This window comes from Hordeum vulgare, chromosome 3H, assembly GCF_904849725.1.
Source record: "Hordeum vulgare subsp. vulgare chromosome 3H, MorexV3_pseudomolecules_assembly, whole genome shotgun sequence".
Classification (NCBI taxonomy): domain Eukaryota; kingdom Viridiplantae; phylum Streptophyta; class Magnoliopsida; order Poales; family Poaceae; genus Hordeum; species Hordeum vulgare.
Window position 1 is genome coordinate 321443705 of NC_058520.1, and position 144179 is coordinate 321587883.

Below are 144179 nucleotides of genomic sequence, written 5' to 3' on the forward strand. Positions count from 1 at the left end.
CCTTTGACACTCAAGACGCTCTGCGTCGTCAGGCCCCAGTCCCGCACACATCCCTGCCACCGCGGAGCTTGCGCTTCACTGGGCAGGGCCGCACCACTTCCAACGCTGACCAGGTCATCACCGATAGTGGCGAGTGGCATTATGACTAGTAAGGCTCCTGAGGTGGGACCCAGGAGCCCCCTTTCTGGCCCTCGAGTGATTCTGCATTCCACCCCTTTTGGCGATTGCCCCGGAAGGAACGAAGACCCCCGAGGTTCCCGCGAAATATCAATCAAAGCAAAGGGGAAAAGGGAACACGAGTTCGACGAGACGAAAGAACACAAAAACGAAATCCCCACCCTTCTTTTCTTTTCAAAATGTCAAACAAGGAAACTCGCGAGCCCTTGACAGCTCAAGATACAACGGAAGGGGAAGGGCCTTAGAGGGCCTCAACTTAAAACGCAATGACGAAACGAGAAGAAACCGCGTCCGGCATCATAGCTATTCACCGCCTCCGTCTCCCCCCAGCGCTAAGCATAGGGCTTCCACTTGGCGTGGGATGGACCCCTTCCGCGTCCTCGGGGGGGTTGGGGGGCCTGGGCTTATACATCCTCAGCTCATTATTACGTGAGAATGTCACGGTGGGGGTGTATATGGGAGGTCGCGACGATGCTTTAGCCTCGCGAGTGTCCCTACCCCCGAGGCATTAGGCGCCTGATTTCGGAAGTCATTGGGAGACTATGTTAATTCCTTTGTCTTCTCCACTAGGCGTGGTGTGGACCCCTTCCGGGTCCTCGCGGGGCCCTGGGCGTGGACATCCTCGGGTCGTTATTACGTGAGAGGGTCAAGGGATGAAGTAGGTTCCAGAAGAATTGAAGGACGATGCACAGCTGATGCGGTGGCAGCGCTGGGGCGTCGCGAGGCTGCGTCGAGGTGCTACGGGTTGATGCGGGGCCCGGGGATGCTTTGAGGGCTCCATGCCTCTTGGGCATGCGCCCTGCTCGCGATCCCCGGGCTTGTAGCAGCGTAGCATGGCCCGCCCTGAGCGAGTCCTCGAGCGTGGGGGGAGCCCCTTGTGTCGTGGTTTTGTCACGACAGATGTCCTTGTCAAAGAACTTAGTGTTGGAGCCATCGCACCTTGGTGGCGACTCAAAGGGGTTATGCGGGAGCAAGACAGAGATTTACCCAGGTTTGGCCCCTCGTGAGGAGGTAAAGGCCTACGTCCTGCTTGGTGTTTGTATTGATGGTGTTTCGATTACAGGGGGCGTAACTCGCCTGACCTAGCACTCGATGATTTCTAACCTACCCTCTCCTTCCCTTGGACTCGATGATTTCTAACTTATTTCTAAGTCGCCATCTTTCCAAGACTTGGAGATCTTCCCTACAATGGACTTCTCCCGACGGTCCTGAACCGTCATACGACTCCCGGCCTCGCTGGGCCAAGGCCGGAACCACTTGGAGATGAGTCGCCAGCTTGGGTGACCCGGCCCAACGAGGGCGGGTTACCCAACAGATAATATCCCCAACATTAGGCCCCAGATTGACTTGAATTTTTTCACGCCAATATCCTCACCCAGTTAGGGGCGATTCATCTCACTCTTTTTATGCACCATGCACTTAAATCGCCATCTGTTGCGAAAAAACTCAAGTCGCCGAACCACTTCTTGTTGGTGCCTTCTCATCCCTTTAATTTCGGAAGAGATGAGGACGTAATCTCCAACGGATCCATCGGTATCGCTATCCCGAAAATTTTGGGGCGCCATCATGTCGAATCTTTATCTTTTTTGGCAGTTCCCGCTCATGGCGCCTCGATCCCAGCGCCCGACCTGATAAATAGGCGGGAGGAGGGGACATGGCACATTTTCACCTACCCATCCTGTCGCCGTCTTCTTCCTCGCCGTGGCACCGAGAGCCTCGTCGCGACCCAAGAGATCCATCGCTGCCCGAGCACTTCCTCGCTGCCCGAGAGCTCCGCCACCGCCCGAGAACTTCGTCGCCGCCCGAAAGCTTCGCCGCCGCTTCGAGATCTTCGTCGCCGTCCGAGAGCTTCGCCGCCGTCCGGGAGCTGCTGAACGTGCGATGCTCTCCTCGAATCTTTCGTCGAATGCCTCCAACCACATTTACCAGGCCAGCCTCCTGCCATTGTAGGCAGAGCTAATCTCTTCGAAGTTCATATCCATTGTTTCTTTAGAACAACTCAAATAGCTTCGTAATTCCCGGCTAGTTGGTGGTGACGATAGTGAACATAGCCACATTTTCCATACTCTCAGTGGCTTAGCCTTTATTTGCAGACTTAGAAAGGATTTTACTGCGTCAATCGTACTGTTTTCATCTTGGTCATAGGCCGTTTTACCCAGACCTTTTCCGCATTTATTTCTGCCTGTTCTGTAGATCCAGATATTACTGCCTGTCGCGTGAAAACTGTTTATGGATTCATACTTCACCATTTTGGCGGACACCACTGAAGCTCTGAACCATCTTTCCTTTAAGTAGTAAGAATTTCATAAGTCCCCCTGGTATCCTGACCCGGACCTTTATCGGCGAGTCAAAAAACTCCCTCAGCTATCAGGCAAATTGTTCAGCGAGTCAACTGAATCTGTTTCACCATTTAGTAGATGCTTGGAGAGTTAATTTAATCGTAATTTTGTCCCTTTGTAGCATGGGCACCGTTTTCAAAAGTGATTGGCTCCCGACCAAGGTTGATGATACCCTCCTTAACAAGTATGTGAAAACGGGGAATCTGGACCCTCAAGAGGTTATCGGTTGGCGTTCCGGGTTAGGAGAGGAGATCTCCAACCCGAAGGAAGGGGAGATAGTCATTTTTGTTGAACACCTTGAACGGGGTTTTAAGCCGCCCGGATCAAAATTCCTCAGAGATGCCATGACCTTTATGAATGTCCACCTCCAGGACTTAGGACCCAACTCGATATGCAATTTATGCCGGTTCCAGGTGTTCTGTGAGGCCTACTTGTGGATGGAACCCTCAGTTCCTTTATTCTGGTACTTCTTCCATTTGAATCGCGAGACAGAATTTTCCAATGGTCCTAGCTTGGATCTTGGCGGTGTCAATGTTCAACGCCGTAGGGATAGTTCATTCCCGTCACTCGCCATACCAAGCCATCCCAAAGGCTGGGGCGAGTCTTGGTTTTACTGCCAGGAGACTTCACCTGAGGGTGAGAACAAGCTTCTCGGCTATAGGGAGGATCACCTTCCAACAAATTTCAAACTCCCAGACAAGCTCACCGAAGAAGAGGAGTCAGACTTTATCCGAGTACTGTCCGAGTTAAGTTCTCTGACAAACAACGGCCTTACTCGGGTTGACTTAATGCGCTGTTGGGTCGAATGGCGTATCCTCCCCTTAAGTCGCCTGGACGGATTAATGTGTGATTTTGACGGCACCCTGGATCGCTCCCAGTGCTACTTCCACACAGCACTGATAGAGAACGATATTGTAACCATCATCAAGAAATTGCCGACGAACCCGCGGCCAAGTGCGGCCAAATAGGTCTTAAGCCATTCTGCAAGATCAACCGGACACCAAAGGTAAATAACTTAATCCGCTTTTGCTTTATTCCTTCCGTCTTACTTGAGCTATGACCTCTTATAATAAAAGGTGCCATTTCAGAAAGTTGACAAATTCTGGTCCAAGAGGCCAAAAAAGATGGCCTTGAAGCAAGCCAAGCCGCCTCCAAAGAAGAAGTCCAAGGGCAAGGGCAAAGACGCCGTCACTGAGCCATCTGACAGTGATGAATCCCAAGTCGGCGACGTACTTTTAGAGGTAAAAATCCATCCTCTTTAACTCACCATTCATTGTTGATAATTTTGTGTTTACGCCTCTGTAACTCTTGTGTAGAATGAGGACAATGAAAGCCAGGAAGAGTCCATAGAGGTAATTTCTATTTCCTCCGACTCATCTTCTCCCCCACCTAAGCCGTCGAGGCGAATTTGTGGGAAAGTTCCCTTCTGACACCCAAATGCTTGTTTGGATCCAATTTTCCTTTTGAAGAAAGCGCAACATGCTTCAAATTGGAAAACTCGGAGTCATTTTGGAAACTTGGTGTCCGGGTTACCAACAAGAACCAAGAAAAGGCACAATGAGGTATCTTTTAATAGCACCTCTTCATTTCCTTTCGAATCGCGTTTATAACTCGCTCACATTTTGAAGTGTTACTTTTCCAGAGTTCTCCTCCGTCATCCGACGACACAGTGATGTCAGCACTTCCCCCAATGATCCGCGTCCCAGGGTAAGTCTTTTATAACACTTACCTTGTCCTGATGGTGGTAATGTCTGTTTCTTTAAGCACACCCCCTTTTCCTTTTTGGGCACATGCGATGAAAAGGAAAACTGGCGGGTCAACTCCCATTACAGCTTCGGAGCCTGTTGATAAATTGGCGCCGATCCAGGATAACCCGGCCCAAGATAAACCTGAAGATCAAGTGGATCTTCCAAGCTCGCCCAAGGAAACCATGGAAACGCCTAATCGCCAAGTCCATTGAAAACAGCAGAAGATCCAGACGCTGTGGTCATCACCGGCACTCACTTTTCTAAGCCGGCCACAGCAGTTTTGTCGAAGCATGTACCATCATCAGCTCAACCTGCTATTGAACATGAACTTTCCAAGGCTAAGCTCTCCCAGTATGAGAATCTTGAACTCAGAGAACTTTGCTCGGGCTTTGCAAGTCGCCTTGAGGCGAGTTATGAGATGGAAAAAAGTCTGCTTCTCATGCTGATGAACAAACATGAGGTGCGTATTATTGCATACTGTATTATCCTTATTAAACCCCAAGGGCCGGGTCATCAGTAAAAAGATGAGCCGGGTCTTAATAGTAAAATGAATCTTTTCGACCTGTAACCCCAAGCGTCGGGTCATCTGTAAAAAGATGAGCCGGGTCTTGATAATTGAAGAAAAACTTTCGACCTGTAACCCCCAAGGGCCGGGTCTGTAAAAAGATGAGCCGGGTCTTGATAATTGAAGAAACTTTCGACCTGTAACCCCCAAGGACCGGGTCATCTGTAAAAAGATGAGCCGGGTCTTGATAATTGAAGAAACTTTTGACCTGTAACCCCCAAGGGCCGGCTCATTTGTAAAAAGATGAGCCGGGTCTTGATACTGTATAATTTGTCTAAAAAATTATACATTAGCCCCCACGTGTCAGGGATGTTGCTTGCAATAATTCTGAGACTTTCCCCTTGACTATATATTTCGACAGGAATCACTTACCCAAACTGAATCAGCATTTGGCGACTTGAAGAAAAATTTAACCGATCAGCAAGATGCCCGGGCAAAATCAGAAGAGAAGTGTCAACTGATCTTATCTGAGATGGAGAAACTAAAAGCCGACTTAAAAAAGGCTCAAGATGATCAAGATGCCTTGATAAAGCGAGCAGAAAAAGCTGAACCTATGTTGGATACTGTGCAACAAGAGCTGGTCGGCTTAAAGCGACATATCTCCAACATGGCACAAGCCGTCTTTGGTAAAAACCAACCCCTCACCTTGCACTTTGTAAATAAATAACTTGTAGAAATCGCTGACCATCATCACTCCTTATGCAGGTCTGAGAGCCGCCAATCTTCAGAACGATTGTGTCCTGATGCTGAAGGCGATTTACACGTTGACGGAGCAGCTGTATACCGGAAGTGTGCTGACCGTGAAAGCAGTGATGGGTGCCAAGGAATCCATAACATCAATAAAGAAGATGCTTGGCTTCTTATCCACTCTTCCTCCTCAAATTGGTGAGCTAACTCGGTCTGCTGCCCGAAAAGGAGCACTGACTACGCTGAGTCGGTGTCTGGCGTATGCTCCAGAAATAAACCCTGAAGAACTAGCGGCAGGCTTTCCCCAGCTCAAGGATGACGGGTTAGAATTTGCTGAAGAGGATTACCAGCGTGTTGTCAAAGAATCCCGTTTGGCAGCGACTCAGCTTGCCGCAAGCTTGGATTTATCAAAATACCAAGCCTCCTATGATAACAAGAACAAGAAAGTTAACCCGCCAACCTTTGTAACGACCAGCTTAACTCCGCGTCGACCCAAGAATCCTTTTAACTTGGAGGTGGATCTCTCATCAGTGCTGAATGATGAAGATGAGTTCGCCGTGTTATCCAAGTGTAACTGGGTACTAGGCGACTTGCAAATTGAAGTCGGCCAGACCTCGCAGCAGGCTGATCTAAGGACATCAGTAGAATAAACCTTCATAGATTTGGCCATAAGAGCCTTGTAATAAGTCTTTTTAGAGATCAAACTGCTTCTGTGATGTCTCGAAAAACCCTTATGTCGCCCTTAAGGCGCTTTAGAATGCTTGACCCACCCTCGAGGCGTTTTTATGATGTTGGACCCGCCATGGCTAGAATGATTTTGATCATCAACCTGTTAGGCTTAAAAACATATATCAAATCATCTAAGTGAGTAATGGATGATAATAAAAAATAACCGACCCAAGATATTTGAGGCGAGTCAGAAAAAAGTCTTAAAGGCCTTGTGGCAGTCCCAGGAAGGTAAAACAATAGCAATTTCGTCGGCTCATCAGGTCGCGACAGGATAGGACGAGTTAAATAAATGAAAGTGCTACCCGAGGGAGACTTTTGTATAAAAAGCTCAAGTATTTAGACCGGCTGATCAGGCGCGAGTCAAGCTTCAGTGAAGCGGGTTCAGTGAACCAATGGTTTCTCTATTTTCCATGTGAGGCGCTAGCCGGTACCAGACATGTTTTAACCAAGGCGAGTTCAGGGTCCATAAGCGGAGTAACTCGCCAAGAGTTCATGGGTCCATATGGCGATTCGGCCAACACACAGTCCAGTATAACCATTTGTAGTGCGGTAATTTTTCGCAGACCAAATGGGTAGTAAGGCTGATCTCAGTGAGAGGAAGGCCCCAAGTGACCTATGATTAAGGGAAAGACCGTCATAGGATTGTAGAAGCGTATACGCTATTACCACAAAACGACTTGAGAACGAACTACCCTCAAGTAAGTCGGCCTAATCCATAGAATTATATAAGGCGCCTATGTTTGAATCGCGCGCTTGTGGCGACTTCGATCCTCTTTGGCTTATCGATACCCAGTTTTGTAATAAGCGCATCATGGCGACTTAAGCTCTTTGGTATAGATAGCGTCCATTCTTGGGCGACTTTTTGAAGAGTAAAATAAAGATCCAGACTTTCAATAAGATGAATTAGCAGGAAAGCCCCCAAGGTTGGAGGCATCAACTTTATTGCTGCATAAGAAATGAAAAAACTTGCAAAAATGCAGATCTAATTAACTCAAGTGTAATAAGGCCGCAAGTGGGCTATGTTCCAGGGGCGAGTTGACTCAGCCTCCTTGGTTGGCCGATCAGGCCGTAGATCCACCAGATAGTAGGACCCGTTGCGAAGGCTTTCGCTGACGACGAACGGTCCTTCCCATGGTGGTGATAACTTATGCATGCCAGTACAATCTTGAATCAATCGAAGGACTATGTCGCCTTCCTGAAAGGTTCGGCTTTTGACCCGGCGGCTATGATAACGCCACAAGTTGTGCTGATAAATCGCCGAACGGGCTGCAGCTAAATCGCGTGCTTCCTCCAAAGCGTCCAAAGAATCATGATGCGCCAACTCGTTGTCTTGTTCCACATAAGCAACAACTCTCGGCGAGTCATGCCTAATGTTAGTCGGAAGAAGGGCTTTTGCTCCATATACTAGAAAGAAGGGGGTATCCACGGTTCGGGGTGGTCCGGATGCTCCATAATACTGAAGGCAACTCCTCAACCGAACACCCCGGGGTGCTTTCCAGGGGAATCACGAGTCGGGGTTTGATTCCTCGCAACACTTCCTGATTCGCCCGCTCGACCTGCCCATTAGATTACGGATGAGCTACTACAGAAACATCAAGCCGGATATGCTCACGATGACAAAAATCCTACATCGCTCCTTGAGACATATTAGTGCCATTGTCAGTAATAATGCTGTGTGGATATCCGAACCGGAAGATCAACTTTTTCAAAAATTTGACCGATGTCTCCGCGTCACAGGCTCCAACAGGTTCTGCCTCGACCCACTTGGTAAACTTATCAACCACCACTAGCAGATGAGTTTTTTTGTTGGACAACATCTTAAAGGGGCCAACCATGTGTAACCCCCAGACCGCAAAAGGCCAAGTGATAGGTATCATCCTTAACTCTTGAGCTGGCACATGGGCGTGTCGTCCATAACGCTGGCACCCGTCACATCGACGAACTATCTCTTTTGCATCTGCATGGGACGTCAACCAAAAGAAACCATGACGAAACGCCTTTGAAACCAAGGAACGTGACCCGACGTGATGTACACAATCTCCAGAATGAATGTCGTTTAGAATTACGCATCCTTTTTCACAGGAGACACATCTTTGGAAAACTACGGAAGTGCTTTGTTTATATAATTCACCATTGATGATAACCATGGATTTGCTTCGCCGAACAATTTGGCGAGCCAATACTTCATCCGAAGGTAACTCGCCTCGGGCGAGATAGGCCAGATACGGAAGAACCCAATCCGGCGTAACGTGGAGAGCCGCCACGAACTGAGATTCAGGGTCTGGGATTGCCAAGTCCTCCTCCGAGGGTAACCTTACGGAAGGATTATGCAGAGTATCCAGAAAAACATTGGGGGGAACCGGTTTACGCTGCAAACCGAGACGTGAAAGGGCATCAGCTGTTTCATTAGGACGCCGGTCGATATGATCGACCTAATAGCCATGGAAGTGACCTGCCACATCAGACACAACCCTCCTGTAAGCCGCCATCAGGGGGTCCCGAGAATCCCAAGTACCTGAAACTTGCTGAGCCACCAAATCAGAATCACCAAAACATCTGACCCACATAAGGTTCATCTCCTTGGCGAGTCACAAGGCCTAAAGTAAAGCTTCGTATTCCGCAACATTGTTGGTACATGGAAACACGAGTCGGAGGATATAGCAGGATTTGTCCCCTTGAGGTGATATCAGCACCACGCCAGCCCCCGAGCCTTCCAACTGTCTAGACCCGTCAAAATAAATAGTCCAGTGTGTGAGGTCAGGCGTGTCTTCCGGGATCTGTATCTCGGTCCAATCATTGACAAAATCAACCAAGGTCTGAGACTTGATAGCCGTGCGAGGATTGTATCGCACGTGGTGGGGCCCGAGTTCGATTGCCAACTTGGCGATTCGCCCCGTCGCTTCCCGATTCTGGATGATGTCCCTGAGGGGAGCGGAGCTAACCACCGTGATGGGATGGTCTTGGAAATAATGTTTGAGCTTTTGGCTTGCCATAAAGACCCCATAAACTAACTTCTGCTAGTGTGGGTATCGCTGCTTGGAGAGAGTTAGCACCTCGCTAATGAAATACACCGGGCGTTGCACTGGATATTCCTTTGCCTCCTCCTTCCTTTCGACGACCACTTCCACACTCACTGCTTTGGAGTTTGCCGCAATATACAGGAGCATGGGCTCTTTATCAATCAGGGCGGCAAAACCGGCGGGTTGACCAACTGCTGTTTAAGGCTTTGAAAGCTTCATTGGCTTCTTCTGTCCAAACAAAATGGTCAGATTTTTAAAGCAGTTGATAAAGGGGAATAGCCTTTTCACCCAGACGGCTTATAAAGCGACTTAAGGCCGCAATATGAGCCGCCATCCGTTGAACTTGATTAATATTTGCTGGCTTCCCAAGGGAAGTAACCGCCTCGATTTTGTCCGGGTTAGCTTCGATGCCATGCTCAGACACCAGGAAACCCAACAATTTTCCTGCAGGAACACCAAAGACACACTTGGTGGGATTAAGCTTCATCTGGTATACCCGCAGATTATCAAAAGTTTCCTTTAGGTCTTCCAGTAGTGTTTCCTTCCTGCGAGTTTTAACCACAATGTCGTCAACGTAAGCATGGACGTTGCGTCTGATTTGGCCACGGAGGCAATTTTGGATGCAGCGCTGGTAAGTCGCCCCTGCACTCTTGAGCCCAAACGGCATGGACACATAGCAAAAAGCCCCGAAGGGGGTTATAAAAGTTGTTTTCTCCTGATCTTCCATGGCCATCTTGATTTGGTGATATCCGGAATAAGCGTCCAGGAAGCACAAACGTTCGCATCCCGCCACCAAATCAATAATTTGATCGATGCGGGGAAGAGCGAAAGGATCCTTTGGGCAAACTCTATTAAGATCTGTGTAATCAATGCACATGTGGAAGGTACCGTTCTTCTTGATCACCAGAACCGGGTTAGCCAACCACTTGGGATGGAAGAACTCTACGAGGAATCCGGCGGCCAAGAGATGGGCAACTTCTTCCCCAATTTCCTTGCATCATTCCTCATTGAACCCGCGAAGGTATTGCTGAATCGGTTTTGCTTTTGGGTCAACATTAAGATGGTGCTCAGCAAATTCTCTCGGTACACCAGGCATGTTAGAAGGTTTCCATGCGAAGATGTCCCGATTCTCACAGATGAATTCGATGAGCGCGCTTTCCTATTTGGGGTCTAGACCCGCCCCGATAGTGAACTTCTTGGTTGAGTCGCCAGGGACGAAATCCACTGTCTTAGTGTCATCTGTTGGTTTGAACTTGAGGGGCGGCTCAGCGTCTATTGTTGGCTTCTTCAAAGGTGACATGTCAGCAGGATCAACATTGGTCTGGTGATATTTAAGCTCTTCCGTAGCACAAGCAACTTCTGCATAAGCCGCATCCCTTTCTTCGCACTCTCTTGGAATCCTCCTATCACCATCACCCGTGATGGGTCCTTTAGGACCAGGTATTTTGAGTTTAAGGTAAACATAGCAGGACCGTGGTTGAGGGCATCAAATCTTTTTCCAACAGGTTCATCCTTCGAAAGGTGTCGAAGTATAATATGTTGATGCTGCTGCCACCATCCATCAGTACCTTCGATAAGGTATATCCTCCAACTTGAGGAGCCACGACCAATGCTAAGTCGCCAGGATTGTCAACTCTCGGCGAGTGATCCTCCCTACTCCATGATATAGTCTGCTCGGACCGGTGGAGATATCTAGGGAGTGTCGGCTCAGATATACTGTACGCTCGGTGACTCACCTTTTTATCACGCCTGCAGGCATTAGTGGTGAAAACGTGGTACTGCCCATTACTTAACTATTTGGGGTTGTTGCGGAAGCCGCCATCGTCATCCTGCCCCTGCGGAGCCCGCTGTGGGGGTGGTTGTTGAAAGACTCTCGGCGGGTTAATACCGTTGTTGGTGATGGACCGGATACTGCCCACCATTTGGCTGCGAGCTGCCCTGAGCCCCGGGTTCGGGGAAGCCGCCGAAGGGATTCTGGCATTGATTAGGTGCGCCAAACTGTTCGTGCCATTGGTCCGGGTTGCTGCCTTGCCCCTTTTTGATCGCCTCCGCCCGAAACTCGAGCATCATGTAACAGTCCTCCCAGCAATGAGTCGCCGGTCCGTCGTCCATGGCGTGATGCGGGCAGGGGCCCTTTAGTAACTCATTGTAGTTGCGCGGCTTTTTGCCACTGTAACCCCTGTTCTTCTTCTGGTGCCGGTTGCCATTGTTGGTGTTGATGTTGGATACTAAGTACGAATACTCTTCCTGCTGCCTTCTTTTGCCATTCGCTCCATGATTATGGCGGGCGCGTCCCTGGAACCGGGTATGATTTTTGGATGACTCGCCTTTCCTTGGCGAGTTGGCTTTACCACCATCTTCTCCTGGATCCTTGGTGTCGTCCGCCTCAGCGTACCTAGTGAGGGTGTCCATTAGCTCCCCCATATCCTGCACCTTTTGCTTGAGTCGTCCCAACTTCTGCACCAAGGGCTCATAGTGGAAGTTCTGCTCCAGGATTATCACGGCCTGAGCCACCGTGATACCATCCGATGAATGAATGATTTCCACGACCCGCCGCCTCCAGCGGTCATCCGACTCATCCGGGCGTTGAACGCAGTGCTGCAAATCGACTATTGTCATCGGGCGCTTGCAGGTCCCTCAGAAATTTTTGATGAAACGCTATTTTAATTCGGCCCAAGACTGGATGGAGTTGGGGGCAAGTTCTTTAACCAAGTACGCGCCGTCCCTTCGAGCATCATTGTGAAGTATCTGGCGCAGAGTGCTTCGCTTACATCCATCATGTCCATGGCGATTTCGTAACTCTTGACACATGACGCCGGCTCAAGGTCTGGAGTATAGTTAGGCACCTTTCTTGGCCCTTTAAAATCCTTGGGCATTCACTCGTTGCAAAGGGCGAGGGCCAAGCATGGCACCCCCACTTGTCTGCCGCTTCCAACAAGAGGCGCTGGGGCGACTTGGGTGTCCGGGTGATCCCGACCTGGCGGGTCTCGGTGATCAGGTGAGTTGACCTGGGGAAAGGGTCGCGGTCCGCTGGTTATGGCGGGCTGGTCCTCTGGTCGACTCCTGGTGCGGCTTGTCTGGGGAGTGGAGTGCAGCCGATCTAGGCTGTGTGAGAACTGGGCGTTTTGAAGCACCACCGTCTTCAACATCTCAATGGCGTTCCTTGCTTCTATCTCAGCTGGAGTGTTGCCATGAATCGGAAGGGATTCTAAATGGCGAGTTGCGGCAAGGACGTTGTCCATCGGGTTGGAAAAGTGACCTCGGGGTGTCAAGAATCGGGGAACGTGATCCGCAACTGGCTGAAACGGCGGGTTTGGTGGCTGGCCCTCCTCCCGGGGCGTCTGCTACCCCGGGAGTTCGTGGAGTGTCGAACAGGCGGGTCGGGTTGAGATCCGGGGGTAAACGACCCTGATGCCTCCGCTGATGGACGGCGTCAGATGCACGCTGATGCCTTTCGAGCCGCTAGTTTTCGGTATTCAAGCGAGCTACCTCAGCGGTAATTTGAGCCTGCCGGGTCTCGATCCTGGCGGCTTCCACCTCGGCGTCCCGCTGAGCCTTTGACACCCCATCTATTATTTTTGTTAGCTCCGTATTTATCGCGTCCTGGTTTTCTGACGTTATGGGGTTCGCCATGAGCCTTGTTATCTCCGCCGCTAACTCTACCAAGATCGCGGCCGGGCTTCTAGACGTTTTGCCAGTCCCATCTCCGCTTGCCGGGTTTGGCGAGGGCTGAGTCGCCCCTGCCATGTAAACGGCGATCTGATGGCGTGTCCGGTCAAGAACCTTGGGGTCCATGGCTAGTGACAAGCCCCCAAGGCAGCCCCCATGCAGAGACTGAATTAAATCTGAATCGCCCATGGATGATTCGTCATCAGTGTTGACCGGCGTGGTCTCCTGGGTCGCTGATGGTTCTGGTTCCTCAGATCCCTGCGTGAACCCAACAAAGACCGAACGGGTTAGGTTTGGTGTTGCGACAGGGCGGACGTACCTAGCCGACTCGGCGATGTCGGAGGAGGTGTCCGGCTCAGGCATAGGCGATCCAACCATGTCGACGAAGACATTGATCTTGCCGAAGGGAATTCTATAGCCAGATTCGATCAAATCGGCCTCAGGCCCCCATAGCAAGTTGTCGATGTAGTACTTCCCGCGGCGGCTCCGAGTCATGAGCCCCGTTGCGTAGCTCCCGGACCCTGGTAGTGCTCCCTTTGAGAACTCAACTCCACCGTGCGCAAGCCCCACGGTGGGCGCCAACTGTCGTGGTTTTTTCACGGCAGATGTCCTTGTGAAAGGACTTAGTGTTGGAGCCATCGCACCTTGGTGGCGACTCAAAGGGGTTATGCGGGAGCAAGACAGAGATTTGCCCAGGTTCGGCCCCTCGTGAGGAGGTAAAGGCCTACGTCCTGCTTGGTGTTTGTATTGATGGTGTTTCGATTATAGGGGGCGTAACTCGCCTGACCTAGTACTCGGTGATTTCTAACATACCCTCTCCTTCCCCGGGACTCGCCTTTATATACAGGTCGAGTCCTTATGGTTTACAAGAGTCCTTTCCTTTACATAAATCGTGATTCTTCCGATCTCTAAGTCGCCATCTTTCCAAGACTTGGAGAACTTCCCTACAATGGACTTCTCCCGAAAGTCCTGAACCGTCATATGACTCCCGACGTCGCTGGGCCAAGGCCGGAACCACTTGGAGATGAGTCGCCAGCTTGGGTGACCCGGCCCAACTAGGGCGGGTTACCCAACAGATAATATCCCCAACACCTTGCGCCCTCCGGTCCGAACACTCACCCAGGTGGTGGTTGCGGGAACCCCGGGGTGATGCCCGAGCGCGCCTCGCTGGGCCCCCCGGGGTTCCTAGGCTGATACCTTGGGCCGCGCCCCCAGGCCGGTCTGGCCATGCCTAAGGGCAGCGACGGGTATCCAAACACCAGCTGGTAACCGAACAAAGCCTGCAGCGGAGACATGGGCGCATGTTCCACCCCCCGTCCACAAGTGAATGTCGAGCGCCCTCGGGGCAGGATCGGGTATACCACCCCCGGCCCCCAGGTTGGGTTCGTCTGGCCCGGGAGCATGGTCGTATGTGCGTCCACCCTGCCCAATGCGAGAGGTCCCGGTCCCCAAACCCAGATGCCTGCCTGAGGCAGCTCCCAACCAGTAGGTGTGCCCCACGAGTGTACCCACGCTGGGCACCCTCGCGGAGCTACCCCCTTGGATCACCCCCACAACATTGTTCCTACCTGTTCGTGGGGGGTCGGTCCGTGGGGTCGCGCTCGTGCGTCCTCCTGTAGTGATGGCCCGCAGGGTCTTCCCCGTGGCGCGCACGTGTGCCGGTGTGGTTGTCGTCGGCCCGCGTGAGCCCCCGAGGGTTGATGTAGTCGGGCCTCTGGTATTCTCTCCCTACTCTGTGAAGCATGGCGGGGAACACTGGATGACGACCTTCAAGAGGAGCTGAGTCTTGCACCCTCATCCGCTCCCGTCGGATCCCCTAGGCGGGTGAGCCTTAATGGAGGTTTGAGGCGTCCTCGCGCGGTCCTTCTGTTGCAAGTTCCAAGGGCGCGGCTGATGGACACGGCTCGCGCGAGGATGATGTCGAGCTTCTCCGGCAGCGGAGAGCCCAAGGTGGTGCGCGTGACCTCTGACGTGCTGGTGACGTGCGGTGTGCTGACGCCTGATCTCATACGCCACCAGCAGCGTGACATGCCTGTGCGTCGGGTGTTGGCAAGCTCGGATGAGGGGAGGGGCCAACGGGACGCGTGGAAGAGCCGGGGCGACGCGGGGATGCTGCACGGTTGGTGAAGATGGCAAACCTCGGTGCTCGCCTAAAGTCTGTCCAGCATGGCCGTCGGGCGTCGTGGTGCATGGGGGCAGACGGGCATCGTGGTCTGCCCACGCCGTCCGCGCCACACGGGCAGCAAGTCTCTCCACGCGGACTCGTCGTTTCCCCGCCATAGACGCGGTGAGGTTCGGTGAGCCGAACATTTGTGGAGACCTCCACACGCCCCCTACCGGGCACGCCAAAAGTCGGATTTCGGGTTTCGCAAAACCCTAAGGATTCGGACACTGGGGTGTGTACGAAGGTCTATCCCTACTTCGCCTCGCCTAACCCACTAATTGATGGAAACTATGAAGGACTCACTCGAGGTCGAGGGGAACACAGAATGCAACAGTTTACCCCGGTTCGGGTTGCTGCGAAGCATAAAACCCTACTCGTGCTTTGGTTGGAGTGCCTCTCACGGAGGTGGTGGATGAATTAGTACAACGTTCTTGGGCCTCTAGAGGCCGAGCGACTAGATGTGTTGTTCTACCATCTGAATGAACTCCCCCTCTAAAGTATCCTACCCTCTCTATTTATAGCGAAGGCCCGGGTCCTCTTCCCTCATAGCTTCGGCGAGAAGGGATCCCACAGCGGCCCATTTTGAATGGGAACAAGGGAACATGCTCCCCTGCCCAAAGGTGGTCTTTGCCTGCAAAGTAACTGTCCGCGCCGCAGAGACGGGCCCGTGGATGACGTTTGCCCTACTAGTGGGAGGTTGCGGCTTTGCTGCACCAGAAGGGAAACCTTTGGAAGATTCCTTTGGAAAACCTGTACGCTCCCGCCTCCTTTGCACCAAAGGGGAAACTGTCACGTCCTGCCATCTCCTGCTCGCCCGTCCTTTCCTCGCGTCACCCTTGACTCCTAAAGCCCGACCTTGCCTTGAAATATCCGCCTCTCCGGAGGGGCCCTGAGGAGGCCCCTTGCGGGTCTCGACACTGCTTCTCCTCGTGAGTCTTGGACCGTCACGAGGGCCTTGTTCAGGGTGGTGCTGCTCCTTGCTAATCTTGTGCTAATGAAGTGGGCCAGCACTGGGCCGCAGGCAGGCAGGTCTGGGTACCCCGGTTCCCAGAACACCGACAACTTCCGTTGGTTATGATACCCTATTTGGACTAACGGATGTGAAAGTCATTAAGGGAGATACTCCCGAAGTGGCTTTTGTTGGAGAGTTGGATGACAACCTTTACACGGTTGATTTCTCGAAAGAGAGCACATTCCATGCAACTTTTTTAATGGCCAAGGCCGATAAGGGATGGCTATGGCATCGCACGCTAGCCCATATCGGCATGAGAAATCTTCAAAATCTCTTAAAGCTTAATCACATCCTTGGACTAACCAATGTCTAATTTGAGAAAGATCGTGTGTGTAGTGCATGCATAGCCGTGAAGCAACATCAATCAAAGCACCCACCCAAGAATATTGTATCTACTTCAAGGCCTTTGGAGCTCCTTCATGTGGATCTTTTTGGGCCTCCGTCATGGGATAGTCTTGGGGGGAAAAAGTATGGACTTGTCATTGTTGATGATTATTCAAGATATACATGGGTGTTTTTCCTGAAGTCCAAGGACGAGACAAAGATCACATTCATTGAGTTTGCCAAGCAATCCCAACGCAAGTTTGACAAAGAAATCTTTGGCAATAAGAAGTGATAATGGCTTCGAGTTCAAGAACTACACCTTGGAAGAATTTCTTAATGATGAGGGGATTGAGCGTCAATATACCGCACCCTACACTCCTCAACCAAATGGTGTAGCTGAGAGGAAGAACCGTACAGTTGTGGAAATGGCATGCTATACAGTTGAGGAAGGTCCATGTTGGATGAATACAAGTCACCACATAGTTTTTGGGCTGAGGGTGTCAACACAGCATGCCATACATCATACCAGCTGTTCCTCCGCCCAATATTGGAGAAGACTCCATATGAGCTCCTAACCAGGAACAAGCCATATGTCAAGTACTTTCGTGTATTCGCATGCAAGTGTTTCATCCTCAACAAACGAGAACGGTTAGGCCTTGTTTGGTACTAGTGTTTTTGAGGAGATTGGTGGGGATAATCCCCCAAGGGATTGGGTGAAACCCCAACCTTCACCCAATCCCTTCAAATCCCCATTTATCCCCAATACACTAGGTAGGGGTAGTGTATTGGGTATTGAGAAAAATACACTATAATTTGGGGATTTGAGGGAAAATGTGGGGAAGAAACATGTTAAATACACTAGAACCAAATGGTGTTATGAGATGTGTGGGGATTGAGGGGTTTGACCGGGATAATCCCTACAAATTCCTTAAAATACACTAGTACCAAACAAGGCCTTAGGGAAATTTCAATCCAAGAAAATTGAGGGGATATTTGTTGGTTATGGATCAAACTCTCACGCCTACAGAGTCTACAACAAATCCAATGGATGTGTTGTAGAAACTTGTGACGTGATGTTTGATGAATTTAACGGCTCCCATGGGGAGCAAGTTGATCTAGGTGATGCAGGTGAAGAAGATCCCTCTCAAGATATTTTGACCATGGGTGTTGGTGCCCTTCTTCCAATGGAACAAGAACCTCATGATGATGATGAAGAAGATGGAAGTTTCCCTCATCCTCAAGTCGACTCAACACCCATACCTCCACAAGATCCTAGTGCTCAAACCATGCTAGTTGTTCAGGATCAAGAAGGAGAACACGTCCCTCACCATGATCACATTCAAGAACAAGATCATCGGCAAGAGCTAGATCAAGAAAATGCTATCATTGATGATGAACCTCAACAATTGCAACATGAAGAATAATATCCTCCACCACACATTAATGATCCATATGTTGAGGATATAGATGATGGAAATGAAGTTGAACCTCGTGAAACCATGACCACCATCATGCCACGAGTGGCCGGTCGTGTCGATGTTGATAATATTCCTACCGGCATATCGGAAGGTAGAGTCACTCGTAAACAATTAACAAACTTTTGTGCTCACTTTTTGTTTGTATCTAGTGTTGTGCCACTCAAGGTACAAGATGCATTGTGGGACAATGATTGGCTCGTTGCTATGCAATAAGAGGAACACAATGTCATTGGAACAAAATGGATTCTTAAGAACAAGAAAGATGAGAATGGCATAGTCATACGCAACAAGGCAAGGTTAGTGGCACAACGGTAGTCCCAAATTGAAGGTTTGGACTTTGGTGAGACCTTTGCTCATGTTGCTCGTATTAAGTCTATTCACATTTTACTCGCTTATGCTACTTTCAATGGTTTTATGTTGCATCAAATGGATGTGAAGAGTGCTTTTCTTTATGGTCCTCTACAAGAAGAAGTATATGTATCACAACTACCTGGGTTTGTTGACCCCGATCACAAAGACTATGTGTATAAACGTCACAAGGCTTTGTATGGCCTCAAACAAGCACTGCGTGCTTGGTATGATCATCTTAAGAAGTATCTACTCGATGATGGCTTTGTGAGAGGGGTAATCGATCCTACTCTTTTTACTAAGAGGGATAACGGCGATTTGATCTTATGCCAAATCTATGTGGATGACATCATTTTTGTTTCTCCTAACATTCATTTGTGCAAGAAGTTTGTGGACTCCATGACCAAGACCTTTGAAATTTCACTCAATACGGACTTGAAGTACTTTCTCGAATTTAAAATACAACAATTTCAAGAAGGAATTTTCTTGTCTCAACAAAAATACCTTAAGGACATTCTAGAACAGTTTGACATGACAAATGCTAAATCATGTAAGACACCCATGTCCACAAAACTTGTTCTCACTAAAGACACCGATGGTATTCCTTTTGACCCATCTATTTAACGCTCTATGATTGGTTCATTGCCTTATATTTGTGCATCTAGACCAGACATCATGCTAAGTGTAGGCGTATGTGCAAGATTTCAAGCTTCCCCTAGGGAAAGCCATCATACGGCGGTTAAGCATATCCTAAGACACCTTGTTCGCATCCCAAAGTTGGGTTTATGGCACCCCAAAGGATGCAAAGTTTGACCTCATTGGGTACACAGATGAGGATTGGGCTAGTGAAAAAGTGGGACGGATATCCACTTCTGGTGCATGTCAGTTTCTTGGACGCTCCATGGTAAGTTGGTCCTCGAAGAAGCATAATTGTGTTTCACTCTACACTGCCGAAGCTGAATACATCGCAACTTCAAGCTGTGCAACTCAATTGCTATGGATGAGACAAACTTTGAAGGATTATGGTATCACCTATAGACATGTGCCTCTTTTATGTGATAATGAAAGTGCCATCAAGATTGCTGAGAACCCCATTGATCACCCTCGCACAAAATACATTGATATTAGGTATCACTTCTTTAGAGGTCATGTGCAAAACTGTGACACTGATATTGCTTACGTGGGTACAGATATGCAACTAGAAGACATCTTCACCAAGCCATTGGACGAAGCAAGGTTTTGTCAACTTAGGCGTGAACTTGGTATCTTGGAGCTTGATAACATTATGTGAAATCTTGTACACCTACATACACTTACTTCATGTTTTATCTAGGTGTAGGCATGTATTTAGGGGGAGACATTCAATTCATGAGTTCTCTCACCCTATACGATGCATAAATCAACCCAACACTTTCAAAGTTACTATGTTCACCTTGGTGACTTGGTGTTTTAAATGACGGAGTTTTGGTGATGGGCTCAAGTTATCTTCAAAGTGGCATCCCACGTTTACTCAAACATGGTGGCTTAAAACACCACCCACACCCTTATAATGAACATCGTTAGAGCTGTTTAGCTAGAATGGTCACTATTTGAAACAATTTTGGGTGTTACATGTGTTAGAATATTCTCCATCATCTCACTAACATGGGTGACACAGAACATGAAAAAAATTCTCCGTGTTTGCCTCTCTCCTATTTGCCCCTCTTGGACAACCGACCTATCTCAGCCGTCCGATGACCTATTGATGTCTGGACGTCCGACGAGTGTTGGTCGTCCAACGATTTATTAATATCCGGACGTCCGTCATATGTCTGTCGTCCAACGATTCGGCCGCATATAAAGTCTAGAGGCCCGCAGGTCTGGGCCTTTGTCCTTACTCCCCGCGCCACCACCCCTCTTTGCTCTTCCCCCCTTGCGCCGCCAGGACGCCGCCAAGTTCCCTCCGACCGCTTCTCTGGCCGGAGCCCTTCTCTTTGTACACCTCGAGGTAACCTCCTCCTTCTCTCTATATTTCAACCGATTCCTTCCCTGTAGTTCTGCTCTCGGTGCTCCAAATGCATACGGTCCCAGACTTAGGGTTTCTCAAACATGGTTGTAGGAATTTTTGCCATGCCGAAGATCAAGCACTCCGCTCACAAGATCCCCGTCGGTTCGTCCTCTCATGCTACCCATGGTGCATGGTCCGACGACTCCCAAGAACTGGCTCGTCCCTCCAGACGCATCGCCAAGTATCCGGTTCGTGGAACCGTCTCATCCTCAGAGGGTTTTCCGCTACGAAAAATAGCTTGAGTACGGGCAGAATTTGTTGCGATTCGCAGAAATCTTCCCAATCCCGACACCCTCCTGTGCCTCCGGATCAGCCTCAAGGTGATGCTCGTCGCATCTCTCTTGAGCCCCCTCCTTCTCTAGGTCCCGAAATTAAGGATTTTACCAAGGTCCCTAAATCTGCATATCTTAAGTTTCGTCGCGACACTGATCAATTCTCTGTTGTGCATGATTCCATGGACTCATGTATTTACACAAATGTTCACGCAGACTTTTTGTCCACTTTCATTATTCCGAAAGGTTTGTCGGTCCATCACTACATTGACTTAGAGCATATTCACACTCATCCGGCGAAATATCCGGGTGCCATTAATCTCATCAAGTCATCTGGTCTTGTTGCACCCTTTGCTTTTTAGCATGACTTCAACCATGCTGCCATTCATCAGTTCTATGCAACTTGCTTCTTTCGTCGGGATAACACCGTCACTTGGATGATGTCCGACGCCGAGCTCTAATCCTCTTATGCTAAGTTTGTCACTGCTCTTGGTTTTGCAGACACCGGTTTTCAAATCCATAAGAGTGATCCAAATCATGCACCTAGAGTCATTGAAGCATGTGGCTATCTTTTAAAAAGCCTTGATCAACTTGACGAAGAGGAAAAGGGCAAAGATCTCAATCAAGTTTCTATTTGGAGGTCTCCCTTCTTCATTATTTTTCAGTGCATCATCCGCACCATCTATCCCAAGATGGGTGACATGGGAACCTATAGAGGATATTGCATTGATCTCATGACCCACCTTAATGAACTCCTAAAAGGAAGATCAATGTTTCTCACTTTTTATGGCATGAGATTCGCCTTTCTAGTTTTCAATACAAGCGAGCCTTTCCTCATGCCCCCTTTTCAATTGCTCGCACTCATGTGCATAAAAAATGGGTCATTCCCCCTCACATGGCGAGTGATTGGGCTCCCAAGAAATACTCATCCGCTCCTGCTCGATGGGCTGCTGCTCGGTCTAGGTTTCTCTCATCTAGCTCTGTCTCCTTCGGTCGCTTTGCTAGTTTTCTTGGGAAAGCACATTCTGCCATAATGAAGGCTTTCACCTTAAACTGGATTTTGAGAAAGCTTTTGACTCTATTGAACATGAGGTCATCTTGGATATTCTTAAGTATAAAGGGTTCAACAACAAATGGAGAGGGTGGATTCATCAATTCCTCACCTCTGGGTCATCTTCCATTCTTCTTAATGGTGTTCCTGGAAAGCACTTCCACTTCAGAGTTGGAGTCAGACAGGGAGATTCCATCTCCCCTTTATTCTTTGTTCTTGCAGAAGATTTACTACAATTGTTTATCAATGATATGTTAGCCAAGGGTCACATTCAGTTACCAATCCCATGTCATGACAAGGATTTTCCTATATTGTCCAATATGCCTATGACACTTTCATCGTGTTTCCTGCCGAGGAAAGGTAGTTAAATGCTCTGAAAGAGATGCTTCAGACTTTCACTAGATCAACACGCCTAAACATTAATTTTAAGAAATCATCAATGGTGCCAATAAATGTCTCTTCAGAGGAAACTGTGAGACTTGCTCAGGTTCTTGGTTGTAAAGTTGGTTCTATGCCTTTTACATATCTTGGATTGCCGGTTGGTACATCACCGCCCAAGATGGAGCACCTGATGCCTCTTGTTTCATGCATGGAACGGAGGATGTCCTCTAGTTCCTCCTTCCTGGCTCAAGGAGGACGACTTCAATACATGAACTCCTCTCTATCATCTTTGCCATTCTTTTTCCTCTGCAGTCCCTGTATCCCTCCAGGAATTCTCAAACAGTTGGAAACGATTCAAGAACAATATTTCTGGAGAAGGAATAGAAAGGAGCATTCTCCATCTCTGGCTGCTTGGGAATTGATCTGCAGACCAAAGAAAAATGATGGATTGGGTGTCCTAAACCTGGGTCTTCAAAATGCAACTCTACTCTTGAAACATGCCAACAAATTTCTGAACAGAATGGATCTGCCTTGGGTTCAGCTGATCTGGAACACTTACTACCATGACCGAGTACCAAAAGGAACTGAGCCATGTGAATCATACTGGTGGAAAAGTATTCTTAAGTTATTGGATAACTTTAGGGAGGTTACTTTGTTGCAAGTCAAACAAGGAGATAGTGTTTCTTTTCGCATGATAAATGGAACATTAGCTACTCAATTATTCCTCTCAGAGACTGATTTCCTAGACTATTTTCATATGTCAAGGATCCCTGGATCATGGTCAAAGATGGACTAAACAATGAGGATATGTCCCCTGGTTCAGTTTGCCTCTCTCTGAGTAGGCTTACTTGGAGTTGTCCACACTTCAAGCTTCCCTACAGGATTTTCAACCCAGTCCTAGTCAGAATGATGTGTGGGCTTCGAGGGAAACATTTAAAACTGATACCCCAAAAGCTTTCTATTCCCATGTGCATAAGGACCAAACTTTTAATCCTCTGCTAAATATGATATGGGCCAGTTCTTGCACATTGAAGATCAAGGTCTTTTCCTCGATGTTGATCATGGACAAGTTGAATACCAAGGACATTGTAGAAAGAAGGCATTGGCACATGGATGATGGGGTCAATTGTAGAATCTGTCATGCAAAAGTCAGAGAAGAAAGGGATCATCTTTTTTTCACCTGCCTCTTCAGCAGCATAACTTGGAATTATTTGCAAATTAACACGGGTGATACAAATGACATGGTAGCGTTGTCTCCCATGCCAAAAGTTCCTTCCAACACCCTTTTTCTCTGAGATGGTGTTCATTGCATGTTACCATATTTGGCTATTCAGAAATGCCAATGTATTCCAGAATGTTCGGCCTACATTTGCGGCCTGGAAGTCATAATTTATAAGTGACATGTCCCTTATGGCACATAGGATCAAGTGTAAGTTCAAAGAGAACCTGCTGACATGTGTCTGTTTCTTACCACCTTAAATTTTGATAGCTTTTTAGGTTAGACTCCTTTCCCCTCTACTTTTGCTTTCGGTTACCGAGGTAACCATGTACGTATTGGAATCTCCATTTAATAAAGGTTTGTGGCTGTGAGGGTCTTTGCCCTTGCAGTGTTCGGTCAAAAACGAGGCTATCACCTTTCAGTGCTCACAAAACCACGATGTGGTCACTCGCATGATCGCTTCTAAAAATGCTCTCAAGGCTCGTCTGAGAGACTCGGGAGCAAGTGATGTGAGTTAGAATGAGGATCTTCGCTCTGCTCCTCCTTCTGACTTCAGTTTTCCCTCTGGCCCTGAGTGGGCTGATTTCCTTGACGAGGTAGGCAGCAGTGGCATCCATGGTGATGATGATGATGGCAGTGGTGTCTGAGTGTGTGGTTGCATGTCCTCATGCTTCCCTTTTTGGTATTTGATGTCAAAGGGAGAGGACATTATATTAGTATTCGACTTGTTACCCTTAATGTATGGATGATGAATTATGCCTTAATGCATGGATAATTATGCCTTAATGTATGGACGGTGAATTATGCTGAATTATGCTAAACTATTATGACATATATGGATGATGTGTTATCATGCTATTTTATTGATCTATATTATATCTTGGATACACTCATTCTCAAAGTAAAGGGGAGCTCTCCGACCATAATTATTTTACTATGCATATAATCAGGGGGAGCTCAAGAACGAATGTATGTTGTCATAAGTCTACTGTACTTTTTGAGAGCTATATGTATGTTGTCATCAACTAACAAAAAGGCAGAGACTGAAAGTGCAATCATGACCTTCATCATATTTTGGTGTTGTTGATAACATACATATAGGAAACTAATCATCTTAATCGACTGTATCTCAGGTTTTGTACCCATGAGAGAGTATGTATGGATCGTGACTAATTTGTCCAGGATGCTCAAGAACGAAGAAACAAGACCAAGTGGTCTATCATTCTATTTGACTTTCTTGAGTATAGGGACCCCTCACTATTAAGAGGGGATCACTAGGTCTCGCAAGAAACTTGGTCAAAACTCTAGGCAATTCCTCTCTCTTAACTTTCCTGTTGTTGGTCTGCTCTTGTTCGATCGTCCGGTGGTTCTCGGACGTCTGTACGCCGGATGGCCGACGTCTTCCGTAAATCCGGAGCCACCCAACAGATTCAAACCCTCGGACTCCCGGCTCTTCTGTCGTCCGAGGACCGGACGTCCGGGTACGTTAGAAATTCCGTTGCCACTCAACAGATTCGAAATGTCAGACTTCTAACCATTTTCGGTGACCGTGCCCCGGATGGCCGATGCCTTTTGGACATGTATATGTTGTTCACCTTTTCACGTGATGTTGTGCTAACCTATTACTTTCTGTATCCTCGGACGGCCGATGTCTTCTAAACGTCTGTATGTTGATCACATCTCCACCAAATAACCTAATACTTTCTGCATCTTCGGATGACCGACCACTATTGTACGTCCGAACCCTCATGGTTGTCCGAACAACCGTGAACTGCCGAACGTCTGGTACCTCCATAGCATAAGTGGCTCCAACAGCCACTTTTCTACCACCACTATATATAGTCTTCTCTCACCTCGAGTGGGAGTTGTCCAACATAGTGAAAAGATTCCAAGAACACTTTTCTCTCTCACTCCCATTTGGCTACACCAAAATCCTAGATCCCAAGAGCATATGTGAGTTCCCTTGAGTGTTGTTCCAATCAAAAGATAGATCGTCTTCCTCCCCTCCTCTCAACCCAAGCTATTTGTGATTTGAGTAAGTTTTGAGCAGTCCCGGTGATCTTGTTACTCTTGGAGGTTGGAGACTCCTAGGCGGTAGGAGTTTTTCAGAGAGGACTTAAACCGTTGTGATTTCCCCCGGAAAGTTCGTGAGGGTTTGGAGGCCACCTCAAAGTCTTACCACTAGTGGTTGAGAAACGCCTTCGTGGTGTTGTCTCAAGGTGAGAATTGGGTGAGCCTTCATGGCGTTGGTGTCCCATCGTGGTAAGACCCACCTCTCTAACGTGACGTAGCTTCCCTCCAAGGAAGTGAACATCGGCATACATCCTTGTCTCTCGGAGTTGCGGTTATCCCTAACCCTAACTTCCTACTTGTCACTAGTCTTTGATTACTTGTGCTTTTATCATACCCTACTTGTTGTCATGCTTGGTACACAAAGACTAACTTTCACCCTTGCAATTGTTAGGCTCACTTTCATATTCCGCATTATTGCCTAAAATTGCTAAGTAATCGTTAAAATTTTTAATTGTACCTATTCACCCCCTCTAAGTCCATCTCAATCCCTTTCAGCTACCCAGGAGGTAAGAGAGAATAGGCTGTGCTCAAGTCGGGGCTGAGACGGGAGCCGGAGCCGGTTCAGGCTCAGGAACCGGGGGAGCCGGAGCCCCCGGGTTCCAATCGGAGTCCCCGAGGCGGAACGTCAGCCCTCGGGACCATGGCGTAAGTGGACGCGTCTTCCATCGTTATGAAGACCATGAATCCGAAGCCGGCCACGGTTATCCCATCCGGACCCGGCACCTTGGACGAAGCCGGAGGAGCCCCCAGGTCCGAGGCAGAATCCGATGGATCCGCTAGCACGAAGAAGGATGTCGACTCCGGAGATAGCTTGATTGACGGCTTGTGCAGTTGCTCGAGGGAGACGCCGGCTGGGAGCGCTTGTCGGGTGGAGCCGATTTTTTCCAGCACATCTGCCACCTTGTTGTCCACTCAGGGGACACGATGGAACTCACAGCCCTCGAAGGTGCCAGTGAGCTGCTGGACCAGGAAGTGGTAGTTGGCCATGTTGGCATCCCTAGAGCCCCATTTGCCAGAGACCTGCTGCACCACAAGGTCCGAGTCACCAAAGTAGAGTATCCGCCGGATGTGAATCTCCTTGGTGAGCCGGAGGCCGTGGACGAGCGCCTCATACTCGACACGTTGTTGGAAATGGCAAAGTGGGTTTACATGGCATATATGAGTTGATCACCTTTCGGGGAAGATATAGCGATGCCGGCTCTCAAGACAGTTCGCATCTTGGAGCCGTCGAAGTGCAGGTGCGAATGCATGGAGCCTGGAGTGTGCGGCATGAACAGGGTCTCGGCCCAGTCGACAAGGAAGTCAGCCACCACCTAGGACTTGATGGTCGTGCGCGGCTCATACTGGATGTCGTGGTCAGCCATCGTGATGGTCCACTTGGCAATCCCACCGGTTGCATCCTGGTTGCCCATGATCTCTGAAAGTGGAGCCATGCTCACCAAAGTGATGGTGTGCTCCTAGAAGTATTGATTTAGCTTCTTGGTGGTGAAGTATATGTCGTAGCACATCTTCTGATAGTGGGGGTAGTTATGTTTGGAGGCGGAGAGGACCTCGCTCAGATAGTAGATGGGGAACTCAACCGGCAGTGCCTTGCCTTCCTCAGGACGCTCCACCACCAGAACGACGCTGACCACTCGCATGGTCGCCGTGATGTATGCGAGCATGGGCGTTTATCAGGTAGCGCGACCAAAACGGGTGCGATGGAGAGGGCTTGCTTGAGGTCGCAAAAAGCCTCGTCCGCCTGGTCAGTCCACTCGAACTTGGTCGTCTTCTTCATGAGCTGGTAAACGGGGAGCAAGGATAGGCAGCCAGCGAACATGATCGTCTTCTTCACGAGCGGGCTGATGAACCGGCTGAGCGAGATAGGCAGCCGACGAACTTCTGGATGTCACGGAGCTGCGCCGGCTTGCGCATGTGCTCAATGGCCTTGATCTTGTCCAGGTTAGCTTCAATGCCGCGTGCGGACACGAAGTAACCGAGGAGCCGACCAACCGGCACACCAAAGACACACTTATCCAGGTTGAGCCGGATCTTGTACTCGCGCAGGTTGGCGAAGGTCTCCTGGAGATCGTCGAGGAGGTTGAAGTCCTTCTTGAATTTTACGACGATGTCATCGACGTAGACATGCACATTCCTGCCGATCTGGGGCAGGAGGTTCTTCTGCATGCCAGACTGGAAGGTGGTGCTTGCATTCTTGAGGCCGAACGACATGGTGACATAGCACTAGTCTCCGAATAGGGTGAAGAAGGAGGTCTTCAGCTGATGTGCCGGATCCTGCTTGATCTCGTGGTAGCCGGAATAGGTGTCCAGGAAGGATAGCAAGTTGCATCTAGCTGTGGAGTCGATCACCTGGTCGATCTGGGGCAGGGCGAATGGATCCTTTGGGCAAGGCTTGTTCATGCTCGTGTAGTCTATACACATGCGCTAGGTCTTGTTTTTCTCCACCAGGACTGGGTTGCCAAGCCAGTCCGAGTGGAAGACTTCCATGGTGAAGCCATGTGCGAGCAGTTAGGCAATTTCTTCTCATATGGTATGCCACTTCTCCTCGGAGAAATGGCTTAGGGGTTGCTTGACTCGTTTCGCATCCGGTCCAACATGAAGCCTATGCTCCGTGAACTTACTCAGAACACCCGACATGTCCTTGAGGAACAATGCAAAGATGTCCACATTCTCACGGAGGAGGTCGACGAGCCCTCCTTCCTATTTGCGGTTGAGGGTAGCGCCAATGGTGACACACTGCTTCGGGTTTGCCGGGTCGAGTGGCACCTGCCTGGTGTCTTTGGATGACTGGAAGGTTGCCTCGCTGACCGGCTGGGATGGGGGAGTCGGCATGGCTAGCTTCTCGTTGGCCTGGGCCGCGAGCCGGTCGAGCTGGCATTTGTCCTCCACGATCACCAGTGCCTCCGCCAGCCGGCTACCATTGCTCACACAATCGATTGACTTCTTGTAGTCGCCGGATACAGTGATGTTGCCTTTGGGACCCGGCATCTTCATCTTCAGGTAAGCGTAGTGAGGGATCGCCATGAACTTGGTGAGTGTCGGCCTACCCTGGAGCGCATGATAGGGGCTCTTGATATCCACCACCTCGAACCACACCGGCTCACGACGGAAGTGAGCCTTGTCTCCGAAGAGGACGTCGAGTCAGATCTTCCCGATGCGGGAGCAGGATTGCCCTCGGACGATGCCCTGGAACACCATCCGGGTCGGCTGCAGGTCCTTCTCCCTGAGCCCCAGCTTGAGCAGCGTGTTGCGGTAGAATATGTTGATGTTGCTGCCGCCGTCGACCAGCACCCGCGAGAACCGGCAGGTGAGTCTCTTGGAGGCGATGGTGGGGTCGAGGACGAGAGGGTACCTGCCAGGGTTTGGCATCATGGACGGATGGTTAGTCCGGCTCCAGGTGACTGACCTCTTGGACCAGTGCATGTACTGCGGGATCGAGGGCACGATGGCGTTCACCTCATACCGACGCCGATGTTGGTTGTGCTTGTCGTCGTCTTCACTAGTGAACACGACATAGGCCCCATCCCGGTTGGGTAATTGGTCATGGAGACGGCCGTCGTTGGGGGAGCTAGAGCCAGAGCCGGCGCATGTTGAGCCGGATGCGGAGGAGCCAAAAGGCCCTCGCCTCGGGCCAATCGCTGGGAGAAGCTGCGCTGCTGGAGCGTGTGCGTAACCAGCTTTGCCCCGGTGTGCATCTTGCAGGGGCGTCGAGCATATGCTCAAAGGTGAGCCTGGGCTACCAGGTTCCCTTGCCACTGTGCTCGAGCTGGCTGGCGTCCTGGGTAGCCGGCTGCTCTTCCTCTATGGTGGTGACCTGCTTGCTCCCGTACCGAGGATCTGGCTGGTCGGATTTCCGCTAGTTGTTTTGCTAACCCTAGTTATCGGTAGCCGGCCGCCGGGCAGCCGGCCGCGCGGCAGCCTTGTCTGTTGCAGTGACCTTGTTCCGCATCGTGGAGTCGGTCGTGGCGTACTTGTCCGCCTTGTCCATGAGCTCGACTAGGGTGGCTGGCTCCGAGCACATGAGCTTGTGCTTGAGGAGTGTGCCGTCTCGGCATGTCACACCCTATTTTCACTTCACTTTTAATGGAATTCAAAAATCTGAGTTTATTAAAACTTTTTCAAAATCAATGATGTGAGTGCCATGGTTGTCATTGTATGCTTGTATGCTTGATTGTGAATTAGCAAAACCATATTTTTCATAACTTCAATATGCTCAAAATCCTTTTTCCTATTTCTCATTATTTCAAACCTTGCTTTGGGTTGCATTACAAGTCCTTGATGGCTAGAGAGTGCTCTTACCCAAAGTTGGTGATTTGGTTCTAAAACTATTATAGCTTACCGAAACCATAATATAATTATTTTATAAATTCTTTTCCTATTTTATTTGCATGTCCATTTTTTAGGCCAGAAATGATATTCCTATATGGAAAAATACTTTTCTGCCTTAGAAAAATCTGAGAAAATTTGGAGATACTCAGAGGACATATATTTCCATACATAAGATTTTCAACCCCCATTTATATTCTAAATAATTGAGTAAAACCCTCAAAACCTATTCTGTCTGTTTTGACCTCTTGGAATATTTCCAAAGGAAATATTCTCAATAAATTCCTAGGAAATTCGAGTGACCTCCCTAAGCCATATTTGGTGCCCATATAAAGTTTCTACTTGATCCAAGGTGGTGAGGGTCACCAAATAATTCCCAAACCCTTTCTGTCCATTATGAAGTTAGAGCAACTCTACATCACAAAGTTTATCCAATGGAGCTGAAACTTTACAAGAGTGCCTAATACATCAAATGAGGACTCCGTGCCAAAAATGGGATTTGTGGGACTAGATTTGCTCACACTCCCTTTGGAAGGGGCAGATCTGGCCATTTAGGAGTGATTTCAAGTTTACATTGCTAAACTTGTCCAATGGAGCCCAAACTTGGTCTAGCCTCTTGTTTTTGCACCAAACCTAGTCCTCTTAAGTTTCAAAACGAGTGGTGGAGTGTAACCACCCCAAACCACTGTCGAGCACTTTTTGATACTATGGTCAAACCCCACTTAACCCCAGCTACACCCATTCCCTTTCTCTCAAACTCCTAGATTAGGTGGCCAGCATCAATGCCCAACTCCAAACGAGTGGCCCTTCTCTGGTTCTAAGAAGAAAAGCCAAAAACCCCAATCTAAGCTTCAGCCCAAGGCTGACAGCATTTGTTTACCACCCCTCCTTTGACTAGCAGATGCTCCCACGGTATTCAAACAACTAGGCATCCTGGGGCGCGCCTGCATGCCGTGGCATGCCAAAGCTGCACTCTGGGCGTGCTACAGGGAGCAACCGAGGTGGGGGTGACCTCCCACGACCAGTTCCAACCTCCCCACAGTGCCCCTCCTTTCCCTGACAACTCCACTATATCAGGCAGCCCCTAGGGACCCTCCTTTCCCGCACTGAGGGCCGGTGCGACGCGTGCCCGCGCGCACCAGGTTGGGCCAGAGGAGCGCGCCACTCCTCACTCACCCCTCTTTCGCAGTGAGATTGGAGGTCCAAAATCACGTCCTCAGACGTGGTTTGGACCCCAACCTCTCTCTGCGCCCCCCTGCGCGCCACTGTGAAACCACCGACGCTTCCCATCTCGTGCACTGTTGTGGGCCTATAAATAACCACCCCTCACTCCACTCCACCTAGGCCCCAACCGTCTCCATAGCCACACCCTCGAGCAAGAAGAGCCTCGGTGCTTGAGATCGACCGACGCCCCTCCGCCTTGTAGCTCCGGTCGAGCTCCGGCAACATGTGAGTTCTCGCACCGCTCTGCCCTCCTACGCACTCACGGTGACCCCAGGAATCTTTCCCCTCACCTCCCCGATCGATTTGGTGCTCGTAGCCACCATCCCCACCGTCGACCCAAACCACTCTGCCGTGGCCACCTCGTCGGCGGTGAACCAGGACCCCCCTCCCCCCCGTCGTCGACTCAACCACCAGCAGGTAGGCGACGACGAGCCGAACCCATTCCCGTCCTTGTTAGGGCTTGAGAACGTTTGTAGCCACGCTAGCGTGCCTCCCTTCCCCTCTATCTAGAGGTGGAAGACCACCCCGACAGGTGTGCCCCACCTGTCGGTGGCCCCTCCACCCCTTCCTCGTGACCCGCAGCCGCTGACCGCACGGGCCCGCATGTCAGGTTTGAACTTGGCGGCGCGCGTGCCTGGGCATGTTGGCTGGCTGGCCATCTGGGCCAGCCCATCCCCAGGCCGAGCCAGGCTATGGCTGTTGCCCCTTTTTCTTTTAATTTTTAAACTTTGTTTTATAAGATTTTATAAAAATATTTAACCAGTGAAAATTAATGATTCTTCCACCATTATTATTTCAAAAATGAATAGTATTTAACAAAGTCTGATGGGGTTATAGTCCTAGGGTAGGGTCATAGGCCTGCCCTATAAGTCCTACCCAAGGACTACCCTTCATAAGGGATAAGACCCTTAGTCAGTTCCGACTGAATTAACGACTTCCCATCATCCAGTCGGTAAAGAATCCTCAACCATCCAATCGGAGATGAGCATTCGGAGTGTATCAAACTAACCGACTGGATTCCACTCTGTGCATCGTAACCCCCCTGGAGGGAAACGGTCGTACGTTTCCATGTGCATTTATTAGTAGTTAAGACATACGTTACCTGTAACATAGGCATTTATTCACCACTACTCCACCCCTATGCACCGAACCATTGTGGAGGGCAGCGCACTCTATATAAGCCGCCCTCCCCCACTGGTGCAGGGGTTGGCAATTCACTGTAATCCATATTCCACTCGACAACAAGCTCCCAGAGCACTGAGACGTAGGGCTATTACCTCCACCGTAGAGGGGCCTGAACTCATACAACCTCGCCGTAGCTAAGGCTCTGCCCATCCTTTCGTACCCTACACATCGACTGTCAGACTTATACCCACGACAGTTGGCGCCCACCGAGGGGCAGGCGTCTAAGCGACTTCCGGCGAGTTTGCAACGACATTGTTTCGTCATGTCGTCCGGTGGAGATTCGAGCACGGGTCACGAGATCCTTTTTGGTGCTCTCTCCTTCATCGTTGATGATTCGGCATGGCTTCGGGATGCCCCTCTCGATATCGAGGCGCTTCCCCGCCGTGGGGCTACGCACGTCCGTGCCGGCGCCCGCGGCATTCTTCTTCTCCAGCAGTCGGCTCCGGTGTCGACCTACAGCGCCGTCACGCGCCGCAACAAGCAGTCTCGCCGTCCGCGGCTCCAGCGTTGGGTGCAACACGCCCAGGCGTGCCAGAACGCGTCTTCACAAGTGGCGGTCCTAGAGTCGGTTGTGGTTGCCCCGCCGTCCCAGCGCTCGGACTCGGTTCCGACTGAGTTTCCTTCCGAGTACTTGGCTCGCGGGCCTGCAGCAAAAGTACACATGGCCAACTCCCATGAAACTCCCCGCCAAACTGGCCGGAACGAGCACGAGATCGGCGAAACGTCCGGCGCTCGCCGTCCACCTCGCCGTTCTGCCAGTCGGCACACTCGGCAGAGCAACATGGAGTTGTTCCCCATGCCCATCCTCAAGTTGGCTCCCGCTGCAGGGGGATCGAGCAAATCCGCGCCCTGCTGCACACGGCGCAGCAGCAAAACTCGGCGGTCTCCCAGTCGCACAACAGGATCCACAATAGTTTTGTTCATGCGAACACGCATCGGTCAGTTCACAGCCCTGGTTCTTATCAGCGACCCAGGGGAGGCAGCCGTTCCATGAATCCCGAAGATCGTCGCCGTTCACGCACCCCTCCGCGGGGTGGGCCATACGGGCCCCGACATCATGATGATCGGCGTTCAGTCGGTGACACTTACGACCCAAGGCCCGACACGAGAGGGCATATCGCCCAGCGTAGAGTCGACAGGGGCCGAGCCCACCGCGATGGTCACGATATTGACCATCCGAGTGGAAGCAGGACCATCGTTTCTTGTCCCGAGTGTTTCAGTCGAGCCATCCGTTCGGCTGACATCCCTCCCAACTTCCGATTGGCGACGGGGATCAACAAGTTTACACGAGAGTCCAAGCCAGAAACGTGGCTAGATGACTACCGAGTGGCACTCCAGATCGGAGGAGGGGACGACCACGTCGCCATGAAGCACCTCCCTCTGATGCTCGACGGCTCGGCACGAGCGTGGCTGAACTAGTTGGCCCCCTCAAGCATCTATAGCTGGGCAGATCTGGCCCGAGTGTTCATCAGGACCTTCGAAGGGACGTGCAAGCGCCCTGCTGGCCTCGTGGAGCTCCAGCACTGTGTCCAGAAGCAGAATGAGCCCCTGCGCGATTTCATTCAGCGTTGGACGACCCTCTACCACACGGTGGAGAACGTTACAGAGCATCAAGCAGTCTGTGCCTTCAAGGCACGCGTGCTGTACAGGGATCTATACCTGAAGTTCGGCCGAACAGGCGACATCTCCATGAGCAAGATGATGGAGATAGTGGCACGCTATGCAAATGGCGAAGAAGAGGACTGCATCCGAAGCGGCAAGAACAAAACAGTCGCCGATGGAGATGGGAATAACACTCGGAAGCAGAAGCAGAAAGCTCCGTCCACTCCGCAGGCAGAAGCTGCAGCTGTTACCAACGCCAAGTTCAAGGGCAAGGGGAAGGCTCAGTTCACCCCCAAGAAGAAGCAGTTCAATAACCCCATCCTGGACCAGCCATGTCCGATTCATACGAAGATGGATGAAGAGGGAAACGCCATATATCCTAAGCATACCACTCGACAATGTCGCCTCCTGATCCAGGGGTTCGGCGAAGGGCAACCGAGTGAAAAGGGCAATGAACAGGATGAGGAGGATAAGCAGGATCCGTTCCCCCAAGTCCATGCAACACTAATGATTTTTGCTGACGATGAGAGCAAGAGTCGACTGAAGCTGGTGAATAGGGAGGTGAACATGGCCACGCCTACTACCCCCAAGTTCCTCAAATGGTCTCAGACTGCGATCACCTTTGACCAGTCGGATCATCCAGCACACGTACCCACCCTAGGAAGATAGGCTCTGGTCGTCGACCCGGTGGTGGAAGGAGTCCGACTGCGCAAAGTCCTCATGGATGGTGGCAGTGGCTTGAACATCATGTACGCCAACAGTCTCAAGGGGATGGGCATTCCGATGTCCAAACTCAGCGAGAGCAGCATGCAGTTCCATGGAGTCGTCCCTGGAAGAAAGGCCAAGTCACTCGGCCAGATCGCGTTGGACGTCGTTTTCGGCTCCGACAAGAACTTCCGGAAGGAAAAGCTGACGTTCGAGGTGGTGGACTTCCAGAGCGCGTACCACGCAATTCTGGGCCGCCCGGCGTATGCACGTTTCATGGCCTGTCCATGTTACGTGTACCTCAAGCTAATGATGCCAGGCCCGAAAGGTGTGATCACTATCGCAGGCAATCGACAGCGGGCCGAAGAGTGTCTGCAGCAGGGGTCGAGGATCGCCGATCAGCAGATGGCTGTCCTCGAGATTCACGAGTACAAGAAAACGGTCGATCCCGCTGACTTGATGCGTGCGAAGAAGCCAGCTTCGGAGTCTGCATTCCAGTCGGCGGGAGAGACGAAGAAGGTCAGCATCCACCCGACGGACGACACCGCTGCCCCAACGAACATCTCCACCACCCTTGATCCTAAATAGGAAGCCGAGCTCACCCAATTCCTCCGTGAGAACTGGGACATCTTCGCCTGGAAGCCCTCTGACATGCCAGGTGTACCCAGGGAGTTGGCTGAGCACCGACTGCATGTGGATCCCACTGCTCGGCCTATCCGAGAACGCCTGCGTCGGTCCGCCGCACACAAGAGGAAGGCAATCCGAGAAGAAGTGGCCAAGCTTTTGGCAGCCAACTTCATTCGCGAGGTACACCACTCCGAGTGGCTCGCCAATGTTCTCATGGTGCCCAAGAAGGACAGGTCGCTCCGAATGTGCATCGACTTCAAGCATCTCAATAAGGTCTTCCCAAAAGACCATTTTCCGCTCCCCCGCATCGATCAAATTGTCGATTCGACTGCGGGTTGTGAGCGTTTGTCATTTCTTGATGCCTACTCGGGCTATCATCAGATCCGTCTGTATGGCCCCGATGAATTAAAAACAGCCTTCATCACCCCATTCGGGTGCTTCTGCTACATCACTATGCCATTCGGTTTGAAGAATGGAGGAGCTACCTTTATGCGCATGATCCAAAAATGCCTCCTCGACTAGATCGGTCGGAATGTGGAGGCGTATATGGATGATATCGTAGTCAAGTCACGCAAAGGTTCTGACCTGCTGACTGACTTGGCAGAAACATTCGCCAACCTTTGTAGGTACGATATCAAGCTCAACCCCGCCATGTGTTCATTCGGCATTCCCAGCGGAAAGTTACTCGGTTTCTTCGTTTCCGAACGAGGGATCGATGTCAACCCCGAAAAGATCGGGACCATCGTCCGAATGGAGCGGCCGGTCAGAATACACGATGTTCAACGGCTCACAGGTTGCCTAGCGGCTTTGAGCAGGTTTATCAGTCGACTCGGCGAGAAAGCACTTCCTCTGTAGCGACTCATGAAGAAATCAGATACTTTCGAGTGTACAGACGAAGCCCAAGTTGCATTCGACGACCTCAAACTCCTACTTTCCACCTAGTCGGTTCTTACTGCTCCGCTCAGTAAAGAGCCCCTTCTTCTATACATCGCGGCTACAAATCAAGTCGTCAGCGTTGTTCTCACAGTCGAACAAGAAGAAGAAGGCAAAGCATACAAAGTTCAGCGGCCAGTGTATTACGTCTCCGAAGTCCTGACTCCTTCCAAGCAGAGCTATCCCCACTATCAAAAACTTATCTACGGGATTTACATGACTGCGAAGAAGGTGGCTCATTATTTCCAAGACCACTCGGTGTCTGTCGTTTCTGATGCTCCGTTGTCAGAAATCCTCCACAATCGGGACGCATCAGGCCGAGTGGCGAAGTGGGCAATGGAGATGTTGTACTGCGACATCAAGTTCGAGGCCAAGAAAGCTATAAAGTCTCAAGCTCTGGCTGACTTCATAGCATAATGGGTAGAACAACAGCAATCGACCCACATCTACTCGGCTCATTGGACAATGCTCTTCGATGGGTCCAAGATGTTGAATGGCTCCGGCGCTGGCGTTGTGATCGTATCGCCAAAGGGTGACAAACTCAAGTATGTGCTGCAGATACACTTTGATTCCTCCAACAATGAGGCAGAGTATGAAGCTCTCCTTTATGGACTGCGCATGGCCATCACACTCGGCGTCCGTCGCCTGATGGTCTATGGCGATTCGGATTTGGTGGTTAATCAAGTGATGAAAGAGTGGGACGTCAGGAAACCCACCATGACCACATACTGCAATGCAGTGAGGAAGCTCGAGAAGAAGTTTGAAGGTCTGGAACTCCACCATGTTCCGCGACTGAAGAACCAAGCAGCTGATGAGTTGGCAAAACTCGGATCCACTCGGAGACCAGTCCCGAGTGACGTCTGCCTCGAGCTCCTCGACCTTCCCTCAGTTAAAGAAGATCCTTTCGAAGAGGAACCGGTACAACCAAAGAGTTCGACAGATCCGACTGAAGTCGACGTACCTGCTGTGGTTGATTTGATCATGGAAATTCTTGCTGTCATCCCCGATTGGACTGTGCCGATCATCGCATACATCGTGAGGCAGGAATTACCAGAAGACGAAGTCCAAGCCAGGTAGATCGTCCGCAGGTCAAAGTCGTTCACTGTCATTGATGTCCAGTTGTACAAGGAAGGCGTTTCAGGCGTTCTTCAACGATGCATCTCGCCTGAGTAGGGACAGTTAATCCTGGAAGAAATCCACTCGGGAACCTGCGGTCATCACGCCTCTTCATGAGTAATCGTTGCCAAAGCATTCAGGTCTGGCTTCTTCTGGCTGCAGGCGAACGAAATGGCTAAAGATATGGTCGACCGATGTGAATGATGTTAGTTCTACTCCAACAAGTCCCACAAGGCAACATCTGTGTTGAAGACAATCCCTCTTGTTTGGTCGTTTGCAGTATGGGGATTAGATACAGTCGGTCCATTCAGGACAGGCCAAGGGGGATACACACATCTGTTGGTGGCAGTCGACAAGTTCACAAAATGGATTGAAGCCAAGCCCATCAAGAAGCTCGACGCCCTAACGGCCATCAAGTTTGTCACGGAGATCATCTCCAGATTCGGGGTACCTCACAGCATAATCACGGACAACGGGACAAACTTTGACTCGGACAGATTCAAAGGTTTCTGTGCAAGCCAAGGTATCCGAGTGGATTTTGCATCTGTGGTGCATCCCCAAACAAACGGACAAGCAGAGCGGGCGAATGGACTTATTCTGCAAGGTTTGAAGCCTCGACTCCTGCGAGAGGTGGGACATGTCGCTGGTGCATGGGTCACCGAGCTACCTTCGGTACTTTGGGGTCTCCGCACAACCCCGAATAGATCTACAGGGCGATCCCCGTTCTTCCTCGTTTATGGAGCAGAAGCGGTCCTTCCGAGTGACCTGCTTCACAACGCTCCACGAGTTGAACTCTTCTCCGAAGCTGAAGTAGAACAAGCAAGGCAAGACGGAGTGGACCTTCTAGAGGAAGAGCGCGAGATGGCACTGACTCACTGAACCATTTATCAACAAGATCTGCGGCGCTTTCACGCGCGACACGTCAGGAGTCGTACATTCCAAGCAGGCGACTTGGTGCTCCGAGTGGATCAGCAAAGACCTCACAAGTTGGCTCCCGCCTGGGAAGGACCCTTCATCGTCTCCAAGGTGCTGAACAACAGAGCATACAGACTCTACAACATCGACAGAGAAACGGACGAGCCGCGAGCATGGAACGGATATCTCCTGAAGCGCTTCTACACGTGACCGTCGACTGAAGCAATGTAAAGAACAAGTATTGGTGAAATAATACAAAGAAGATTGAGTTTTTTCAGATTCGAAATTCTTCCGCGGTCGCAGACTCTGGTCTAAAAAAAAAAAACTTTGCTGCGATCACGAATCGCCTAAGTACTAACTTTCTCCGAGTGTGCACTAAACGTCCCACTCGGGGACTTAACTGCGATCACGAATCGCCTAAGTACTAACTTTCTCCGAGTGTGCACTAAACGTCGCACTCGGGGACTTAGCTGTGATCAAGAATCGCCTAAGTACAAACTATCGCCGAGTGTGCACTTCACGTCGCACTCGGGGACTTAGCTGCGATCAAGAATCGCCTAAGTACAAACTATCACCGAGTGTGCACTTCACGTCGCACTCGGGGACTTAGCTGCGATCAAGAATCGCCTAAGTACAAACTATCGCCGAGTGTGTACTTCACGTCGCACTCGGGGACTTAGTTGCGATCAAGAATCGCCTAAATACTAACTATCTCCGAGTGTGCACTTCACGTTGCACTCGGGGACTTAGTTGCGATCACGGATCGCCTAAGTACTAACTTTCTCCGAGTGTGACTAAACGTCGCACTCGGGGACATAGCTGCGATCAAGAATCGCCTAAGTACAAACTATCACCGAGTGTGCACTTCACGTCACACTCGGGGACTTAGCTGCGATCAAGAATCGCCTAAGTACAAACTATCTCCGAGTGTGCACTTCACGTCGCACTCGGGGACTTAGCTGCGATCACGAATCGCCTAAGTACAAATTTTCTCCGAGCGTGCACTAACCGTCGCACTCAAGGAATTAACTGCAATCATGAATCGCTTAACTACAAAGCTTCCTTTGACTGTATCCTACAGATACACTCGGGGACTCAGCAGACCCTCATTGAGGCTCATGTGGATGTCAAGACCACTGACAATTACATGAGTAGCAGACCCTCATTGAGGCTCATGTAGATGTCAAGACCACTAACAATTACATGAGTAGCAGAACCTTATTGAGGCTCATGTAGATGTCAAGACCACTGACAATTACATGAGTAACAACTCGCTCCGAGTACGACCTAACAGTCGCACTCGAAGACTTAGCCGCGATCACGAATCGCCTAAGTACTCTATTGCCTTCGAGTGTATCTTACAGATCCACTCGGAGACTCTGCAGACCCTCAGTGAGGATCATGCAGATGCCAAGACAACTGACAGTTACATGTTCCGCATTGTTGCCATTGGCTTCACCAAGAAACGCCAAACAAAAACACGAGCCAAAATCGTATCAACAACTCTTTGGCAAAAGAAGAGCAGCAAATTCGATTCAAATTCAAAGTTCGCCTAAGTATAGTTGGCTCGGTGTACATCAAGCTTATCCACACCGAACCAAGAATGTGACGGCCAACAGCAGTGGCCAAAGTTTATTACAACCAACACTCGGCATACCGAGGAAAAAGTTTTCTCAAGCGTCGTCAGGACTGGCGCTGGGACTGGCAGGCTCTACGAATGTGTCGAGGTCGATCCCGTCGGCGATGCGGCTGGCGCTCTCAAGGAACGTCTCCATGAAGTCTTCGAATTGAAGCTTTTTCATGTTGGCGACCTGCAACGCCTTCAGCTTCTCCTCGCGAGCCTCCTTGTAGTGCACTCGGAACAAAGACAGAGCGACGTCCGCACCATAGCGAACCGCAGACTTCTTCCACGCATGCACTCGGTTCGGGACCTCCTGCAGCCGCGTCATCAAGCCTTCCATCTCGTGCCGAGACTCGTCTTCAGGCCAAAGCTCCTTGTGGATTCGGCCGACGACTTCGCTCAGTGGACCGATGAAAGGTCCAACTTTGCCCAGGCGAATGTGCGCTCGGAGCAGATCTCGATTGGCGTCCTTGCCGAGTGGAATGTTCTCACGCATCGACCGCTCAACGTCAGCTGCTTCAACCTTAGCGTCCATGCAAAAATCTGCAAAGACAGGACGACCAAACAGTCAGCGCAGAATGAAATGCACAGTCCACAAGCAATCGGAAAAACAAGACTTACCATCGAGAAGCGCTATCATCTTCCGGGCCCAGTCACCGACGTAATTTTCCTGTGCTATGCACCGCCTGGTCAGCACTTTCATCTGCCCCATCAGCTTCGTCCTTTGTTTCCCCATTTTCTCCACCTCAGCAGTCAAAGCCTTGTTTGCCTCACGGGCCTGCTCCAAGGACTTTTCTCATTCCGCCAGAACATCCTTCATACCAGCCATTGCAACCATTGCTGCATCCAGCTCACCATCAAACTAAACCTTTTCAGCCCTCAGAGTCCCGTACGTTGTCCCCATCTCGCAAGTTTTCTGCAAGTCAGCGCCAAGAGATGGTCAGACAAATTCAACAATAAAAAATCTAAGTTCTTCAGAGCCCTGCCTACGCAAGCAGTCGACAGCGGTCTCGGGGACTACACCCAGTGGATTCACTAAGAGTGACCCCACTGGCATGAAACTCAAACAGGTCCGCCCTATTGAGCTACATGAAAACACCTAAGCCTACGAGGCTACTACTCTCGGGGACTCATCCAGTAGGTGCACTCCGAGTGTCCCAACTGTTAACATTCGAACAGATTAATTTTTGATCTGATCAAGTTAAAGAAAATGTGTATAAAGACAACTGCCGGTGCAAGCACTCGATAGAAGTCTCAGGGACTACACCCACTGGGTTCACTAAGAGTGAACCCATTGCAAAAAATCATACGGTATCCGAGCACACCCAGTCAGTTACAAGAGGAAAGTAAATACTTACTAGCCCACTTACTCGGATAGCGTCCCGCAGTTCCAAGCTTCGCTTGTACAAGGACGCGATGGAGTCGTACGCCTTCTTGGCCTCTCCCGACATCAGCTCCGCCTGCACCATGGCCCCCTTGGCAGCTCCCACCTGATCTTCTAGGAGGCGCTGGACGTTGTACTCGATAGTCGACGGGCCTGGCATCGTAGGAGGCTCCTTGGGCATCCCCAGGCTTGCTCCAGTTGGTTTAGCATCGATTGGCGCCGTTTCAGTCAACGGCATCGTTTCAGTCGGCGGCGCGTCTATGACGAGAGTGGTAACCGGCGGAACAGCCTCAAGGACAGGCACCACAGCTTGCTCAGACCTCCCCTGATCGTCCTCCTCCACAAAAATCACCCCTGAGAGAAACCCGACCGAACAGCGTGAGACCACAGGAAAAAGGCAAGACCAAAGACAGAATTCGTGACGCAATAACGTAGGCTCTCGCAGTCACTACGACGCACCTAGCTGGGATGTGGCAACGTTGTCCATGTCCATGGGATTGTCCCCCTGGCGTGTCGGAGAGGTAGCAGAGGTGGCAACTCTGTCGAGTAAAATTCATTCGACCAATAAGTAGGAGTTCAATCAAATACCGAAAGAAGAAAAAAGAACAATGCACTTACGTGGAGGTGACGGGAACTGCGACCCTCATCCGCGGTAAAGCCTTCCGAGGCTTACATCCACTCGGTTTGGCCACCTTAGAGGGCTGACCCGCAGGCCCAGCAGCAGAGTCCCTGGTTCTCTTTGTGCTCCGAGCACTCGGAGCCACGGGAACGGCTGGCGAAGCACTCGGTACCACAGGAGCAGTTGGCGGCGCACTCGAGGATGCCGGAGGGGCCGAAGGAGCCGCAGGTTCGTGACGGCGCTTAGTCCGAATCTCTAGTGGTGGAGGTGGCGAGTTCTTCTCCTCGTCTGCCTCTTCCTCTTCTGCGGACTCCTCCTCATCCGTCTCCCCAATGTCGGAGACGTACTCGACACTCTCCATGCTGCCCTCCTGGCTTCCTTCCTCCTCCTCGGTCGGATTTCCGTTCGAGACAGGAGAAAACCAGTTAGTCCACGCCTGCATAAGATGCAGTCAACAACATCAGACGTTAGATAGTGATTCAAGAAAGCGGTAAATCTAAGACAGTCGTGAGCAGTCAACAAATTGTACTCACCTCGTTCGGAGGAGGGTTGTCCGCGCGGAAGGCCTTCACTCGCCGGGACCCTCTGGGGTTTTCACAAGCGCCTGTGATGTTGAGGACCCATTACGCCACCATCTCCGCGGTCACGCACTCGACGTTGGTCCGAGTGGAGTCCTGAGGTCCCGTGTAATGCCACATGGCGTGGTGTCGGGCCTGCAGAGGCTGGATGCCCGGCCCAGGAAAACCTCTAGCAAATCTATGCCGGTGACCCCCATTCGGACAACATCTACGAGTGCGTCGACGAGAGGCTGGATATGGATCTTCTCCGCCTTCGTGAGCGCGAGCTGCTTAGGCGGAGCCGGTCGGTCTAAGCTAAAGGGGGGCAATCCTGTTGTGGCATTCGGGAAGGCGACGTCCTCGCAATAGAACCATGTCGACTGCCAGTTCCTAACAGATTCACTCAGCTGAAGAGCAGGATAGCTACTCTTACTTTTCTTGTGGAAGCCTAAGCCTCCGCAGAGCTGGAGAAGGTGGGTTTTGTCATCCGACTGGCTAAGTCGTTTGATGGTCTGGGATCTAGCAGAGAAGATGTGTTTGAAAAGCCCCCAATGGGGAGGACAACCAATGAAACACTCGCACAAAACGACGAAAGCAGAGAGATGGGCTATGGCATTGGGAGGAAAATGGTGGAGCTATGCCCCAAAGTGATTCATGATACCTTTGAAGAAGGCACGAGGAGGCAGAGAGAAACCTCTGTACACATGGCTCAACAGCAAGACGCGCTCCCCCTCCCGGGGCGCCGGCTCGGTCTCGCCTTCCGCCGGCAACCTCCAGGACTTATGCGCAATAATTCCATGCTCCACCAACTCCAACAGGTTCTCGTCCGTCACCGTGGAGGGGAGGAAATCCCCCTGGATCCACCCCGCCGGTAACGCCCGCTGCCGCCGCAGAGCAGGAGCCGCCGCCTTCCCCTTCTTCTTCGTCGCGTCTAGCTTGCTAGTCTGCCCCTGAGTCATGGCGGAGGCTGCGGATGCGTGAGGGAGAAGGAGAAGGAAGGATCTTGGGATGCACAGGGGATGGCGAGAGAAGCGGAGAAAATGCAAGATATCCGGCGAGTGTAACGAAAAAACCCTCGCCGCCGAGGTTTAAGTAAGGTTCCTACTGGGTTACTGGCAAGTGACCCCGAAATCTTATCCCCCGACCGGTCGCGGCGATATCAATGGAGAAGATGAAGGCATGGGAATCGAGGCATCAGGTACTACTCGAGCGCGATGTCGTCATCCCCGGTGAGCGCGCGGTAACCGAAATTTGAGGATCCCGGGAAATCCGCCGCTCTCAGTTGACTGGTCACGTCAGAAGATACCGTGGAAGCACTTGGTTTCCGACAGTTTGTTTCACAAATACTTCCACTCGGATCGTTGGTCAAAAAAGATAAAATGGATCGAGGCAAGCAACGCCAAAGTCGCATCTGTACCAGTCGGATCCATACTTCAAGCATCGCTTCGTCGTTCCAACCCCAATCCATTCGGGGACTAATGATGGGGTTATAGTCCTAGGGTAGGGTCATAGGCCTGCCCTATTAGTCCGACTGAATTAAGGACTTCCCATCATCCAGTCAGTAACGAATCCTCAACCATCCAGTCGGAGACGAGCATTCGGAGTGTATCAAACTAACCGACTGGATTCCACTCTGTCATCGTAAACCCCGAGAGGGAAACGGTCATACGTTTCCATGTGAATTTATTAGCAGTTAAGACATACGTTACCTGTAATGTAGGCATTTATTCGCCACTACTCCACCCCTGTGCAGCGAACCGTTGTGGAGGGCAGCGCACTCTATATAAGACGCCCTCCCCCACCTGTGTAGGGGTAGGCAATTCACTGTAATCCATATTCCACTCGACAACAAGCTCCCAGAGCACTGAGACGTAGGGCTATTACCTCCACCATAGAGGGGCCTGAACTCATACAACCTTGCCGTAGCTAAGGCTCTGCCCATCCTTTCGTACCCTACACATCTACTGTCAGACTTATACCCACGACAAAGCCTTTACCCAAATTTTTAGGACAACTTTTCTGTTTTATAATAATTAAAAATGCTATTTGGAATTGTTTTGCTTCTGTTAAATTGATTTTAAAAATAGTCCTTTACTAAAACCAGAGACAAATATTTTTAAAATAACAATATGGATTTATCAGAATTAAACAACATTTTTGAAGTGATTTTGTGATATGTTTTTGAGTGAGCTACTTATTGCTTTTTATTTATTACGATGATAGAAACCATGTTTGACGGTCGAGTTGGACTTGAAGACCCCGAAGACCCAGGATACTTAGCTGATCAAGGCAAGCAGCCCTTTGACCATGTCTGAGCTATTACAATATTGCATGCTACTGGAGCAAATATTTTCATTGCATGTGATCATAAGATTCGGTAAATCATTGAAGTGATGTTACCGATAGCCCCTCCAGAGCACTTGCATTTTGAGCATGATCCTACCACCTATGAGGGTCACGCTAATAACATGTTGACAACTAAAGCTAAGAATAGTAATTGCATGAGCATGATGATGGTATAAATCAAAGGTTTATGAAAACCCCGTCGGGTGCCACTAATGCGTGAGGGTGATGATGAGATAGGTGGCCACTTTTGTAGAAGTGGTGCACCAGTGTATTTTGGTGTGAGTGGTTTCAGAAATGGGATTAGATTTATGATGTGTCGACTGTCCCAACCTTACAAGTGCGACCACGTTACCCCTTTATGGGACGGGGCTTTGTTGATTACTGTGGTCGGTGCTAGCAAAGAACCACATTATCAGTGGCAGGAGTGATGTGTGGTCACTCTCATGATGGGATCGTGCCAGGTAGGATGACTATGCCATTTTTACGTGTTCCGGGCACACCGTTGGTCCCCGCATGGATGATACTGTCCAGAGTCGGTGCTAGTAATACATACATCATGTGGGATGGGCACCAATCGAGTGGACCTCTTTGTCTAGTATCGTCAGGGGAAAGGCATTGATCGGGTACTTACCTCGGGTATGTTATGTACCGCGAGTCATGGATGACACAGAAGTTTCCCGCATCTAGTGGGTACATCGTACAACCTCTCCAGAGTGTAAAACTATTCGAATAGCCGTATCCATGGTCAAGGACAGTTGGGTGGTGGTGCTTAAACTACGTCTAGTCGTTTCCGCATAAACCAAGTGTCTCTGTGTGTGTTTTATGGTGTTATGTGAGAAGGAGTGGATATGACCAAGTTTGGTGACTTGGCTTATCCGGTGAACCAGAGTGTTCAGCCCATAACAGATGTATTGATATCTGTAACCTGTTCTTCTAAATACCATCTAGCTTATGTTGCACATCCATAAACATGTTTATTTACAGTTAAGCTACTATCCACCGAAACTGCATATTACTTGTTCCCATGCCAACTGCATTATTCATATGATGGGTTGTTTGCGAGTACATTCAAAGTACTCATTGGCTTGCAACTGGTTATATTATTGACCAGACATGGAAGGACCGGAGTTTGGAGAAGAGTACGTCATCGGAGACGGCCCTGCGAACTAGGACACTTCCCAGTTAGAATTCCTGTTGGTGTAGGCTGATGGCATGGGCACCCGCTTAGCCCTAAGATTTCCGCTACTACTTGTATCAGTGTGATTTGGCCTTATAGGCCCTACCTTGTGAACTTCAGCTTATTGGTCCTATGTTGTAATATTTCGGTACTTGGATGTAAGACTCTTAATATTCAACATTTGTGTGTTCGGTGAGCATTGATCTTTGGGATCACTCAGCATGTTCATTCGGCGATCTTGACTCGTAAGTCGGGGTCCCCACACAGCAACCCTTGATGAAGTACTGGACGGCCTGAACCTTGTGCACCCCTTCTTAGGAGTTGTGCAACTTCGTCCAACGCGTGAGGTATTCATAGAGACGATCTCGCTCCGCCTGGAAGCACATGGCCAACTCGCGGGGACGGCCGAGATGCTTGTAGGTGCTCGTGAAGTTGCGAACAAAGGCTTCCTCAAAGTCCACCCACACATTGATGCTACCAGCCGGCAGGATGTTAAGCCAAGTCTGCACCATGGTTGTTGCCCCGCGTGATGCCGACTGCGGTGGTGTAGTCGATCAGTCAGTCTTCTGGCTTGGCCATCCCGTTGTACTTTGGGGTGTCTTGAGGAAGAGTGAAGCCGATGGGAAACAGATCCTCGTGGATCCGGGGACCGAAGCATGTTGGTCCAATCGGGCCCTCCTCCTCGAGGAGGGCGGATTGGGCCAGCCGGTCGATTTGGAGGCGGGCGTCGTTCTCGCTTCAAGGGGAGCGTGGCCCGAGCCAATGAGTGATTTCGGCCCGAGTAGTGGGAGCCGGCGAGTGCGCTCGCTCCTACCTCGGAGGCAAGGTGTGGGCGCAAGCCGACTAGCCGTCACCATCGAAGGCATCATTATGCCGCGTGGAGACCGTCGGTTGCTCGTCTTTGCACTGGGAGCGCGTGATGCGGCTCCCATCGGTGCGCAGGCCGAAACCGTGGGGGGGAGGAAGAGTGCTGGGCCTGCTAGTGGTCGAAAGCTGTCGGCACGTCCTCAACCCCTAGCGGAGGCGACTCGATGCAGGGATAGTTTGGCTCCAGGCGAGCTTGCTGCGAGTTAGCAGCGACGTGAGGACTTGGATGTGCTTTTCTTGGTGCGCACGTTCCTCGCACTCCATGGTGTACAACTCCTCGTAAGCCACCTGGGCGGCTCTCATGTTGGCCGCGGAAATGTCGTAAGTGGAGAGATTGCCGCTGAGGATCTCGGCGACTATGCGTCCGCAGTCATGAACCGCACCAAGCCGGTTGGGCTCGTTGCCAGCTCGGGTGAGGCCGTAAGCAGAGTTGTACTCATGTTGCGCAACCTCCATCCGGCGTTTGGCATACGTGAGGGTATTGGCCTCTGAGAGAAGCTATGGGAGGACCGTTTCTAGCTCAACCGTAGTTGTGGCTGGGTTTGCCTTGGTGCAATGGGGGTGATTAGCCCCTGCAGTGTGGAGCGGAGCAGATCGAAGGGACCAGGGTGAGCCGCGGTGGCGGTTATGCGCACCCTGGCTTTGGTGCGAGCCGCCACGACGATTGGATCCTCAAGTTCCCTGGCGCAACCGGAACTCGTGGTGGAGCCGGTGACCATCACCTCCGTGAGGATGCGAAGGTCACAGGCAACGCTCGAAGTGGCTGATCCCGTGTATGATGGTGGGTCGGTGGAGTCCAGCACTTTGCTGGGGTACTCGTCGACCGCAGGTGCGCCCTCGAGCCACAACTTGCCGAAGAGATCGCAGAGAACGTCGATGTCGGGCGAGGCATGACTAGGGAATGACTCGTCAGGAGCAGTGACGGTGAGGCCTGCGGAGCAAGTGGAACCGGGGCTCAATGTCGCGGATGCTTCTGCGAGGGAAAGCTCCACGGGCATGCTGATCATCCCGGACGCGGTGCATCCGGCGGAGTTGGTGAAGGGTCCCACCCGGAGCATGACTCCGACCGGCGCCGCAGACGGCCCCATGGTGGGTGCCAACTATAGTCGTTTTCTCACGACAGATGCCATGGGGTGGCTAATCGGACGTGGTTGGGACTGAAAGGACGCCGTCCAGCTCCGGAAACGGGATTGGGAACGAGCGGTGCGAGACACACGAAGTACCCAGGTTCAGGGCCGTCCATGGGAGGTTACACCCCTAGTCCTTCTTGAGTTGGTTGATGATCCAGATAGGGATAACATATGCTCCTTGAGTTGTATGATGGAGGAGGAAGAAGGAGCTAGGAGCTCTCTTTGCCACTCTTGCATGTGTGGGTGCATGATCGGCCAACCCCTCGCATGGGGTAGTGCCAGGGGTTTTATCTGCTAACCCCTCGCTTACAATGGGTATATAAGGTACCGGGTGGGAGACGGTTGGCAGCCTCTTGAGCCGGCCAAGGGGCCCACTGACTGGAGAAGTCTTGTCGCAAGTGGGGGCGTCGACTGATGCGTCCGGTATGGAGCTGGGGCCCGCTGGCCGCGCGGCGCCATTGGTGCGTTCTTGTTACGCAGCAGCGTGCGCCGTGTTATGCGGGGCGTCTTGTGTAGTCGGCTTCGGTCAGCGTGCTCGTCAATGTGTTGTCTCGGCTGCTCGCAGTCATTGAAAGTCAGTGGTAGGCCCCTCCACTTTAGCCTCGTGTGGTCAGGTCTGCAGTACCTGAAACGTTGTAGACATACCTTTGGTGATGATGCCCATGGCGCAATTTGTTAGGGCAACATGACTGGGCTGACCCACTGCCTTACGGGGTGCACTTGAGTCGGAGGGGTAGCGGCCACGCCCCAGCCGGCTCGATCACCCAGACGCCCAGGCGCAGCCGACCCCTCGTGGGGAACCGGTCGTCCTGTGTACGTTTTTCAAGGGGAAACGGATGAGTCCTTGCTTTTGGCCTACCCCGGGGTTATCCCTCAACACATTACATGAATTAAATGGCTTGTTCTAAGTATAGAACTTGCGGAGCAGGTTTGCATTCTAGGTTCTAGGCTCTTCCACTCCATTGTCGAGGTTGTATAATCGATAAGTTCCGTTGTGCAGGACTTTGGAGATGGAGTATGGACCGTGCCACAGAGGTGCTAACTTATGGGGATTTTGTAGGTCCAATTGGACGACCAAGTCCCCTTCTTGAAATTCTCGGCTCCTAACTTGGTTGTCATGGTAGCGTCTCACGTCTTCTTGGTATAGTGTGCACCGAATGAGGGCAAGCTCTCTCTCTTCTTCCAAGAGATCCAACTGTCTTGTCATGCTGCTTCGGCTTCAACTTTGTTGTACTGCTCCACTCAGGGGGACTTTTGATGTAAGTCACTCGATAGAACAACTTCCGATCCATACACCATGAAGAAAGGAGTATACTTGGTTGAAAGATTCAGAGTCGTTTGCATACCCGACAAGACGGAAGGTAACTCTTCTACCCATGCGCCCGTGGCATATTTGAGATCTCTCATCAGTCGGGGCTTCAATCCCTGTAGTATCATACGATTGCCCATTCTGCGTGCCGATTCGACTGCAGGTGAGCCACAGAGGAGTACTCGACCCGAGTGCCCTGGGAGTGACACTCCCCATGGAACTCATCCGAGTCGAAATTAGTTCCGTTGTAAGTGCTGATGTCGTGAGAAACTCCGAATCTAAAGATAATCTGCAGAATGTAGCTGATGGCAGTCGGTGAATCGAGGCTTTTGATGGGCTTTTCTTCGACCCACTTGGTGAACTTATCCACTGCAACTAGCTGATGGTTGAATCCACTCGTCCGGGTTCGCAAACAGCCAACCATGTTGATATCCCACATGGCGAATGGCCAGGTGAGCGGAATCATTTTTAGCATGGATGCAGGCTTATGCGACCAATTTTTATAGAACCGGCATCCAACCCATTGTTCGACCAGGTCCCTGTCTGCCTCATTGGCTCGGAGCTAATAAAAACCCGCTCGGAAGGCCTTTGCCACAAGTGTACGAGAGGACGTGTGATGTCCGTAGGTTCCCGAGTGAATCTTGTGCAAAATATGTAGTCCTTCCTTTGGGGAAATGCACTTTTGACTGACTCATGTAACACTTTTCTTGTATAGTTTGTCTCCAAGGACTTCGAAAGCTTTAGACCGTCGAATCATTTGGCAGGCTTCCTCTTCGTCTTCGGGTAGTTCTTGCCAGAGCAAGTAAGCCAAATAAGGCTGAGTCCATTCGGGTGTGGTGACCAGCATCTCGTGGATGAGGTTGAAAACGAGTGGGACATCAATTTGACTCGGATTTGTTGGGCCAATTGCTTGAGGAGGCTCTTGTGTAAAAGGATCATCTATGAATGAGGGGGTGCGTAGGTGATCGAGGAACATGCCTTTCGGAAGAACTTTCCGAGTGGAACTGCTTTTGCCAAGTCATCAGCCGCTTGATTCTTGGCTCGCGGCACATGGTGCAATTCCAACCCTTCGACGTTCTTCTCTAGCTTTCTAACTGCATTGAAGTAGACTGTCATGGTCGAGCTTTGAATGTCCCATTACTTCATCACCTGATTGACGACGAGGTCCGAGTAGCCGTAGACCATCAGTCGTCGCACACGGAGAGAGTTGGCCATGTGGAGTCCGTACAGGAGGGCTTCGTATTCGGCCTCATTGTTAGATGAATCGAAGTGGATTTGGAGCACATAGTTCAGTCCGTCACCTTGGGGAAACTAGAACCACTCCAGCCCATGAACCATGAAGCATCTTGGATCCGTCAAAGAACATGTTCCAATGATTAGGGACGCTAGGAGCTGGCTGCTCTTGTTTTATCCATTCGGCAAGGAAGTCAACTGAGGCCTGGGACTTGATCGCCTTTTTGGCTTCAAATTGGATCTCCAGCAGGAGGAGTTCAATAGCCCATTTAGCCACTCGACCAGTAGCATCCCTATTGTGCGGGATTTTCTCCAAGGGAGCGTTACTGATGACACTAACCGAATGATTTTGGAAGTAATGGACTACCTTCTTCACAGTCAGATAAATACCATAAACGAGCTTCTGGTAATGCGGATACCTCTGCTTGGAGGGAGTTAGTACCTATCAGAGCATATTTCTCTAGATGTGGTTTAGGTAATTGATGACAATCCCTATGGACTAATGATTGCCTTAAGTTATATTCGAAGGATTTGTCCATAGGCACTTCTTGAAGTCCATCTGTTGGTTTCAAGGAGTTTATATGTTGACCAATGTAGTATTCAAAGTATTATCCAAAGATTGGTCATAAAGACACAAGGTTGATCAAGACTAAGCAGAGAGTAAATCAAGATGGTCAACACACAAAGTGTACAAGATGTACCGAGAGGGATCAAGTGATCCCATGGTATGGTAAGCATTGTCCATAACGCTTTTGTGTACTAACCCATGGTAGTCGTGAGAGTTCTGTGTGGGGTGAGGTGTGTTTCCATGGGTTTGCATCAAGAGGAAGATCTCGTTCAACATATGAAGGATGACATCAAGTGGTGATCATTATCAAGATTGCGGTGTGCAAGTTCAAGTGGAGCATCACGAAGATACATGCTTGAAGCTTGCCATCCATACTGGTGGCAATTGACTTGTGATGATGTGCTGAAAGTGCCTCACCCATAGTCAGTATGGGGGAGAAATCAAGAAAGGTGTCCCATCTTGAGGAAGACAAGATCATCATCATCGAGCTCAAGAGGACTAGGTGCAATGTATAGGTTTGCCCTTGATTGTTTTTTATATTGTAGGATAGCTTGTCGTACTGGCAAGGGGGGCTCTCAAGTGAGTAGCCTGATCGTACCATTTGTTGAGAGCTCAAACCATATGCATCCTTGCATCATATATGGGTTCTTGATTTGTCACACCCCAGTTTTTGGCCTTCCTGATTAAGTAACTTATTTCAAAATTTAGGACCAATTAAATTTTTTGTGAATGCTTGTGATGCTTGGAGTCACTATTGTTTGCCTTGCTTGTCTGCATGATTGTGTTTGATACCTAATAGATCATGTCACTCTCCTAATCACGTCCTCACTCCATGATCTCCTACCTAATGATCATACCATGTGTATAGGACAAATATCTATTTTTACCAAATATTATTTTCACCAAAAAGCTTTTCTTTGAATTAAACTTCCAAACCCGTGAGATGAGATTTGTACTACAAGTCCTTAAATTAGGGAGTTTCCTTTGCACCAATTGTTTTATTTAAAACCATTATCAAAATGACTTTCAAAAACCACCTTATAATTATTTTAAAAGTTGTTTTATTATTTTATTTAAAAGCCCTTCTCTGAGGCCAGAATTGGTCTCCTATGAAGGAAATTTATTTTTATTACTTTCAAAATATTTAAGAAAATTTAGGGAAACTCAGTGGATATATTTATTCCATATTTATTATTTTCAACACATGGTCATGTTCAAAATATTGGGCAAACCCCTCCAAAACCATTTCTGCCTATTTCAAGCTTTTGGAATATTTCTATAAGAAATATTCTCAATAAATTCCAGTAAAATTCTAGCATGTCATCTATGATATTCTTGATGATCTTGCCAAGTTTCATTTCAAGCCAAATTGATTTGGCTCCCCTAATCACTCTAAAACCCTATCTTTCCAGAATCAAATTTGAGCAACTTTACATTGTGAAGTATCTCCAATTGTGCTCAAATTTGGTGGACATGTTCCAGTGCTCCAATGAGGCATCCACACCAAGTGGTACACCAAGGAGAATAGAGGAACTTGTCCTAAAACCCTCAAAACCCTCTCTGTTGATTTCTGACTTTGGTAAACTTTACATTATAAAGTTTCTCCAATTCACCTCAAACTTCTTGTGCATGCCTTAATGCTCAAATAATACCCCTACACCAAATATTGGATTTGTGGGAATTTATTTGAATAGGGTTCTAAGCAGAAACCCATTTCTGCCCCTTTTTAGGGTTTTTCAAGTCTACATTGGAAAACTCCTCCAGCAAATCCCAAATTTGGTGTGCAAGCCTATTTTAAAATATTATTTGATCCTGTTAAGTTTCATAGCCATCGAAATCCATCTAGTAGCCTAACCACAGATCAAACACCTTGTGTGCACTCACTAATTTGGCTTGTGTTGCCCCTTCTTCTTTATTCCTTGAGCTCAACTTTCTAACACAACATCACATAGTTACATTTCACCTCCAGTAACATTCCCATGGCCACTGGTCAATTATTGGAGAAGGTCCCTTTGTAACTCTCTCTCATTTTCACCCTTGGCAGCACTGTTTTACCCTTCTTTCCATTATTCTGCTCAAGCTATCACCCCCAACTCTTTCCAGAGCATCTATTATATGCCAAGGCTTCATTTAGAGCAAAGATATGGCATGCTCATGTGGAGAAAATGAGCAGCACTTCTTCAAATAGATTTCTGGCTGAATCATGGCTTTGAACAGCAAGTAGTAGCTATCCTCCTTTGTTTGTGCTGAAACTTTGCAGTCTGGTAGTCCTTCCATGCCTAACACTGCCAGACATAATTTCTCTCCAAGGATCCCCACCTAAGACCCACTTTTATCAGCTCCAAGTTTGCTGTTAGAGACTTTGCAGCAGTCAAAACCCCACCTAGACAACTCCAACTTGGTCCAGGCTTCACCAGTGCATCGTGGCAAGCATGCCTTGCACGGTTGACACCTTGGCCTGGCCAAGGGGTGCCCCAGGACACAGGTGACCGTGGTGACCACCACTCTAGCGTGTAGTATTGGTGCTCTGCACCCTCTTCTCCTTCTGTAGCTCGGTCCCCTCCTTGGCACCATGCCCCAGCGTGCCAGAACGCTCCCCTTGACCGTTCAAACCATCCCCCGCCATCAGCTATCCTCCAAATCCCCTCAAGCATGCGTGGGGACCATGCACCGAGAGCTCCAGAGAGCTCCCGAGCTCTCTCGGCCCTCCCCTCTCTTATCTTCTCTCCCGGAGCCCTCTCATCCTCCCTGGCTCCCATTTGGCTTCTCTTCTCTTCCTTGGACCCCGAGGCACCCCATTTTTCCTCGCGTGCTCTGTCTCCCCTCCCATGGCCGAATCTCGCCGGCAGCATCCGTTCCAATTTGGACAGGACCGAGGCTCCCCTCGCCCCTAACCTCCCCCCTTCCTCTGGACCTTCTCCGGGAGCCTAGGACCCAGACTGGGGAGGACACGGCCGCCACCATTGTCGCTGGAGCCGGCGCCGCTCTGGGCCTCTCCGGCCAACGGGGGCCCCCAACTGGGCGCAGCTCGTGGCCCTAGTGCCCTCCGGCGGCTGGGCCATAGCCAGAGGTGGCCGGAGGCGTGGGTCACCGGCGGCAAGGCTCCCCTCCCCCTGTCTCCTGCACCGACGAGAGGTAGACGTGAGACCCGACAAGCGGGACCCCTGCGTCAGCGAGCCAGGAGCTGGGCCACCCGTTTAAGTGGCGGCGCCATGGATGATTGGCGCCTCCCACGCACGAAGGCGCATTCTCAGGGTTACGCCTTCAACGTCAGCAGCCTCCCAAGCGGCCTGCGCAGCGGGGCCGGCCATTGTATGTTTAGCGCGACGAGCGCGTTATTACTCTCTGGAGGCCCTCTTTCCTTTTTTTTATTTATCAGTAAACTTCGAAAATCAATAGCAAATTCATTTTAACTCCAATTTGCTTGATTCAAATTCCAGCAGGTTCCTAAAATCAAGGACTATCCGAATATGTGCCTTGCACATTTTTCCAAGAAACCTATCTGTGGTATTATAATTCAAATGCAGATTTGAATATATTTAGCCCACCTTTGTAAAATCCTATAGGGTTCAAATCAACTCCAATTGGCGTGATTCAAATTTCCAGAACCTTCTTAAATCATTTCCTAATTTTAGAGGCTTGGTAACATTTTTATCAAACTTCATTCTGTTGCTTATAATAAATAGCTTCCTATTGCTATTTATTCCACATTAGAAAATTCATAGTATATTCATACCATCTCCAAATCCAGTGAAACCACTTCCTAAATATTTCTAAAATCCTTCCCTGTTAAATGGGTGCCTCCACTCATTTTTAACAGAAAATTTCTGTTGGCTTATTCAATGGCCACCTATTGCCTCTTTCACCTATTTCAAAATCCTTGATGATTCAAATCTCCTGTGAGAAGCTTCAGGTATTTTTCTTATGACCAGAGAGGTCCAAGAAAAATAAAACTTCTATTTATAGAACACTTTTATTCCGCTGGATATATGGCTTACTATAGTTGTTTCCGACGATAGTTGACGGTACACGGAGTAATCGGGGATGGAGCGGAAGACCTCGAAGACCCCGAGGACTTACGTGAGCAAGGCAAGCAGCCCTTTTGCCAGGACATAAGCATATGAAATGATGCATGCTAGTATAGAAAGTATTTTCCCGTTGCATGTGATCGCGATGCCGGTTCATCGTTATGGTGATGGTACCGAAGGCTTCACCGAAGCACTTGCATGTTGATGATGTTATTCACATGGCTCCTCGGAGCATGAGCATGATGAGCTGATCTTACCATCTACGAGGATTATGCTACTATCATGCTGACTAGTAGAATTATAGAATCACTGCATTGAGCTTGACCCTACCCCGTGAGGGTCATGTTATTACCATGTTGACAAGTAAAGTTAGAGCATATTATCATGAGCATGATGATGAGTTAAATAAAGAGTTTATGAAAACCCCGTCGGGTGCCACTAATGCCCGAGGGAGATGATGAGATGGTGATCACTTTTGGTGAAGTGATGCACCGGTGATTTTGTGTGAGTATGGTTTCATAAATGGGATTAGATTTATGATGTGTCGACCGTCCCAACCTTACCAGCACGACCACGATACCCCTTTATGGGACGGGGCTTTGTTGATTACTCTGGTCGGTACTAGCAAAGAGCCACATTACTAGTGGCGGGAGTGATCGCTGTCACTCTCGTGATGGGGTCGTGCCAGGTAGGACGACTATGCCATTATTATGAGTTCCTAGCACACCGTTGGTCCCTGCATGGTTGATACGGTCCAGAGTCGGTGCTCGTAAGACGTACAACATGTGGGCTGGGTACCAATCGAGTGGATCTCTTTGTCTAGTATCGTCAGGGGAAAGATGATGATCGGGTACTTACCTCGGGTATACGTGATATACCGCGAGTCGTGGATGACACGGATGTTTCCCGTTTCTCGTGGGTCCAGCGTACTACCTCTGAAGAGTGTAAACTATTCGAATAACCGTGTCCACGATCAAGGACAGTTGGGTGGTGCTGCTTAAACTACGTCCAGTGTTTCCGCATAAACCAAGTATGTGTGTGGTGTTAAAAAGGTGTTGTTATGATAATCACTATAATATGATCAAGTTCGGTGACTTGACATATAGGGTAAACCCGGATGGTTTAGCCCTCATTAATACGTTGAGGCCATGACAAGTCCGATGAATTGGCATTTAGGGTGAACCCGGTGTGTTCAACCCTTAGCAGATATGTTGATATCTGTAACCTGTTCTTCAAAAGTAATTCTTTAACCTGATGCATATACATGATCATTCCACCCAGTTGAGTTACACTAAAGATGCATGATACTGTTATCCTTCACTTTCATTATTCGTATCATGGGCTGTTTGTGAGTACATTCAAAGTACTCATTGGCTTGCCACTGGTTATTTCATTGACCAGGTGTGAAAGACAGGATATGGTGAAGATTAACTCGGTGACGTTCTTGCGATCTAGGACGCTTCCCTGTCAGAATGCCTATAGGTTAAGGCCGATGGCATGGGTTCACGCTTTCAACCAATAATTCCGCTATTGGTCTAGTTTGGTGCTTTGGCCTTAAAGGCCCTATGTATGTAAGACTCGACCGAAGAGGTCATTTATTGTATCAAATGGTATGTATGGATGTAAGACTCTATTATTCAGTATCTGTGTTCAGTGAGCATTGATCCTTGGGATCACTGGGCACGGCGATCTCGACTCGCAAGTTGGGGTCCCCAGAGGGCTGGTATCAGAGCCACCCTGACTGTAGGAAGCCCTTAGTTAGCATGGACGTTAGTTAGGATAAAACTGCTTTCCAGATCCTTCAAAATACTTACAAAACTTATATATTTTCTCAACTCTTCTAAAACTTCAAAGAAATTGAAGGTTATGATCTAGCCTTCCACTCTTATTTTCTTGACACTCCTCGTCTACTTTTTCAAAACTTGCTAATGGTCGCTAGTACCCTATGCCCTCTGACCACAGGATAAATTTAAATCCTCCTGGGCAGCCCGGAAGGAAGTAACCTTCCCAGGCAAACACCTATGCTGAAGGACAGAGAAGACCACTCCGCGACCAGACGACACCAACAGAAGTAGCTCTAAGAGGAACAAGGTCATCGAGGCTTAGAAAATGGTGAAACCCTGGGCACTGTTCCAGAGTGATGCCACTCTCGCCTATGATAATATGGACATAATATATGCAAACCTTGATCTGCATCACTAGTAGAGCGACCCTGTCAGTTATAAGTAATTGTGTCGACCACCACCGGTGGATGAGAATCTTGCCATTTGGTCCGCCTCACCTTAGTGAGCAGGAAAACGATTCTCTTCATCCCCCGCTCTAGGTGTCGATATCGCAACTAGTATGATTGACAGATCAGAACTCTATCATGTCATGCGAATAGCGGTGCATGAAGATGTCCACTTGAGACCCTCGAAGCCTCAGAAGACAAGAAGACGCTGACAAGATCATGAAGACAACAGAACACCCTGTCAGTGACAGCTATGAAGAACCACCTTCGTCAGCAATTTCCCAGACGAGAAGACAACCAGAGTTACTTACAACTCAAGCGAATTGCGTCAGCAAGCGACAACAAGAGGCGGGACAACACCCTGAGAAGGTCCAGAAGACTTAGCGGACTCCTCTCCGGAGCAAGAAGCAAGCACGACTGTCGAGTCCCAGTACCTAGGGTAGGATGAGTCGTGAATCCCCTATGCGAAGTCGAGTCCGTGAAATGGTTCGGATGGACCATGTTGTGTTTTGTTTGTTTTTGTTGTTTGTCCTTTGATATAAGTCGCACTTTTGCTTAAGCAACAAGCATGCGGTTATATCACTTGTCTTATTTTGATGTTCAAAATAATTTTTGCACTTGTTTGAGTTGATTTTTCAACGCTTGTTTGCTTGCACTGAAACCCTTAGACACTCCCCTCTGTGCTCTCTCTCTCTCTCACCTCTCTCGGCAACTGAAGACGGCAAGGCAGATGCGCCAAGGATCCACTTCGAAGGATGGCTGACACTGAAGACACTGACTGTGCTACGCTTAACCACACGCAACCGTAGGAGTGTGTTTTCCCTCAAGATTGGAAAACCACACTAGACCAGACTAACCTCCACAAGCCTTTCCGGCTCAAATTTTCTGGTCACGTGTCTAGTACACGGACTTGCCAGAACTCGTGTAGGCCCCGATAAACCCTGCTAAGCTCCGGGTTCCTTGTGGAACAAGTGATCACCGTGAACAAGTATCCTTCCATCTCAAGATAGCACTGTAACCTTGATGCCATAAGAGGACCGATCTCCGATATGAGAGCAGTAGACTAAGATTGTTCTCATGATAATAGATGTCTTGAGGATATAGCTAGACTATTTTTGTGGATCGTGATACCCTTATAAAGTAGGTGAATTTGGTGGAACGAGTTGACACAGTAGTATAATCTTCATAATCTGGAGTAAGATTGGATTTAGTAGGATGATTATGATCATGAACATTATTCTTGGTGGTATACATGACTTTAGCAAGTAGTTGGCATGGTTTGGAGATAATTACCATAATGACTTGGAGTATCAAGTAGACTTCTTATTGGATTGAGTCTTGGATTTAAATAGGTAATCTTAATAGAGTATTGAGGATGAAAAAGACCACATGGTTCGGAGTAAATTGGATTTAGCTCGTTAATCTGGATCATGAAACCATGTTTCTCGGTGGATATAGAGTACGTATACTTGGAGTTGTCAAATTGATTCACAACCTATGTAGTTGGCCTTGGAGATTAGATGGCCATGTTTATTGAAGTTGGTGGATATACTATGACGTAATTCTTGTATTGATATGTGAATTATGAGGACTCTAAGAGACTATGTAGAACCTTGTCAATGTTGGATTTGTAGGAGTGGTGAGTCTAGTCATGGTTGGTCGGATTGATGGATCACTTGATCGGATTCATAGGAAGGAAACAAAATATTGGATTGGTCTACTACGTGTTTCCTTAATATAGTAGCGTAGTACCCTGTCCATTGGATGACTTAGGTGGACAATTCGATTTGTTGTGCCTCAGATTCAATCGTGGTAGCTGTATGTCTCCCCAAGGTCCTTGCATAGTAATGCATGTACAGTTGGGGGCTATGCCATACTTGTAAGTGTTTGGGTTTAGTTCTTCCCTCAACCCAGAGTTGTCTAGCTTGAGCGGTGTGGAGTTGACCCACGTAGGATGATATCCTTGATGAGATGAGGTGATGTTGTCCCAAGTTAACGGTCAAACTATTGGCATCTAAAGGAATGTGCTTAGAGATAAGATGATAACTGTTCGCCCACATCCTAAGTTCCTTCAGACCCTAAAGCTTCGCTGAGCCACAAGATGGACAGACTACGACCATAGAAGACGACTCTAAGTCGTTGAAATGTGGCCAGTACCCGCCCATAGCAAGTCCCGTTCTCCTCACCTGACTTTTGAGCATTGTGCTTACGTCGTGTTTGGGAAGGAAGGTTTTCATCCTCACTGATGACATACTTACTCACCCAGTAAGAGGAAGAACACCTTAGTCGTGTTTGGTCGAGCCCAGGAATGCTGATGGTTATGCCTCTCGAAGGTACGGTGATATCTCGAGAAGGTGGACTTTTTGAAGCAATCCCAAGACAACGGAAGACTACCCTACGCAAGTCAAGACGAAGAACCGTCGTGACAAGGAAGCCACAACAACGACGATGAAGCAACAAAAGTCAACCACCGACCACGCACCGACTACATCAACGATGTCAAGAACCTCGACGATTCAAGATGATAAAGCCCTTGGACAAGCGAAAGAATCAGACGACCTCTCCTTGGTCCACATCAAGGACGAGAGTACTAGTGAGTTGTGGTGGAAACCTGCTAAAGGTGATTCCGCTTGCCGAGTCGCAGACCTTTGGAATGGATGACTGGTCTATACTCTTGGGTAGCCAGCTTATCCAGAAACCCTCACAACTCCCAAGATGGCAGGACCTGTTCTGGACTCTGAGCCTCCGAGCTTAGGCTCGTAGGTGAGACCTAGCCTAGACCCTTCCACGGGAAGCCTACGAAGACTATTTGCGACCATAGCTTGACTGCTGAAAGGAAGTCAAGGACTTCCCCGTAAGCAGGAAGCCATGCGAAGACTTTGGCAGTACGTTCTAACACGAGACATCTTGATGTCACCAACCAGCATGCGAAACCCCAGGACCAGATCCCAGACACTATCTTGCCACGTATTCTGACTTTGGAATACACTCGCAAGCCAGAACCTTGCACAGACTTAGCTTACCAGGCCCTTGACCTCGGTCAAGCCTAACTTATTGCCAGATCCCGCTCACGATCAGTCATGGACGTGCGGACATTCAAAGTTGTATCATCAAGCCCCTCAAGACCACCACAACAACCTGGGGACATGAAGACTACCTCCAACTCAAGATTAATGTATCTCACCAACCCCTAGCCCAGGAATCTCGGGGACGAGATTCTCTTAAGAGGGTAAGGTCTGTCACACCCCAGTTTTTGGCCTTCCTGATTAAGTAACTTATTTCAAAATTTAGGACCAATTAAAATTTTTGTGAATGCTTGTGATGCTTGGAGTGACTATTGTTTGCCTTGCTTGTCTGCATGATTGTGTTTGATACCTACTAGATCCTGTCACTCTCCTAATCACCTCCTCACTCCATGATCTCCTGCCTAATGATCATACCATGTGTTTAGGACAAATATTATTTTCACCAAAAAGCTTTTCTTTGAATTAAACTTCCAAACCCCTCAGATGAGATTTGTACTACAAGTCCTCAAATTAGGGAGTTTCTTTTGCACCAATTGTTTTATTTAAAACCATTATCGAAATGACTTTCAAAAACCACCATATTATTATTTTAAAAGTTATTTTATTATTTTATTTAAAAGCCCTTCTGTGAGGCCAGAATTGGTCTCGTATGAAGGAAATTTATTTTTATTGCTTTCAAAATATTTAATAAAATTTAGGGAAACTGAGTGGATATATTTATTCCATATTTATGATTTTTAACACATGGTCATGTTCAAAATATTGGGCAAACCCCTCCAAAACCATTTCTGCCTATTTCAAGCTTTTGGAATATTTCTATAAGAAATATTCTCAATAAATTCCAGTAAAATTATAGCATATAATCTATGATATTATTGATGATCTTGCCAAGTTTCATTTCAATCCAAGTTGATTTGGCTCCCCTAATCACTCTAAAACCCTATCTGTCCAGAATCAAATTTGAGCAACTTTACATTGTGAAGTATCTCCAATTGTGCTCAAATTTGGTGGACATGTTCGAGTGCTCCAATCAGGCATACACACCAAGTGGTACACCAAGGAGAATAGAGGAACTTGTCCTAAAACCCTCAAAACCCTCTCTGTTGATTTCTGACTTTGGTAAACTTTACATTATAAAGTTTCTCCAATTGACCTCAAACTTTTTGTGCATGCCTTAATGCTCAAATAATACCCCTACACCAAATATTGGATTTGTGGGAATTTATTTGAATAGGGTTCTAAGAAGAAACCCTTTTCTTCCCCTTTCTAGGGTTTTTCAAGTCTACATTGGAAAACTCCTCCAGCAAATCACAAATTTGGTGTGAAAGCCTATTTTCATATATTATTTGATCGTGTTAAGTTTCATAGCCATTGGAATCCATCTGGTAGCCTAACCACAGATCAAACACCTTGTGTGCACTCACTAATTTGGCTTGTGTTGCCCTTCTACTTTATTCCTTGAGCTCAACTTTCTACCACAGCCTCACATAGTTACATTTCACCTCTAGTAACATTCCCATGGCCACTGGTCAATTATTGGAGAAGGTCCCTTTGTAACTCTCTCTCATTTTCACCCTTGCCAGCACTGTTTTACCCTTCTTTCCATTATTCTGCTCAAGCTATCACCCCAACTCTTTCGAGAGCATCTATTATATACCAAGGCTTCATTTAGAGCAAAGATATGGCATGCTCATGTGGATAAAATGAGCAGCAGTTCTTCAAATAGATTTCTGGCTGAATCATGGCTTTGAACAACAAGTAGTAGCTATCCTCCTTTGTTTGTGCTGAAACTTTGCAGTCGGGTAGTCCTTCCATGCCTAACACTGCCAGACATAATTTCTCTCCAAGGATCCCCACCTAAGACCCACTTTTATCAGCTCCAAGTTTGCTGTTAGAGACTTTGCAGCAGTCAAAACCCCACCTAGACAGCTCCAACTTGGTCCAAACTTCACCAGTGCATCGTGGCAAGCATGCGTTGCACGGTTGACACCTTGGCCTGGCCAAGAGGTGCCCCAGGACGCAGGTGACCGTGGTGACCACCACTCTAGCATGCAGTATTGGTGCTCTGCACCCTCTTCTCCTTCTGCAGCTCGGTCCCCTCCTTGGCAGCATGCCCCAGCGCGCCAGAACGCTCCCCTTGACCGTTCATACCATCCCCCGCCATCAGCTAGCCTCCAAATCCCCTCAGGCATGCGTGGCGACCATGCGCCGAGAGCTCCAGAGAGCTCTCGAGCTCTCTCGGCCCTCCCCTCTCTTATCTTCTCTCCCCGGAGCCCTCTCATCCTCCCTGGCTCCCATTTGGCTTCTCTTCTCTTCCTTGGACCCCGAGGAACCCCATTTTTCCTCCCGTGCTCGGTATCCCCTCCCATGGCCGAATATCGCCGGTGGCATATGTTCCAATTTGGACAGGGCCGAGGCTACCCTCGCCCCTACTCTCCCCTGCGGGGCGCTCCAGCCTGGTACGAGCCGGTCCCCCCTTCCTCTGGACCTTCTCCGGGAGCCTAGGACCCCGGACTGGGGAGGACACGGCCGCCACCATTTTCGCTGGAGCCGGCGCCGCTCTGGGCCTCTCCGGCCAACAGGGGCCCCCAACTAGGCCCAGCTCGTGGCCCTGGTGCCCTCCGGCGGCTGGGCCATAGCCAGAGGTGGCCGGAGGCCTGGGTCACCGGCGGCAAGGCTCCCCTCCCCCTGTCAACTGCTCCGACGGGAGGTAGACGAGAGACCCGACAAGCGGGACCCCTCCGTCAGCGAGCCAGGAGCTATGCCCCCTGTTTAAGTGGCGGCGCCATGGCTGATTGGTGCCTCCCGCGCACCAAGGTGCATTGTCAGGGTTACGCCTACGATGTGAGCAGCCTCCCAGGCGGCCTGCGCAGCGGGGCCGGCCCATTGTCTATTTAGCGCGCCGAGCGCGTTATAAATCTCTTGAGGCCCTCTTTCCTTTTTATTTATTTATCAGTAAACTTCGAAAATCAATATCAAATTCAGTTTAACTCCAATTTGCTTCATTCAAATTCCTGCAGGTTCCTAAAATCAAGGACTATCTGAATATGTGCCTTGCACATTTTTCCAAGAAACCTTTCTATGGTATTATTATTCAAATGCAGATTTGAATATATTTAGCCCACCATTGTAAAATCCTATAGGGTTCAAATCAACTCCAATTGGAGTGATTCAAATTTCCAGAACCTTCTTAAATCATTTCCTAATTTTAGAGCCTTGGTCAACATTTTTATCAAACTTCATTCTGTTGCTTATAATAAATAGCTTCCTATTGCTATTTATTCCACATTAGAAAATTCCTAGTATATTCATACCATCTCCAAATCCAGTGAAACCACTTCCTAAATATTTCTAAAATCCTTCTCTATTAAATGGGTACCTCCACTCGTTTTTAACAAAAATATTTCTGTTGGCTTATTCAATGGCCACCTATTGCCCCTTTCACCTATTTAAAAATCCTTGATGATTCAAATCTCTTGTGAGAAACCTCAGGTATTTTTCTTATGACCAGAGAGGTCCAAGAAAAATAAAACTTCTATTTATAGAACACTTTTATTCTACTGGATATATGGCTTACTGTAGTTGTTTCCAACGTTAGTTGATGGTACACGGAGTATTCGGGGACGGAGTGGAAGACCTCGAAGACCCCGAGGACTTACGTGAGCAAGGAAATCAACCTTTTTGCTAGGACTTAAGCATATAAAATGATGCATGCTAGTATAGCAAGTATTTTCCCGTTGCATGTGATCGCGATGCCGGTTCATCGTTATGGTGATGGTACCGAAGGCTTCACCGAAGCACTTGCATGTTGATGATGTTATTCACATGGCTCCTCGGAGCATGAGCATCATGAGCTGATCTTACCATCTACGAGGATCATGCTACTGTCGTGCTGACTAGTAGAATTATAGAATCACTGCATTGAGCTTGACCCTACCCCGTGAGGGTCATGTTATGACCATGTTGACTAGTAAAGTTAGATCATATTATACTGAGCATGATGATGAGTTAAATAAAGATTTTATGAAAACCCCATCGGGTGCCACTAATGCCCGAGGAAGATGATGAGATGGTGATCACTTTTGGTGAAGTGATGCACCGGTGATTTTGTGTGAGTATGGTTTCGGAAATAGGATTAGATTTATGATGTGTCGACCGTCCCAACCTTACCAGTACGACCACGATACCCCTTTATGGGACGGGGCTGTGTTGATTACTCTGGTCGGTACTAGCAAAGAGCCACATTACTAGTGGCGGGAATGATCGGTGTCACTCTCATGATGGGGTCGTGCCAGGTAGGACGCTATGCCATTATTATGAGTTCCAGGCACACTGTTGGTCCCTTCATGGTTGATACGGTCCAGAGTCGGTGCTCGTAAGACGTACAACATGTGGGCCGGGTACCAATCGAGTGGATCTCTTTGTCTAGTATCGTCAGGGGAGAGATGATGATCGGGTACTTACCTCGGGTATATGTGATATACCGCGAGTCGTGGATGACACGGAAGTTTCCCGTTTCTCGTGGGTCCAGCGTACTACCTCTGCAGAGTGTAAACTATTAGAATAGCCGTGTCCACGGTCAAGGGCAGTTGGGTGGTTCTGCTTAAACTACGTCTAGTGTTTCCGCATAAACCAAGTGTGTGTGTGGTGTTAAAAAGGTGTTGTTATGCTAATCACTATAATATGATCAAGTTCGGTGACTTGACATATATGGTAAACCCGGATGGTTTAGCCCTCATTAATACGTGGAGGCCATGACAAGTCCGATGACTTGGCATTTAGGGTGAACCCGGTGTGTTCAACCCTTAGCAGATATGTTGATATATGTAACCTGTTCTTCAAAAGTAATTCTTTAACCTGATGCATATACATGATCATTCCACCAAGTTGAGTTACACTAAAGATGCATGATACTGTTATCCTTCACATCCATTGTTCGTATCATGGGCTATTTGCGAGTACATTGAAAGTACTCATTGGCTTGCCACTGGTTATTTCATTGACCAGGTGTGAAAGACAGGATATGGTGAAGATTAACTCGGTGACATTCTTGCGAGCTAGGACGCTTCCCAGTCAGAATGCCTGTAGGTTAAGGCTGATGGCATGGGTTCATGCTTTCAACCAATAATTCCGCTATTGGTCTAGTTTGGTGCTTTGGCCTTAAAGGCCCTATGTATGTAAGACTCGACCGAAGAGGTCATTTATTGTATCAAACGGTATGTATGGATGTAAGACTCTATTATTCAGTATCTGTGTTCAGTGAGCATTGATCCTTGGGATCACTAGGCACGGCGATCTCGACTCGCAAGTTGGGGTCCCCACAGAGCTGGTATCAGAGCCACCCTGACTGTAGGAAGTTTCTGCCGGTTCTTCATGACAAGCTTGAGTTCATCGAAAACGGAGTCCATATGCATCTTCTATGATGTTTTCGATGTTGGAAGTTTCTGCCGGTTCTTCATTCATAGAGGCTTCATATCTCTATATCATTGGCATTTTCATAACTACACGTTCTTATGATTTCTAGTCTCTATTTGGATAGCTCTTGTAGTACCGAGGTGCTAGCGGTAGTAGTTTTTTTACTACCGCTTTCAAGGCGGTAGTACCGCTCTCTGGGCGGTAGTAGTTTTTTACTACTGCTCCGTTGGACTTATTGTGCATCCTTTTGCCTCAGCAGTGGTAGGTACGATGGTAGTTTGTTTACTACCATGGTTGGTGAACCTATCATGCGGTAGTACCGCTACTAGCAGCGGTAGTACCACTATGCTCGTGCTGTGAGTGGGGGTAACGGTTGGATTGTTTCCCCCACTATATAAAGGGCGTGTTCTTCCCCATTGGACCGAATCCATTCGTTCAGCTCGTGTTCTTCCCCCATTGTTGACCTTCTTAGAGCTTTCTAACTCTCAATCCCTCCAATGATTCTCGCTAGTTCTTGAGGGAAAAGAGAAAGGACATCTAGATCCACATCTCCACCAATCAGTTTCTCCTCTATGTGACGGGAACCCCTTGGATATTGATCTTGGAGTTCTTTGTGAGCTCCTTGTTCTTCCTCTCATATTTCTCCATATCTTTTGTTGTTCTGGAGGGATTTGAGTGTGAGGGACTTGAGCACTTCTCGTGTTCTTGACATTGCATTAGTTGCATCGGTTTGAGTTCTCCACGTTGAGACGTGGAAGTGACAAGTTGAGAAACTTATTACCCTTGGGTACTTGGTACCCCTAGAGATTGTTCTTCGTGGATGCTTTGGCGTCCTATAATCTTGGTTGTGCCTCCGAGCTCAATCATTATGGTGTAAAGCTCCGGGCAAGCGTCGGGGTCTCCAATTAAGTTGTGGAGATTGCCCCAAGCATTTGTGGTCCCTCAAAGCCATATGCCATTGTGGTGAAGCTTCGTGGTTTTGTTGGGAGCCTCCAATTAAGATGTGGAGATTGCCCCAACCTTGTTTGTACGGGTTCGGTGACCGCCCTCAAGGGTCCCTTAGTGGAATCACGACATCTTGCATTGTCTGAGGGAGTGAGGATATTACGGTGGCCTTAGTGGCATCTTCGGGAGCATTGTGCCTCCACATCGCTCCAAACGGACATTAGCATCCACAAGGGTTTGAAGTTCGGGATACATCATCGTCTCTGCGTGCCTCGGTTATCTCTTACCCGAACCCTTTACTTATGCACTTTACTTTGTGATAGCCATATTGTTTCTTGTTATATATCTTGCTATCACTTAGTTGTTTATCATGGTTAGCATAAGTTGTTGGTTCACATAGGTGAGCCTAGTTGTTTTATGTTTTGTGCTTGACAAATTAAACGTCGGTTTTATTCCGCATGTGTTCAAGCCTAAACAGTAATTATTTTAAAAGCACCTATTCACCCTCCCCTAGGCGACATCCACGTCCTTTCAATTGGTATCAGAGCTAGGTATCTCTTTATTAGGTTTAACCACCTAGAGAGTAAGAATGTCGACTAGGGGATTACGATTCTCTCACACTCTTAGTTTCGATAGCACAAATTTTGATGTTTGTGTAATTCACATGCTTAATCTCTTTAGGTTTAGGGACCCAAATTTAGAGTGAATTGTAGATATGGGTTTTTCTCCTCCAAAGGATTAACAAAATATATCTTTAGAGGATGATAAAAACTCTCATCTCAATGCTCAAGCTTCTAATGTGCTTTTTATGCTTTGAGCAATGTAGTTATATTTCAACTCATGCCTTTTCGGGATGCTCATGAGTTGTGGACAAAGCTTAAAGAGAAATATGGTGTGTCCAATATTTGTGGGAATGATTGTTCTCCCTCCACCTCCGGTCGTGTGGTCTTCTCAACTTCATCTACTTCACCTACATGTGGATTGCCACAAGGTAATGATATGGTGAGTAGTGGTGATCATTGCAATGATGATAGTGGGCTTATTGTTTATGATCCTTCATCACTATATTATTGCAATGCTTCATTTTTGGGTGTTAACACTTTGAGCACTCTAAATGTTTTACATGCTTGTGTTGATAGTCCTTGCATATCATGTAAAAATGGCTTGACTAAATCTCACGATAATATGCTTTCTATATCATGTTGCCATGATAAAAATGCATCTATTTCCTCGAGTTGTTGTGCTAACAATGTAGAGGAAATTCATCACTCCATGGAACAAGATATTGTCTAGAATGATGCTTCAACGGATCCTACATCATCATCTATTGTTTCTCACTTTTGCCTTATGGCTAAGGCTTCAAAGGTATCTCCTACCTTGAATCCCAGTATATCTCTTGATGATGATGCTGATAATCTGGATGATGATAATGATCTAGAAGGTGATAATATTGCATCCTTAAAGTTTAAGGGTGAAATGATTTTTAAATCCCTTTATAAGAATAAACTTGCTTGTTCCAACTTCATGGAAATCATGTCTATTTCCACCGAGGGCAAGAAATACATTGAGGAGTTAGAAACTCATCTCGAGGAGCATAAGGCCACCATTGAGGCTATGGGAGGTCATGAGCGTGATTACGCTAATGAGATAGCGCAGCTATCCCAAGCTCTTGAAACTAAACAAACCACCAAGGACTCTCTTGAGGAGACCTTTGCTGTAGAATTATCTAGATTAAAGGAATCCCATGATAGAGCCCTCTAGGTGGCTAATGATTTTAGCACTAAAAATGATAAGCTTGAAGGTGCTCATGCTAAACTCCTTGAGGACTATGAGCACCTCAAAAATGGCCCAAGGGCTATTAAGTGTTCGCTCATCGAACTCACCGAGTCTGATGCCCAACTTGAAGCTTCTTATGTTAAAGAGCTTGCCAAGTTGCCTTCTCCTCTTGTTGTTAATGATGATGCTTGTGCTAGTAACTCTATTTCTTGTGAGGCATCCATATTAAAGGAGAATGTTTAGCTAAGGGCTCAACTTAAGTTGCTATCTAGCAATTATGGGAAATTGGAAGAAATTCATGTAATGCTCACAATCTCTCATGATGATCTTCTAGTATCCCGTAATGTGCTAAAATTAGCTCATGAGGCTATTACTACCAAGGTAACATCAAGTGAGCCTCATGTGGACATTAGCACTCCTTCTAGTCAAAATGCTATATTACCATGTGCTAGTCCTTGTAATTCATGTATTCATAATGTTGCTACAACTTGTGATGAATTACTTTCCATTCCTTGTTGCTCTACCAATGAAGCTTATACTTCCTCTAGTACTTGTGTTGATACTAACCATGTAGAGGAAATCAAAGAGCTCAAGGCCCAAGTCATTTCTTTGAAGAAAGACTTGGAAAAGATTCATGAAGGAATGTCCACACTCAACAATGTCTTGTGTGGGAAAAAAATCCCCAAATGACAAAGATGGGCTTGGATTCAACTCCAACAATAATAAGAAGTCCAAAAGCTTCAAGAAGAGCCAAGAACAAGTCAAGAATTTGGCCAAGATTGTTTTCTTAAAGTGCCAAATTGAAGGGCACCATTTTAGATCTTGCCCATTAAAGAAGAAGCCCCAAAGTCACAAGCAACAAGGGAAGCGGCCACAAGTTCAAACACATAGTCAACTACAAGTTTAAGAAAGGCCTCTTCCCAAGAATACCCAAGCCAGCACTCCTCAAATTGGGAAATCAATTAGGAAGAAAGTAAAGGGTAGTTGTTGCTACTTATGTCGTGAGAAGGGTCACTTCGCTTCTTCTTTCATGAGAGGTAATTTATCCAACCCAATCATTATTGATGATATCTATTCTCTTGGGAAGGATAAGGTTGGCAATGTGTTTGCCAAGTTTGTTGGTACTCAAAGTGGTGTCAAGAGAAGAACCATTTGGGCATCCAAGCCAACTGTGACTAACCTCTAAGGACCTAATATGGTTGGCGACCAACAAGCGCAAACTTGATCAATAGGTGATATTGATGGAGGACACTGGAGTCTTGGCTTCATATTGATGAATTAAGTGACCTTCATAATTCGTATTATCTCAAGCCAAGTCATTTGGATTATCGAGTTTCTATCTTATATCCAATGTGCCTCCTTACGGTAACTTGTACTTAAATTGTTTACATTGTTAATTACTTGCCCCTTTGCATGTTGTGGTTTTGTACCTTGCATGTGTTTGTATATATTGTGCTTCCAACTCGATTATCTTGAGTAATCGAGTATGTTTATATTGGTTTGCACATCTTAGACATGTGAGTCTTGTATTGAGCATGTTTGCATCTTGTTTGTATCTTCGTTGGCTCTTTTGAGAAATTAAGGATTTTCCCATTTTGGGGAAATGATGTGCTTTGCTTATCTCACAATCCTATAAATGTGTATACATGAGTAATACCACTTAGTATTGATATTTGAAGATTATCTAGTTTCTACGTGGTATGCCTTACTCATGAAAAATTCACATTCTATATGGTCCATTATTTATCTCATGATTGGTTTTCATTTTCCACTTGTTAATAATGTTGAGTTATGACATTATGGGGGAGTAATATGCTATGTGCATATTACAAGCCTAGAAAATGTGTATATTTGAGATATTTCCACTTAGTGTTCATATTACAAATTATATTGTTCCTAGGTGGCATGTTAGCTCAATAAGTGCCATTTTCTTGCATTTTTGGAGTAAAGATGGTGTTGGATATTTTTGCAATATACCAATGCGAAGTGTTTCCAAATACTTCTTGTCCTTGGACAATTGGTATCCCCTTCATGTGGTAGAAACTGCTAATCATCTTTACATTAGATTTTATGTATCGTTAGTCTTCCTTGCCTCTTGTGGATTGGTTTGAACATGTCTACTGGTTCTACGGAGATAGAGAAAGTGATGATACCATCTTGTGCATTTTGTATTCAAATGAAAATTCTATATAATGCACATCCCTTGGGGGAGCCGTCCTATTTTCTTTAGAACACTCTCTTTATACGTCCCCATCAAGTGTGTGTTGATGGGAGGCAAGTCTTGCTCTTTATGATTCTTTGCGCCATCAAGAAAAAATTTCGAGGGTGTGGTTTGTTTGGAACCTAGCTCTCTTTTGGAAACTAGATACCTTGTGGTTGTTTTCCTCCAATTGGTATCTTGTTTCCTTTTGTCTAGCATGTGCCTATGGATATATCATTCTTTAATGTATCTTTTAATAGGTATCCTTCAAGTTATAATTTTTTGTTTGGTATTTTATTTTCACTTGATACCTTGTATTTTGGTGTCCTATCAACTATGTGTTGATTTGATTTTTGAAAGCCTTGAGCATGCATATTTACTATATATAGTTTCTTTTGCATGATTTCTTTCTTTGACCCGATGTATAGGGGAAACTCCACCTTGTCATAAATTGGCAAAAGTGTGCATGAAATTCAATTTCATATCTATATGCACATATTTCTATGTACTTTGTCCTATGTATTGTTGGTTTTCTAACTCTTTGGTCCCAATGAGTTAGCGCACCATTTTGTTTGTTTTGTTGTTCTAGGAACAATTGGAGATGCATTGGATGCTCGGCTCACCTACAAGGTAGGTGTTAACACCATGTGCTTATTGGAGCCAAGTTAGGATGATCAACAAACAACTATCTACTACATCAATCCAATGCTATACATTTCTTGCATTCAACCTTTCATAGGTTGCATCGTGGCATGAATTTATTGATTCATTCTTGTGGTACTTGGTTCCTTTTTCAAAGCATCCGAACTATGATGTCTTATTTCTAGTTGGAATGTCATTGATGTTCGTAAGTTGGAAGTTCATACTGTACAATGTGAAAAATATTAGGCCATGTGATATGCTTCAAGCAAAGATCTTATTGGTATATTTATGACCTCCTTATGGATATCTTTTTTGTTCCTTCTTGTAAACATTTCGTGTGTATATCCTTATTTGTGGATATATATCATCATGATTGTCTTCTACCTAGAATCTTTTACACATGAGAGAAGTTACATCTCTCTAGTTGATATCCTCTTTTCTTTAACGTCCACCATTGATTTTCCCTTTTCAGTTTTTGGTGGCTTCGTGAAAGGATTTCTCTTTAGTGCGGATCTTTTATCCTTGCATCTTGATGCACTATTTGTTCTTGACGAGGGTTTTGACATTTTGGTTGGTATTCCTTCTTTTGACAAGGTTATTATTTCCTTTCTTCACCATGAGTTGTCACAAGCGTGGTTCTCAATTTGTTTATTAGTAAGCTTGTGAACCCATTTTCTAGTAGTGTGTGTGTGTGGGAAGGGTATGTCTTGCACTTTGTTTCTCATTTCTTCAATACTATGTTGATGAGTAATTCTCATCCTCATCTTAGTCTTTTCAAGTGCCTTGGCATGACTCACACACATCAATTTGGTTGAGCCTACTCTTACGTTGCCTCTTTTACATGTTGCTCAACTATATGTTTTGTGCAAGTGATATGCTTATTGTCTCATCTATTTTCTTGCAACTGTTTTGTATTTTTATTAATTTTGGGGGAGCAACAATCCTATTTTGTGCACTTGTATCAAATAAAAAATTCTAATTAGTGCACGAATCATGGGGAGCTTCTCTAGTTTTGATAAAACACTCCTTTGTCCTTAACATAATATCTTTTATTCATGTGGTTCGAAGGAACATATGATTGCTTGTTCCTATTGGTATTTTTTGATTGATTGCTTCTCTATTTTGTATATTTTTGTGACATACGATCCGTCTTGCAATCTTGCGGTCCTCGACATAGTTCGTAATTATCCAACGTTTATCATTCTATGTGTGTATTTCTTTGCACTATTGTTGAGAAGTACACACTTTTTGGAGGACCACCCTACTATATTGACTTTCTCAACTTTTTTTCCATTTTGTCAATCGATGCCAACGGGGAGAAGTTTAGAGAGTTTAGTTGGTGATGCTTAAAGGGTTTTGCTTTTATTGCCTAAGCATTTACATCTTGTACGCTTGAATTATTGCTTTGTATGTGTGCACTTGGTTATGCTTATTTCCTTATATAAACTCTCTTGTACTGATTGTCATCAATTACCAAAATGGGGAGATTGTTAGAGCATATTTCTCCATATGTGGTTTTCGTAACTGATGACAGTCCCTATGGACTAATGGTTGCCTTAAGTTATATTCGAAGGATTTGTCCATAAGCACTTCTTGAAGTCCATCTTTTGGTTTCAAGGAGTTTATATGTTGACCAAGGTGGTATTCAAAGTATTATCCAAAGATTGGTCATAAATACACAAGGTTGATCAAGACTAAGCAGAGATTAAATCAAGATGATCAATAGACAAAGTATACAAGATGTACCAAGAGGGAACAAGTGATTCCATGGTATGGTAAGCGTTGTCTATAACGCCTTTGTGTACTAAGCCATGGTCTTCGTGAGAGTTCTATGTGGGGTTAGGTGTGTTTCCATGGGTTTGCGTCAAGAGGAAGATCTCATTCAACCTATGAATGATGACATCAAGCGGTGATCATCATCAAGATTGCGGTGTGCAAATTTAAATGGAGCATCATGAAGATATCATGCTTGAAGCTTGTCGTCCATTGTGGTGGTAATGGACTTGTGAAGATGTGCTAAAGAGTGGCTCACCCATAGTGAGTATGGGGGAGCAATCAAGAAAGGTTGCCCATCTTGAGGAAGCCAAGATCATCATCATCGAACTCAAGAGTACTAGGTGAAAGGTATAGGTTTGCCCTTGATAGGTTTTTATATTGTAGGATAGTTTGTCGTACTGTCAAGGGGACTCTCAAGTGAGTAGCTTGATTGTATCATTCGTTGAGAGGTCAAACCATATGCATCCTTGCATCATATCTTGATTTTTGTTTGGTGTTTCTCTTTGTGAGTTTTAGAGCTTATGGTCATCTTCATGACAAGCTCGAGTTCATCGAAAACGGAGTCCATATGCATCTCCTATGATGTTTTCGATGTTCGAAGTTTTTGCCGGTTCTTCATTCATAGAGGTCTCACATATGTATATCATCGGCGTTTTCATAACTGCATGTTCTTATGATTTCCAATCGCTGTTTGTATAGCTCTTGTAGTACCACAGGTGCGAGCGGTAGTACCGCAGGTGCCAGCGGTAGTAGTTTTGTACTACCGCTTTGTGGGCGGTAGTTGTTTTTCACTACCACTCTATGGGCGGTAGTACTTTTTTACTACTGCTCTGTCAAACTTTTTGCGCATCCTTTTGCCTCAATAGTGGTAGGTATGGTAGTAGTTTTTTACTATTGTGGTTGGTCAACCTACCGTGCGGTAGTACCTCGCCTAGCGGTAGTACCACTCTACTCGGGCTACGAGTGGGGGTAACGGTTGTATTCTTTCCCCCACTATATAAAGGGGGTCTTCTTCCCGATTGGATCGAATCCATCCGTTGATCTCGTGTTCTTCCCCCATTGTTGACCTTCTTAGAGCTTGCTAACTCTCAATCCATGCAATGATTCTTGCTAGTTCTTGAGGGAAAAGAAAGAGGAGATCTAGATCCACATCTCCAACAATTAGTTTCTCCTCTATGTGAGGGGAACCCCTTGTATATTGATCTTGGAGTTCTTTGTGAGCTCCTTGTTCTTCCTCTCTTATTTCTCCATAGCTTTTCTTGTTGTGGAGGGATTGGAGTGTGAGGGACTTGACCACTTCGTGTGTTCTTGACAATGCATTAGTTGCATCGGTTTGAGTTTTCCACGGTGAGACCTGGAAGTGAGAAGTTGAGAAACTTATTACCCTAGGGTACTTGGTACCCCTATAGATTGTCCTTCGTGGATGCTTTGGCGTCCTAGAACCTGGTGGTGCCTCCGAGCTCAATCATTGTGGTGTAAAGCTCTGGGCAAGCGTCGGGATCTCCAATTCACTTGTGGAGATTGCCCCAAGCATTTGTGGTCAACTCAAAGCCATATGCCAATGTAGTGAAGCTTCGTGGTGTTGTTGGGAGCCTCGAATTAAGTTGTGGAGATTGTCCCAACCTTGTTTGTACGGGTTCGGTGTCCGCCCTCAAGGGTCCCTTAGTGAAATCACAACATCTTGCATTGTGTGAGGGCGTGAGGAGATTATGGTGGTGTTACTGGCATCTTCGGGAGCATTGTGCCTCCACACCGCTCCAAACACAGATTAGCATCCGCAAGGATGTGAACTTCGGGATACATCATCGTTTCTGCGTGCCTCATTTATCTCTTACCCGAACCCTTTACTTAGGCACTTTACTTTGTGATAGCCATATTGTTTCTTGTTATATATCTTGCTATCAATTAGTTGTTTATCATGGTTAACATAAGTTGTTGGTGCACATAGGTGAGCCTAGTTGTTTTAGGTTTTGTGCTTGACAAATTAAACGTTAGGTTTATTCTGCATTTGTTCAAGCGTAAACCGTAATTATTTTAAAGCGCCTATGCACCCGCCCTCTAGACGAGATCCACGTCCTTTCGGTACCTACGAGAGGTAATAAATGGGTCTTTGCACCTTGTACGCCGTGCCCTATTCTTGTCGCTCCACGATGAGAATGGTGCTAACCACTTGGCCAGTGGCGGCAATGTACATGACTAAGGGCTCCTGGCTACTCAGAGCAGCTAACACTGGTTGGGTGGATAGCAAAGCTTTGAGCTGCTCGAAAGCGACTTGCGCTTTGTATGTCCACTCGAATCTTTCAGATTTCTTCATAAATCGACAAAGAGGCAGTGCCGTCTCGTCGAGTCTTGAGATGAAGCGGCTCAGGGCTGCGAGGCAACCCGTAATTAAGCCTCTGCACATCATGGATGCACTCTGGACGTCTCATTTGGACTATGGCGCCAATATTATCGGGGTTGGCATCAATACCTCATTCGGAAATGAGGAAACCGAGTAACTTACCGCCCGACACTCCAAAAGTGCACTTGGCCGGATTGAGCCTGATCCCGAAGCGTCGGAGGTTCGCGAAGGTTTCAGCAAGGTCGGTCAGGAGGTCGGAGCCTTTCCTCGACTTGACCATGATGTCACCCATGTATGCTTCAATGTTTCGACTGATCTGTTCCTACAAACACTTCTGGATCATGCGCTAAAAAGTAGACCCAACTTTTTTTAGGCTGAATTACATGGTGATGTAGCAAAAACACGTGAATGGGGTGATGAAGGTCGTTTTTATTCCATCAGGTCCATACATTCAGACCTGGTGGTACCGGGGCTATGCATCGAGGAATGAGAGGCATTCACATCAAGCAGTAGAATTTATGATTTGATTTATTTGAGGTAAAGGGAAATAGTGCTTCGGGCAGCCTGATTCAGGTGGTTGAAGCCAATACAAATTCCGAGTGAATTATTCTTCTTGGGCACCATGACCATGTTCGCCAACCACTCGGAGTGGTACACCTCGCGGATGAACTTGGCAGCTAGGATTCGTGCAATCTCCTCGTCGATTTCCTTGTGCTTCTCCATGGAGGAGTGGCACAAGTACTACTTGACGGGCTTGACTTTAGAGTCCACTCGGAGGTGGTGCTCAGCCAGTTCCCTGGGAATACCTGGCATGTCAGAAGGCTTCCATGCGAAGATGGCCCAGTTATACGGAGGAAATGGATGAGCTCGGCTTCCTATTTGTCGCCGAGTGTGGTGGATATGTTTGCCCCGGAGGCACTCAGGTCGGTTGGGTGGACGTGAACCTGCTTGGTATCACTGACCAACTGAAAGGTGGACTCAGTAGCCGCCGTTTGGACCTGAGCAAGTCAGTAGTGTTCACTTCTTTTTTGTACCCTTCGAGCTCAGCCGCCAAGACTTGCTCGTTAGCGATCCGAGAACCCTGTTGTAAGCATTATTTGGTGATGTTCCAATTGCCGGTCTCTGTAATCACACCTTTCGGCCCTGGCATCTTAAGTTTGAGATATACGTAACATGGTCGGGCCATGAAACGCGCATAGGCAAGCCTACCCATCATGGCGTGATATGCGCTTCTGTAGTCAACTACCTCAAAGGCCAGTCTTTCCTCCCTTTAATTCTTATCACCGCTGAATATGACATTCAGGGTGATCTAATCGAGTGATTCGGCCTTTTTCGTGGGGATGACCCCGTGGAACTTCATGTTACTCTTGCTTAGCTGGGACAATGGAATGTCCGTCGCTCTGAGCGTGTCGACGTAGATGATGTGGAGGCTGTTGATGTCGTCCATGAGGACCCTTCGTAGTCGGACCCCATTGACAACTGGATCGACGACCAACACCTGTGTCCCGGGGGTGGAAATGTTGGTTGGGTGGTCCCACTGGTCGAACGTGATGGGCGTCTTTGCCCAATCGAGGTACCTTTTGGTATTCGGAGCCGCCGTGTTTACCTCCTGATTGACGACTTTCAATCGGCTCTTGCTCTCGACATCGTCGAAGATCATGAGAACTTTCTCTATGTTCGGATACGTGAGGGTAGCCTCTTGATCATACTCATCACTTTTATCCTCGGAGGGTTCTCCACCCATCTCCTGTCAGAGAACGCGACAGTCTCCAGTCGTGTGCTTGGTGGGGATGATCTCCCCCTCCTCGTCCTTCCTAGCATGGAACAGACATGACTAGCCCATAAGGTTGCTTTTGGACTCAACCTTCTTCTTGCCTGCACAATCTTTCTTCTTCTTCGTGGGCTTGCTTTGGCTCTGCCCTGGGACAACAGCTACTTCGGCTTTGCTCGATGGGTTGCCCTTTCGCTTCTGTTTTTTCCGGCGTTGCCCGGCTGAGGGGCTTTGCTGGCTTGGCCTTTACCGCTATAGAGGCGGTCTTCTTCTTCACCATTCGCGTACCGATTGGCGATTTCCATTGCCCTACTGAGGGACACATCCCCCCATCAGCCAAACTTGAGGATGTGTTCCCGGTACCGAGTGCCCGCTTTGAAAGCGCTGATGGGCTGATGCTCGGTGATGTTTACCACTGTATTGTGCAACACGGTCCATCGCTCGATGTAATCCCGAAGGGTCTCGTTTCTCTTCTGAACACAGTGTTGTAGCCCAATTAATCCATCTAGGCACTTGTAAGTGCCCTGGAATGTTTTGACAAACACTCGGACGAAATCTCCCCAGCTGTGGTTACTTCTGGAGGGAAGCTGGTTGAGCCATGCCCTCGCCGATCCCTCTAGCATGAGGGACAAATGATTCATGGCGATGAAGTCCTCCCCACCGCCTATCTAGACGGCCACTCAGTAATCCTCGAGCCAAGTCTCTGACTTGGATTCACCGTTGAACTTCCTGACCCCCATGGCCAATGGGTAATTGGAGGGGATCTCCGCTTCACAGATGTGCCGGCTGAAGCACTCGAGGCTAGATACTCCACGCCCTACGCGCGATCGGTCGACCACGTTCTATGTGATTATGGACCTCGCGTTGAATTGAGGGGCCCGATAGCCGTCGTCTCCATAACCCGTGTGCCGATTGGGGCTAGGCATGCTGTCATGGGGTCCGTGTCCGAGTGAACCACTCCCTTGGAGGAGGTGTTCTGCTATGAACCTGATGATCATGTCGCTGATCTCCGTGTGGGCCTGTTGGAGGAGGAGGAGATCTTTGATGTCTTCCAAGTGCATTCGGGCTATGAGCCGACTGCACTGTGTCCACCTGGACGGATCTGCTATGGATGCGATGCTAGGACTGTGACACTTCTGAGTTTTGTTGCATGGCGGTCTTTAGCAGAGCCTAGATCTGCCGAATGCCTTCTTCGGCAGCAGACTCACTCAACTGAATGGAATTAGAAATCCGAGTGGCGGTGGCCAAATTCAGCAAAAGTGTACACATCACCTAAATATGGCAAGGGCGGTTGTTCGAAAACAGCTCGTGGTGAGTGCGACTTGAGCCGGGCTGATCCCTTGCAGCATGAGCGTCGAGTGACTGCTGGAGCCGCTCGAGACGCTCGCTCTCGGTGAAAGTGGCCTGAGGCGTGTTTTCCAATGCTATGTCCTCCAACGCGTTCCCAGTGATGGGGGTACGAAGAGGTTGCTCACTCCTCCGCCAAAGTTCCTCCTTCTACTGCTCCGTGAGCGGCTGGGGAACATGATGACTGCCGTTGTCGTGGAAACGCTCTCCATCATCATGCCTAGGAGAATTCTCTGTGGAGATTCCACGGCCGCCTCCCCTGGTTGTGTCGGCCATCAAGACCTCCGTGGTGTCTCCACTGCTTTCGCAGTTAGAGTGATCGAGTGATTCGTTGCTCGATGACAGGAATAGGTTGATGGTGGGCTCATATGAACTTAGCATAGCCACCTGTCATGAACTGGCCTGGTGGGCGACTACATGCTTGATCCACCGTTGCAACTCCGAGTGCCCGGAGCGCTTGCGATGAATCGCAGCGGGGCATGCGGTACCGAGTGGTACAATATCGACGGCTGCCGAATCAATACCTCGTGCACAATTGTGCTGAAATGCGATGTACCTCAAGCAGGGAGGGTGTCGGCTTCCAATGGTGGTTCCTGCAGCCATGCTAAGTCATCGACGACAAATCTGAGGGAGCCGAAGAGGATCTCTCCGTTGAGTATCATCATGATGACGAAAAAGGTAAAGCTGCTACTATGCCGGATTTGCTAAACATGCAGCCCTAGGTGGGCGCCAACTATCATGGGAATGATCCTCACAATAATACCAGGGGTGCAAATGAGGGGCGGAGCCTAGCTAGGGCGTAGTGGATATACTCGGATGTACGAGTTCGGGCCCCACTCGGGAATGGTAAAACCCTACATCTCGAGCCTCGGAAGCTGGTGTTTTCTTATAGAATATGTGATAGTACAGAATGTTGAACGCTTGGTCACCAGCCCGGGGTGGCTTATATAGAGTGCACTACGACCAACATGACCTCATTACAAGGGCGACTAAATGCTAATAACTACGGGAGTAACTGGTAACGACATCCCTAACTTCGACGTTATTGGTAATGCATGTTTTCACTCCACTTCATGTCATGGTTTAAGTGTGTAGCTGTTGCAGTCCCTTAGTTGCCCACGCCTTGTTGTAGTCCAACTTTAGATGTACATCTGACTAATACGAGACAGTCCAAGTGATCTCTTGCAGGCCGACTGAAGGTACACTTGTCCGAGTGAAGTCATGACTACACAAGTGGCTTTTGGGATGCTGATGTCCATGTAGGTTCTTGGGCAGGCCTAGGGATGTCGGTCAGTAGGACTACCCCTAATGTACAACCATGTCATCTGGTCCTTCTGGATGACCGTGCGTCGAACGGCCGACGCCCTTCGGTTTGTTCGTACACTTTGCTGAAGCATGCCTCTTGTGCATTGACCTGGTCTCTTAAATGGTCGATCATCCAACCCGTATTGTACGTTTGACCCTTTATTTCGATCCGGACGAGTGGAGCCTATCGGACGTCCGGCAAATGCGCAGAATAATTGACTTCCAACTGCCATTTTTCACTACTACTATATATACCCCCTTCTCAGCTCGGGTGAGGGCTATCCAACACGCTAGAAAGATTCCAAGAACACCTTTCTCTCTCACTCTCTCCCCTCCTCACCAAATCTCAAATCCCAAGAGCGTTTGTCAGGATTCTTGAGTGTTGTTCCCATCAAAAGACAGATTGTCCCTCTCTCCTCTGAACCCAAGAAATTTGTGATTTGAGCAAGTCTTGAGTGGTTCCCTTGATCTTGTTACTCTTGGAGGTTAGAGACTCCTAGGTAGTAGGAGTTCTTTGGAGAGGAATGAAACCATTGTGATTTCCCCCTTGAAATGTTTTGAGGGTTTTGAGGCCACCTCAAGTCCTACCACTAGTGGCTGGAAAACGCCTTCATGGTGTTGTCTCAAGGAGAGAATAGGGTGAGCCATTGTGGCGTTGTTGTGCCTTCGTGGTAACATCCACCTCTCTAAATAGTGACGTAGCTTCCCTCCAAGGAAGTGACGTAGCTTCCCTCCAAGGATAACGATGATCTTGGCTTCCTAAAGATGGACCACCTTTCTTGATTGCGTTGGTTTGATGAAGACCCTTTGATTTCTCCCCCATACTCAATATGGGTGAGCCACTCTTCAATAATCTTCACAAGTCCATTACCACCACAATGGATGGCAAGCTTCAACCATGATATCTTCGTGATGCTCCACTTGAACTTGCACACCGCAATCTTGATGACAATCACCACTTGATGTCATCCTTCATAGGTTGAGTGAGATCTTTGTCTTGAAGCAAACCCATGGAAACACACCTAACCCCAGAAAGAACTCTCACGAAGACCATGGGTTAGTACAAAAAAGCGTTATGGACAATGCTTACCATACCATGGGATCACTTGATCCCTGACGGTACATCTTGTACACTTTGTGTGTTGATCATCTTGATTTACTCTTTGCTTTGTCTTGATCAACCTTGTGTATTTATCACCAATCTTTCGATAATACTTCGAATACCACCTTGGTCATCAAATAAACTCCTTGAAACCAACCCATGGACTTCAAGAAGTGCATATGAACAAATCCTTCAAATATAACTCAGTGCAACCATTAGTCCATATGGATTGTCGTCAATTACCAAAACCACATACAGAAAAATATGCTCCAACGACATTGATGGAGACTTCAAACCACAAAGGGTAACAACCACTAGAGTCCACAGAGGGCTCAACCCACAAAGGGTCCACAGAGAAGCAACCTTTTCTATACCACCATGGCTTATGTCCATGAAGGACTAGCCTCACCTGTGGTAGATATTCACAAAAAAGGCGATTTCCTTTCCCTTAAAAACTTGTTGGTTCAACCCCACACAAACTCGGAGTCTCCCAAGGAAGACCTAACCAATCTTGGAGACACCACTCTCCAAAAGGTAATTGATGTGGTGGTATGATGAACACCTTGCTCTTTTGCTTCAAAAGAATGTCTCATCAACACTCAATCGCTCTCTCATAGATTTGGCTTGGATATAAGAGATTGATTGGGTGAAAAACAACTTGGGGAGGCTAGAAATCAAGATTCATATGGTAGGATTGGAACATATCTTGATATCAACACATGAGTAGGTGGTTCTCTCTCAGAAAATGGATGGGGCATGTGTTGGTTCGTTCTGAGTGCTTCCTCCTTGATCGAGAGGCAGATGGAGGGTTGTATATAGGCATCTTCAAAAATCCAACCATTACAACATTATTTCCCAACTCAGTGAAACCAAAGTAAAAAACTGAGTTGCACCGAATAGTGCAAAATGTGGCAAGTTTATGCTTTTTGATGAGACCGATATATAAATCTCGGAGGGTATGATCTTGGCTGGCCTGGGAGTTACCCAAACTCGATGGCATCGATTAGCAAAACTCGGAGATTTCGATTTAGTAAACGGCTATCTAGGGAGTTAGTCGTGGTTTTGTCACGACGCATGTCCTCATGAGAGAACTTAGGTGTGAGGCCATCGCAACTAGGTGGCGGCTTGAGAGGGGTTGGTCAGAATCGAGAGATGCGAGTATACCCAAGTTCGGCCCCTCTGATGGAGCTAAAAGCCTACGTCCTGCTTTGTGTGTATTGATGATGATCTTGATTACAAGGGTGCTATTGGGCTAGCTCTTGTCTCGAGAGTTTGTCATCTATCTATCTCTAATGACTTGTTTTGTCCTGACTTAATTTGTTCCTCTTGGGTGCTTTGCCCCTCCTTATATAAGTTGAAGGGTCAGGCTTACATGTAGTGTCCTACTAGGACTAGGACTAGGACAAATCTCTATTGAATCCTAATCTGGGTCTTGCTTCCCTTGTGAGGGAATCTTTCCTTTTCTTGGGCCTTCTCAGTGAACCGGCCCTCCAGGCCTCTCCATGAGCCTCCTTTCGCTGGGGTGCATAGTGGGCTTTAGGCGTTGTTATCCCACTCAACCCGGTGAATGAGGTGACACATGAGCCGCCAATTGATGGGTCCGGTCATTCCTCCTGGCCGGGTCAAATAGTGGGGCATATCCCCAACATTAACCAACAGGTTTGCCTGAATTTATTCATGGTAAGCTCCTGAAATAAGAATAATAAATATGTTAAGGGAGAAGTTTGTTCCACTCGTCTGCTTATTTCAATGAAGTGGCTCCTTGAAATCCAAGTTGCTTCTTCATATCAATGATCCGTCTTCATAATCAACTTGTAGGTCTCTGTCCTTGGCAATAAAATATTGGGAGTAAAACAACCATACGTCGTTGAATTGGCCTACAATGCTTTGGTTTTGATGAAAAATATTGGGAATAGAAATTTGTCCATTGTTAAACCGCTTCCCAGGACACGTGGATCTTGTGGGGTCCTGAGACGTAGTAGATGCCAAATAAAAATATTGCTGATTTATGGATTTAGAAATTGCCAACATGTGAAGTTGGGTTGCTTATATAGACTGTGTCGCGCCATGATCATTTGTTCTGCAAAGAACTACACTCTAGTCGACTTCCATAAAATTATCGAGAATAAATAAATCCGTGTAATGTTGAGCCGGCTTTCAATGGTTTGGCTCCACAAAGAAATAAGATCCGCATCATTCATAAATGATCGCTTGAAGATTTTCTTCCTCTCCCTTTTTTATCTCCATATTACGTGTAGTCTCCAAGCTCCGAGTTTATGAGTTAATGATGACTTGGTGCTTCATGTAGAAAAATATCTTGACTGTGTGGCCGCAAGTGTCGGATTGTCTTGCCTACACCAGCCTGGGACTTATAATTGTCTTATACTTGTAAAACTTTAGCTAGTGTATCCCCAAGGGTCGGGTTGTTTTTCCTGCAACAACCTAGGAGTTGAACTTAGTTTAAACTGTTGTAGATAGCTTTGAGAAATCCGGGTTGTCCATCTGAGTCGTCAGTTATAAGGTGAATTTTTTCTTTTCACATGTGTAGCTCCCAAGGGCCGGCTCATCAGTATGTGATGGGCTGGGTCTTCAATTTGGACCACATAATCTGTTAAACAATTGAATACTGTAGCCCCAAGTGCTGAGTCGCATGCCTGCACCGACTTGGGACTTTAAAAAATTTGATGTGGGTAATGTAGCCCCCAACTATTGGGTCATTTGCGTGCCGTGACTCGGGACTTATATGTACTTCTCCTTTGAAAAGAAAAAACATCATATGATGTAGCCCCCAAGTGTCAGGTTGTATGCTTGCAGCAAATTGAGACTGTGTGATAATAATATAACTCATCATAATGTACTTCAAAAGATCTCTTAAACTTGAATGAATCCTTGACCATGGTTGTAATGCACCCTAGTAATTTATCGTTTGTACGAATATCTTCGAATAATGCCTTTGTGCTTGAAATGAAATCCCTCCCGTGGTTGCTGTGCAAATTGGCAAATATATGTTTGATAAATCCATAAGTTTTGTAGTTTACTACAGAGCACAAGTTTAAAAAATCCAAGAGCTGGTAAATTAAATGACCCGGCATTATATGTGATAGTCCGACTCTTCAAGAATATTCATTTATCTCGAGCTGGCTTGAAAACCCCCAATCATTTAATACTGGTTATGATAAACCATGATGAAAACCGACCATTTTGGCTATCAAAAATTTGTTTACTCCCGTAGAAGTAATGTTGTAATATGGTTTGAAGACCGGCTTTCCACAACATAAACAAATATAGATATGTATGTATGATGCATGATGCAATGCAGGATGATGTATGTATATGATAAAATAATATAAAAATGTGTGCTTTCAAGGCACGAATCTTACATCAATGAAACTAGCATGATAGCCACTCATTTATCCTTGCTTTCTGTAAGCCGGCCCTCACATGACCAAATGTTGGGACCCCGACTCATAAGTTGCGATCCCCGAATGCACATGTATAGTGATCCTAGAGATCAATGCTCACTGAACACACAGAAGCTGAATAATAAGAGTCTTACATTCATTCATACTGTTTGATAAAAATAAGGACGATGGAGGTCAAGTTTTACATAGATATGGTCATGAAGGCCAATTACCAAACACAAACTAGCAGTGGAAATCTTGAACGAAAGCGTGAACTCATGCCATCTTCCTTAACTCTATAGACATTCTGACTGTGAAGCGTCCTAGTTCGCATGTTCCTCTCCAACGAACTCTTCATCAAACTCTTGCTCTTCCGTGCCTATCCAATTAAATAACCAGTGGCAAGCAAATGTGTACTTTGAATGTACTCACAACCAACCCATGTTTGGAACAAGGCAATAATAATGCATGATATAGCACTAAGTGGGTAAGTTGTAGAAAGCTAGTTTTAAGTGCAATGACATGATCAATATCATATGAAGGCATGCATCATGAGGTAACTGATATCCTTATGGACAAGTCACATATATCAACATAAATAGGGGAGGAACATCTCATGTTTTATCGTCGCGCCAAGTCATCCGACAGGACTCGAATATCATCCTATTCACACCACACACAGTTTTTGTAATAATGGACGTATCCCAAGAGCGGTCATCAAACTATCCTTGACAATGGACATGGCTATTCAAATAGTTTTATACTCGGTAGAGGTTGCACACTTTACCCACAAGACTCGGGAATCTTCCGTGTCAATCCACGACTCGCGGTATTTTCCATACCCAAGGTAAGTGCCCGAACAATGTATTTCCCATCACGATATTAACCATGAGTCCACTCGTTGGTTCCATCCCTCTTGATGCACGTCACAAGTATCATCCACGAGGGCACGCAACAGTGTGCCCTGCGTTTGTGACCACGAGACCACGTCACTCCTGCAAGTAGTAATGCAGGCTCTTAGCTAGTACCGACCACAATAATCAACAAAGCCCCATCCCATAAGGGGTATTGTGGTCGTACATGTAAGGTTAGAGTAACGGTCGCAACTTAAACCAAACCGTTTTAAAAAATAACACATTCACTTGCCTCGGTACACCACTTATTTCTCAAGTGGTTACCTAGCTCAATACTATATCCCTCGGGCATTAGTGGCACCCGACGAGGTTTTCAAAAAGTCTTTGAAAACATCGTTGTCTCCATCACCATGCATAATCTCGTCCCATTAGCATAACAACTACACAACAACCTATCTACTTCCCACCCACACAACTGTAAGCACAAGTAGAGTGATGTCATGCAAGTATCAACTAGTATTTAATAGGGGCAACCCATAAAGTTGATCACCATAGTCACCGTGATTCAATGCAACAAAGTAACTGCTACATGCCATGCTAAAAGGGTTTTAAATCATGGTCAAGGGGTTGCTTGCCTAGCTCCAAAAAGTCTTCTGGGTCTTCAAAGTCTAAAAAGTCCAACTCCTTCATGAGCAATGTAATCTACCGTTGTAATTATAACGGGAATAATAAGACCACGACAAAAACAATGAAAATAAAGTCTTCCTAAAAATGCATACCATTTTTGTAAAATAGTAGGGTGAATATAAGCTTTGTCAAAATTAGAGGGTTTTGGTTTTGAAGTGCAAAAAGTATCAAAATGTATTTTAAGACATGGTTACAATAATTCATACAAGGTTTTTAAATAAAACGATGTATAAAACTTCCTCTGAAAATTGCACAAGCGGCACAATCGAATAGCTTGGGTTTTTACCAAAATTTAGAAATTTGAATTATTATTGGACAATAATTAAGTCTAGGGGATTTTTGCATTATGCTGATAAATAGAAAAATAAAAAGAACAATCTTCCTTTGGGCCTCGACAGCCGCAGCCTAGCCAGCCCAGCGTGCATCCACCCCAGCGTGGGGTGCCACACGGTTGTTTTAACATGACCAGTAGGGCCGGTCGCTCGGTGGGAGAGAGAGAGGCGGGAGGCAGGGAGAGGATGAAAAGTGGGGCCCGCTTTCCATATCCTTCCTCGCGACATATAGGAGGCGGAGCTCACCGGCGGGAAAGGAGAGGACGACGATGCCTGGGAGTTGCGGGGATGGGTTTAGAGTTGAGTCGCATATCGAGGAAAGGTGTATATGGACGGGGAGGAGCATCTGCTCACCAGCAACAAGGAACATTGGCCGTTGAACCTTTGGAAGGGGGGTCACAGGCGTCGGCTCTGACTGAAAAACACACGTGAAAGAGAGGGAAAAGGATTAGGGGTTGGGGAAGGTCCAAATCGAAGAAGAATGGCAAAGGGGGATGGCCCTACTCACCGAATTGATGACGAGTCCTTTCGGCGGAGCTCGAGCTTGATTTCGAGTTCAGGCGGCTTTCGGATGGTTCTAGTGGTCCATGTGATCGATTTGGGGAGGACTAGCGAGTTTGGGGGGAGGAGGGAGCCGGGGTGGCTTTAAGTACTTGTCCCGCGATCCATCGTGCGCTCGTTTGTCGTCGAGGCCATGGCGATTGCCAGAGGGAGAGGGGGCTCACGGGGGCACATCTGGGGTCTTCCTCGATGCAATTTAGCTCCAGGGGAAAGAGAGAGGAAGGGGGAGCTCCAGGGCGCTTACGTGTGAGGCCATTCACTATTCGGCTCGAGCGCCGTTGACACACGTTGTGGGGGTCGAGGAGAGAGATATAGGAGGGCCCTGACTGTTTGGATATTTGGGGACATCGAGGAGGGTCCGAGGACAAGGTCCCTCATCCCAACGCTGTCGGGGGCCTCGGGATGCTCTTGCCATAGTTCAAGGATACCCTGTAGCGCGCTCCAGAGCATGCGTTTGGCAAGCCATGGTATGCTTTCCATGCTTTTGACGTGTCCCTGCTTGTTCTTAGCACGTGATGGTTGTGTGTATACTCTAGGAGTACGGGAGGCTAAGATATATAGGGGTAAAAGGAAGGAGAGGTAGAAGTGGTGCTAGTCTAAGCTATCCAGACGTAGAAATAAGGATTTTACACTGCTTCATGGTTGAGCTTTGGCCCAAAAAAATTATTGTTTGTAGAAAGTAACTTGTAGGGACTATGGTAAAAAGATGGGGTGATGAAGAATGGAGTAAGGGGTGAAAATGCATCTTTTATCAAATAACCAGAAGGTTTTTTGATGTTGTTTTGAGGAGGGAAATTTTACGCACTTACTAGGAGACTTAACAGAATTGAATGGTTGGTAAAAACAAGGGTGGTCACAAGGTTTGAGCTCATTTGAGAAAAGTTGACAATGCAAACATGAAAAAACCTTGAAATGGATAGAATCGGGTTTTTGTGGATCTAACCATAAAAACCTTTCCTACTAATACACAACTTGGTGTGGAGGCATTATTTAGTGATTAGAGCATGTCCAGAAAGTTTGGGAGAAAATAAGAAAACATGGCAATGTAGAGTTGCTCAAATTTGATTCTGGCCACAGAGGGTTTTGGAATATTTGGGTGAGTCAAATAATCTTGGTTAGAGATGAAACTTCGCAAGATCATCACATATATTATGTGTGAATTTACAGAATTTTCTTGGAGTTTACTGAGAATTCTTATAGAAGTATTTCGAAAACATGAAATAGGCAACATGGGTTTCGAAGGGTTTTGCCCAATATTTTGAACATGACCATGTGTTGAAACTCTTATATATGGTAAATATATGTTCTATGAGTTTCCCTAAATTTCATCAAATATTTTTGAAGAAAGAAAATATGTTTTCTTCACGGAAAGGCCATTTCTCGCCTCAGAAATAAGTATTTAATTATAGTAGAAAAGTAACTTCCAAAATAATAATTCTGTGGTTTTGATAATAGGACCCAAATAAAAAATTTGGGCAAAATATTCCTTCTAGATTGAGGACTTGTAATACAAATCTCAACTCATGAGTTTTTTAAGTATTAAGACAAATAATTGTCTTTTTGATCAAAATATTTTTTTGTAAAAATAATTTTAGGTCCTATACACATGGTATGGTCACTCGCAAGAATTTGGAGCAAGAAGATGAGTCTTGAGAGAAGGATAATTTTTGCAAATTAAAATCCAAAATAAGCAAGCAAGCAAATAACAATCAATTCACGCATCACAAGCATACCAAAAGTTTTAAATGGTTCAAAATTTTGTAAAAACACATCGAGGCAAAGTGGTACAAACACAGGGTGTGACACCCAATCGATGTTTTAACGTGGATAAATATGTATTGACTTATCCGAGAGTACGCGAGGTCACACTAGCAAGGAGCGAACATCCAGGTTTAACCAGGTTTCAAAGAAGGCGACTGAATAGCCCATGGAGTATCCTCGCTTTTTGTATGTCGCCTCTCACATGACACGAGCGTGTTTTAACCTGGATAAGTTCAGGGTCCATAAGGATTGAATTATCGAGAGTACACAGGGTCACCATATTCACAGAAGCATCATGCACACACGTAGGTTTAACCATAGTTTTTTGTTGTGTTTGGCTTTTAGCCGAGTCAAGAGGGAAATTATGACTGCTAAATCGTTTTTTCGGGAGCCCCCAAGTGATCTATGATCAGTGAAAAGCTCAACGAAGGATATATATGAGACAATGCTACTACTGCAAAACATCTGGGTTCCACATAAGCCGCCTTTATTCCAGTGGTCATAATACGATGATCCTATAAGGAAGGGAACCTATGTTTGAACAAAGCATCATGGCAGCAAGTCCTCTTTGGCAACCTCTAATTTTTCGCCAATAAGGTAGGACATCCATGTCTGAACTGCGCATCATGGCAGGTAGTCCTCTTTGGTGACCTTTATTTTTGCGCCAATAAGGCAGGACACCCATGTTTGAACTGCGCATCATGGTAGCTAGCTAGTAAACTTTGGTGACACCCATGTTTGAACTGGGTTGTCTTCCTAACAATGACCCGGGGTTCTTGTAGTTGTTTAAAATGACCAAATATGTCGAGCCATGTCTATGTAGCCCCCGAGTCTTAAGTCGGCTCGAGCAGGTGGCTTGAGAGTATTCATGCTTGGCTCTAGCATTTGCCGGTGCAAAGTTGACAACTGAATGCTGGTATTTGTTGAAATTGGAGATGATATGGTGAATTGATTATCTTCTTGATAGTAATCTTATATCTTTGGCAAATGTCGTGGCCAAATTGAATTCATATTCCCTTTGACCCATTCTTTGTTATACTCACTTTGTTCGGCTCTCCTGGCTCCTCCAGGACCATTTTTTTCTTTGCCGCTAGCTTTGAATTGTTGGCTCAATGATGGCCGACTTTATTGTAGTTTCTCCATGGATGTTTCCTTCATGGAAATCTCTCCTATTTCTTTTGATATGTTGAAGTAGACCGTATCGTAGGGATAACACGCCAATGCGTCTATTCATTGAGCAACCCAACGTGAGTGGATGCTCACGCGTGTTTTCGCGATGTTGCGTAAGACATGATTCCGAATGTCACTTTTTTGATTTGATCCAATGTTGTTGAAGGAGACGGGACATGGGTGCGGCTTGCGTTTGTCCGTAGGACGGATCAAGCGAGAAGGCACGACACCAGCGTTTTGATGTAGACCAGACCACGGGGGAGGCGGCTTAAGCGCGTCCATTGGGCGGCTCGTACGGGTGTATGCGGCCCCGGCGTGTTGACATAGACATGGGAGTCATATGCGGCATTGGAAACAATGACAGACAACGAGTCGTCCATGGCGTTGTAAGCCAGCACGAACGGCAAGTCGACTGCGGCATCTCTAAGCCATCGCACATGGCGAGTCGTCCATGGCCTTATAAGCTGGCGCGGACGGTGAGTCGGTCGTGGTAGGTTGATATAGACTGTACCGCGTGGGTGATTGCGTGCATGTGTGTTCATCAGATAGTGCGACATGGATGTATGGTTACTGCATCTCGGAGCTGGAACGGGGAAAAATAGAGTCGGAGAGAGGAGCGTGGAGCAAACCCAGCATGGGCGTAGGGCGGACGGAGTGGCGCGGGTCGAGCAGAGGCAAAGCTGGCGCGCGAACGCACGTGAGGCCACGTGGGGCCGGCCTGGTGTGGGATCCCTAGAACGGATGTCTAGAGGGGGGGATAGACTACTTGCATAAATTAAAATCGAGCATTTTCCCAATTTTAATTGTTGAGGGATTTTAGCAATTCTAACAAGTCTAGTGCACCCTACACATGCTAGTCAATATATATGGCAGCGGAAAGTAAAGACGTTGCACATGTAAGTAAGGAATAGTGTTTAGGAAGATCAAACGCAAAGATGAACACGATAGTTTTTGGCGTGGTTCCGATAGGTGGTGCTATCGTATGTCCATGTTAGTGGAGACTTCAATCCACGGAGGGTAACGACTGCGGGAGTCCACGGAGGGCTCCACCCACAAAGGGTCCACAATGAAGCGGCCTTGACTATTACACCATGGCTTACGTCCACATAGTACTAGCCTCACTTGGGGTAGATATTCATGAAGTGGCGATCTCCTTGCCTATACAAACTTCTTGGTTCAATTCCACAACACAAAGTAGGAGGCTCCCAAGCGACACCTAACCAATTTAGGAGGCACCACCCTCCGAAAGGTAATAGATGCGGTAGAACGATGAACTACTTGCTCTTGTGCTTCAAAATATAGTATCCTCAACACTCAATCACTCTCTCACGGGTTTCGCATGAGTAGAAGTGATTGATTGGGTGGAAAGCAACTTTGGGAGTGTAAAGATCAAGTTTCTAATGGATGTATTGGAATATCTTGATCCGAACACATGAGTAGGTGGCTCTCTATGAGAAAATGAATATGGCAAGTGTGTGTGTGTGTTCTAAGTGCTTCCTCTAAGAATGGGAGGTGGTGGATGGGTATATATAGGCATGTCCTAAAATCCAACCGTTACAACATTATTTCCCAACTCGATGACACCGACATAAATCTCGGTGGTACCGAGTTGAACTAAAGGCGGCAAATTTCATATTCTCGATAGAAGGGACAAGACAAGTCATGTGAATTATGGACATATGCATCAAACACATGTGATTGAAGGGTTTCCATGTTCAAGACTCACTCTAGCATACAATATGTGCAAGATACAGGATATCATCTATGTTGGAATTGGAGCTCCACATACCCAAAGGTTCGAACTCTGGGGTGCGCTTGTCCTCCTACCCTGTTCTATCTCTCGACTTCATGACGACTTTAGCTTCTCACGCTAAGGAAAACATGCAAGAACACATGAGCAATTTACCCAGGTTCAGGCCACCTTGCAGTGTAAAACCCAACTCATTCTTGTGTGGATTACTTAAGGTGGAAGACGAGTACAACGGGAGGTTATTGCGCTAGTGAAGATAACGGGGATTGGATCTCCCTTACTATGGAGTTCGGGCCTCTCTTTTATAATGGCCTTGGTCCTCTTCCTCGAAAACACAATAGGCGGGAAGGGTTGCCACAACGGCCATTTTGGAAGGGGACATGACTGCAGCCCGCTCAAGCAAAGGTGGTCTTCTCCTGCAAAACCCTTTCTTCACGACATGCTTGTGGGCTCGGGGGTAACCTCCGTCCCGCCGAACCCCCAGCCTTTGTCCTCTTGCATCGATTGGGGAATCTTTGGGAGTTTCTTTGGGAGCCCACCACCTGGCCCGCTTCCCAAGCATGAAAGTGGAAATCCTCCCTATCCATGCGTGCTGGCACCGCTCCCATGCCGCTTGTGCAGCCTATGTCACCCACATGGAGGTGCAAGGTCATGGGACCCTACGAAGCTTCCCTCGACGGGCCCACCCCGCGGGAGCCTCAGGGGTAGCCTCGGAACGTGTATTTGTAGCGGGCTACCCCTTGTTATCCTTGGTGATGATCGCTAGATGCTTGCCTCGCGAGGCAGGGGCCCTCACGAGGGTCTTCCTTGCCGAGCTTGCCGATGGGTCGAATCGGGCTTGCCTAGCCACGCCGCGCATGGGGCCGCAGGCCAACGGGTGTGGGTACGCTCGGTCCTAGAGCCCCGACAGTAGCCCTCGGGCCCATGTTGCACACGACTCCACCCGACGGGGAGGGGGGAAAACCGATGCTACCTCTTGAGCTTGTGTTGGTTTTCAGTTGAAGAGGAAAGGGTGATGCAGTAAAGTAGATAAGTATTTCCCTCAGTTTTTTGAGAACCAAGGGATCAATCCAGTAGGAGGAAAAAGCAAGGCCCCAATCGTAGTACCTACAGAAATAATCAAACTCTTAAACCCAACACTAAAAAGGGGTTGTCAATCCCTTCAGAGTTATTTGCAAGGATGAGATCTGATAGAGATAGATATAAAAGATTGCGGAAAAAAAAAGTAAAGAAATTGCTGCAAGGTATTTTTGGTATTTTTGGTTTATAGATCTGAAAGTATAATATGGAAAATATACCCGGGGGGCATAGGTTTCAGTAGAGGCTTCTCTCATAAAGGAAAATAATACGGTGGGTGAACAAATTACAGTCGAGAAATTGATAGAAAAGTGTATAATTATGAAGATATCTAAGGCAATGATTATGCATATAGGCATCACGTCCGTGTCAAGTAGACCGAAACGATTCTGCATCTACTACTATTACTCCACACATCGACCGACTCCTGCCACCATCTAGAGTATTAAGTTCATGAAGAACAGAGTAACGCATTAAGTAAGATGACATGATGTAGAGGGATAATCTCAAGAAATATGATGAAAACACCATATTTTTATCCTCGATGGCAACAAAACAATACGTGCCTCGCTACCCGTACTATACGACTGGGCACCGCAAGATTAAACCCAAAACTAAGCACTTCTCCCATTGCAAGAATTACCAATCTAGTTGGCCAAACCAAACCTATAACTCGAAGAGACTTGCTAAGATAAGAAATCATGCATATAAGAATTCAGAAGAGTTTCAAATAATATTCATAGATAATCTGAACATAAACTCGCAATTCATCGGATCTCGACAAACACACCGCAAAAGAGTATTACATTCGATAGATCTCCATGAAGATCATGAAGAACATGTTATTGAAGATCAAAGAGAGAGAAGAAGCCATCTAGGTACTTGCTATGGACCGTAGGTCTGTGGTGAACTACTCACGCATCATTGGAGGCGCAATGGAGTTGATGTAGATGCCCTCCATGATCAATTCCCTCTCCCGCAGATTACCGGAAAAGGCTCCCAGATTGGATTATCACATCCCTAACCCTTAAGCAAGATAGTCTTGTGCTCATGTCTTCTTTGCATTTGCATCTAAGATTTTCCAACAAGAACAAAGAAAGAGGTGAGGGAAAAACTCAAACCATAGCCACTTCTTTAAACAAAGGAAATCTCAAACTAGTTAAAATCAATGAACCCAAAATGGCCTCAAGAAAAGTTCAAACTTTGTGTTAAATCATGAAAGTAAATGAGCATTGGAGAAAACTATTTTCTTGACACTTTAAGCATTTTAAATAAATGCAAAAGCTACTGGTTTCAAATTTTAAGTTTGAAAACAGAAACTTTAAATTTTCAAAAATGTTTAAAACATTGGAAATGGTTGGGAATATTATAACAAATATTCAGGTGTGTTTAAAATAGTTTTTACAACCATTTTGGAGCTGAAATAAATAGCAAAACAATAGTTAGCAAAACAGAAACAAAAATAGAAAAGAAAGAAGAGAAAGAAAACCTTACCTGTCGCCTGAGGAGGCCCAGCCCACCAGGGGCAGGGTCGTCTTCTTCCTCTGCCTTCTGGCAGAGGGGAGATCGACCACGGCGGCCCCCTCCACCTCCTGCTTCGCCGTGGCGAGCTCCAGAGCCCCCGGGACAGCGCGACAACGGGGTTATCCTCCCCGAGGCCGACCCTATCCATTCCCCAGCACCGGTTCCCCCCTCCTCTCGGATCTTTTCCTCCCTCCTGCTGCCGCCATTACCACGAGCTCGAGCTCGAGCCGCAGCGCTTCTAGCCACGGGAACCTCCCTCCGAGTTGTCCAGCATCTTCGCCTCGTCGAGCTGGTCCTCCCTGCAGAGGCCGAAGTCTCCCCGAGCTCTGCATCGCCCCAACGCCATCGTCTTCCACCTCCGGCCGCCGGACCTCTCCCGTCGATTCGCTCCCTCCGGCGCACCCCCGAGCCCTACAACAACACCATCGGAACCGTCGTGAGCTCGTCATCGTTTCCCCTCTCACGCCACGCTCTTCCGTGCACCGTAGCCCCGTTCCCCACCAAGGAAGAGAGCTCCTCGCCGCCAGTCATGTCGTCGCCGTCGCTGTGGTGTATGTTCCACGCGCTCGAGCTAGGGATCGAGCTCCTGGAGCTGCCAGGGATGTGATGAGCCCATCAGCTGCCGTCCCCGTGCCCTAGAGCCATCACTCGTAGAAGGCCGAGCTTCGCCGCTTCGGCTCGTCGCGGGCGCCTCTCCCGGCGACCCTAGCCTCCCCTGATGCCCCCACTAGATGCGGCGTTGCACCAGCTACCCGTAGCTCCTTTCTGCGCCCAAAACCGACGGCCGATGCACTGTCTAGCTCTCTCCGGCGAGCCCTCCGCCGCGCACGTGGTCGCCGCCGGCCATACTCCGGTGGGGGCCGACGTGGCAAAGCTAATCCAGTAGATTAGGGCTTAAACTCTCACTGACAGTGGCCCCAAGGCCAAGTCAACTTAGTTTAGGGGCTGGTCTGCGTGGGATTAATCCCACAGAGACTGACCAGTGGGTCCCCCCTGTCAGGTTTGACCTGAACAGGTCGGCTGACCTGCTGACGTGAGGCTGATGCAATAAAGAGAACTTCCAGTGTAGAAAGAAATCCAGGAAATTGCTAAAACTTGTAAAAATCATAGAAATTAATCTGTAACACCAATGAAAATAATTTATATATGAAAACGTATCAGAAATATTTTCAAGGAATCTGAATACGCTATTTTCAATTATGTTTGAAAAAGTTACAGAACCCTAACATGAAGAATAATGAATAATTCAATTCTTATAATTACTTCATAAATGGAATTTGGAAAAATATTCAAATTTCATTATGAATGCCATGATCACACACTGTCCTAGTTACAAATCAGTACCTTAACATGACATCTCATGCATGCTAACATCAAGTTGATCTGAGCATCAGGTCGAATCAATTAAACTGGTACCCGAGAATACCCCGTTTGAATGGATATTCGAATGTGATTCAAATCAACTCTAAACCTAATACATGATGATTATAATAACTTATCACCTTGCATTCTCATGCCATGCTCATGCATCATCTTGTTTGCATATGATTGTTATTGATTGTTGCCATTCATTTCGGTAGGCTCCCTACCCTCGGATTCCACCGAATATCCGTCTGACGGATATCATCCCTCCTCTGAGCAACAAGGCAAGCAACCCTTTTGATCATCCCGATAAATCCCATGTTCTTGCTCCTGCACTTAATTATTGCATTAGGATCAAATGCTTCAACTATTTTTGCCACGTTAGTTGAACCCACTTCCTTTGCATGACCTAACCTTGTAACAGTAAATGCCATGCTTGAGCTATGATGTGCCTTATCCTGCTATGCATGCTATGCTTAGAGTTGTGTATGGTCTGTCATCTGGGAGATGAACAGAATTGTGAGAATGTGTTCGGTAAGCAAAGGTTGTGTGTTGAACCTGATTTGGTAAAGGTGCTGGTGAAAGGCTGTGTAGGAGTACATGGCGGGTTGTTTCATTGGAACCGTCCTTAGGAACTGAGTTCCGTGTATGTAATCCAAGACTAGATACTACCACATGCTGGGCCCTGAAATATGACCCCGCTCGGCCTATTAACCGCGTAGTACTCGGTCCAGGAGTTGCATGTAGTTTCTGGTGTTTATAGTAATGCTGGAGGCCGTGCATGGTGCTGACCTGAGAGGTGGGCCGTGATGCGGTAGGCAGTGGCACGGTGTACCAAGTGGCACCCGGATGGTGGGCTTGGAAACCCTGCGCACATCGTTTGAGGCCGTGGTAGAAACCCCGGCCGGACTTCCGTACGGGTTACTCTCAGATAGGCGATAAACCTGGACTAGGTACTAGTGTGGTTAACTGTCGTGGCCGACTCCCTCGCTGGGCTTCCACTTGAAGGTTGCCGAGGTGCATGACGTGCACATGGCGATAAGTGGCTAGAGCGTGTGTGACGAAGTACACCCCTGCAGGGTTATGAACTATTCTAATAGCCGCGTCCGCGGATATGGACTACTTGGAGACATATGTTGTTCATAGATAACTTCAATGGCTACTCATAAAATTGCCAAGATAAGTCTGAGTGTCGTGGACGGCATTTCCGTATGGAGACGGAATGATTCCAAAATAGTGTATTGTTGTGGTGTTAGTGGACTCGTGTGCGAGAAATCAAGTTGTCAAAATTATTTAAAAAAATGCAAGTTGTCTAGCCACGAGTCAAATGCTAGCTTTCCGCATGAAACCCCACAATACCTTTTGATACCTTGCATCAGTAGTTAGTTATCCTAAAGTCTTGCTGAGTACCTTCGTACTCATGTTTGCTTTATAAATGTTGCAGAGGTTGCTAACGACCCTAATGGAGGGTTCTTCGTAGACATCGACGACGACGAGTAGCTGGTGTCCCAGCTACGATCTGGCCATACGTTGGATCTGTAGTATAGTCAGTCCATGTGCCTTCTAGTTGCCCTGTCTGTACTCAGACAGTTTAATCTCTTCCGCTGGCTTGTAATTGAATGACTGCTATTATGGGTCGTGAGACCCTTAATGTGTAATATTATGTGTGTGGCTCTTCCGAGCCTCTTAAATAAATCTTGTATGTTTATGGTTATGTTGTGATGCCATCGATGTATCTATACATATCAGTATGCCATGCGTACGTGTGTCGTGCTTGATATGTATGGGATTCGATTACCTAGTCGTGAACTTTAGTAGCACTCCTTACAAGGAAATGCCCCTTTGTGATCCAACGAGCCTTGTAGTTCGCTACTGCTCCGGACACATTGGTTGACCGGCATGTGTCCTTCTTAGCTGCTGTGTCTGTCCTCTCAGGGGAAATGTCAAGTGACGTAATGGAGTCCTTGTAGCTTGCTACGACTCATCTACACTCGCTGGTGATCGACACCTCCTTTGTTGGGTCATGTATGCACGTCCTTGTGCGGTACTGCCACTTTGGTTTATGACTAAACATGTCGATCCGGGTTCTTTGACATTGGAATGCTAGCGACACTATTGCATACGTGAGTCAAAAGACGCAAACGGTCCCGGCTAAGTTAAGGCTGCAGCCGTGGAGTTAACCGTGTGTGAGACCGCAAAGGGATGCGAGGTGTTACAGGCTGGATTCCTATGGCTTAGGATCGGGGTCCCGACATGGATCTCACAGGAACAAAGGTTCCCGACTGTGGAAAAGTATTTTCATGGGTATTTTTAGCGACTAGGGAATATTTGGGAATTTATAGGCCAAAGAATATGGTTAGGAGGCTTGCAGGGGACCCACAAGCCAGGGGGCGCGACCACCCCCCTAGGGCGCGCACTGCAGGCTTGTGGCCTCCCGGCAAGTGCCCTGCCCCCTACTCCAAATCTTCTGGGTTTCTTCTGGTCCAAGAAAAATCATTCTGAAGATTTTATTCCATTTGGAATCCGTTTAATATTCCTGATCTACAATACTCAAAAACAAGGAAAAAACAGAAACTGACACTAGGCTCTAGATTAATAGGTTAGTCCCAAAAATAATATAAAATAGCACATTAATGCATATAAAACATCCAAAACAGATAATATAAGAGCATGGAACAATCGAAAATTATAGATACGTTGGAGACGTATCAGCATCCCTAAGCTTAATTCCTACTCGTCCTTGAGTAGGTAAATGATAAAAACAGAAGTTTTGATGTGGAATGCTACCTAACGTATTTATCCATGTAATATTGTCTATTGTGGCATGAATATTCAGATCCATAACATTCAAAACAAAAGTCTAATATTGACATAAAAACAATAATACTTCAAGCTTACTAATAAGGCAATTGCTTCCTTTCAAAATAACATGGTCTTAGAAAGTTATCCCTACATAGTCATATGGTCTTTCTATGCTCCTTCTTCACCACACAATGTATCACTACTATGGAAAATCCTAGCAGTAGCTTGGGTTTTAGGTGTATCAGTAGCGCAGGCTCCCGCGCTACTAATACGGCGCTACAGCTAACCTTTAGCAGTAGTGCGGGTTAGCCTGCGCTACAGCTAACATGTAGAAGTAGCGGGTGTTGGCCCGCACTACTACTATACATGCTAGCAGGAGCGAGCTTTACATAAACGTGTTGCTGCTATACATGCGTAGCAGTGGCGAGCTTTACTAAGCCACGCTACTAGTAAGGGTTTCTGATTTTTTTTCATATTTGTTTTGTATTTGAGCAGGCTTTGTACAATAATCATTAGCACATACAAATGTCATTCTCATTCACATACAAATGTAATCACAACATAAACATACAAATAGTCTCATCAAATCATGTCATCATCATAATCATCATCCAACAAAAAGTGGTCTCTCGTCATCATCTCGAAAATAGTGATACAAGTTTGGAATATTTGCAACTACATCGTCATCCATCTAAACAATGATATACGCGAGAAGAGCTATCACTATGAGTGAGAGCCAAACTATGTAGTACATGAGCTGGCGGTTATGAGCCCTCTCTCATGCTAGCGTGAGCCTCACATAACAAGCTTCTTGCTTCTTGTCAGGTTTTGAAGCCTTTATGGCTGGCGCCCGAGACCCCCTCCACTTGCTCCTGACTCTCGGACCACTCATCGTATACTCTTGGAACCTTTCATTTGTACATGACATAGAACTGGTACTTCGCCATCAAGAATCTAGGTACCTATTAGAGATGCATCTTCATCAACAGAATGTACAACCATATGCAACAAAATATACTTGAGCATCACAAAAAATAAAGGGTTAGCAACTATATGCAACATATAGTAAACATAAATAATCAATGCAGTTTCATCGTACGCAAACTAATTAACTAGAGGTACGCAGGTCATCGTACCGAAACTAACAAAGTAGCATTACACAAGTTCGGTCGGGAGCATGGACATCATTAAGTTTCATCGCTACAGAAAGTATATACAAGTTCAACCGACACATGTCATCATCATCGGCATCGTAAATCACTAGAACTTCCATCCTTCCAGATCATCAAGGATGGACCCTAGCTTCTTGAATGGCGTGAGGTCGTGACGTTGCATGCCTATGTAAGTTCGCACGTCAGCTCACGATATAGGGCCATGGTGGAACATCCCTTTCACTTCGACGACTTCTTTCATGATGATCGTCGCAATGTCCCTTTGGATGCGAAAGAAGTCATCTTTAAGTTTATAATCCACTTCTCCTTGAGATTCTACCCACTTGCACATATGATCATCGTTTCTGGTTGTCATGCGAAGCTTTTGTTGATCCCTTATGAACTCCATCATGAGATGGAGGAGGTAGAATCCATCGTTCGTACTTGATTTCGGGACATGGATGCAGCAGAAGTTGGTTTCATGCGAGAAACCCGTCTTGCGGTTCCTTTGTTTCCTAATCTGTATGTGGCCACCCCTGAAGCTGAAGCCTTGGAGAGCATCAGCAAGACTATTCATTACGTGGGTGTAGTCCTTATTCTCGTTGTTTCGTGTCGGGTCAAAATACATGGCATGGGAGACTCGCGGGTAAAGAACGATAAGGACGGCGCGACCGTTGCTGCGGGGAAAAAACACCTCAAATTATTCTCCATATGAGCAAGAAGGAATGATTGAAATGTACGAAAGGGTTGTCCGGCACTGACTTACTTTGGACGACAAGGCAGGAGAACAATTTCCTGGTCCTTGTTCGGTACCATGAAGTTTTCGAGGTACTCCCTAGCAGTTTACACTGAAAGTCATCAGGACTCAAGAAAGACTCATGGATGTAGAATGGATCCACCACACAGATTTGCGAGACTTCTTCTCTCTTCATGACGGAGCTCATATGTAGCGCAAAAAGGCGGACGGTTGTACAATCGAGCCGCCTTGTCAGAAACATCTTGAAGATATGATCAAACCGCAGGAAGACCACCTCCGCGGGCCGTCTATCGATGTAGCACGTCCCTCACACACACGAGCCGCGAATGTCGGATATCCTGGATCCTTCGAGGCTAGTAGGCTTTTCTCTGTCCAAAACACATGGACGTGCAGTCCCCTGAGATCCCCGTATATTGCCTCCAGCGGTTTCGGCTGTAGCATCGGCTCCCCCGTGACATGGATCATGGCCACCGTCTGGCTGCTATGTGCTCTGGCTTGTTTGTAGGCAGCTGAGCCTATCTTCCCCGATGTCTCCCTCTCCTTTTTCTTGGACTGGCCTTCTAGGCCCTTCCTTAACCCCTGCCCCAGTGTTGTCAGGCTAAGCATTACTATACGACCCTCGACTAGTTGAGCATGTGTTGAGGCGGCATCTTCAGGCGTGTCCTGTGAGGATTGCATGAAGAGGGACTTCTTGCAATCTGTGCTAGGACGTTCCTGCTCAGGAAGATCATCCGTATCCTCATTAGCATGTTGATAGCCCCAGTCGTCATATGGCTGACTCATCATATCTAACTCATCATATCCATATCCTTTTTCTTTCTGTTTTGTGTTTTCCACACTTTCATAATTCTGTTATGATTGTGCTTTTTGTGTTTCTTTTTGCGTTTGTGCCAAGCAAAACCGTTATGATTAGTCTTGGGGATGATCGTTTGGTCATGCTGGAAAAGACAGAAACTTTCTGCTCACGAAAATAATTTTCATTTTTTATGTAAGAGCTTTTGATTTGATTCTTTTTTATGCTGATTTCTACGCAAATTCTTCAGACTTTCGTAATTTTTCAGAATTTTTGAAGTAGCATAAATATACGAAGTATACAGATTGCTACAGATTGGTCTGCTGTTAACAGATTCTGTTTTGTTGAGTTGGTTGCTTATTTTGATGAAACTATGGATAGTATCGGGGGTATTAGCCATGGAAGATTGAAAATAGAGTAACCCAACATCAACATAAGTAGAATTTAAGTTTGCTACAGTACCTAAGGAAGTGGTGGTTTGCTTTCTTATACTAATGTTATCACGAGTTTCTGTTTAAGTTTTGTGTTTTGAAGTTTACAAGTTTTGGGTGAAGTTCTTATGGACAAAACGATAATGAGTGGCAAGAGCTCAAGCTTGGGGATGCCCAAGGCACCCCAAGTTGATTCAAGGATGCCGTAAAAGCCTAAGCTTGGGGATGCCCGGGGAAGGAATCCCCTTTTTCGTCTTCAATCCATCGGTAACGTTACTTGGGGCTATATTTTTATTCACCACATGTTATGTGTTTTGCTTGGAGCGTCTTATATCGTAGGAGTCTTTTATTTTTGTTGTGCCACAATCATCCTTGCTGCACACCTAGAGAGAGAGACATGCACTCACCGTGATTTTTTCGAGCTTCACTTATATCCTTAGGTTAGACAATTCAGCTCACATGTGCTTCACTTATATCTTTTGAGCTAGTTGCTTTTGCTCTATGTGCTTCACTTGTATCTTTTAGAGCACAGCGGTGTGAAACTTGGTAGTTAATCTATGCTATGAAAGTAGTCTCAAAAGGGGTAGTTATCCAAAGGGATATGAAAACTTCCACCTTCATGTGCATTGAATAGTTAGAGAAGTTTGATTCATCTCAATTAGTTTTGAGTTGTGGTTGTGGTAATATTGAATTTATATTAGTAAGGTGTTGTGGATCTAGAAATACTTGTGTTGAAGTTAGTGATTCCCGTAGCATGCACGTATGGTGAACCGCTATGTGATGAAGTCTGAGCATGATTAGTTTATTGATTGTCATCATTTGTGTGGCGGTCGGGATCGCGCGATGGTTTATACCTACCAACCCTTCCCCTAGGAGTATGCGTTGAATGCTTTGTTTCGATTACTACTAAAACTATTGCAACAAGTATATGATTTATTCATGACTAATTTTGAGTCCATGGTTTAGATGCACTTTCACCTTCCACCATCACTATCTTCTTTAGTGTCGTGCAACTTTCGCCGGTGCACAAAACCACCCATATAGCATCCCTCAAAACAGCCACCATACCTACCTACTATGGCTTTTTCAAAGCTATTCCGAGATATATTGCCATACGACTACCACCATGACATGTGCCACCACTTCTACATTGCCATTTCATGATCGTAAGATAGCTAGCATGATGCTTCCATTGATTTCTATGCCATGCTAGATCATTGTCACGATACACTACTGAAGGCATTCCATATAGAGTCATCATTGCTCTAAGTTTTGAGTTGTAAGCGTGATGATCATCATTGATGGAGCATTTCCCCATGTGAGGAAATAAAAGAGACCAAAGATGCCCACCAAAATAAAATAAAAAAGATGCCAGAGAGCCCACACAAAAAAATGAGAGAAAAAGAGAGAAGGGACAATGCTACTATCTTTCCACACTTCTGCATATTAAGCACCATGATCTTCATGATTGAGAGTCTCTCGTTTTGTCACCACCATATAGCTAGTGGGAATTTTTCATTATATAACTTGGCTTGTATATTCCAATGATAGGCTTCCTCAAAATTTCCTTAGGTCTTCGTGAGCAAGCAAGTTGGATGCACACCCACTAGTTTTCTTTAAGAGCTTTCACATACTCTTAGCTCTAGTGCATCAATTGTATGGCAATCCCTACTCATTCACGTTGATATATATTGATGAGCATCTCCATAGCTCATTGATATGCCTAGTCAATGTGATCATCTTCTCTTTGTTTGCCTTGCAACCTCCACCACACTCCACACCACTTATAGTGCTAAAACCATGGCTCACGCTCATGTATTGCGTGAGAGTTGAAAATGTTTGAGAAAGTAAAGGTGTGAAAACAATTACTTGACCAATACCGGGGTTGTGCATGACTTAAATTCGTTGTGCAAGGATGATAGAGCATATACAGACTATATGATTTTGTAGGGATAACTCTCTTTTGGCCTTGTTATTTTGAAAGTTCATGATTACCTTGCTAGTTTGCTTGAATTATTATTGTCTCCACGTCAATAAAAAACTATTGTTTTGAATCTAATGGATCTGAACATTCACGTCACATAAGAGGAGTTACAAAGGACATCTATGCCAGGTAGCATGAAAACATCAAAAATTCATTCTTTATCACTTCCCTACTCGAGGACGAGCAGGAGTTAAGCTTGGGGATGCTTGATACGTCTCAAACGTATCTACAATTTTTGATGGTTTCACGCTGTTATCTTGTCAACTTTGGATGTTTTGTTTACCTTTTATATCTTTTTGGGACTAACTTATTAATTCAGTGCCAAGTGCCAGTTCCTGTTTTTGTGTGTGTTTTTGACTCTTTTCTGATCTGATTTTGGAATGGAGTCCAAACGGAATAAAATCCCCAAAATAAAATTTTCCAGAACAAAAGAAGAACGGGAGACCCGAGGGCCAAGCGAGGGGGCCCACACGGAGCCCACAAGCCCTGTTGCCGCAGCCAGGGGGGCCTGCAGCAACCAGGCTTGTGGCCTCCCTAGCGCACCCCTTACCTAGCTCTTTGGCCTGTAAATTCCCTAAAATCCCAGAAAAAAATCAGGGCATCCACGAAAACACTTTTCCACCGCCGCAAGCTTCTGTTTCCGCGAGATCTCATCTGGAGACCCTTCCCCTAGGAGTATGCGTTGAATGCTTTGTTTCGATTACTACTAAAACTTTTGCAACAAGTATATGAGTTTTTCATGACTAATGTTGAGTCCATGGTTTAGATGCACTTTCACCTTCCACCATCACTATCTTCTTACTGTCGTGCAACTTTCGCCGGTGCACAAAACCCACCATTAGCCTCCCTCAGAACAGCCACCATACCTACCTACTATGGCTTTTTCAAAGTCATTCCGAGATATATTGCCATACAACTACCACCATGACATGTGCCATTACTTCCACATTGCCATTGCATGATCGTAAGATAGCTAGCATGATGTTTCCATTAATTTCTATGCCATGCTAGATCATTGTCACGGTACACTACCGAAGGCATTCCATATAGAGTCATCGTTGCTCTAAGTTTTGAGTTGTAAGTGTGATGATCATCATTGATGGAGCATTGTCCCATGTGAGGAAATAAAAGAGGCCAGCGAAGCCCATATACAAAAAGAGGCCAAAGATACCCACAAAAAAAAGAGGCTAAAGAGCCCACCAAAAAATGAGAGAAAAAGAGAGAAGGGACAATGCTACTATCCTTCCACACTTGTGCTTATTAAGCACCATGATATTCAGGATTGAGAGTCTCTCGTTTTGTCACCACCATATGGCTAGTGGGAAATTTTCATTATATAACTTGGCTTGTATATTCCAATGATAGGCTTCCTCAAAATTGCCTTAGGTCTTCGTGAGCAAGCAAATTTTCTTTAAGAGCTTTCACATACTCTTATCTCTAGTGCATCATTTGTATGGCAATCCCTAGTCACTCATATTGATATATATTGATGAGCATCCCCACAGCTCATTGATATGCCTAGTTAATGTGACCATCTTCTCCTTGTTTGTCTTGCAAGCTCCACCACACTCCACACCACTTATAGTGCTAAAACCATGGCTCACGCTCATGTATTGCGTGAGAGTTGAAAAAGTTTGAGAAAGTAAAGGTGTGAAAACAAGTACTTGGCCAATACCGGGGTTCTGCACGATTTAAATTTGTTGTGCAATGATGATAGAGCATAGCCAGAATATATGATTTTGTAGGGTAACTTCCTTTTGGCCTTGTTATTTTGAAAGTTCATGATTACCTTGCTAGTTTGCTTGAATTATTATTGTCTCCACTTCAATAGCAAACTATTGTTTTGAATCTAATGGATCTGAACATTCACGTCACATAAGAGGAGTTACAAAGGACATCTATGCTAGGTAGCATGAAAGCATCAAAAATTCATTCTTTATCACTTCCCTACTCGAGGACGAGCAGGATTTAAGCTTGGGGATGCTTGATACGTATCAGGCTTGTGGCCTCCCTGGAGCCCCCGTGCCCTAGCTCTTTCGCCTATATATTCCCTAAAATCCATAAAAAAATCAGGGCATCCACGATAACACTTTTCCGCCGCCGCAAGCTTCCGTTTCTGCGAGATCTCATCTGGAGACCCTTCCCGGTGCCCTGCCGGAGGGGACTTTGGAGTTGGAGGGCTTCTACATCAACATCATCGCCTCTCCAATGACTCGTGAGTAGTCCACTTCAGACCTACTAGTCCGCAGTTAGTATCTAGATGGCTTCTTCTCTCTCTTGGATCTTCAATACAAAGTTCTCCATGATCTTCATGGAGATCTATCCGATGTAATCCTCTTTGGCGGTGTGTTTGTCGAGATCCGATGAATTGTGGATTTGTTATCATATTATCTATGAATTTTATTTGAGTCTTTGCTGATTTCTTATTTGCATGATTTGATATCCTTGTAAGTCTCTCCGAGTCTTGGGTTTTGTTTGGCCAACTAGATCTATGATTCTTGCAATGGGAGAAGTGCTTAGTTTTGGGTTCATACCATGTGGTGACCTTTCCCAGTGATAGAAGGGGCAGCAAGGCACGCATCGTGTTGTTGCCATGAAGAGTAACAAGATCGGCTTTTATCGTAGATATGAGATTGTCCATCTACATCATGTCATCTTGCTTAAGGCGTTACTCTGTTCTTTTGGACTTAATACACTAGATGCATGCTGGATAGCGGTCGATGTGTGGAGTAATAGTAGTAGATGCAGAAAGTATCGGTCTACTTGTTTTGGACACGATGCCTATAGATACAATCATTGCCTTAGATAACGTCACGACTTTGCGCGGTTCTATCAATTGCTTGACAGTAATTCGTTCACCCACCATCTACTTGCTTTCATGAGAGAAGCCACTAGTGAACACTACGGCCCCCGGGTCTATTCACAACTATCGTTTCCACTTTCACTTTTACTTTGCTTTGTTTACTATTTGTGGCTTTCAGTTCTCACTTTGCGAACAATCTATAAGGGATTGACAACCCCTTCATAGCGTTGGGTGCAAGCTCTTTGTCTTTGTGCAAGTACTTGTGAGTTGAACGCTCCTCCTACTGGATTGATATCTTGGTTCTCAAACTGAGTGAAATACTTACCGCTGCTATGCTACATCACCCTTTCCTCTTCAAGGGAACACCAATTCAAGGCTCCAAGGCCACGGGGAAATCCTTTGCATATTTGCCAAGGAAGTCCTTATAGGGATAGCCGTAGCAGCAGGATTCCTGCCGTTGCCAGGGAAGGTCTGTTGTCGCAGTAGCAGAGAGGCATAAGCTAACATACTTTCTCTACTTGGATCATATGCACTTATGATTGGAAATCTAGCAAGCATCTGTAACTACTAAAGACCATTAAGGTAAAACCCAACCATAGCATTATAATGTATCAAGTCCTCTTTATTCCCTTACGCAAACGACCTACTTACTCTAGTCTGTTCTTCTTTCACTCACACCACCCACCATAAGGGAATCATAAACATATTGCAAACCCTACAACAGGGATCCCTCACGCTTGCGCGACACCGAGAGCACCATAGGACATCACCAATAATAAAGCATGCAACTCAAATCAATCATGATCATCAATCAACCCATAGGACAAAACGGATCTACTCAACCATCATAGGATTGCCATACATCATTGGGAAATAAATATATAGTGTTGAGCACCAAGTTTAAGTAGAGATTACAGCAGGGAGTAGGGGTGTTACATTGTTGCATAGAGGGGGAGATAGTTGGTGATGACGGCAGGGAAGTTGTTGGTGTAGATTGTCGTCAGGATGATGGCCCTAGCGGCGTTCCGGTGCCACCGGGAGAGAGGGGAAAGAGCCCCCTCCTTCTTATTCTTCCTTGGCGCCCCCTAGATGGGAGGAGGGTTTCCCCTCTGGTCCTTGGCCTGCATGGCGGCGGAGGGGCGAGAGCCCCTCCGAGATTGGATCTATCTCTCTGTTTCTCCATTCCACATTCTGGCGTTTCACCGTTTCTTATGTTCCTGGAGATCCGTAACTCCGATTGGGCTGAAAATTTAACAGTATTTTTATCCGAAAATTAGATTTCTTGCGGCGAAAGAACGGCATCAACCGCTTTACGGGGTGGCCACAAGCCTGCCCGGCGCTACCTACCCCCACGTCGTGCCTCTATGGCTTGTGGCCCCCTCGGGCACCGCATTCTGTTGATTCCGCTTCCCAAAATTCACAAATATTCCAAAAAATCTTCGTGAGTTTTTATCTAGTTTGGACTTTGTTTGTTAAGGATTTTCTACGAAACAAAAAACATCAAGAAACAGGAACTGGCACTGGGCACTGGATCAATATATTAGTCCCAAAAATAGTATAAAAGTTGCCAAAAGTATATGAAAGTTGTAGAATGTTGGCATGAAACAATCAAAAATTAGAGATATGACGGAGACATATCAGCATCCCCAAGCTTAATTCCTGCTCGTCCTCAAGTTGGTAAATGATAGAAAACATCATTTTTTATGTGGAATGCTACCTAGCATAATCTTGATCATATAATCTAATCATGGCATGAATATTAAGACACGAGTGATTCAAAGCAATAGTCTAGTTTTAACATAATGATTTCAATACTCAATCATGTCAACAAGCAGCCATGTCTTTCGAAATATAAACTCTAAAGAAAGTTATCCTTAGCCCATCATGCTCAATCATTGATCCATTCATGAAACACACTCAAATATTAGCTATGCCCAATGCTCAAGTACGATCGTAGTGTTCCCAAATTGGTGCTTATAAGAGAAGATGGAGACTCAAAGCAAAAATAAAAAATTGCATAAAGTAAATAGATAGGCCCTTCGCAGAGGGAAATAGGGATTTGTAGAGGTGTCAGAGCTCAAAGTTTAAATTGAGAGAGAAAATTTATTTTATTTAGCATGCTTTTCGTGTCAACGAAAACGATAAAGTAGCTCACAATACTTTCCACGCTAGATATATTATAGGTGGTTCCCAAACTGAATGGTAAAGTTTTGACTCCCCCTCCACCAATCAATCACACTCCACGGCGAGCCGAATCCACGGGTATTGTCCATACCAATAACATTGCTGGGGGAGTTTTGTTTCAATATATTTGATTTGATTTTTGAGCATGGAACTGGGCATCCCGAGTACGAGCCAGTTTCTCATGAATGATAGTGAATCAACACATACCGTAAGAATAACCCACCTAGCATGGAAAAATATTGGATACTCCCCACCATTTCATGAGCGGTACGGGCACACAAAAGAGAAAAAATGTTTTGAAAATTTAGAGATGGCACATACAAATTTGCTTGGAATGGCAGGGAAATACAACATATAGTTAGGTATGGTCGACTCATGAGGCAAAACTTGGTTTAAATATTTTGGATGCACAAGTAGTATTTCTACTTAGTACAAATGAAGTCTAGCAAATAGATTGGGAAGCAATCAAACCAAGAAACTAAATTCACATAAGTGAGCATTGAGTCATAACTAACACCGAATAATCCACAAGAGTAGGATGTAACTTCATTGCATAACTATTGACTTTCGTGCATGCATAGGGAATCACAAACCTTAACACCAATATTCCTACTTAAAGCATAATTAATCACTAATCATGACTCTAATATCACCATTTTTATATAGCAAACCTATTGCAAGGAATAAACATATCATATTGAGTGATCTACAAGTTTTATGTAGGATTTTATGACTAACCATGTGAATGACCAACTCCTGTTAACTCTCTAAATAGATATAAGTGAAGCATGAGAGTTTAATTCTTTCTGCAAAAGATATGCCCACACTCTAACAAATATAAGTGAAGTTCTACAAATGGTGGTCTATGTGTAGAGAAACAGGCAATCCAAACTTCAAATGATATAAGTGAACCACATGAAGCATTCTATAAAGCCATACTCAAAAGATATAAGTGAGGTGAAAAGAGGCTTCTATAAATAAACCAAGGACTTTCACATACCAGCATGGTGCATTATTAAAATAAAAACAAAAGGCACACAACCCTCCAAGATCTACGCATATCATGTGACGAATAAAAATATAGCTCCAAGTGAAATTACCGATGGTTGTTGGAAGAAAGAGGGGATGCCTTACGGGGAATCCCCAAGCTTAGTTGCTTGGAGTCCTTGAATATTAACTTGGGGTGCCTCGGGCATCCCCAAGCTTAGTATCTTACACTCCTTATTCCTTCATCCATCGGGATCTATCCCAAAACTTGAAAACTTCAATCACACAAAACTTAACAAAACCCTCGTGAGATCCGTTAGTAATAATAAAGCAAATTACAACTTTAAGTACTGTTGCCAACCAATTCATGTTTCATTTTTGCATTGTACCTGCTGTAATATAACTTTTCCATGGCTTATACCACCGATACACTCGATAGTTTCATCAAAACGAGCAAAACAATGCATCAAAAACAGAATCTGTCAAAAACAGGACAGTCTGTAGTAATCTGTACATTAACCATACTTCTATAACTCTAACAATTCTGAAACATTAGAAAAAATTAAAAACTTTGCCTAGTGGTATTGTGCAAGAATTTCAGAAACTTTTGCCATACCAGTAAAAAATGTAAATTCATGCACTACAGCCGAAGTTTCTGTTTTTGCACTGCACACACCAAACAAGCAATCTAATCATCCTAAAGGAAAATATTGGCACATTATTTTTATAATACAATGGATTTATACAAGGGGGCACTTGTTTTTGTTGAAAAGTTTCTGTTATTAAGATTCACAAAGTTTCCATGGGCATGAAAAAAGTTCAAGGAGCTCCCCCACTTCAACGATGCTCGTTCTTCTTACTTCCACTTCTCTTTTTGAAAAAGTTTTAAGTTTCCTCTTTATTTTTTTGTTTTAAAACTATATGAAAGCACACCACAGAATAAAATGACTATATAAAACTTTCGGGTTGTCTCCCTTGCAGCGCTTTCTTTAAATCCATTAAGCTAGTCATAAAGTGCTCAAGTAATGGATCCACCCGGATCCCAAGGTATATCAAATCCAATTTTAATTAATAATGATTTATAATTTAGTAGTGATCACAAAGTAACATATATCACACAACAACAAAGTCTAACTCTCTTCCTATCCACCGGCATGTCACAAAAGAACAATTCATGCACACAAAGTAAAGGCCAATGCATATTATAAACAATTTCTTGCAGTTTTAACGTATTGGAAACATAGAGAGGTGGAGATGTAGTTCCTCTCTCGTAATAATTGCAACTAGGAGAAGCAAGCACATGCACATTATATCTATCAAAATCATCATGTGTGATAGTAAAAGGCAACCCATCTATATAATCCTTAATATGTGCAAACTTCTCCAAAATAGTGTAGTTGGGAGAATTCAAAAGGATAATATGACTATCATGTGCGGGTGCAATAGCAACAATTTCACGTTTAACATAAGGAACTATAGCAATTTCATCTACATAAGCATAATTCATATTGGCATCATGGCCACAAGCATAGTCAGCATCAAGTTCATCAAAAAGGGATATTTCAAACAAATCCAAGGGATCATAGCATTCATCCTTCGGTAAGAACGAAAGGAAATTAAACAATGTATGAGTTTAAGAGTTACTCTCATTAGAAGGTGGGCACGAGTAGCTAATCTACTCTTCCTCCTTTTGTTCTTCGCTCTCCTCCTCATCTTTTTCATCCAATGAGCTCACAGTGTCATCAATTTCTTCTTCCATAGATTCCTGCAAAATATTAGTCTCTTCTTGGATAGCGGAGACTTTCTCAATAAACCGATCAATATGGGAGTTATATTCATAATTGGCATAATACTAATGAAGCATAGCCAAATTTTGAGATCGGTAAACAACATCATCATAATCTTCATATTTTTCAAACAAAGCTTCAATTTCATAAGCACCCTTAAAAGCAACAAACTCTTCTATTTGTTCCACATCATAGTAATCATATATACCATTAGCATAAGAATCCAAGGTTTCATTATCATTATATTTACATGAAAAGGGAAGGTGTTTAGCCTTCATCCTAGAGAAACAAGTAATATCATATCTCAAGCATAGATTCCAACCATACCATATCAACATATGAATTTGATCCCATAACAGTTTCCGTTTTTCAGGCAAGCGATAATCCCTAAAGTATTCACGTTGATCCAACGTGTTCCCCATTATATAATTGAATGGAGTTTTCTCTGGATTATGAAAGTAGTGCATAATATATTCCACATAATGAGCATCAAGGGTTTTAGGAGGTTCCCATCTCCATGAGTAGCAAGTACACCTAATTTTTTTGGTATTTCCTGTTCCATATCCGTAACTAAAGATAGAGAAAAACTTAAACAACAAATAAAATCTACTTAGTGATAAAGCAAACAAGCACACACGAGAATATTCACCCCACGCTATTGCTCCCCTGCAACGGCGCCAGAAAAAAGTCTTGATAACCCACAAGTATAGGGGATCAATGGTAGCCTTTCTCGATAAGTAAGATTGTCAAACCCAATGAGGAGCCAAAGGTATAACAAATATTCCCTCAAGTTCTATCGACCACCGATACAACTCTACACACGCTTAACGTTCTCTTTACCTAGAACAAGTATGAAACTAGAAGTACTTTGTAGGCATGATAGGATATGTTCGCGAGAAAATAAAGAACACGTAAATAAAAACTAGGGGCTGCTAATATAAAGAAACAACTAAGTTAGTCTTAGTAGAGAGATTTTTGTCACAGGAAGGATATTTGTCCGTAGGCAATCGATAACTAGACCGATAATCATTATTGCAATTTTATATGAGGGAGAGGCATAAGCTAACATACTTTCTCTACTTGGATCATATGCACTTATGATTGGAACTCTAGCAAGCATCCGCAACTACTAAAGATCATTAAGGTAAAAGCCAACCATAGCATTATAAGGTATCAAGTCCTCTTTATTCCCATACGCAAACAACCTACTTACTCGGGTATGGCTTCAATCACTCATGCCACCAACCATAAGTGAATCATAGACATTTTGCAAACCCTAAAGTGAGGACAAGTCCTTAACGACCACCGTGTCTAACCCCTCATCGTCGATCCTTCCCTGGGCGGTTGCGAGGGCATGTCCGCCCCCGGTGGCGGCGGAGCACCAGAGCTTAAAGTTCAGACAAACTACACCATCTCAAGTGAAGGTTAATCAAGTTTGTTGCATATCCAGAAAACGCCCACTCGTGGTGAGAAAAAATACAAGGAATTGCCTGATTCGAGCAACCCAAAACGTCACCTCACGGCCATGCTACCGCAGGAGCATCATTCCACTTGACGATGTGTGTTGTCGAGGCCTGCCCCTACGAGAGGGGAGGGCGGCTGGCTCTGAAAGCTTCAACACCTTGCGGGGATGGCTCCTGAGGCCTCAAGGGCCTGCGGGGTCGGACAGCACACGAGTTGAGATTGACCCACGTCTTCTGCAGCTTGCTGGTCTTGTGAGCAGCGAACTCCTGTGTCCGTGGCACTCTAGTACATGCTTCGAGCCCATGCGGACGGATGCTGAGGTGCGCCACCACATGGTTCTGGAGCACCCATATATCATGCCGACCAAGCCACGTGACTCCCAGGCGGGAGCCCCTGAGCCCGGCTGGTGAGGGCGCCGGGCGTAGCATCCTATGCCAAAGGGAGGTGTGCACCGGCGAAAGGTGCGAGGCGCGCGGCACCGATGCCAGCTGCGGTGCTCCCCGGCCAGTCAGCGTTAACGCGGGCCCGGTGTCAGGCAGCACACTTGACTCGGGTAGACCAACCTACCCGGTAGTCCTTCGTGTTGTGGGTGCGCGCGTTGTGGTGAGCACAAAACGTCCCGCTGACCCTTCCGTACGTGCCCGTGCAGGGGACTGGCGGCGGCCCAGAGCCGACCGTCGGGATCCACAGGAGCAAGAGCACGGCGACGGGCATACATCGCACGGGTCCCTCGAGCTGAGATCCGAGCGGATCGTCACATGATGGTGGAGGTGTCTCGCTGGGCGAGCCCCCCAGTTCTGGCGCCAGGGGACGAAGCGGGGCACAGGGCGCTAGGGCCCTCCTGGCAACAGTGAGGAGCTCGGCGATGTGGTCCGCACAAACATCGCACCCTCCGTCCGTCGGGCGGTGGCGAAATAGCTCACCCGCCATGAGCAGTGTGTCTTGCGTGTTTAGGTCTCCCATGTGAACGCATGCCGAGGCGGGTGGCACGAGGGGCACGGCGGGGCGGCCGCCCTACCATGTCGAGGGCCACAAAGGGCCCTCTTGTCCGTGGGCGCGGCAGGGCAGCCGATCTACCGCGTCGGGGGCCACTAGGGGCCTTGTTATTCATGGGCACGGACGATGGCGGCCGCGGTGTTGGTGGGCCGGTAACGGCCATCCCGCATCGAGCACTTAGGGGGTACGCAGTGAGCGTCGACCATGGGGTCTGTGAAGATGGAGACGAATCCGGAGGTGGAGGACGGCTGCGCACCCCTAACTGGCACGCCAAATGTCGGAATCGGGGATCCGCAGGTACAAATTTCGAACTCTCTGGTGCGCTCGTCCTCCTACCCTGTTCTATCTCTTGACTTCACGACGACACTCCGACAGCTCAGGCTAAGGAAAGAAAGCAAGGACACACGAGTAGTTTACCCAGATTCGCGCCACCTTGTGGTGTAAAACCGTACTCCTACTTGTCTGGATTGCCTGAGGTGGAAACGAGTACAAAGGGAGCTTATTGCCCTAGTGGAGATAACGGGGATCGGATCTCCCCTACTACGAAGGTCGGGCCTCTCTTATATACTAGACTTTGTCCTGCTCCCCGAAAACACAATTGAAGGGAAGGGTTGCCACAACGACCATTCTGAAAGGGGACAGGACTACAGTACGCCCCGGCAAAGGTGGTCTTTGCCTGCAAAAGCCTTTCTTCACGACGTGCTGGTGGGCTCGAGGGTGACCTCCATCCTGCCAAACCCCGAGCCTTGGTCCTCTTGCACCGATCGAGGAACCTTTGGGAGTTCGTTTGTGAGCCTACCAGCTAGCCCCGCTTCCCTAGCACGAAAGTGGAAACCCTCCCTGTCCATGCCAAGTGGCACCGCTACTGAGCCGCCTGTACAGTGTGTGTCACCCACGTGGAGGTGCCGGGTCATGGGACCCAACCAAGGTGCCATCGACGGGCCTGCCCCATGAGATCCTCATGGGTAGCCTCAGGGCGCGTCTTTGTAACGGGCAACCACTCGTGACCCTCAGTGATGATCCCTAGACGCTTGGCTCACGAGGGTCTACACCGTCGAGCTTTCCTATGGTCCAAAACAGGTTTGCCGAGCTGCATCGTGCCTCGGGCCATAAGCCGACGGGCCTGGGTACCCCCGGTCCCAGAGGCCCAACAATCTTCAACAAGGATATGCTGCATATACTTACCTCGAGGTTCTTGAGCATCTTAGCAGTAGGAGTACACTTGGGAAAACAAAAACAAATGTTAGATGACACATGAGTATAATATTGTAAAGATGCAAAGAGCTTCAAAAGTACCAAGACATGGATGACATGTCAGAATATGATTTGATGATAGATATGTCTCCAAGTGTATTTAGAACTTCCTCCCCTAAGAAAAAATATGCAAGATTTCCTCTCCCCCTGAATCATAGCATGTAGATATTGGGAGTAGGTATGGTAAGACAATATTAGTCCAAAGTAGGCAATAAAATTAAAATAGAACTTTCAATATCCCTCGCCTTTAATGATATATCTCTCTCTCATTGTGTAGGCTTTGATATATCTCCTCCTTTGGTAGATCTCCCCTTTAGTAGATCTCCCCTTTGGTAGATCTCCCTTTTGGTATAAGCATTTAGAAGCTTTGATATTTCTCCTCCTTGGGAATTAATTTCCAAAAAGGTAATAGGGGTAGGGAGCATTAAGAGTAAGGGATTCCTGATTCTTCTCTCTTTGATAAGGGTTCCTTGAATTTTTCTCCCCCTTAAGTACAGATAAGGGTTCCTTGAAAGTTCTCCCCCTATTTGTTAGGGGTCATTGATGATTCTCCCCCTTATATTGTGTGACCATTTCAAGTTTCTCCCCCTTTAAAATTTTAGAGTTTGCAAGAATATGTCCCCCTTGGGCATAAAGGGAAACAATCACTAAGAATTCAGGTAGTCATAAAATTGTGGGATCACTTTGAAGTTTCTCCCCCTTTGAAGTTTTTCTCCCTCTTTGGGAAAAATCTAGAAATACTAAGAGATTCACAAAGATCATAGGCAGTAATAAAATGTGGAGTCTCTGAGGCAAAATGATTCGGTAGAACCGAAATTGATCTTAGGCCTCTAGGAGATTTCAGTTAGACCGAATTTCCCATATCAGAGAGATCGAGTTGCAATTAAAAAATTCAGCTTCTCAACTCAACTACACAGGAAATATACAAAAGTTTTGAATAAGAAAAGAGACCAAAATACCATTTTTAAATATATATACATACATATAGATGAGAATTGCATGGTTCCAAGAAAGCATGCAACAAAATTTGAACCATACAAGAATCTTCATCTTTATGTTGGGCGACGACTAAGTCACATATATGATAGTATATTGACTTGAGGAGTCAAGCAATAATGCTTGACCATAGGTCATAATCAACGTTAAGCACAAATATGGGGTTGCCATTTTTTCGATTAATCATTTTAATGTCTTCATATCACTTGAGTTGCTTTACCTCATGACTTGATGTATAACTTTATCAAGGACAAGAGTACATACCTTCAAATGATGTTGATGACATGTCATGTAGATGAACTTGTTGTGGATGCTCAATGTTGATGAACATCATCTTGAGATTTTGTTGTATTCTTCCTTCATCTCCAAAGAAGGGGTTGTTGAGACTTGGCCATGACAAGATTGCTTTTGATGTGAGTTGATGGAAATCTTGTGAAATGTAGTTCTTCCAAGTACCTACAAAGGGTTAGATGCAATACAAGGGAGCGTAGTTTTTCCTAGATATAAGATAGTGTCATATCAATAGAATCATGGAATAATAAAGTAAGCTCATGCCCCTTGCATGCATTCAAGTGAGTCTAGCTCAAGTTTGAAGCATCAATGATGTTCAACTCACTCCTCAAATGACAAAACACTTTCTCATCAAGTGGTTTGGTAAAGATATTAGCCAATTGTTTGCCGGTACAGACATGCTTGAGATTGATATCTCCTTAACCAACATGATCACGAATGAAATGATGTCGCACTTGAATATGTTTAGTTCGAGAATGTTGAACACCATTATGGGCAATTTTAATAGCACCTTCATTGTCACACAACAATGGAACATGTTTCACATGAATGCCATAATCCTTAAGAGTTTGTGCCATCCATAGTAATTGCACGCAACATGATCCGGCGACAATGTATTCCGCTTTGACACTATATAAAGATACCGAGTTCTATTTATTTGATGAACAAGACACAGTAGATGTCCCAAAAAGCTGACATGTACCATAGGTGGATTTTCTATCAACCTTGTCTCTCGCATAGTCCGAGTCGGGATAGCCAACAAGAATAAAAGAAGATCACTTGGGATACCATATGCCAAAGTTTGGTGTGTGTATCAAGTATCTCACAATTCTTTTCACAACCTTTAGATGACACCCCTTAGGTGTCGCTTGATAATGGACACACATGCAAATACTCAACATGATATCGGGACAGGAGGCACATAGATACAGCAATGAACCGATCATTGATCAATAAACCTTTTGATCAACTGGTTTATCATCCTTGGTAAGATCTACATGTCCACTAGTAGGCATGGGAGTTTTCATACCTTTGCACTCTTGCACGTTGAACTTGTTGATTAAGTCATTGGTGTACTTGGTTTGAGAGATAAATGTACCTTCTCTCGTTTGTTTGATTTGCAAACCAAGGAAGAACTTCAGCTCACACATCATAGACATCTCATACTTCTCGGACATCAACCTTCAAAATTTCTCACTAAAATCTGGGTTAGCAAAACGAAAGATACTATAATCCACATATATTTGGCACACAAATAGTTCACCATTAACTCTTTTAGTGAATAAGGTTGCATCAATTTTACCAATCTCAAAACCCTTTTCAATGAGAAACTTTGTTAGGCATTTGTACTAAGCTCGAGCGGCTTGTTTAAGACCATATAAAGCTTTACAAAGTTTGTAAAAATGATTAGGCTTCTTATGGTTCACAAAGCCATGAGGTTGTTTGACATAAACTTCCTCCTCAATTTGACCATTTAGAAAACTACTTTTGATATCCATTCGGTAAAGAGTAATATCATGGTGGTTAGCATAAGCATGAAGAATACAAATGGCTTCAAGTCTAGCAAACGGGGAATAGGTCTCATTGTAGTTCATACCTTCGACTTGCATGTAACCTTGAGATATGAGATGTGCCTTGTTGCATACAACTTGACCATCTTCATCTTGCTTGTCCCAAAACACCCATTTTGTACCAATGATGTTGTCCTCGTCCTTGGATTTCTCCATGAGTGTCCAACCATCATTCCTCTCGAAGTTGTGTAGCTCTTCGTGCATGGCATTCACCCAATCTGGGTCTTGAAGTGATTCTTCTACCTTCATAGGCTCAATGCTAGATACAAATGAGTAATTCTCACAAAAATTAGCTAAACGAGTTTTAGAGCGAGTGATTCTCCCGGTTTGTATGTCACCAAAGATTTGATTCAGCGGATGATGCTTGTCCACTCTTGCTCGAAGTCATGACAGCTTTTCTTGTTGGATGGTGGAGCTTCCTCATCATCATCTTCTTCTTCTTTGTTATCGTTGAAGGTGTCATCTCCTTGAGGTGGTGGTCAACAAGGTTGATGTGTATTATCACAATGTACTTCTTCCTCCTCTTCATTATGTCATGTTCCACTTGTGGATGCCTCCATGTCGTTTTTTAGTTTGCCCTGACGCAAAGTTGGGGCTTCCACTTGTGTTGTTGAAGTACTTTCCTTCACCTCCATGGGACAAATCTTGCCAATAGGCAGATCTTGGGTGGCTTTTGAAGTTTTCTTATCTCATACATCATTTGACAATTGTTCGACTTGCGAACGATTAGTTTCATCAAACTTCACATCTGTCATCTCTTCAACTTTTCAAGTGAAGTTGTTGTAGACACGGTAAGTGTGAGAGTTTGATCCATAACCAAGTAGGAAACCTTCATGAGATTTAGGAGAAAATTTAGAACGATGATGCTTACCAAGAATGTAGCGCTGAGAGAGAATACTCGGAAGTCCCCAGCTGGGGGTTTGTTACTAGTGAGTAGCTCGTATGCCATTTTATTGAGTAGCTTGTGTAAGTACAGTCGGTTTGTCGCATGGCGAGCTGTTTCCACGGCTACTGCCCAAAAGTGGCTTGCTGTCTTGTATTCGTCAAGCATCATTCTAGCCATCTCTATGAGAGTCATGTTCTTCCTCTCAACAACTCCATTTTATTGTGGAGTGTACGTCGCCGAGAACTCATGTGAGATACCTTCTTCGTCAAGAAGAGTATCCACATTTGTGTTCTTTAACTCTGATCCATTGTCATTATGAACTTTCTTTATCTTCACTTCAAACTGATTTTGAGCTTTCCAAGAAAAGTTCTTGAAGATCTTTTGTACCTATGACTTGTCATCAAGAAAGAACACCCATGTAAATCTCGAAAAATCATCAACAATAACTAGACCAAAAGAATTTCCACTGAGGCTATTGTAAGCATTGGGACCAAAGAGATCCATGTGAAGCCGCTCGAGCGGCCTTCTAGTAGTCATCATGTTTTTCACAAGATGACTTCCACAAACTTGTTTTCCTACTTGACAAGCACTATAAAGTCTATCTTTGTCAAAGATAACATATTTAACACCAAGAATATGATCACATTTGATAAGCTTATCAAGATTACACATACCAACATGTCCTAGCCTTCTATGCCATAACCAACCTTTGGAAGATCTCGCAATAAGACATGTACGGGGTTTGGATCTTTTAGGGATATCGACAATGTATAGATCACCTCTACGAAAACCAGTAAAGACCATGTTATGATTATTTCTACGAAACACTTGGCACTCAACTTTCGCAAATAGCACACTGAAACTAAAGTCTGCTAGTCTAGATACGGAATGAAGATTGTAGCCAAGGGATTCAACAAGCATGACATTTTGAATGGAACTATCATGAGATAAGGCCACCTTACTAAGATCAAGTACCTTACCTTTGGAGTTGTCTCCAAAGGTCAGATACCTTCATGGTCCATGGTTTGGTGTGACCTCATGAAACATGTCTCTCCCTCCGGTCATGTGATCGGTGCATCCACTGTCAAGTATCCACTCCTTTCCTCTGGCCATGTAGTCTCTAAGGTTTGCCATAAGACTTAGGCTCCTCATAGTCTTCTCATACTCGATGTCAAGTTCTTCATCTTCACCTTACTAGCAATGCTCCACATTGTCATCGTCAGATGGAATATCCTCGTCACAAAAATCAAAAGATTCTTCTCAATGTCAACTATGACAATGTTCATGTTTATGCATGTGAATGGCTTCAACAATGATGTTATTGATCATAATGACATCTCCTTTAGCACACATGAGGTCACGAAGCTCAAATAGACATTTATCAAAGTTAGGATCATTGGGCTTCATCTTGTGAAAGGAAATAGATTTATGGAAAATTATATCAAGATTTTTCAAGGAATAGTTGGGATATCTTTTATCCAAATATTTCCACAAGATATAAGCACACTTAAAGTTCTTCATTTGTTTAAGCACATTTATTGGCAATGCTCTAATGATGAGATTAGCATTTTTAAGATTGGCAAGCATATTAACTTCATCATCATGAGAAGGATATAAGGGATCAAAGGGACATACATAGGGATATCTAACTTATTTTCTCAAATGGAATTCATCAAATACTCCCCATTGAGAACACGCACTCTACAACGAAGGTTCCCCAAACGAGACACATCCATCTTCCTCCAATGGTGATTAAACCAAGGTTATGGATACCAAATCTTTGATACCAATTGTGGGATCACTAGAAGGGATATCTAGAGGGGGGAATAGACTACTTGCATAAATTAAAATCTAGATTTTTCCCAATTTTAATAGTTTGCAGATTTTATCAAATCTAACAAGTCTAGTGCACCCTACACATGCTAGTGAACATATAGGACATCAGAAAGTAAAGACATTGCACATGTAAGTAAGGAGTAGAGTTTAGGAAGATCAAACGCAATGATGGACATGGTGTTTTTTGGCATGGTTCTGATAGGTGGTGCTATCGTATGTCCATGTTAGTGGAGACTTCAATCCATGGAGGGTAACGGCTGCGAGAGTCTATAGAGGGCTCCACCCACAAGGAGCCCATGAAGAAGTGGCCTTGTCTATTCCACCATGGCTTACTTCCACACAGGACTAGCCTCACTAGGGGTAGATCTTCACGAAGTAGGCGAGCTCCTTTCCTATACAAACTTCTTGGTTGAACTCCATAACATAAAGTAGGAGGCTCCCAAGCGACACCTAACCAATCTAGGAGGCACCACCCTCCAAAAGGTAATAGATGTGATAGAATGACAAAATCCTTGCTCTTGTGCTTCAAAAGATAGTCTCCTCAACACTCAATCACTCCCTCATAGATTTGGCATGGGTAGAAGAGATTGATTGGGTGGAAAGTAACTTGGAGAGGCTATAGATCAAGTTTCTAGTGGTTGGATTGGAATATCTTGATCTCAACACATGATTAGGTGGCTCAGTCTCAGAAAAATGGATATGGCAAGTGTGTGTGTGTGTTCTGAGTGCTTCCTCTGCGAATGAGAAGTGGTGGATGGGTATATATAAGCATCTCCTAAAATCCAACCCTTACAACATTATTGCCCAACTCGGTAACGTCGGCATGAATCTCGGTGGTATCGAGTTGCACTAAATGTGGCAACTTTCGAATTGTCGGTGAGACCGATATAGGAATCTCGATGGTACTGATATTATGACTGAGGGTTGTTTCCAAATCTCGGTGAGACCGATTTCAAAACTCGGAAATTCTGATTCTTGAAATTGACAAACCAAAAAGTTGGTCATTGATTTTTGGTGGCACCAAAGTGAAAGTTGGTGGTACCGAGATTCTAGGGTTTGGCATAGGTTTTGTCTCTAGAAAAATCGGCAGGGCCAAGTGTAAATTGTTGGTGGAAATGATTTTGATGTTTAGGCTTTGGACACACAATATTGCGGGAGAATGGCTGAGTATTTTCGGTGGCTATCTCTAAGCACTTGAGCAACCAAATCATCATAGATACCTCACCCCTTTTTAATAGTATTGGCTTTCCTATGGACTCAAATGTCATTTCTCACAAATATAAAATGTAGAGTCATGTAGCTTGAAGCTTGACCAATCATATTCCTTTCCTTCCTTGGGGCTTCTCCATACAATCCTTAGCCAATGCTCTCTATGGACTGTACATGAAATATACTAGGTAAAAGTGTTAGTCCAAGAGACAATATATGCTGTCATGAATTATCAAAACCACCAAGGGAGCATATGTGCTTTCACCTACCGCAGGCGAGTGGAGGTGGGACAAGATCAAAATGGGACCCCACGTGTCGGAGGCAGGGTCGACACACGAACGAGGGCGAGGCTACCTGGAGGCGGTTGTGATGGGGCCAACAGCTTGTGGAGCTAGCTCTGGTCGGGGTGATGCAGGTGTGGCTCCGCGTGGGGGCCTGCGAGTTAAGGCGGCGGCAGCATGATGGCTCGAGCCATGGTGGCGGAGTCCAGTGCAGTGGGGCGGAGCTAGCGATGACATGGACCTAGTGCGGTGCGTGCAAGGCACACGTTGGCCAGCCAGGCGAGGCCACGGGGGATGAGGTGGGGTCATGGGGGCGGTTGCATGCCAGCGAGAGCCGCCGTTAGAAAGACCTTGCGGACGGCGAGGGCTGCAACTCGGTGAGGCCATCGCGTGTGCGTTGTCTTGAGGCAGCCGGGGTGAGGATGAGGCGACGCCGGCTCGGATTGAGGTGGGCGCGACAGGACAAGGTGACGTGCAGCTAGGGCTGGATCGGATGGGGTGGGGTAATGTTGTCTCTGATCGAGGTAAACTCGGAGCGAGGCAGGGCACAACGGAGGCGGAGGCAGGGCGGCTCGGACAGGCGCCGGCGGAGCAAGGAGAACTCGAAGCGAGGTGAGGCGTGGAGGCAGGGACGGTGTCGTCGCATCTGGTGTGTAACTTTGTATCCTTCTCCAGGCTGTGGCCTTCTTTTTTTTTCTTGAAAAAATCTTTGGCTTTTGCTTGTCCAATTTGTGGTCTGATTTGGTAGCTCCATCGACAGTTGTCCTCCATTCTATTTTTGGTGAGCTACGGATCAGATCATGTGACATTGATTGTAGAACATGCCACCAAATTGCAATCTGGTAACCTTGATCTGATGTATGGGTTGGTGTCAAATTGCTTCGGTCTTCGTGATGGCTTCTCGATCCAGTTTTTCACACGATGACTATAAATTACATAGAGATTGATTTTTTTAGATCACATCGATGAAGATACTGCTACGACGGCTCTTGCTCCTCTGGTCGATGGGAAACTTCTCGAATCATGGGGGAGCTCCCTCCAAGAACACAACACCATCATGCGATGGCCCAATGGTGGGCTCCAACTGTCATGGTTTTGCCATGGTAGATGTCCTCGTGAGAGAACTTAGGTGTGAAGCCATTGCATCTAGGAGACATGATTTTACCCAGGTTCGGCCCATCCGATGGAGGTAAAAGCCTATGTCCCGCTTTCTGTGTATTTATGATGATCTCAATTACAAGGGTGCTATTTCTCTACCTCTAGTCTCGAGGGTTTCTCATCTATCTATCTCTAATGACTTGTTTTGTCCTGACTTAACTTGTTCCTTTTGGGGTGCCTTGCGCTACCTTCTATAAGTTGAAGGGGTAGGCTTACATGTAGAGTCCTACTAGGACTAAGACTAGGACTAATCTCTCTTGAATCCTAATCTGGGTCTTGCTTCCCTTGTGAGGGAATCTTTCCTCTTCCTGGTTCTTCTCTATGAACCGGCCCTCCAGGCCTCTCCATGAGCTGCCTTCCGCCGGCGTGCACACTCGTCCTTAGGCCTTGTCGTCCTTAGGTCATTCCTCCTGGCCGGGTCAAACCGTGGAGCATATCCCCAACAGATTTGGTCACTGTTTTTGGGCAGACCAAAACCAAACTTGGTGGTACCAAGATATGAGGGTTTGGCATAGGATCTGTCTAGAGTAAAACCCGGTAGGGCCGATTTGGAAATATAGGTGGCCCCGAATTTGACTTTGGGGTTTGGGCACAATATTTGTGGAAACATTTCATGAGTATTTTTGGTGGATAATCTCGAAGCACTTGAGCAACTAGATCATCATAGACACCTCATCCCCTTTTAATAGTATTGGCTTTCCTATGGACTCAATTGTGATTTCTCACAAAATTTAAAATGTAGCATCTAGAAGCTTGTTGCCAATAGATGTTACTTGCGTCTAGGGGTTCTCCTCACAATCCTTAGCCAATCCATCATTGAACTTTTCCTGAAATATACTAGCTAAAATCATTATTCCAATGAAATATATGTTGTTATTAATTACCAAAACCACCTAGGGAGAAGTTGTTCTTTCAGTTTGATCTCTCCCTCTCTCTCTCTCTCTCTCTATCTCTATCTCTTGTGTTCGTGAGATGTCATGATCTTGATATATCATGGTCTTTGTTAATATAGTTGGATCATATGGTGTTTGTCCCTTGCTATTTTGATGTGATGAATTGAATTTTTCCCTTGAGATCTTGTTATGTCGGATTGAATATTGGATTTGAGATCACTTGATGTTGTCTTGCATCTGGATACCCGCGGTGACAAGTTATATTGATTCCCTTGATATATGTTCTGGTACTCAACTCGCAGACTCACGTGGAGATAATGGGGTAATCTATGCATATGGGTTGACACACGTTCTTGTCCTACTTTCTCTGATAGAAATCTTGGGGTACTCTTTGAAGTTCTTTGTGTTGGATTGAATATGATGAATCCGGAATTTTCTGATGCATGTCAAATAATTAACTGGCAGATATATGAGGTGATATTGGAGTATCTAGGTGACATTAGGGTTGATTGATATGCATCATAGGTGTTATTCTAGTATGAACTCTAGGTTTGTTTGTAACACTTATACGAATGGCTCAATAGATTGATCAGAAAGAATAACTTTGAGGTGGTTTTGCTACCTACAACAATTTCATCTTATGTTCTCCAATAGATATGAACTTTGGAGTGATTATATGTCCCACATTTAGGGATGATCATATGATTCTATTATATTAGCATTATTGAGATATCGTACTAGTGAAATTATGAAATCTAGGCCTTATTTCCAAGCATTGCAATACCGTTTATGTTCACTTTTATTACTTGTAACCTTGCTATTTTTATATTTTAAAATTGCAAAAAACTATATCTACCATCCATATTGCACTTGTATCACCATATCTTCGCCGAACAAATGCAACTACACAATTTTCCATTGTATTGGGTGTGTTGGGGACACAAGAGATTTCTTGTATTTGATGGCACGGTTGTTTGAGAGAGATCATCTTAATCCTCCGTCTCCCACTAATTAATAAACCTTAGGCCATCCACTTGAGGGAAAATTGTTGTTGTCCAACAAAACTCTGCGCTTCGATGTACAACAGATTCTACAAGAATAAAGGTGTGTAGTAGACATGACGCCGCAAAGACTCGCACGGTCTCCTTTGACCTTGCCTGAGCGCTGATACTTGTGATCTGCGTTGGATTTTCCGTCAAGAGGAATGGGTTATCGCAACACAATGTGGGTAAGTATTTCCTTCAGTTATTAAACCAAGGTGTATCGAACCAATAGGAATGTCAACCACAATCATCTTCAGTGGATCCACACAAAAGAACAAACAACTTGCACCCGACGTGGGCGAGAGGGTTGTCAATCCCCTTGTACTTGTTATTTGCAAGAGAGTGAGGTGTGTAGATAATCGTAGATAGTTGTAAACAACAAAATAAAAAAAACAAGTAAATGGCAGCAAGGTATTTAAGGTTTTGTAAATATGTTGTGAATAGACTCGGGGGACACAGTTTTTCCTAATGGTATCTCTCAGGAAAAATAGCATATTGTAGGTGAACAAATTACTGTTCTGCAATTGACAGAAAAGCGGATAGTTATTTGATATTCATGGTAATGATCATGTGTATATAGGCATCACAACCATAAACAAATAGGCAGACTTCTTCCTGCACCCATTACTATTACTCCACTCATCGACTGCTATCCAACATGCATCTAGAGTATTAAGTAAAATAGATTAATGCATGGAGAACAATCACATGATTTAGACAAAGTAAGCTCAAGCTATACGAATAAACCCCATCGTTTTATCCTTAGTAGCAGCAACAAAAAAGATGCATCTTGTCCCCTTCTATCACTAGGATATAGAAATTCACCGGGTTGAACCTACTACAACGCACCTCTCTCACAGAAGAAATATCAGTCTAGTTGGCCAAACTATTTCAATAGATCAGCGAGAATGACGAAGCTATCATAACCATGCACATAAGAATCATATAAGTATTCAGAGGAGACTCAAATATTTATCATGAATAATCTGAACATAAACCCACCATTCATTGGATCCCAACAAACCCAACACACAAAAGGCATTATATCATGTGGATCAAAGCAAAGATGTGATGATCATTGTATTGAAGAACAATAGAGAGAGAGAGAGATTGCCACCTAGGTACTGGCTATGTACACGCAGGTCTGTGGTGAACTACTCACACATCATTGAAGAACAATAGAGAGAGCAAGGTTGATGAAGAGGCCCTCCGTGATTGATCCTCCTGTGGGAGGGTGCCGGAATGGAGCTCCAGATGACCTCCCATCGGAATAGAGACTAGCAGCGGTATAAAAAGTGTTTCATGACCGCTTTTGGGGTTTCTAGGTTATCTTTTAAGCCACCGAATGAAGTCGGGAGGGCCTTGAGGGGCCCACAAGCTAACAGGGCACCCCTAGGTCGCGCCGGGTTGACTTGTGGGGCCCTTGTGTGGCCTCGTCCTTCTTTTGATGCTTGGTGGTCTTGTTTTGGTCCAGAAAAATCTCCAAAAAGTTTCACATCAATTGGACTTTATTTGGTACGGTAAATCTGAAAAGTGAAAAACATGCACAAAATAGCAGCTAGCACTGGGTCAATAGGTTAGTGCTCAAAAATAATATAAATTGGTAAATAAATACCCTAAAAGTATTCTAGAATGATAATATATCAACATGGAGCAATCAAAATTATGGACACGTTGGAGACGTATCAAGCCGTAGTGGCCGATCGGGAAGACCTTAGCCTTACCAATGGTCGATAGTGTGAGGGAGAAGCGTCTTGTTAAAAGATCCACTATTATATGGATCACGATCAAAGAAAATAATACCTCAGAGCCAAGCATGACCTCGGAGTCAAAAGCCGATGTGGAGAGTGCAACTTGCCTACTAAGCCGAAGACCTAAAAGTTGTGAAGACACCCCATGGAAAACACATAGTGGCCATGGGTTGAAGACCAGTTTGGGGGGATACTCTTGGAGTTCTGGGTTAAGGGGTTCTTGACACTTCAGACTTTAGAACGGACACTTACATGATTAAATGTTTAGGAATATCGGGCTTTAGCATCCTTCATTTTAACAGACAATGATTACTTTCTAGCGTTCATGCATATTATCATTTGATATCAAATCAATGAAGTAGTGCTTTAATTCAATCGCTTCCCAATATTCATATCACAAAGGAGTACATGATTAAGACATGTTAGATAGCATTTCACATTAAAGATTATGTTTTTACCATTTACCTACTCGGGGACGAGTAGGAATTAAACTTGGGGTCGCTGCTAGGTCTCATATGTATCTATAATTTTTTAATGTTTCATGTTATTACATTATTATTCTCATATCTTTTATATTCCATTTTAATATAGTACTATGGATTAACCTATAAACATAGTGCCCACTGCCAGTTCTTGTATTTTGCCTATTTCTTTGTGTCACAGAAAAATCATACCAAACAAAGTACACACATGATGAAACAATTGGTTTTTTTGGACTACGAGATACCTAGAAGCTTGAGTGAGAGACCATAAGAAGTATGAGGGAGCGACAAGCTCACACAATGCGCACTGTAGGGGTGGCGGCATCAACACTTGTGAGGCCCATGTGGCTGCCTTTGACCTGATTCCTAGCCTATAACTTCCCAAATATCCAGAACCACCGAAGCGAGATACAAAACAATTTTATCACTGCCATAAGCCTTTGTTATTCCATGATCTCATCTAGAGGCCTCTTCCGGTACTCTTTCGGAGGGGGGAAACCATTGGGGCGGCAATCTTCGTCGACCTTGATGCCTCCATGATGATGTGTGAGTAGTTCCTTCAGGACCTACGGGTCCAAAGCAGGAGCTAGATCCCTCTCCCTCTCCCTCTCCCTCTCCCCCCCTCTCTCTCTCTCATATTCAATACAATGAATCTCTTCGGAGATCTATTTGAATTTATTCTCATAGTTTGTTTGTTGGGATTGAATGAATTGTGGGTTTATGATCCAAAAATTCATTGCGACTGTGTATTTTAAGATCTATTTATATGTTAATTTTGTAGCTATGTATGATTTCTGATCTTTTACTCTTCTTTGGCCAATCAGATGAGTAGTTCTTTGATGAGAATGGTGCTTAGTAGTGGGTTCAATATTATTGTGTCCTTACTCTATGATAGGAGTTGTAAGGCGCGTCTTGTATGGTTGCTACTAACGATAAAATGATTGGTTTTGAACATATTGATTGGTCTTACTTCATCTACATTATGTCACCTTGCTTAAAGAAGTATTTTGTTTATCATTAACTGAATACTTTGAGATGCATGCTGGATTGCGGTCTTGGGGTGGAGTAATAGTAGTAGGCATTAGTAAGTTTAACGCTCTACTTGTCACGAACATAAGACCTATACATGCATCATGCCATGAAGAATTATAATCCTAACTACGCGGTATTCATGCTTAACAATAAACTAATTGCCCATTAATGATATACTTATGAGAGAGATGTCTCTAGTGAACCTATGGTCCCACGGTCCATTCTCTATTATTACTAAAAACTTACAATTACTAGTTTTTTTTATTTGCATTTATTTATTTTATTTCCATACCTAACACTATTAGATTTAATCCCTGCAATTGGTGAAAACAAGGGGATTGACAATCCTCTTGCCTTTGTTGGGTGCAAGCATTATCTTCGTGTGCCCGCAGGTACTGTTGGATCGATAGAAAAGGTGTCTAGAGGGGGGTAAATAGACTACTTGCATAAATTAAAATCTTAGCCTTTTCCCAATTTTAATGGTTGGAAGATTTTAGCAATTCTAACAAGTCTAGTGCACCCTACACATGCTAGTCAAGGAATATGGTAGAGGAAACTAAATACATTGCACATGTAAGAAGGATTAGAGTTTAGGAAGATCAAACGCAAAGAAGACACGGCGATTTTTGGCGTGGTTCCGATAGGTGGTGCTATCGTACGTCCACGTTTGTGTAGACTTCAACCCACGGAGGGTAACGGATGCGAGAGTCCACTGAGGGGTCCACCAACAAGAGGTCCACGAAGAAACGGCCTTGTCTATTCCACCATGGCTTACGTACACACATGACTAGCCTCACTCACAGTAGATCTTCACGAAGAAGACGATCTCCTTGCCCGTACAAGCTTCTTGGTTCAACTCCACAACACGAAGTAGGAGGCTCCCAAGTGACACCTAACTAATATAGGAGGGACCACCGACCAAATGGTAATAGAGGCGGTAGAACAATGAACTCCTTGCTCTTGTGCTTCAAATGATAGTCTCCTCAACAGTTAATCATTCTCTCACAGATTTGGCAGGGGTAGGAGAGATTGATCTTGTGGAAATCAACTTGGGGAGGCTAGATATAAAGTTTCAAATGGTTGGATTGGGATCTCTTGATCTCCACACATGAGTAGGTGGCTCTCTAAAAAATGGATTTGGCAAGTGTAAGTGTGTTTTGAGTGCTTCCTCTACTAATGAGAGGAGTTGGATGGGTATATATAGGAGTCCCCAAAATCCAATTGTTACAACATTATTGCCCAACTCCGTGACACTGAAATAAATCTCGGTCGTACCGAGTTGCACTCAATGTGGCAACTTTTGAATTCTCGTGAGACCGATGTATAAATCTCGGTGGTACCGATACAATGACCTAGACTAGTTTCCAAATCTCGGTGAGACCAATTCCATCCTCGGAAATTATGATCCTAGAATTTTCTCAACACAAAGTTGGTCAGTGAATCTCGGTGGCACCGATATGTAAGTTGGTGGTACTGAGAGATTAGGGTTTGGGTAAGGATCTGTTTGGTGGAAAATCGGTAGTGTCGAGTGGAAAAATTGGTGGCACCGATTTTATTGATTTAGCTTGGTCAGACATACTTTGTGGGAGAATGAGTGAATATATTTGGTGGCTTCCTCTAAGAACTTGAGAAACCAATTCATCATAATAGTTCACCCCTTTTAATAGTATTGGCTTTCCTATGGACTCGAAGTGACTTATCACAAATGTAAAATGTAGAGCATCTTGCTTGAAGGTTGAGCCAATCCTATACCTTTCCTTGCATCAAGGGGCTTATTCTCACAATCCTTTGGCCAAGGATCTCTGTGGACTATACGTGAAATATAGTAGGTAGAAGTGTTAGTCCAAGAGATAATGTATGTTGTAACGAATTATCAAAACCACAAAGGGAGCATATGTGCTTTCACGTATGATTGACGTTATTTGTGTGTCGTCTCCTTCCTATTCGATAAATGTTAGTTCTGAACAGAGGGAATATTATCTAGTATTATACTACTTCAATCCTTCCTCTTCACGGAAGCTCAACAACTCTATAGAGAGTAACACTAATTTTCTTGATTTTTTTCGTCACCGCTAATTCCTGTTCCGTGGAGATCCATTATGAAGGCCTCTTCCCGCGCCTAGACGGAGGGGGGTCATGCATGAGAGGCATATTCATCAACCTTGTTGTCTCTATGACCATATGCGAGCAATTCCCTTAGGAACTTAGGGTCCATAGTAGTAGCTCGATGGCATCGTCTCTCTCTTGTTCTTAAATACAAAGTTCCCATGAGTGGCATCCCATGATCGGGATCCATATGATGTAATCCGTGGTTTGTTTGTTAAGATCTGACGAATTGTCACTTTTTGATCAAATTGTTCCTTGGAATCAATTGAATCTTATGTTTTTCTTTGTTGTATAATTGGAAAGTTTTGTATGCTCTCCAATTTATTTCTCTTCTTTGCCCAAGTTTGATGGTTAGTTCTACACACGGAGTTGTGCATTGTACTGGGTTCTAATTTTGCGGTGATCTATATCCCAATGACATGAAGGGACAAGACACATATTATATTGTTGCCACTAAGGATAAAACTATGGTTTATTTATCACACTTGGATGCTAGTTTTACTATCTATATTATTTCAACATGCTTATTGCAATATTATGTTTTTCATGAAATTAATACTTCGGGATGCATGATGGATAGCGTTCTTGGGGTGGAGTATTAGTAGGAGTTGGATAATAGTCTGCATATCACAAACGTAATGCCTATATGAGATTATACCATTAATAGTCATAGTCATAAATATAAATATTTCAATTTAATCGCTACCTAGTTGTAATTTTTCACAACAACAACTTGTATGCTTATGGGATATACCACTAGTGAACCTATGCCCTCGTCCTATTCTCTACTACGGAAAACCACATGAGAAATACTATTTTTGCTATACTGTTTGTTTTATTTTATCTCCCTATACATTACCATCATACCGCGCAATTTAATCCTGAAACTAGCAAGACAAGAAGTTTGACAACCTTCTTGACGTGTTGGGGGCAAGTTTGTGTTGTGTTTTGTGCGCAGGTACCATTGACTTTATTTGCTACAAGAGCTCCTTATGATTTGATAACCCTTGGTTCTTTAGTGAGTAAATACTTATTGCAAGATTACTTCACCCTTATACTTGCAGTGTTAGCAAACTACTCCGACGAGAGAATAATCAAGATTTCTGACGTCGTTACCCGGGAGTTTCTTCTCAATGAAATAGGTCCTAAACACTACCACATTATTTGATTGTTATCTATCTTTAGTATAGACTTTTTATTTCTTGTTTTCTTGCCAAAAAATTGAAAATACAAAATATAATTTAAAAAGAGCACCTAAATGCTTTGTGTTTACCTTGTTATCATGACCAGACCATTTTTACCTATTGCCCTCCTTGGTGAAGATACTGAGATATTAAACTTCAAACAATTAAATGATGAATCCTTGAAAGATTCTTGGTATAGGATGCTAGAAATGCATGATAGAATAGGACTACCCTAAAATGTCATACTAGGGTTATACTTAAAAGTTTTTATGTTAGTTTATCCACATGTTTTAGACATGTTTTAGACTCAATAGCCGGAGATATTTTGTACCCCATCCCGCAAACTAGGGGCTCTGCACACATTCGTACTATTGCCATGTATACGTGTGACACCCTAGAACCACCCAAATACCTATCTCGTGCCCTCTCTCCTGCAAAGCGATTATCGTACATTCATGTCGGTTAGCACCGCTCCAGCGAGTGAATGCCACATTCATGCTAGCCTAGAGTCGACATGGCCTTTCACTGGAGCCCGTGTTAAAGCGGGGTATCGACCAAGAGTGTCACCCGCGCTCCGCACCTATTCCAATGAGTAGACGTGTGACCGGTCAGGAATGACCGGCTACATACCGCATCCAAACTAGCTCCCATCCCTCTCCTTGCCATCATTAAATATGCACGGTGGTGGAGAAACCCAGTTGAGAGCCCACATCGACACAACCCTCCACTTGGCATGGCCGACACCCACTATTTAAAAGTTGACTCCTCGCCCAACACGACCCACACCGCATCAAGTCATAAATGATCGCAAGCTCCAGAGTGTTATCAGAGAGTATCTTGATGGAGCAGAAGCATGAGTTGTGTCATGGTTTTGTCATGGCAGATGTCCTCATGAAAGGACTTAGGTGTGAGGCCATCACAACTAGTTGGCGACTTGAACGGAGTTGATCGGAATCAAGAGACGCGAGTTTACCCAGGTTCGGCCCCTCTGATGGAGGTAAAATCCTACATCTTGCTTTTGGTGTTTATTGATGATGATCTCAATTACGAGGGTGCATAATTGCTACCTAGCTCTCGGTGGTTTCTAACTTGTCCTTTCTACCTCAGGGGCACACCTTTATATAAAGGTGGAGTTCCTGAGATTAAAATAGAGTCCGGGTCATAACACAACCCATGACTTATTCCTTCTCCTACTAAATTGAGCAAGGGGAATCTTCATGTATTTCCTCATGAGCTGGCCCGCCAGGCGATGGGCCTTTCGTCAGCCTCGACTCTGAGCTGACTCTTGGTCCTTCGTGTTTAAGGGCCTCCATCCCAAGTTATAGCCCAGGTGGTTACCTGTTGGTCGGGTCAACCAATGGGGTATGTCGCCAACATTAGGCTTTAATTTAATTTGGATCCATCCATGTTAAACTACATCCTGAAAAAATAAAGAAAAACACCTCAAAGGTAAAAGTTAAAGTCATCTTTGCTCTTCAGCCGTCAACATTTTGTCGGGTTATCTGCCTTGCTTGGGACTTAGTATTTTATCGACTATTGTTATCATGATGTCGTCCTGCCTATTACTAACATCATCAAGTCATTATGGCGAACCTTTTTAAACATTGCCCAAATCTTCGCCATGCGCAAAAATCAAGGCGGCCAGGCCACCGCTAATCACTTTAGCTCCATCGTTTTTGCCGTGCCGCTTCAGGTTCGCCCCTACCTTATAAATAGTCAGCTTGGGGTCATTTCTTTCTTTTCCTCATCTTCTTTCTCCTGTCGCGTCTGTATGCTCGAGCATCACCGGAGTTCAAGCGCGAGGAGTGATCCAACCATGCCACCATTGCCGATGGTGTTCATCCACAACTACTGCGGTCTTCTTCCTTCTCAAGCTTCTTTGAGTTTGCATCTTTTTAAGATCTAATAAGTAACACCTTCGTCCCTAGGTTTTTCCACATGTGTTCATTGTGTTCATTGAAGTTCTCGTTCCTCGTGGCAACGATAGATCCAAAAGAAACTTTCGTCCCTTCTAGTTTGTGTAATGCTCATCTAGTCTGCTCTGTTTTTCTTTGTTATAAAGTAGATCCGAAATGTGCTACAGGATCTTAACTTTACCTTTTCTTCGATATCTCCATTGCCTTAGAACTATTTCATTTTGTTTTTCTTTGTTTATTAGATCCATCTGTTCTGCCACTTCGGTAGAAAGTTGTTGTTGCTCACAAATTTTGCTAAGTCCCCTTGGACTCAGTCTTTCACCCATTTAGCCCGCTCTAGCTGATAGCTTTTCACGTTACCATCTCAACTCCTCTTTCATCCCTTTGACCGTCTTATCTTGTAAATATTTTTGCCGGCTAATCTTTGTATTTTGACTCATTTTTTTGGTTCTTCGCAGTGTTGTTGTTAGTCTCAATGGCCCCAAAGACCAGTAAAGCCATCGGCTGGGTCAAGTCCAGAATAGACTCAACTTTACCTTGGAAGAACTCGTAGCCCAAGGGCTATTGCCAGCTCAAAGTGAAATTGAGTGTAGAGTTCATGAAGAGGAAATTGTCCCACAACCCAGTCAAGGAGAAGTTGTTACTTTTGGCAGTCATTTGCTTAGGGGTTTTCTTCCACCTGGGTCAAAATTCTTTAGAGATTTTCTCTGCTTCTACAAGCTCAGGCCCCAATACCTTGGTCCGAACTCTATGACCAACATTTGTCAGCGCCAAGTACTTTGCGAGGTTTATCTTCAGATGGATCCAACCCTTACTTTATTTAGACAATTTTTCTAGCTCAATCATCAAACCGAGGTGAAAAATGGCCCAAGTGTGGAGCATGGTGGAGTCACAATCCAGAAGAGAAAAATAGTCCTTTTCCTAAATCCAATTTGGCGAGTCGTCCTAAAGGTCGGTATGCCACTTAGTTTTACTGTAAGGATACTTCTCCAACTGGTCAATATCCTTTGACAGGTTATAGAGCTAATCGGCTTAACGTCGCAACTGAATTTCTGGGAAGGCCAAGTGACGACGAGCAAAAATTGCTCGCACCCACAATCTCGAGGTTGAAAGCTTTAACCGCTCATGGGCGCACTGGAATTGATCTAGTCCGGTGCTGGTTAACCTTGAGGATTCAACCCCTTAGCTTAAAGTGTGATTTGATGTGTAACTATACTGGCGAGTCAAAGGACGCCCAATGCTTCATTGAAAAATATAGTGTTGCCAGCTTAGTTCCATTCTATGCGGGTAACCTGGTTCCACCAATAAGTGTTCCTTGCAAGCTTACCTGCTTACTTTACTTCACCTTTTTCAACATTTGCACTTATTGAGCCATCTCATATCTTTGTTTACAGGCTAACTCTCATTTATGAAAAGTAGTGGCCAGAACCCCTATTCCCCCTCCTCCTGGTCAAATAGATGGCCCGACGCCTAAAGCCGCCTCGGCTGGAGAATATGAGGTAGAACTTTACTCCCTTGGACGCCTCTTTGTAAAGCATGCTAACTCCTCTTTCTTGAGAATGATACTGAAAATAGTCAAGCAGGATATGTTGAGGTAATTTCAGTCTCCTCCAATTCTTTAGAATCATATGTTGTGAAGAAGACAAGACGAACCATCAGAGAAGTGTAATTTTCACACCTAGCCACTCACTTAGATCCAAACTTTCTTTTGAAACGAGATCAACATGCTGCCCAGTCAGAGTGCAGGACAAGAAGCTGCTCTGGGATTTGTATGTCGGTTTATCACTTGAGCCACGTGGCCAGAGGCGGCATCATGAGGTGCCGCACAGCCCAACCGCTTCTCATCCACAAGCTTGTCTCTTTAAACAACCCCATAGTCCATCTAATTCACTTTATTACCAGGAATCATTGCCCTCATCTCGCGACTTGACTGCAACTCAACTTCCAGTTGTTCATCCGTGGGTAAGTATTTCTTTAAGCTATCTTTTGTTGACCATGCCATCACATGTCATTCCTTTGACTTGATAAACTTGTTTTTATAATTTGAAGAGCCAAAGCCTTTATCAGGAAGAAGGCTGGCGAATCTTTTTCTACTGTTGGGGACCATTTCATTCAAGATCCTCCTTCGGCTGAAGCGGTGACTCACATTGAGCCGTCTGTTCTGATTGAGTCCGACTTGTGTGCTGAACTGACTCATGATATAGAGATGAATCATGCTGAGGAACCAGCTATTATGCGAATAGTGATTATCAAGGCGCACCAAATGAGCCATCTATTCATCCTCCAAGTCCTCATGCTCCTTCTAGCCCTACACCTTTTATGGACAATGTGACTCCACCCGTCGACATGGATGACGCGGAAGTGGTCATTGTTGGAGGGTCTTATCAAGCTCACGGCCCTTCAACTATTTCAACCAAAATCGTGTCCAAAGATGAGCAGGTGCATGTGGAGAAACGAAAAGCCAAAGAAGAGCTTCCAAGACTTGAAGATCTTGACAACCAATGGCTACATGAGCAGTATGTGACCCGACTACCTCAGAGTCAGGATTTTCACGTGAATTTGGTCAACATCCTGAAGACCAAATATGAGGTAAAAAAATTATCCCTTGCTCGTTGTATATACCTATGTAGCCCTCAAGAGCCAATTTAGTGTGAATAAGTAGTGAACTAGGTCTTTATAAATATCTAAAGAACCTTTTTTAGCCCTCATGGACCGAGTCATTGTATTAATAACAAGACGGTACTGTTGTAAGTTATTGATAATAAAAAAATCCATTACTGTCCCTCAAGGACCGGCTTGTTATGAGAATAATGAGCCATCGCTTCTTTGACTCCTGAAGGTGTAGGATTTGCGAACCATAGCCCCCAAGGGTAGGCTTATCTTCCTGAGATGGTCGGGTCTTTCCATAAAAAATACCAAGTATAACCCCCAAGAGCTGGCTTTACTCTTTGAGATGGCCGGATCTATTCATGAAAAAACACCAAGTGTAGCCTTGAAGGGATGGATTTCCTCTTTGATATGGCCGGTCTTCCTAGTATGGAACAAAGAAAACATGTTGCATTAGCCACCAAGTGCCATGCGGATGGCTTGCAAGTGCGTGGGACTTTGTCAATTTGATCCAGTTTTTTATAATCATGTAGCCCCCAAGTGTAGAGTCATCTTATTTAGGCGGCTCGAGAGTTGTACTTATAATTTATATGTTTGTGCAGGAATTATTGGAGCACTCTGAGTCAGCTGTAGTCAATCTTCAAAGGCGGCTTGAAGATAAGAAAAAATTAAATATTTATGCACAACAAAAAGTTACTCGACTTGAAGATGAGAGGAAACAAGCATATGATATCCTTGATCAAACCAAGGCCAATTTTGATAAGGAGAAAGCCGCCCTTCCGAAGCACACCGATGATGCAGAGAAACGGCTTGAGCCTGTCACAAAGGAGCTGCATACCCTTAAAAAGAAAATTAATGATATGATTACTACAATCTTTAGTATGATGTTTGAAATTTCTGCCATTTGAATTCCTGGTTAGATGATGTGCCGGCTTATTTTCCTACTTATTTTTGTGTGTGTAGGACGAAAGAATGACAATCTTGTCCAACCGCCCATTGTGAAGTTGAAGGCCATCTTTACCTATATAGAGCAGTTATTCACATGATCTGGTTTTGCCATCATGGCGGCAAAAAATCTACAAGAGCCTCTTATGAATTAAAGACATTCTTAAATAGCTTTCAATAGTTCCACAATGGGGTGAGGAATTTAAGAGATCGACGGCTCGTATGGGAGAAAATATGGCGCTTGCTTGTGCCAAAGCTTATGTACCAGAATTTGACCTTGAGGCGGCAGCTCGCGGGTTTTCGGAATTGAAGGCTGACGACTTTCAATTTTCAAAGGAATATTTCACCAAGTGTGTGAAGGAGACCCGTCCACTCATAACTCTTCTCGCAAACGAGCTAGATATTAACAAGTACTAGTTCGCCTATTCCATGGCTAATCAACGGATAAATCCACACAAGGCCCAACCTCGTCGTAGGCAACCCTTTTCTCTTGATGTTGACTCGCCGTTATTGTTCCTCGTGCTTCAAATTTTCAGTCTGTGAACACCATTCAGTGGGTACACAAGGACTAACAGATCGACAAAGATGAGCTGGCTCAACTGGACTGAGACGACCTGCGTCAAGACCAACACAAGCAAGGTGAGGTAGAAGATGCACGAGCCGCCGACCAAGAGTAGTCTCAAGTGTTTTTCGGCAAAAAACTTGAATATTTTTTGTGGATCCTGCGATGGGCTGTAATATGGGTAGTGAGTTTGACCTGTCTACCGTGTCATCGTGCACGTAATACTTTTATTGACCTTGAGTCTGATTTAGCAGTGTTGTCAATTTATTTCCCCTTTGCTTCTTGTTTGTATGATAAGTCGTCTTGTTTTTATGCAAGACAAGACGCCCGAATGATATCAACCTTTTATCGCAATCACTCCTTGACATCATGATCTAGTAGATAACTGGTCATCACGTGATCCAATGAAATGACCCGCTAGTCTATGTATTATCCGGTAAATGTAACGTTTTTTAACTTTGGCCTGGCAATTTAGGACACTATAATGTGGGTAACTAGCCACCAGAATAAGCCACTAGAATAGGATCATCATGAATTCCTTTGTTTTGTATCAAGAAAATAGTTGGCCATTGTGTGATCTAGAAGAATAACCCGGCGAATATATGGGTAAAGATTGTTCCTGCAATTTAGTATACAAGAGTCAAATTATTAAGCCGACTTTTATGCTCGACAATTTAGACCAGCTCTTTGAAGCTCAAATATTGCTTTCATGAAGTTGGCTCAATAGCCTGTGGTTTGTCCTTGCTTTCTGTAAGTCGTCTCTCACGTGACTCAAGCTAGTGTTTTAACCTGGATAAGTTCAGGGTCCCTAGGGATTGACTTATCGAGAGTACACAGGGTCACTTTGTGCGGATAAGCATCTTCCAAACACGCAGGTTTAACCATAATTTTATTGATATTTGGCTTTTTAGCCGGGTCCAGAGAGAAATTATGAATGGCTAACTCATTGAGTTAGGATCCCCCAAGTGACCTATGTTCAAAGAATAAAAACTCATGCATTTTTACGACAGAGACCCTGGGTTTCGCGGGTGCTGGCTTTATTATATTGAACATAAAGGTATATATATAAGTATGTACAATGATTTGGATTTAGTGTCTCTAAGTGGAGTAAGGACGAACATAAGCAATGTACCAAGGCCTATTGGTTTCCTCTTCAGAAGTTTGAGACTTCTGGTGTTCCTGTATGTCAACCACATAATATGACCCATTGTTGAGGTTTTTGCTCATGACAAAATGCCCTTCCCATGGTGGTGAAAGCATATGCATGCTAGTTTGGTCTTGAATCAAATGGAGTAGTAAGTCACCTTCCTGGAAATTTCGACTGTGGATTCTACAGCTATGATAGCGGTGTAGGTCTTGCTGATATATAGCTGATCTATAGGCTATGAGATCACGTTCATCCTTAAGTGCGTCTAGGGAATCTTTACGAGATTGTTAATTTTCAGCCTCGACTTAAGGAGTGACTCTGGGGGAATCGTGTTTGATGTCACTTGGTAGAACAACTTTTGATTATATACCAGAAAAATAGCGTTTAGCTTGTGGATCTATTCGGGGTGGTCCTTATGCTCCATAGTACTACGAGGAGTTCTTCGACCCAACAGCCAGGAGTTTTCTGAAGAGGTACCATAATCCGGGGCTTGATTCCATGCAATATCTCCTGGTTGGCTCGCTCAGCTTGTCCATTGGATTGTGGATGTGCGACAGAGGCTAAATCAAGTTTGATGTGTTGTTGCTAACAAAACTTTTCCATAACACCCTTGGACAGATTGGTGCCACTATCTGTGATGATGCTCAGTGGATATCCAAAATGATAAATCAACTTTTTCAAGAAATTTACCGCAGTTTCAGCATCACAATTGATGGTTGGCTCTGCTTCAACCCACTTGGTAAATTTATCCACTTCAACTAAGAGGTGTCTTTTTATCTCTCGACATTTTGAACGGACCCACCATGTAAAGCCCCAAGACTGCAAACGGCCAAGTAATTGGAATCATCTATAACTCTTGAGCTGGCACATGAGCTTGTCTTGCAAATTTTTGCCAACCATCGCACTTTCACACAATGTATTTCGCATGACCGTGAGGGTAAGCCAATAAAAACCTTGACGATAGGCCTTGGTAACCAAACACCTTGAGCATGCATGATGACCACAATGTCCAGCGTGGATATCATTAAGGATTTCTTGGCCTTCTGTAGGAAAAACAAGTCGTTGAAATACACTAGTGATGCTTCGATGGTGTAACTTTCCATTGACTATAGTCATGGACATGCAACGTCTGATAATTTGTCGGGGAATGATTTCCTCGTCAGGGAGCTCGCCTCAGGTTAAATAAGCCAAATAAGGCACTGTACAATCAGGGATTGCTTGAAGAGCCGCCACGAGTTGTGCTTCTGGATCTAGAATAGCTATATCCTCCTCTAACTTTAACTTGACTGAAAGATTGTGGATCACATCAAGGAAAATATTGGGTGGGTGTGGCTTGCGCTGAGAGCCAAGTTTGGACAAGGCATTAGCAGCCTCGCTGAGCCAGCGATCAATGTGATCCACCTGGTAACCTTGAAAATGTCTTGTGATGACCCACAAGTATCGGGGATCAATCGTAGTCCTTTCGATAAGTAAGAGTGTCGAACCCAACGAGGAGCAGAAGGAAATGACAAGCGGTTCTCAACAAGGTAATTCTACAAACACTAAAATAGCGGTAACAAGTTGTTTGATAGCAAGATAATTGTAACATGTCACGAGTGGCAATAGTAACAATAAGTGCAGCAAGGTAGCCCAATCCTTTGATAGCTTCATATGTGGGTGGACCGATGATTGGGTGTTGTTCTTACTTGAACAAGCCTACCACTTATGATTAACCCTCTCGCAAGCATCCGCAACTACGAGAAAAGTATTAAGAATAAATTCTAAGCATAACATTAAACATAAGGATACAAATCAACCCCTTACGGAATAGCGCATAAACAAGGGTTTTAGTTTCTGTCACTCTCGCAACCCATCAGATAATAACTACTCCACAATGCATTCCCTTAAGCCCAAAGAGTGTGAAGTGTCATGTAGTCCATGTTCACATAACACCACTAATGGAATCACAACATTCATACCATCAAAATATCGAACTATTATCAACTTCACATGACTACTTGTGACATGACTTCTCCCGTGGCCATAAGAACAAAAGTAACTGCTCACAAGTGATGAACATGCTCATGATCAGCGGGGTATGAAATAGCATATTGGATTTCAACATATGGTCTTCCACCAAATAAACCACAAAGCATTAACTACAAGATGTAATTAACACTACTAGTCTCTTTTGTTTGAACAAAAAAAGATTCTTGTTTCACCGAGGAAAAGATAGAAGTTCTGGATAAATTGACAATGCTGAATTGAATTGACTAATTTAAGTTCCGCCTATTCCACATTAATGGGAGTACATTATGTTTTGCTTGACGAATATGATATTTTTTGGACACCCCCACGTACCAATCTGAGGTTCCAATACAAGATTTAACACAAGATAAGAACTAGGGTTTTGAGAGGAGATGGTGTTGTTGAAGATGTTGATGAAGATTAGCCTAGCCAAGATGAGAGGGCTGTTAGTGAAAACGATGGCCTTGATTTACACCTCCGGGAGGGAAGTTTCCCCAGCGGAATCGCTCCGCTAGAGGGCAAAAGTGCTCCTGTCCAAGTTCCGTCTCGATACGACGATGCTCCGTCCTGAAAGTCCAACTCTTATTTTTTCTAGGTCAAACGTGAATATATACTAGAAGATGGTCGCCAAAAGTAGGCCGGGTGGCTAGTGAGCACCTGGCAACCCCCCTCTGTTACTTCTTTCTTCCAATATTTTTTATTTATTCTGTAAAAATTCTCCGAGGAGTTTTTAGCACATTTGGAGATCTGCAGAATAGGTATCTCTGATGTAGCTTTTTCATGTCCAGAATTCCATCTGCCGACACTTTCCCTCCTGGTGTAAACCTTGCATATTATGAGAGAAAATGCATTATAATTACTCCAAAAAGTGTTATAATGCATAAAAACACTATAAGTGGCAGTAGAAAATCATGATGCCAAGTTGACATTGATCTCTACTATACAACCTTCTTCTTGTAGACTCGTGTTGGGCCTCCAAGCGCAGAGTTTTGTAGGACAATAACAAGTTTCCCTCAAGTGGATGACCTAAGGTTTATCAATCCGTGGGAGGCGTAGGATGAAGATGGTCTCTCTCAACCAACCCTGCAATGAAATAACAAAGAGTCTCTTGTGTCCCCAACACACCCAATACAATGGTAAATTGTATAGGTGCACTTGTCCGGCGAAGAGATGGTGATACAAGTGTAATATGGATGGTAGATATAGGTTTTTTTAATCTGAAAATATAACAACAGCAAGGTAAAAAATAGTAAACAGCGAGCAAAACGTTGTATAAATGCTTGTAAACAAGGCCTAGGGTCCATACTTTCACTAGTGCAAGTTCTCCCAACAATACTAACATAGTAGAATCATATATAAATCCCTCAGGTGCGACAAAGAGTTCACTCCAAAGTAAGAAATAGCGGAGAACAAACAAAGAAATTATTGTAGGGTACGAAACCATCTCAAAGTTATCTTTTCCGATCAATCTTATGAGCTATCCCTATAATTGTCACGAACAGCCCTAGAGTTCGTACTAAAAACACCTTAAGATACACATCAACCAAAACCCTAATGTCACCTAGATAATCCAATGTCACCCCAAGTACCCATGGGCTTGATTATATGATATGCATCACACAATTTATGATTCATCAAGTTCAATCCAACACAAAGAACCTCAAAGATTTCCCCAAACTTTCTACCGGAGAGTCAAGATGACAACATGTGCCAACCCCTATCCATAGATTCCCAAGGTCACGGAACCCGCAAGTTGACCACCAAAACATACAACAAAGTGGATCAATAGAACACACCATTGTCACCACTGATATCCCATCGCAAGACATAAATCAAGTGTTCTCAAATCCTTAAAGACTCAATTCGATAAGAAAACTTCAAAGGGAAAACTCAATTCATCACAAGAAGGTAGAGAGGGGGAAAATCCATATGATTCATCTGTATTAATAAAGCTCGTGATACATCAAGATCGTGCCATCTCAAGAACAAGAGAGACAGAGATCAAACAAATAGCTACTAGAACATACCCTCAGCCCTGAGGGTGACATACTACCTCCTCGTCATGAAAACCGCTGGGATGATGAAGATGGCCTCCGGTGATGGTTTCCCCCTCCGGCAGGGTGCCGGAACGAGCTCCCGATTGGTTTTGAATGGCTTTGGAGGCTTGTGGCGACGGAACTCCCGATCTAGGTTTCTTTCTAGAGGATTCTACATTTATAGGAATTTTTGGCGTCGGTCTCACGTCAAGGTGGTGCCCGAGGGGCCCACAAGACAAGGGCGTGCCCTAGGTGGGGGCACGCCCCCCTCGCTTGTGGCCAGGTGGTGGATCCCCTCCGGTTGATTATTTTGTTGTAAATATGTCGTAGAGGAAATAATAAAATAGTTATTATTATATTTCCTGTTTCAACATAATCGTTTATTATCCGTGCTATAATTGTATTGAATGGAAACATAAATACATGTGTGGATACATTGACAAAATATTGTCCCTAGTAAGTGTCTAGTTGACTAGCTCGTTGATCAAAGATGGTTAAGGTTTCCTAGCCATAGACAAGTGTTGTCACTTGATAACAGGATCACATCATTAGGAGAATGATGTGATGGACAAGACCCAAACTATAAACGTACCATGTGATCATGTTATTTTGTTGCTATTGTTTTCTGCATGTCAAGTATACATTCCTATGACCATGAGATCATGTAACTCATTGACACCGGAGGAATGCCTTGTGTGTATGAAACGTCGCAATGTTACTGGGTGACGATAAAGGTACTCTACACGTATCTCCAAAGGTGTCCGTTGAGTTGGCATTGATCAAGACTGGGATTTGTCATTCTGTGTGATGGAGAGGTATCTCGGGGCCCAGTCGGTAATACAACATCACAAACAGGACTTGCAAGCAATGGGACTAAAGAGTTGGGCACGAGATCTTGTATTACGCAATGAGTAAAGATACTTGCCGGTAACGAGATTGAAATAGGTACAGGGATACCGACGAACGAATCTGGGGGCAAGTATCATACCGAACGACAAAGGGAATGATATACGGGATTGTGTGAATCCTTGACATAGAGGTACAACCGATAATATCTTTGTAGAATATGTAGGATCCAATATGGGCATCCAGGTCCCGCTATTGGATATTGACCGAAGAGTGTCGTAGCCATGTCTACATAGTTCTCGAACCCGCAGGGTCTACACACTTGAGGTTCGGTGACGTTTTTGGTATAGTTGAATTATGGATGTTGGTAACCGAATGTTGTTCGGAGTCTTGGAGGAGATACTGGACATCACGAGGGTTTCCAAAATGGTCCGGAGATGATTATTGATATATAGGAAGTATCCATTTGGCTTCCAGAAGTTTTTCAGGCATTATCGGTAAAGTACCGGGAATGACGAATGGGTTCCGGAGTTCTACCGGGAGGGGCCACTCACCCGGTAGAAGACCAAAAGGGGGCCAAGGGTGGCGCACTAGCCCCTAGTGGGTTGGTGGCCAGCCCAAGAGGGCCTAGGAGGGCCGAAGTGGAAGAAAATGCAAGGAGAGCGGCAATCCGAATTAAGGAAGGAAGGACTCCTCCTTCCAAGTGGAATTAGAGGAGGGCTCCTCCCTCCTCCCTCTTGCACCGGCCGAAACCCTAAGGTTTCCCTAGTGCGCCGCCCCCTCCATCCCTCCTATATATAGTGGAGGGGAGAGAGTCTTTTGGCACTCATGCCAACGTGCAGCCCTCCTGCCCTCGACAACTTTGACACGC